The sequence below is a fragment of the Phaethon aethereus genome, assembly GCF_964289735.1.
Source record: "Phaethon aethereus genome assembly, chromosome: 3".
Classification (NCBI taxonomy): domain Eukaryota; kingdom Metazoa; phylum Chordata; class Aves; order Phaethontiformes; family Phaethontidae; genus Phaethon; species Phaethon aethereus.
In genome coordinates, this window is record NC_138576.1 from 50,062,673 (window position 1) to 50,193,639 (window position 130,967).

General features: G+C 39.4%; 1 protein-coding gene across 4 annotated transcripts; it reads right to left on the reverse strand.

The window, feature by feature from the left end:
- Window positions 1-67,224: 67,224 nt before the first annotated feature.
- Window positions 67,225-117,024, reverse strand: HACE1 (HECT domain and ankyrin repeat containing E3 ubiquitin protein ligase 1; the record flags this gene model as incomplete). Of its 4 annotated transcripts, none has more annotated exons than XM_081997550.1 (24): window positions 67,225-67,551; window positions 67,947-68,060; window positions 69,913-69,983; window positions 70,255-70,353; window positions 71,056-71,187; window positions 75,908-76,104; window positions 79,553-79,702; window positions 80,783-80,870; window positions 81,061-81,158; window positions 81,250-81,361; window positions 83,092-83,179; window positions 83,848-83,916; window positions 86,814-87,151; window positions 93,269-93,419; window positions 97,792-97,898; window positions 100,009-100,110; window positions 102,613-102,709; window positions 105,910-105,992; window positions 107,165-107,296; window positions 107,582-107,657; window positions 108,989-109,093; window positions 110,871-110,960; window positions 112,272-112,326; window positions 116,949-117,024. In XM_081997550.1, 24 exons carry the CDS (start codon window positions 117,022-117,024, stop codon window positions 67,449-67,451), a joined length of 2,733 nt encoding a protein of 910 aa, XP_081853676.1. In that variant the 3' UTR covers window positions 67,225-67,448. The 4 variants fall into 4 exon arrangements, with proteins under 4 accessions (XP_081853676.1, XP_081853675.1, XP_081853677.1 ...); XM_081997549.1 differs by having other exon boundaries at window positions 93,173-93,419; XM_081997551.1 differs by lacking the exon at window positions 107,165-107,296.
- Window positions 117,025-130,967: the final 13,943 nt, after the last annotated feature.

Sequence of the window (130,967 nt, forward strand, 5' to 3'; positions counted from 1 at the left end):
AAGTAACAATTATTCTGGAAACAATAAATTAATTGTTCAAGTGTTCTAACTTCTAACTACACATCAGCAACCAGGCACTGGAGGTGATTCTTAAGTATCCAGTGCAACCTCAAGGAAAACACTACCTGAGAACAAGGCTGCATCACAGACTTCCACAGCAGTTAGTGTCGTGGTTTGATCATGGTTTGAATCTAAATGATTAAGCAGTGCAAGTCCTGCTTACTTAGGTCTGACGGAAAGAGGTACTTTAGCCAGGCAAGTCATGGAGGGGTTTTTGAAAATGGGCTCACTCTCAAAATTTGCCAACATTTGGACTTCAGGCCTGATTTTTATGTATTCATATATCTCAAAAATATTGAGAAGCTTCACAGCGCTCTAATCAAATGCACTCAGTCTATAAATCAGTCACAATAAGAGTCTTATGCAATATGTAAGTATGCTAAATGTCTCAATGGATATTAGCAATAAGAGCAAATAACACAATAATAAATATAGTTCTAAACATACTAAAATCTTGCAATCCAGATATAAGACTTGCTGTCATTTCACACTAATACCCAACTTTCAAAAACAATATTATTCAGAAGGAATTGCAGCTCTACAAGTATGGTTGGCCAAGTGATAAATCAGGCCAGAGAAGCCATCATTGAAACAGACAGTCCACCCTCTAACAGAGGAGCTTTATTCAAATTGTATATATATTTATGTAAAAATAAGAAGTTTTGTAGTCCACATTAACAAGATCTCACCAATCCTTTGGCCAGTGTCCTGGTTTCAGCCAGGATAGAGCTGGTTTTCTTCACAGAAGCTAGTGTGAGACTGTGTTTTGGATTTGGGATGAGGAACTGTTGATAATGTGCTGATGTTTTGGGTTGTTGCTGAGCAGTCAAGGACAGTCCAGCTTCTCGTGCTGGCCTGCCAGCAAGCAGGCTGGGGGTGCACGGGAAGCTGGGAGGGGACACAGCCAGGACAGCTGACCCAGACTGGCCAAAGAGATATTCCCTACCATTCGACGTCATGCCCAGCACATAAACTGGAGTTGGCCGGGGGGCAGAAATCGCTGCTCGGGGACGGGCTGTCGATCACGGGGTGGTGAGCAATTGCTGTATTAGGTATCACTTGTTCTTGTACATTCCTTTGTTGGTATTATCATTGTTGTTTCCTTCTTTCTTTCTGTCCTATTAAACCGTGTTTATCTCAACCCACAAGGTTTTTCCTAATTCTCTCCCCCGTCCCACTGTGGGAGGGAGAGTGAGCGAGCGGCTGCGTGGTGCTTAGTTGCCGGCTGGGGCTAAACCACAACAGCCAGATATCTGAGGAATCTTGGGAACCTGAAGACACTATATGTAAGAAATCCATGCAAATTCAGTTTCTTTACATTAAAAATGATCACAGGGTCTTTGTTTTTGTAACTTTTTACAGTATCCAGATCTTTGAGTCTGGTGACACCTCCACTTTACCTCAGAAGTTGCTTGTTCTACCCCATCTGCAACATCTTTTCTGTTATCTTTCCAAGGACACTTTTCTTGGCTTCCTTTACCTCTTTCTGTTCTGCTTAGGGAGTTTTAAATCACACAGTGGCAGCTATTCTTCCCATTATTTTTTATGGTTCACTCATTGGTTCCTCATGCAAATGTGCTGCCAGCGACAGACTACTTGGCCTAAAATTGTCTCTCTGATTGCCCCCTTAGGATAAAGGTGATTTGGGGACCATCCAAATCAAGGTCTGGCATAGTAAATGCCTCCACCACTCAGTATCTCCAGGGATGTAGCCAATAGCAGAGCTAAAAGTTCTTTCTGGCATGTGCCTTTGTCGTGATTTAACCCCAGCTGGCAACCAAGCCCCACACAGCCGCTCCTTCACTCCCCCATGGTGGGACAGGGGAAAGAATTGGAAGAGTAAAAGTGACAAAACTCGTGGGTTGAGATAAAGACTGTTTAAGAGATAAAGCCGCGCACGCAAGCAAAACAAAACAAGGAATTCACTCACCACTCCCCATGGGCAGGCAGGGGTTCAGCCATCTCCAGGGAAGCAGGGCTGCATCACGCGTAACCATTACTTGGGAAGACAGACGCCATCACTCTGTATATTCCCCCTCTTCCTTCTTCTTCATTCCAGCTTTATATACTGAGCATGACATCATATGGTATGGAATATCTCTTTGGCCAGCCTGGGTCAGCTGTCCTGGCTATGTCCCCTCCCAGCTCCCCGTGCACCCCCAGCCTGCTCGCTGGCAGGCCAGCACGAGAAGCTGGACTGTCCTTGACTGCTCAGCAACAACCCAAAACATCAGCACATTATCAATATTTTCTCATCCCAAATCCAAAACACAGTCTCACACAAGCTTCTGTGAAGAAAATTAACTCTATCCTGGCTGAAACCAGGACAGGCCTTGATGATTACAAGAAACACCTACACAGTCTTAGTTCTCTGGACAGGTCATAAGTTCGGCACTTTTCATCACTCAGCCAGCAACAACCGCATGGATTGGGTTTGCGTGGACAGGTTTTGGTAGTGGGGGGGCTGCAGAGGTGGCTTCTGTGAGAGGCTGCTAGAAGCTTCCCCTGTGTCCAGCAGAGCCAATGCCAGCCGGCTCCAAGATGGACCTGCTGCTGGCCAGGGCCGAGCCCATCAGCGACGGTGGCAGCGCCTCTGGGGTAACAGAGTTAAACTGCATAACAGCAACTGCAGCCAGAAGGAGGAACAAGACTATGTGAAAGAAACAGCTCCACAGACCCCAAGGTCACTGAAGAAGGAGGGGCAGGAGAACAGAGGTTCCCCGGCAGCCCCTGGGGAAGCCCACAGTGAGGCCGGCTGTGCCCCTGCAGCCGTGGAGCTCCACGCTGGAGCAGATCTCCACCTGCAGCCCGGGGAGGGCCCCACGCCAGAGCCGGGGGATGCCCGAAGGTGGCTGTGACCCCGTGGGAAGCCCACGCTGGAGCAGGCTCCTGGCAGGGCCTGTGGCCCCACGGAGAAAGGAACCCCGGCTGGAGCAGGTTTTCTGGCAGGACTTGTGACCCCGCGGGGAACCCAGGCTGGAGCAGCCTGTTCCTGAAGGACGGCACCCCGGGGAATGGACCCAGGCTGGGGCAGTTCGTGAAGAACTGCAGCCCGTGGGAAGGACTCACGTTGGAGAAGTTCATGGAGGACGGTCTCCCGTGGGAGGGATCCCACACTGGAGCAGGGGAAGAGTGTGAGGAGTCCTGTCCCTGAGGAGGAAGGAGCAGCAGAGACAACGTGTGGTGAACTGACCACAACCCCCATTCCCCATCCCCTTGTGCTGCTGTTGGGAAGGAGGTAAAGAAAATTGTGAGTAAAGTTGAGCCTGGGAAGAAGGGAGGGGTGGGGGAAGGTGTTTTAAGATTTTTTTTTTTTTTTCTATTTCTCATTGCCCTACTCTGATTTGATTGGTAATAAATTAAACTAATTTCCCCAAACTGAGTCTGTTTTGCCCATGACAGTAACTGGTGAGAGATCTCTCCCTGTCCTTCTCTCGACCCACGAGCCTTTCATTATATTTCCTCTCCCCTGTCCCGCTGAGGAGGGGAGTGACAGAGCAGCTTTGGTGGGCACTTTAGCAGAGCTAAAAGTTCCTTCTGGCATGTGCCCTTGATCAGCACAAGAAACACCTACACAGGCTCAGTTCTTTGGACAGGTCGTCAGTTTGGCACTTTTCATCACTCAGCCAGCAATGACACCATAAGTCATTGACATGACATTTCCCACATTTGCATTATCAATGCCACTACCCAGCCGGACATTTCAGAAGCAAGAATATTCCCTGGGAGCTGCTGCTTGGCTAGTACAGCCTGCTGGAAATCACAATGTGAAATGCATTCAGAGACTTCAGCTAACTGGATCATCTCAGAGGAAGGCCAGGAGACTGTTTCAGCTTTGAGGAATTGATGCTTTTGGACCTTTTTGTTTTAAGAGCTAAAGTCTTTTGGAATGAACCCTTAGAATAATCAGGCACTGGCAACAGTCATCCCACTTCAGCCTATTCACTCAGTTATCCAAATTATGAATCAATGCTTACTCTTTCTCATTCATTCTCTGAGGAACGAAAAAAGAAAATATCAGTAAGCATCACTCATGAAAATATGACACTACTGGAAATGGTCTGAGAGCAAGTGCTCTTGTATAAACACTACAGTCTTTTTTATGTCTCCTAAACAATAGCTGACATGAACAATAAAAGTAAATGTTCCTATTGATTTCCTATCTGGTATTCTTTTTCACTCCCAAGGCATATTATTCAAAATATATCAGCACAGATTCTCTGTGAAGAAAGAGACAACAATTCACATCAAAATATTATAGTCACTAACAGAAAGACTATAGTAAAAGAACAGGATTGAACCTTATGAAATCCAGTCATCATGTTTTTCTTCATTCATTGCTTCAATGTGGATAACTTTTGGTTCTCTCCAAAAGTCAAGTAACATTTTAATTATTGGCATACTTTGTCAGGTACTGAGCATTTCTTAGACAGCTTAGGCACCCATAAGGCCCTGCATAAAACAAGAGTTAAAAGCCCCATTCAGTAACATAGACCTCCTCCTATCTGTCAGGGAATAATTTGAAGACGACTGGAGTGAGGAGCTCCCAAGAGGCTGTGGTCAGCACAGCAGTGGAACAGGACAACAGCAGGTCCAGTGCTGCTTTACATCATCCTGAATGACAACCAGAAAGTGAAAGGGGGCCAATACATGAGAAAATTTTAACTAATCTCTCTGAAGACTGAAGGAATAAATGTTAAAAGGCAAATGTCAAAGGTAGATGTCTAAAATTCAGCACCCAGATCCATTTTTAAAGGTATCCATGTAAAGTGCTCGAGTATCACAGGTGAGGTACAGTACACCAAAGATTTACCATCTTCCCTCCCTCCTGAAACACACCATTTAACTCAGGAGGTTTTGTATTTCCTTTGGGACCATGCTGGTTGCTTTCCAGATCTATAAGATTTTATGCTCCAAAATTAGAACAGCTGCTGCTCAGCTCCAGCAACCCAGCACTGCACTACTCTGCCTGCACCTTCTCTCATTTCCTTGAGAATTACCTTGCTGCCAAACTAAATGGTTCGTACTAACCCCACGCTTCCCCTGTGCCCTTGGACAAGACCGGCACAACAGGCAGAGTAAGGAATTTAATGTTTCACGTTTGGGCACTTTGCTATAATTAAAATGATTCTTGTAAATGAAATCTAACTACTGGTCATGATTTCTGCTCTGTATCTGTAGAGCATCCTGTAAAAACCCTAGAGTTTTTCTCTCTCTCAATGCCTTAGTTTAATTTTAGGCTTGCTTCCTTTACATTAAAGGCATTATAGTACTGTCATTACAGAAAAGAGTGCAATGTACTTCCTATCATCATCACAAGAAAATTAACCTTAGAGCCATTCAAACCTAATTGGGGAATTTTGTTTGAACAGGTGCTTTCATAGCACCATCATGGCATAGTGCTTCTGGCTACCATAAAAATATCTTTTGATGGAACAACTCATTTCTCTCACAAAATTATTCTAGTTTTATATACATGCTCTTGATTTGTAAAAGAATATAATGGGCTCCAAGTTTTGCAATGGCTTCTCTATTCATTTGCAAAGATCTGTGCCAATGTTCCTGCCACCACCTCAAGTGAATGTGCAAATAATGAACGCACTAAGAAGTTGACAATAAAAATCCAGTAGAAGTACCTAATTCTCTATGCAAGACAGTATACTCATTTAGGACCAGATCGAGTATTCTAACTTTGTACATCTAATCTGAGGAGCTCCATCACTTAACTCTTTAACACACAGATAATAATAGGTAATTCCAGAAGGCAGGCCTTAGGTGGCTGGAATGAGACAGCTGGCACCCACATGGGTGCCTCTCTAACATTTCCAGCTTTAAAGGGATTGTGAAGGAATATGCATTTACATTAAGAACTTTGGCGAATCATCTTGAAAAGCTAGGGTAAATCCAAGCCTTCATGGCAAACTGTAAAATGTTTGTGCCAACTGAAAATCATCTTACCCTCTGACACCTACTGAAATCAAATAATGATTTCATCAGGAAATGGTCTATCAAGGGAAGCGGCTAGCCCTGTGAGTAATTCTACCCATATGGATTCAACATTATTCAAGTTTATTATATCCATTAGTATTGATGACATCAAAGCCTAAATAATACTTAACACTGACTTGTTACCACACTCCAGTTCTTAATGCAGTGAAAGAAATAGCTTTTAACTTTAGTCATCTAAGAATTAAAATACTAATTAAAAATACTTGTATCACATTAAAAAGAATTTTAGGATAGTCTATTTGCAAAGCTAATTTTACTTCACAGCTACAACCACCATGAAATGCTAAAATTAATACAGCTAATATCTGATTACAACATTTTGATTTATTAGCATAATTCTATCTGACTAAAAAACTTCTAAAAACTGTCAAAATTATGGTTGATTAAGTTTAGATTAACTTGGCCTTCTTGCCACTAACATGTACATTACTCATCCAGGGAAGGCGAAAATCTAAACATCTTCCCTGGTCACCTTTACCAACAAAGTTCTTAATGTAAATGCATATTCCTTCACAATTTAGTTTCTGCTAAACTTTGACACCAAGGATGGACAATTAGATTAGCTGAAACCTGTGAAGCCCCTTTCAGACTCGTAGGCTGTCTAAACCCAGATCCAGTCATTCATTTCTGAGCCTTCTATTTACTGAAACTCTAATTTACATTTGAATAAAGGAGTTTCTCTTGTCTGCTTACTTGTTACTAGTACCAGTTAAATAAAAAAAAATCTCTCCCTATAAACCCTGCCTTTTTTCTACCCTTCAACCACAACAGCTATTATCACAACCCTTTCCCTCATACAGGGCACTCGAGCCCCTCAGCCATGCAGCAGAGATGACCAGATTTCAATCTCCCTGTATCCAGCATCCCAAGATCCCCAAACTGATACAGTATTTATCATGCCAAGGAGGTCCTTCTCATTGCCTAATAATCATTACACTGATGTGCACTTCTCCTCCTCCCAACATCAGGCAGTGAACTTGCACACCAAGCTAACAAAGCCTTTAAGAAGTGCTTGATTTCTAGTGTACGCATATATATGCAGCATTCCCCTGCACTGACTGATTTTTAAAAGCCCAGTTTCTGACAGATGGAAGTCTTAAGCAGCTACGTTCTTCTTATCTACGTGCAAAGATCCTCCATGGAGATAGATAAAGATTCATTTGTTCTCCTGAAAAAAAAGTCTTCTAAATAAGGAGTAGGAATGCATTGCATACATTCAACCTTTTTCAAGTCTAATTCATCTACTCATTATCTCAAAGATCTTGTCAAGATGTTGACACAGGCAGACATAGCACTTCAGTTTACTACCACTTCATTTTCAAGAAGCATTATATGAATATTACCTGTGGAATACTGTCTGCTGCATCTTGTAGAGTTCAACCTGAATTCCCAAACACTCTCAAGTGATTTAAGGTGCTTTGACTTTATATTTTGAAAAGCAACCAACTGCAAGTTATTAGGGGTCCTTAGCTTTAACAGCACCCATCTGCTACTTCGTCATGTGTAGCGGAAGCCTGTCCACATCTACTGCTTGTGTGGGTGTTCATATACTTTGAACATCTCTCCCTGGCTGTAGGTCAGGTCCACAAAATCAGAGGATCATATCTGTAAGTTGCTTTGTAAATGTGGACTCAGAGACTTCTTCAGGCACAGGCCGTGGTGTTCAAAGCAGGATAGATGATACAATTGAAGGAGTCCTTATTTAAATCCATATGCCATGCAGCCAACAGTCACTTTAACCAAGCTCAACTGAGGTCATGTTAACTCAGAACTCATATCTAAAAATAGTTACTGTGTGTAAACGATAGTAGATAACAATTGTGTCACAAAAACATGATAGTATGCCTGGAGGTAAAGCTGAAATGTTAATGAGTTGTAAAAGTGCCTGTTTAGTGAGAGAAGCTATTATTCCACTTATTAGAACTTTTTCTGGCTTAAGTAAGTTTAGCAATAAAATTTCCTTTCATTTTTGTCATCTACCTTTCCATGAACTATATCGTCTGCTTTCAAGCTTCATTGTTAAACTTATTCTGAAGAAATTTAAAAACTACTAGATCCCAGTTTTTCCAGCCATAGTTGCCATGGTTACATATATGCCAATATATATCTGGATAAAAGGAAAAAAAACATCTGACTGCTTACATCTTAAAAAGGAGAGCATTATGTTCCACAGCTAAAAGCATGACTGAAAATCATTTCACCTGCTCTGCTTCAAGTCAGTGGAAGCAGAACTAAATTCTATGCCACCTTCTCTCCATCTCCCATGGACCATTGACCAGTGTGAAGATTGACCATCCTGCCTGCAAAAGCACCACTGCTACCTCTGCACGAGCCATCATGGCCGGTGGGGCAGCCAGGATGCCTGGATTTGCCAGGCACATGCGAGGGATGTCATGCCTCAGAGTGGTGCCCTGCACCCTCACATAAAGCACCTCAACCACCATTGCCCTTTCTGCTCCCTATCAGGCTTTCACTGCAGGGTCTTCTGGTCTAAGGTGTATGCATGCTGTGTCATCTCCAGTTTTGCTTTATTTTGCAAATAAGGGAGGGATTATTTCCCCTTCTTTCCTCACACTTCACTACTACCTTTGATAATTGATATTTGACCTTATGGTTATTGACTCAGTCATGCTTCAGTTTTCAGAAACACACAAGCCAGGCCTAGCAAGATATTGTTTAGTCCCAGGGTCACCAGTGAATAGCATTTTGTGCCAAAACTAAGCCAGTCAGGTTGCCCATATTTTGGAGCAAGCAAGAAAAACAATCTAAAGTGATTTTGTGGCATTGTTTCTTTACAGCTGTTGTGGTTTAACCCCAGTAGGCAGCTAAGTCCCAGACAGCCACTTGCTCACTCCTCCCAAGCAGGATGGGGGAGAGAATCAAAAGAGAAAAAGATAGAAAACTCATGGGTTGAGATAAAGGCAGTTTAATAAGAAAAAGAAAGAAAGGAGCTGGGGGGGGAGTGATGCAAAAAAACCCAATTACTACCACCAGCCAATCAATGCCCAACCAGATCCTGAGCAACGGCAGCTCTGACAAACCTCCCCCAGAGATTTTATTGCTGAGCACCATGTCATATGGCAGGGAATATTCCTTTGGTCAGCTGGGGTCAGCTGTCCCAGCTGTGTCCCCTCCCAGCTACTTCTGCGCCCCAGCCTACTCACTGGTGAGGCAGTGTGAGAAGCAGAGAAGACTCTGACTCTGTGTAAGCGCTACTCAACAATAACGAAAACATCCCTGTATTATCAACAGTGTTTTCAGCACAAATTCAGATCATAGCACCATACCAGCTACTATACAGAAAATTAACTCTATCCCAGCCAAAACCAGTACAACAGCATTTTGCCCCTTTCATGTTCCCAAATATCACAGTAATTCAGGTCATTAGTTATTATTTGAAGACTCATATTTTTGTTAGTGTGGAGGAAAAGTAGTTACCTCTCAATTACATCTACTTTGCAATACCAAATTCTGTAGCATTAGCACAAGGCATTGATCCTGGCACAAAGAGCTTAAGTGCATGTGAATTGGTTTCAAATCTCCCAAGAGAGAAGGTGATTCCTCTGCTTGTCTTGTAAAATTAAAGGACAGTTTTTCTTAAATGAACATAGTTCTTACCAGAGCACATATCAATCGTATGTAGGCTCTAACTCGAATGATTTCAGAGAAAAACTTGTGTTACTTTGTCTTTAAAATTATTGAAGCTGCTCCCTATTGCATACACAAGATGTAGCCCTGGAAAAGCCTCAGAGCAGAGAAGCTCCACAAATAAACTATTTCTCCCCATGAGCCAGAGCCCATGGCAAAGCATACAACAGAGCCTATGAGCTGATCTGACCGGACTGAGCAAGAAAAATTCCTTCTTACCAACAATTACAGTGATTGGGTAAATTATGAATATGCATGCGCTACCTCTTTCGTACCATCAACTGGAGTGAGGCAGTAAGAGGAAGCAAATGCTGAAAATCCCTCTCCCCTGGGAAACCTCCACTCTACTTGTGTTTATGTTCTATTCCAGTGCCATGAAAATTAAGGTTAAAATTACACTATATTAACACAGTTGCACAAAGCCTGAACAAGAAGGAGATAGTCACTACTGATATTAAGCTGCTGATATTTAAATAATTGCTTTCCTTTATCAGCCCTATTATCAAATGATCTTGTTACAGCTAAAGAATTACCTATAATCACTTGCAGAGAGAGGATTTTAAGCCTGATCAGAAAAGAATCATTAAACATTAATTAAAATACTGCATGTGCACTCTGTATTTGGCTTGACAGTTTACAGGAGCAGCCTGTTAAACAATTCCTGCTAAGTGCAGAGATAAAGCAAGGTGTGTCGGTACTGAGTGCACAACTGGGAACTGGAAACATGACTTTACTCCATTTATAAAGTTTTCTCATTAGGTTTCGATTCAGGAGCAATGCCACAATAGTATTTAAAGGATATTCAATCACTCATGACAGAAAAGCTAGACTGACATTGCACAAATAGTGTTTGATTATTACCAATCTATCATGTCAGTTAGCAGGAGGAAAAGATACATTTCAATTGATTTCAAAAGACCGCCGTGACAAATGCGTTCCAGGAAGCTCGGCAGCAACAGATTTCAGATCCTGATTAATCTGGGATACACAAAGCTGTATACCCTGGCCTTTTTTAAGCACACAACATACTCTTCAACAGAAAATTTGAGCAGCTACATGACCAAATACTGGATTATTTTCTTTCTAGTCTTTTATTTGATTCTTTTGTTTGTAGGCTCAAGCTGACCAGCACATTAGTCTATTCAGCTCTCCAAGAGGTAGCGGTTGCAAAATGCATTAAAAATCTGGACTTCTACTCATTTTTTGTATTGTCACCATAAGTAAGAAGCAAAACAGTGTCTTTGAGATAATGACTCAAAATATTTGGAGACTGTAGAAGTTGGCTGGATTACATAGGAGAAAATAATACAATCAGCCAGGCTATGCTCCAAACATGGTGGAAAGGGAATGTTATCCACCGGCAATGCATTGCACAATCTGCTACCTTCAGCTGCTCTGAGGGGTATCGGGGTCTATTGAGGGCTCTCCCTCAATAAGCAAACCTGTTTGTCAAAGAAACATCTCCATTGAGTTATTTTTTCCTTGTTGTGGACACTGGTAGTGAAACCTGGTGTGTAGTGCTCTCCAGAAACAACATGCAGGTTTTCCCATGTCTTCTATGTCCCCAGATTCGTTTGGCAAGTAAACACAGAAGAGCTATTGACCTTCCAAACATGAAGGAAACATGAAGTAAAAATAACATGTTCAAATCGAATGCTCCCCAAGCAGAGAGTACTTATACACAGGTTACCTGCATATACGATTCTTTAAACAGGGTCCCATTACAACAGAGAAAGCCATGGAAGTAGGTTAGATTTATCTGTTAGATTATCTGGTGACTAAGACAAAAAATTGTCCTTGAAGGCATTCCCTTTCTTTCCATATCAGTAAGATAGACATTTTTCCAGGTATTCTCCATGGAGGATATTACAGAGACACCGAATCGAGTTTTTGTTTTAAAAGGTCCCTTAAAAATACATTTTCAAGGATGGAGAAAGGAAGGGAACAGGGGATAATTTCTTCTGTGCAGGCTATTACCTGGCTAGTTAGAACCATGTGATTCAGGAGATGGCTTTGAATATTACTGTATGTCATGGAAGACTCAGTGCAAGAACTCATAAAAAACATAAGCTCTTTCATCATGCTCCTCTCACATTAACTCTGATGGTCAGGGCAATCAACAGAAAGAGAAGAAGTGTAACCCCTTTTGCTAATGTGACTAATGATTAACTAAGACTGTCTAGCACCAAGGGAAATATTCCAACAATTAATGGGGAAAGTGTGAAATGTAATCTGCTGGCTTTTTCGTTAGCCGAGGAACTTGAGAAAAGAATTAAATGTAACAGTAATTGATGTAGGCTGATGTAGTGAAAAAACGGGAGAATTAATCCTATGGTTCAAAGTCTTGTACTCTGACGGACTGGTGCAATCATAGAAAAACAGCTTCCGCCTTCGCGCTCGGAAAATGAACCAGAATATGAATCAATGTGAGGCTGTCGCAATGGCTGCGCATAGAGACCTTTTAGGCACGTCTACCATATTTTCTCTTTCTGGCAATTGTCGAGAAGCATAATACTGTTGGATGACTCCCAACAGACTGATACAGAACAAAGGCTTTGGGAAACTCCCTGAATTCCAGATAGGGCTCCTGAATTCTGTATCGTAAAGCAAAAAGGAAAGCAGGCAACCAGATTCCGTACATGTCCATAGCTGCTGCTTTCTCACTGAGATTACAACTATGGCTGAATATTTGAAAGTCTGATTTCGCATTTTTCTTAAGGTTGGTTTCTCAGTACAGACATATTTCTTTCCAGCTGTAGTGGCAACAACTTCAGAAAAAAAACAGCCCCAGTTTGCCTCACAGTGATACAGAGCTACAATGTTTAATCATAATCAGCTAACAGGATGCTGAACACAGCTTCTCTTGGTCTACTAAGGCTATAAAATCACAATCAGAAGCACATGAGCCATTTATTCTTCGGAACAAATTTTGTACTACTACTTCGTGTACTACAAGAAAGTACATGTTTTCAGTGTCATTGTTCATAAAGTGAGGGACTGCTCAGTGAGAGTAAAGAAAGCAGAAATGAGATCGGTGATTGGCATCGTCCTTGTAGTTATACCAACCACAGAAACGCGTCTATCTCCAGTCAGGTTCTACGGGGTGTTCTGAGTGCATGTAAAAACTTGTAATTATTTCACACTCCTCATAAGAACAAAAAACAAATCTGCTATTGGGTCTGAAGTCTTGTGTGACAAGTTCCAGTCCATTTACTAAAACCCCTTAACATATGGAATTCATAACCACTCTGACGGCCGTAGTTAAAAGTGTGCCATTATAATCTGTTGCTCAACATAACTACTACCCGATAATTATGTTCCTGCATATTCGCTTTGTGAAATGCGGGCAGGCAGGGAAAGGGGGAGGGAGCTGGGACAGGGCAGCATGGCACCTGAAGTGGGCTTCACTGTCTCACACCATTTGTTGAGAAATGCACTTTGAGGTTAATCACATTGCTTTCACCTCAATAACCAATGTAGACCCTGGATGTTTAATTATGCTACTGGTTTTATACCTAATCAATCTTTTTCATTAAAATCCAGTGAAGCAGACAACTGAGATAATTACTGAAGAATCATCTTAATTAAAAAATTTAGCTTCTAATTAAGAGTCATTGTTTACCTCATCAGAAAGCCATTAGGATTCAGGACAAGGTTGCCCTGTTCATTATGTTTTCACCTTTTTTTTTTTTTAAGTTTTGGGCAAAGAGAGTGATACAGGATTTTATGTTAAAAAAACAATTATTGTTGTTGTCCCACAAAAAGGGCAAATATGCACAAGCCAGTGTCACCGTTTGTCAGAAACCCTATAGCATACTTACATCGACAGTCATTGCAGAATATCTTTGCATATAAATTCACAATGCCTTGGTGTTTGAAGATAAAGCCATGCCTATACTTAAAATGGACACGACCTCCTAAATTATTTCTTGCTTGCTTTCCAGCTACAATGAAGATAATTTCAAAATCCCTCAGCACCCTTATCCTGCAATCAGAAACTTCTCTCTGCTTTCCAATGTGGTTTTCACAAACGTCTGACACTGACTGAGGTCTGCTTCAACTTCAGGGAAGTTCAATCAGACATTTCAACTGGGGAATTAGAACTGCATAGCAGTTAAATGACATCACTGAAGATGTGCAGCTTCATCACGCTCACACTCACTGCAAGGTATCAGCACCAGCTATACAAATGCAATGGTGCTTCAACTGACAGAATTAATCAGGGAAAATTATTATTCGGTCCTAACCCTTGCAGGCTTCCCCTCTATATATTCCATGGCAGAAGGCAAAAAACAAAGACACTTCCATCTGGAAGTTTTTTTCTACCTTCACCTCTAGCAAGGAAATTTGTAAAAATCATGATGTCATCAGACTAAGACTCTGAGTTCAGATATCTGAAATGCAAAGCTAAACATGTATAGCTGAAATGGTTGCTAATAAGCACTGACCATCTGCTATAGACAAAGCAAGCTATGTTAGGATCAGCACTAAAACAAAACAAAACCTATTTTATAGAAACATCTTGTTCCATGTGTTTGTTTATTTACTTTTAGTGGCATCCTGCAGGACATGGTGTAAGGAGCAATACAAATATTCAGTTATGCTTCTCAGCTGACTAATATTTCTGACACAAGGAGTTCACACTTTGGAAAACTACTGATCCATACTTCCCATGAGGAATTGAGAAGATAGTATTAAGAGTACGAAGAGTTTGTTTTTCATGCAAGTTCTTTGTAATCATTTAAGTAGGTAAGGGCAGAACAGATAGCTGCCAGGGAATTAATGGAAAACTTTCAGGTAATACCTCAGTGTTATTAATGTAAGTAACAATTGCTTCTGTCAGTAGGAATGACATTTGCCAATGATAGAAGGTGGCCAATTACGGTTCAGAAGAAAGTATCAGGTTATAGGTTTGTTTTAAACAGAAGACATTTAAAAGAAACTACACAGAAGAGTAAATAGCAGCTCCTAGCTGGTTTCAGACAAAGAACTCAGTTGTGCTAGCTGATGCCACCACTTCTTAATCAGTCATACTTGCTCTCACCTTTTAATAGCCTGATTGCAGGAGGCTGAAACAGTTCTTGCTCCACTCAACAGGTAACTGGAGCACGCACGGCTGAGCGGTAGGCAACCAGCTACAGTACAACAAAGTGGCACACCAAGACAGAGGCTTTAGGGGTCTGAAATGCCAGAAGGTATACGTTTGCCTGGGACTCTCTCGCACAAAGGAAAGGCAAGATAAACGTTACACCGACAGATGCACATGGGTGACCTCACCAAAGTTTCAGGTGACCTAATCCAAAACTTAGATCTTCAAGCTATGGTCAGATGCTGATTGTACAATTGCCACTGCACAAATATTTCTATTACACTGTCATTGAACTGAGCAAAATCTCTTGTCCAGTAAGAGTCCCAAGCCCTCCTGGAAGGTCACATCCTGTAAGCGTGTTCAGATATTGGAGATCAAGTTCAAATCCTTACTCTCTCTGACTTGGACAAGTAAGCAGAGGAAGAACCACGCCATAGCCTAGCCATTAGGGAATTCAGACTCAACACAACATTTCACATTTCTGCTCCTAAGTAAATATGGGATCTCAACACTGGGATCTTAGACATAGAGGAAGGAGAACCAAGAGCAAGAACAAATCAATCATTTTAAGAACCAAAGTCCCCTAGCTCCTGAAACAGGTTCATGACTGCTCATCCAAAAGGAGGAGCAAAGCATTTCTTTCCAGTCAAGTATTGTGTGTTTGCCTACTCGTGCTAGAGAACAGAAAGCTTTTCAGTACGGTATCTGCAGGAGCTTAGGCACCTCTTCACTTAACTTTTTCATGCTCAGTTGTTGGCACTTCTGCCTCCTCGTGCACTACAGGGAAGCATATCTAGCCTGATTTTACTGCAGGAACTTTCTAGTTACTAAATTAACAAGACTAGTCCTTGGAAAGCTAAACCCTATCCACCATTACAGAGTTGGCTGTGAGTCACTTTTACTGGTCACTTTATACTCTGCCTGTATAAAGCCTTTATTGTAGTCGCTAATGGAAAACACATGCCACACTAGTTACTTTATTACAGCTGTAGGAAAGCTAATGACATAAAACAGGTACAGTGCCTTACCACTGACCCCCTATAAAATTTCAGGCCTCCCATTTTAATTGGTGGAACTAAATCAATTTATTACTTAATTATGTGTCAATTTATGAAGAAAAGTGATTTTTTATTTGCTTGCAAATCTACTGATCAGGGCTGCAGTGGTTAGGAAGTCAGAGATTGAAACATAAAAAACAAAAGAACTTATCTGCTTACCCGAGAAACCATATTTCAGAGGTTCTGAAATGCAGCAGTAGTGAAGAGCAGTTTTAAGGAGTCGTAAGGTAAATGTGAAGATTTTCTAGGCTGGGAAAATATATTTACAGTTAGGGTAGATGAACAAACGTTCTCCATCTCTGTCTTTTGCTACCTAGGAAAGCCTGAGACAAACAACAGAAGAAAAAACTCAGTCTTTTAAGCATTGGTCTTACTTGGGCATAAGTAGCTCCAGATCCTCACATCCACTCATGTAATCTAAATCTGTTCCTTGGGCTGATTTGCTTGGTTGGTTGTAGGTTCTGGTCTCTGGGACAGTGATGGTGGTGCCCACGGCACAAACAGGTGGTTTTCCTTATAGCAACACAAGGTCTGGTGGAATAAGAAGAACCGGGAACTGCTAGCCAGCAGCAGGCTCTGCTGCTAAGTGAATAAAAAGTTAGTAATAAAGAAACATCTTCTCAAAGGGAACTTAGTACAAGACAACATGCTCTTGAGACCATCGCGAGACCAGTGTTCACTTAGGTCAGTTTGAGGAAGTAGAGAGAGGCCTCTGACTACAGAAAAAAAGGGCTGTAGTTATCCTTTCTGTGAAAAGCTGATGGGCTTTCCATTCAAGGGGAATGCATCTATATCATATCATCTGCCTGCAACATTGAAGGCAACCTAGAGATGGGTGAAGTGCATCAGAACTATCCCATCCCATGCATACCCACTTTTGCCTTCAAAGTTGAGTGGCTACAAAGCTATGAAACAGAGTAAGGAAAGAGATAATAAGGAGCTACAGCTAAACAGGCATCTTAATAGGTCCAGAAAAGGTGATATCAACTGTCAAAACTTCCAGAAAAGCATTAGTAAACTGTGTTCTGGAAAGGGAATGAAAGAGGAGCCAAGCCAGACCCAAGCACTGTATGAAGGTGAATGACAACAGCAGGATACACGAGGTATTTGCTACACATAGCAGGGGAATACAGAGTTAAAGGAAAACTGTCAAATATCTAGATTTCACCCTGATTAGCACAAGAGGAAAAAGAAAAAAAAAAAGAACAAAAACATTTAGCAGTGGGACTGAAAGCTGCAAAAATCATTAATCTTGGCAATATACAGTGGAATCCACATAAGGACAGCTCAAGGCAGAGGAAATTAAGAGATTTATTGCCATGTTGGAGGGCATGGGACACCTGCTGAGACAATGAAGAACTCAAGCTATCGCTGAATGTAGTGTCAGTGGTGCATGCAGAGTAAGGCGCGTCAGTAACATTATGACCAAACTGGGAGAGCAGCTCCAGCATACAGCATAATTAAGTGTAATTGGAAAGGTGGAGGAATCCTCAGAATGGGTTAGCTTGATTGCTGCAAGTAATAAAAAACCAAACACATGCTGGGCCAATCTGAATTTGCAAAGGCCCTTGGGACCCACACACAGCTAAAACAGGGAAAATTGTACCACAGCCACCCTCCCAGATGTAACTTGGAAGGATTCCATAAAGGCTGGGTTCACTGCATAGGAACAGAAACAGTCTATTCTTGTCTGCTGGGGAAAGCAGAGAGGATGTTACTCCCATTACCGCGTTAGGAGGAAAGCGTTTCTATACATTAGAAGCACTTCACATCTTAGAAAAGGCAATGAGATTAGGAGAGGGGAAGTGATCTGATCTATTCCTCAAAGGAGAAGAATTGCAAGGATTTAAAGCACCAACCTCCACAAAAGACTGAACCACACTGAGGCTGAACAGATGTTCACTCACACCTATGATCTGCAAACATAAATGGGTAAATGGGAAGGGAAGTACAGTGTGTAGATACCATTGAATTCTTTTTAATACAGTCATTAAGGCCTGATTGTCAGGCACACAGCATGGACATCAGAGATGGTTGGGTTAAAAAAAAATCAGGCTCTGCATGTGGGATATGAACAAGTGCAAAAGTGGCTTAAAGAAAAAGACAAGGGATTCCAGAAAATGTTTCCTCCAGACATTTGGAAGAAAGTCTGTGAGGGACGCTAAGACGTGGCAATGTTCAAAAGGTAACCGAGTGCACAGGAATTTTCCAGAAAGACTTCACAAGTAACATAAATTTTCCTAGACTGTTTTATTTCTGTAAAGTATCAGAAAAAACAGCAAGGAAGCAATGATATTTCATGATGCACCTAATAGAGGCTTGGCAGCAATTGGTGCCTGATTTATATGAACATAGGCAGAACCACTACCTGCTGATACTTGATTATTACAGTCATTTTGTCAAAGTAACTCAACTTAGAAACACATTATACAACACTGCAATGAGTCAGACTACAGGAATATTCACCAGGCATAGTATTTACAGCAAGCTAATTTGGAATAATGGTTTACAATGCATGCCCAAGGAATTCCAAAAATTTGCAAAGGACAGTATTTCATACACACAGCAAGCAGTTTGTATTAGCTGCAGTCCAATGGAATGGCTGAAAACACACATCTGAGTAACTGAGTAGACATTACTCAAGACAAATGAAGAGGTATTGAAATCCATACTTCAGTTTAGTACAGTACCCAAACCGAGTTGTGGAGTTTTATCAGCACTGATGTTAAAAGTGCAAGCAGCACCCTATCTAAGAAAAGGTGCAAACCACTGAACACAACAGAGCACAGTGTACAAAAGATAATGGAAATTTCACTATGAAGTGTCAGGCTGGTAAAATCTTACGCAAGAAACATCAGTTTCATAATATTACATCCAGGCAATAAGGTGCAGTAACAGGAGGATGAGACTATTTCTGATTCTTCTGTAATACAGAATATTGTAATATATATAGATATATATACTATAACATAGAATTCTACCTCATCTGCAGTAAATAGCAGCTTTTAGTCAGATGCACCCCACAAAGAATCTCCCAAACCCACAGGCCTGGCTGATCAGTGGGAAGTTGTCACTCTTGCTAATGGACCTGTACCATTTCCTCAGGTTACATATTTCCCACTTACAGGTGATGGGTCTTCTATTATTTTACCAGATGTGTTTTGCAAAGCCTGCTGGTATCCCCAGGCAAATGCTGGACCTTCACATATAGCTATGAGATTAATAGAAAATTAAATATAAAATAATACAGGACTGAATATTAAGAGCAGTAAGTACATTAAGATTCAAACATTCAGTAGTTAGAGAATACCAAGATAATGTTAATTCATGAATGTTTCATTCTGTCCCAGCAGGTATAAGCAACATGAAAAATTTAAGTGTTCCTTTTATTCCACACCAAAGTGGCAAAACCAGCACTATAGAAAAGGATTGGACCCAGAGGTCCTGTACAAACCATCCAGTGGCAAGGCATGTCCCACAAGGGTTTCAAGTTTAAAGTTACCAAACAAACAAGAACAGAAGGTAAAACAAAGGCAGAAGAAACTTACTTGGGGTCATACATCATGTCAGTATTCAAACTGGGACCAACACTAGTCCTCCTGAATCCCTGTTCAGAGTTTATTCTTTAGATGTTGCATCATAAGAAAAGTCAACCATTGGCTTGGACACACCACAGGATACCATGAAGCCATCAATGTGGTTCCATGTTTGACTGCAGGAACACCATATTCATAGATAATGCGTGTTCATAGATAATGAATCCTTCCTCCCAAAGTCACAAGTCTTGCAGACTCAATGGTAAAGCAAACTAGACCTTCTGGGAGTAAACAGACCTTGGTCTCATAGCTATGTAACAGAAATTCAAATATTATTCAAATCCTTAAAGTAATGAGGACTTAGTTTTTTAATGTCTAAATAATCCAAAGAAGCAGACTAAAGGATGATGCCTCTCCCTGGACAGTTATAAGCAGTAACATATTTCCAGTAATAACCTAACAGCAGCCTGAATATGTAATAGATTAAAAGTGCACTGAAAGAGATGATTAACAGACAGTCCTTTATGGGCTCCCTAAAGTAACATTTTCTGAAATATTAATATTTAATTATGGAGGTGGCAGCAGGCTGCAAGGTTTCCCTTCTTTCTTTTCAACGTGTTCTCCTTATATGTCACTAAAATATTAGAGATAATGAGAAATCATGTACCTGTGTAAACTCTAAAAGCAGTCATATGGCAAAGTAGAACAGAAAAAGAAAAAGAAAAGAGGCCTCAATCTGTTCGTGGGGTCCCTGGTAATTGGAAGAGTCAATGGCTATATGATTCAAGAAAATACCTTCCCTGGAGAAGGAGACTGATTGTCCCGCATTTATACAGCAGCTAACCAACACTAAGCAGGCTTTTCTTTGCATATTATTGGTGCCAGCCCAATGAGGCAGAAAATTGCATCGTGTCATTTAATTTCCCAATCTTTGTTTTCATTGTATTAATCTTTTGGCTTTGCTTCACTTTATAATTTGAAGGCTCAGCAAGAAGTAAACCAAATGGAAATTCAGCTTACTTTCAGGTCTAGCTGAATGTTCACTGCAGTTTTGGAAAGTTTAATTCTGCGTAATCTCACCCATGAATAATAATCATCTGGTTTTGTATGCAGACACATTAGTGGTTATTAAAGACTGCCTTAAAAATTCTTGGGATTGTGCCCAAAAGTCAGTCACCAAAACATGATTAACAAATAGGTTACAGGAAGGGAAGAGATAGGTTTTTTAAGCAGAACTGTGTGCCCTGTTATTATAGAAGAAAATAAAGAAGTTGGCAAACTTCCTGAACTTGACTCATGATTTTAAAGTTTACAATTCCCAAACTGGAAATTCAGATACTGAGGATATTGAGAGTGGTTATCTTGGAAAAAGCACAGGAAATAAATATGGAGGTTTCTCTTGGATAAATGGAAGGGGAGGCAAAAAGAAAAAAAACACTGATTCTCTCGTGCTTAGAGTTAGTTGGCTCACAAAGGGCTGCGCTGTGCTGGGTATCACTCAGACAACAGGGCCCTACCAAGATCTTCTGTTCGGAAGCAGGAATAGATTAGCAGGATCATCTCAAAAAGAAATGCCTTGCCTCCACCTTGCCCACCATGCCACTGCTAAGTGAGGAATAGAGCCCAAGTCCAGGCCTCCAGTTGACTCTCTTCTCCTGAGAAGCACACTGACTCCTTCTGGAAGGTCTGAAGGCTCAGTCAATCGCTCCTGGGTGCCTTACATGCATTACTTTTTTCGTTTATTGAACCATTGTGAAGACACACTGAAAATTTATACAACAAATCTAATATATATGTCATGATGTGGTTATATGATTCACAGTTCATCCAAACAGGATTCATGAGCCATATCTGATGAATAAAGATATTTTAAAAATGAGATGTCTTTTTCATGACTCTTTCTCTGCTTTGTCAAAAAAGAGGATTTTTCTTTCAACCAGAATCTCTTTTAACCATGACGAAGAGTATAAAACTTCCCCTGCTCGGATGTCCGGGGACATGTCTTACCCATAAAACTTTAGGGTTTTGCCTATTATCTTCCAGTTGTGGAAAGTTGCCACACTTACATGCACCTTAGTCACATGAAAAAAACATAGAGCAAATATTGCTGTCACTGTCTCAAGACCAAAACGATGAAGACCTAAACAAAATGAAATTTGTGTTCAAAAAAAAAAAAAAAAAGAGGAGAGGCTATCCTTTAAATGTTCATGGCCCAGAAGAAAAAGGAAGAGTACCATCAGCGTCTAGCTGTACTTCAGTGCAGTTCTCCACTTCTTAGTAAGAGACAGAAAACCTCTGACCTGCTCCTAACTAACTGATGGCAAATGGAAGGACCCAAAAGAAACCACTCTGACATGAGACTTATGAGAGCCAAGTTTCATTACAGAAGTTTAGCCAGTGTACTTCACTCCCTTCAGGGTAAGTAACCCTACCCGGTCACTTTTCTCTGTTTCCCCAAAACATCTGTCCTTGTGGAACACTTCAGGAAGCTGGTTGTAAGTAAAAAATTCCAAACTTGCTCTGCTGCTGTCACTTACTGTACTTGTGTCCCCTGAATGCACAAATCACGTAGGGGTAAACTACTTCTTGCTGCCAGAGCCTGTTGCAGGTTTCAACAATTAACATGTATTGAAGTTGTTGCTTATCATCAGGAGGTAGATAAGATGTTTAAATGCCTTTTGTGAGATGGTCATCATTCACGGACATGTGTTTTGGAGTTTAAAATTAAATTCTTACGCTTCAGATTTTGAAATAGACTTTTGAAAAGTTTAGAAAAACTTTGCTAGTCACTCATGCTCCAAATGCACCAGAAGTTATTGGACTGGAGCATAAAATATGTCAGGGAATTCTGCATCTATAGTATTCTAGATACATAATCAGGTAGTCATAATGTTCCGTGTAGCTCTTGAATTTCACAGGAAAAGATGAGCAGCAACTCAGAGCTCCATTAGTCTTACTGAAATCCTAGAAATACCATCCTCTTTCATCTGAGTTAATCTAGCCTCAAGCAAACTCAGAGCATACAGGGCTGCTTCAGTTTGCACATTGAAATAATCATTCTTCTCCCATTGTAGACTCCTTGTGAGTTCATTTAAAACAGGCCAGAGGTACTCAAAACAGTTTCATAGATCTCAAAACTCCTTGATATAAATACAAATACTCCACAGATTAAGTTCAATGAAGTTTTTGAAGTTCATTAGCATCAAGAATTGGATTTAATTCCATTTATATAGAATAAAACAAGTTCCAGTAATAAAAGGAATTGAAATTTTTCATACATATATTCTGACTTAAATTGTCAAGAAACACAGTCTGCTTCACCAAATTGTAGTTGAGGCAATAGATGGACAATTGTCAAATAGTATGATACGGTACAGATTTAAAAGGTCTTCTTACATAAAGGTTGATGTGTCTCTGAAAGTTAATTACTAGAATTTCGTGCAAACTGTCATGCAGGTTTCATAGCCAGAACCTGTCATGAATATATTGCTGATATTTAATTGCAGAACTGAGAGAAGAGGAAACATGTATCAAAACAACTGAATTGTAACTGTCATTTATAAGTCCTGAAGTTGGTAATTTATGGGGTTTTTTCTACATTTGATATCATTTTTTAGTGGACTTCATGTTTTCTGTAAGAATGTTTTTCTGTTTAACTTGGTTTTTTCCAAACATTTGTTTTCCCTTGTTATCATGATCTGATGCAGAAAGGATGAACCTTTTCTTTCAGAAATCTTGTCTGCTGAAGTAGCACGGATATTTTGGGGCTATATTACTGAAGGAGGAGAAATAATGCACACCTTTGCCTCTTCTTCCCACTCTATTTAAGAAGATCCCAGGATGAGTCTTCAAAGACCTCTTTCCCATCCTGCTCATAAAACATGAGGAAGTTACGTCTTTTCAACCCCTTCCTCTATTCTGCCCTGTTGACAAACCTGTCGGGAAGCAAGAATTTTAAATAACAGCCTTTTGCAGCACCATAGAATGCCTGGTGAGTCCCCAGCCTGGGCACCAGATGAGGACAAGGCAGATGGGCCCAAGCCTTGCCAGCAGCCAAGGAGAGAAGGCACAGGTCTAGCGAAGCAATACAAGCATGTCTGGAGGCTGGAAGAAGGATGTGGGATAACCCTGGTACAAAAAGATTTCTGCTATGGATCAGCCTAGATGTTAAGGAGAGAAGTGCGAAAAATGAAGTGCCTGGCCTTCCCCAGAAGCTTTTCCCAAAGACTTCACTTGACAGTTAATTTATATCTTCATGAAGATCTGTATGTGTATAGACATATTCATCAATAGCTTAAGGCAACCATGAATACACAAATATAACTGGAATAATAGTGAAGTAAACAGAATCATAACATTAAGAAAGTTGTGGACAACTTCAGTAAAAGAATAAAAGGAATGTGCAAAGTGTTAAAGAAATTAAATACACTCGCAGACACTGACTTCTTGTGCAATGGAATAACCTCGATGAGAATTTACACGTTGCGGAATAACTTAATAAGAAGGTTTATTATTGAGGAAAAAAAAAAAGGAAAGTTTTTGGCAAAAAGCTTCATAAGAAGTATCATTAACATTAACATTATGTAGGAATTTTCCTTTTTCATTATGCCAATTATTCTCATTATCCAGATTGCATTAAGTGAAGAAATGAAAGCAGACTTGGTTAGCCTAGTCTTCTAATCTAAACAAGTTAGTAAAGACTTGTTTGATACCAGAATTAAGGGGTGCCATCTTTTTTTTTCAAGCCCAATTCTCTGAAATGTTAGCAAATCATTTAACAGCCATTTAAGACCTAAACAGTTTTACAGACAGTCTTAATGCACCACAAGTCACAGAACGTTGCTAAACAAACAACTCATACCACAAAAAAGAAGGGGAAAAAAACAGAACAAACAAACAAACAAAAAAATCCATAAACTACACAGTACCAAAGCAAGAAAAGAGTGCAGGCATCACCAGCTTTTTAGGTCCCCTAATGCAGGATATGCATTAGGAGGTAAAATCCTATTCAACCTGGAAAATGAGCAAGGAAAAAGAAAGTGTTCACACTGGCAAAGTTCAAAAGAAGTGACGTTAGAAAACTATTTACAAATAAAATTATGGTAGTTTTTTTAATTTTTTTAGTTGACAGAGTTTAAATTTAGTCTCTACGACTCACTGAACGTATGTTTTCGCATACAAAAATGTATGCTTGTTCCTTGCCTATCTGGAGATGAAGGTTCAAAAGAGCTGATATTAAAGAAACAATTCACAATTTTCTGAAGAAAACTGCTTTCAAAATGTTTGCAATGGAAATTACAGCACTGATTCCAGCATTTGTATCTAACTTCTCTTCCAAAACCAAAACTCTCATACTTTCCACAGTTATCTTCCGGATGGACTATAATTTACTATAATTTTCTTTTACAATTAAAACCAAAGAGAGGAAAGACTATGAAACTTTTAATTTCGGGGGTGGGGCAAGGAGGTGTACCTTCTGTGTGAGCCACAAGAAACAGATTTTATATCTAAGAGCAATGAAAATTGCTCTTTTGTGTTTGTTTTTTTTTTATTTTATGGTTTCCTGTGTTTTCAGAGCTTTGTATGGGGACATCAGGGACAGTAGGATGCTTCATTTGTTTTTAAATTTCCACAGGCTGCAGAATAGTTTTGTACTTTCCCACCATTATAACACTCTGCTTTAAATAGCTCGTGTGGTAAAATACCTTCAAGCTTTAAAGTATTGAAGAAACTGGAAGAACAGTTTTAGATTGCTCAGCGCTATGCCCTTGAGATCATTGTAGCCTTGTGGTGACAATAGAAATGATCTTTTGACTTTTCTGGACTATACTAAAAGTATAGTTTCAGTTCCGACTAATTGGCTCATACGAAAGGAAACGGTGATAACTGTTGGCTGAAGTGTTGAACCCTTATGCACTTCCATGAGGGCTAGATATTAGTGCAGAAACCCTGTACTCCCTGTGGTTGTCGCCTCTGACACGGCTTTTTAGGAAGGCTGTCACGTTCAACAGCACTGGCAAGCTCCAGACGATAAGAGATTTCTGATGGGAGTGAGGAGAGATACTGAAGTTATGGCTACAGGCAAGTGCTATTTTATTACTCCATAAATACCTGAATTTTGGAGCCTCAGTCTGGAGCTGATCCCCTCTCAGAGAGTCTGTCCTTACTTGTCCGTCACCGCTTGTAGGTGACTGCTGCTGTATTTACGCCGGTGTGCACTGCAGCCCTACTGTACCCCATGACCATCTTGGGACTTGCAGCTTCTTAGTTCTGCTCTATTCGGGAACAACACATCTCCTAACACGTGAGAAAAGGTCAACGAAAAAAGAGAAGTTCTGCTAATAAACATTATAATTTCCATTTCACACAATGGGAAACTAGGGCAGAGAGATTTGTTTGCCTGAAATCGCAGAAGTCGTCTATGCCAGAACCAAAGACTGGACCCAGGCTCCGTGCTTTGACTGTAACCAACCTATCCTCACGCACCCACATCCTGCAGGGTGCCTTGTCCTGGTTTCAGCCAGGAGAGAGCTGGTTTTCTTTACAGAAGCTGGTGTGAGGATACGTTTTGGATTTGGGATGAGAAACTGTTGATAATGTGCTGATGTTTTGGGTTGTTGCTGAGCAGTCAAGGACAGTCCAGCTTCTTGTGCTGGCCTGCCAGCGAGCAGGCTGGGGGTGCACGGGGAGCTGGGAGGGGACACAGCCAGGACAGCTGACCCAGACTGGCCAAAGAGATATTCCCTACCATTCGACGTCATGCCCAGCACATAAACTGGAGTTGGCCGGGGGGCAGAAATCGCTGCTCGGGGACGGGCTGTCGATCACGGGGTGGTGAGCAATTGCTGTATTAGGTATCACTTGTTCTTGTACATTCCTTTGTTGGTATTATCATTGTTGTTTCCTTCTCTCTTTCTATCCTATTAAACTGTGTTTATCTCAGCCCACGAGGGTTTTTTCCTAATTCTCTCCCCCGTCCCACTGTGGGAGGGGGAGTGAGTTAGCGGCTGTGTGGTGCTTAGTTGCCGGCTGGGGCTAAACCACGACATGCCTTCAGTCACCAAATTACGTCTGATACGAGAGAAAACACAAGGAGCGGTGATGACACCATGTGAAAATCCTCAATCCAGCACCCTCAGGGTGTTTTTTATCTTCTCCAGAAAATACATATCTCCCTGTGGCAGTGTAGGAGTGTGGACGCTTAGACAACATTCTCATCCCAAACGTGGGGGGACCGGTGCAGGGATGACAAGGTGGGTGCTCTCAGGGAGATGAGTGAGTGTGTCGGTAGGAGCAAGAGGCAGCCCTGCCCTGCCAAGCACTCCGCTGGAGAGCCACATCCCCGGGCAGGGAGGAAAGGAGGAGCAAGAGGTAGGAGCCAGCTGGAGCTATAAGGTGATTCGTGGAAGAAGTGCAATTAGAAAAGGCAACCTCTCAGCTAGAAAGAATTTGGTAGTTGGGAAATGGGAACAGGTCCATACTCAAGAGTTTATGCAAAGAATTTTGACAACCATTTGGAACAAACATTTTGAGTTTGCATTTAAAGTTAAATTGGGAGAGACAGCAAATAAGAAGAAACAATGCAGACAGATAAAGAAGGTCTTAGAGTAGATATTTTAAATACCAACACAGCTAATAAATGCAAATGAAGTTCAGTGCAGATAAGCACAGAATTATGAGACAGAAAGCAAAGAATAAAAAGGAGGAACTATCTGCTTAGTGGCAATCAGCTGCACTGTAATGACCAAGAATAAGATCTGGAGAATTATTGTGAAAGAAATCCCTAAAGCTTTCAGCCCAGTGAGGAAATGATTGAAATAAACAAGATGATAGGCTTTATTAAACCACCAGAGTATAATGTTCAGCTTCCACACCCTGCAAAGTGTAGGAGTGAAATGCACCAAAGCAAAAGGATTAAAACTGAAAAAGCAGCACTAACCTCGTAGAGTAAGATGGATTTTTGCCCTTGGCTTTTGTGTGGAGTCTGAATCTTCTCGGTTGCTCTGCTCCTTTGTTACTATAATGTCCTCTTTTATTATTTCTCTTCCTTTTATTATTTTTTAATCTGTCATATAAAACTTTAAGAGAACTTAGCCAAGAAAGGACAACATCTCCTTCACAATCACTGTAATCTATTGTTCAGGTCAGGCAGCTTTTTAAAACATAAATCCAAATTCTATGTTGGATGCCTGCCTAGATTGCCAGATGACCTCAGAATTATGTGCAGGAACAAAATTAAAAGCAGTGTTACTGCAGTATACCAGCCCAGAAGGCCAACCATATCCTGGGCTGCACCAAAAGCAGTGTGGCCAGCAGGTCGAGGGAGGTGATTCTGCCCCTCGACTCCGCTCTCGTCAGGCCTCACCTGGAGTCCTGCGTCCGGCTCTGGAGCCCTCAGCACAGGAAAGACATGGGCCTGTTGGAGCAGGTCCAGAGGAAGGCCACAAAAATGATCAGAGGGATGGGGCACCTCTCCTGTGAGCACAGGCTGAGAGTTGAGGTTGTTCAGCCTTGCGGAAGAGAAGGCTCCAGAGAGAACTTCTTGCAGCCTTCCAGTACCTGAAGGGGCCCTACAAGAAAGCTCAAAAGGGGCTTTTTATGTGGGTATGTAGTGATGGGACAAGTGGCAATAGTTTTAAACTAAAAGAGGGCAGATTTAGACCAGATATAAGGAAAAAATGTTTCACAACCAGGGTGGTGAAACACTGGCACAGGTTGCCCAGAGAGGTAGTAGAAGCCCCATCCCTGGAAACATTCCAGGTCAGGTTGGACAGGGCTCTGAGCAGCCTGATCGCATTGCAGATGTCCCTGCTCATTGCAGGGGGCTTGGACTAGATGACCTTCAAACATCCCTTCCAACCCAACCCAACCCAACCCTATTCTATTCTATTCTATTCTATTCTATTCTATTCTATTCTATTCTATTCTATTCTATTCTATTCTATTCTATTCTATTCTATAGCAACGTTCAGAGAGGGTGTCAGCAGAGCCTGGAATGTGGCAAGTAGGAAGCAGGTTGGACAGAAGGAGAGAAGGACTTGCAGTGACAAAGGTCTGGTGTGGACATAATAAAAGAGATATATGCAGAGGAAACCTGTCTCCAGCAAGCCAGTTTGCCCAGCTACCTCTCACCACAGGCCCTCCAGTACTGAATGGGCAGCTCCTGGAAGCCATTGGCATCTTCATCCCCAGCCCTCATCTTCACTGCTGACTCTAAGAACATAGCAGAGCAGAAGACTGGACATAGTGTGACAGCTTGAAAGTTCATTTAGCTCAGACCTGCTAAGGGGTTAAGCACAGAGCAAACACGTAACAGTATTTTCCCAGGACTTTTTCGAGCCCCTAAATAAAATGCTGTTGTTCAAACAGGACATTTTGTTTCCATTTAGTTCATCAGGTTATCTTTTAAACGCATGTAAACTTTCAGTACCCATACAGTCTTGTGGCAAGAAATTCCATGGGTCCACCCAAAATAAGACCATTATTCTAGCTGAGGCGTTTATAGTGGTGAGTAGAATAGGTGATAAAGTTTTCCTGTTTCTTTTTTTTATTGTTCCATATCCTGCCTCAAGAACATTCAGCTTGTGGTCCACAACAGCCTTAGATTTTTTCTACAAACTGATTCCCAGCCAGTTGTTCTTAATCCTGGTTTTGGCAGCAGTAAACAACTGCACTGAGCGTGAAGTCCTGCCTCTGTCATTATCTTTTTTGTGTTTAGACTGTTTCTGCATGTTGCCAACACCATTTAGCCTGTCCTTCACATGGCTGCTCTCCCCTCCACATTTTGTTTCAACTTTAATAGGATATTTCCTATCCCTCAAGTAGGACATTAATGACAGCATTGCCTTGTACCTGAACAAGAACAGACCCCTGCAGATACACTTCCATTCTGTCAGTGAAATATTGTCTGAGTACTTTTCTAACATGTTTTGCATCTACTCTGCAGTAATTTCATCCAGTCCATAATTCTCATCATGCTTCGAAGAATGTCGTAAAGACAAGCTCAGAAGCCTCACAGACTTCAAGGGGTTTTTTTGTTTGGTTTGTTTTTTCACAGTAGGTACTTGTGCATAGCTCATCTACTCCTGTATTTTCCTACAGTTGAGTCCAAGCTGACTGGCCTTCAGCAGCTTTTCCACCCATTTTATCCTTCGTGAAAAAAGACACCACCTGACCTTCTCCCAGAACCTCACCCACACTCCCTGAGCTTTTGGAAATAACTTCCTATGGCTCCAGGATCATTTCAGGCTCTAAACGTCCTAGTGCTAAACTTCCCACTGCCCAGCAGGAGCAAAAAATCCAAAAGTTTGAACTTAAGGTAACTATTCTCCACCTTCCCAAACCTAATTAGGACATACTTGAACCCGCAATAAAACTGAAAAAGCAAAAGGGTTTTGGCACTCTGTTTCAATGACATTTTTGGCCCACAGCTTGCCTGCTTTGTTGAGCAACGCACAAACCCTTTCCTTGGGCATCTTCTTCAGCAAGTATGGCTGAAGAATGATTTCATGCTGTTCCTTATGTCTCCTGCCTAGTCAAGTCGATTCTTTCCATGCAGAAGAGTAATGAGCAACTAAAATGACAGTGACATGCCGCTGATGTGATCAGGGTTCAAACCGCTGAGCTACAGGTGCATCTCCCCCATTGCCTGGTGATGTATTAAAAATGCCTCCTCTGGTCTGTTCCTGCAGACAGCTGTTTTCAGATGGATTCCCATAATTGCGATTTCCAGGGCATATTGCTTCTCATTCTGTTCTAATCCTTCTATTTTGGTCAGTCCAGTGTACGAAAGCTTAAATCGAACATTTTCAGGCTGTCACAAAGGTTAAAAAACCTATTTACCACAAAATTAGACTCTCACTTGCAGGAGATGCCAAGCTCCTCCGGACTGAGCAGGGCTCCGGTCTTTATTAGGGCCTCTGAAAACAGCCATGCTCCTATCCAGGAGCTCCCAAGGCTGGGTCTTTTTGTCTCAGCAAGGCTACTTTGTGCTCCTCTGCTGGCATCATGGAGCCCAAAACCTAGGGTAAGTGCTGCCTGGGCATTTCCAGAGGGCACAAGACCTCCATAAACAACTCCAGCACTTTGCCTAGATGTTCCCAACACTAGTAGTACAGAGCTATTTTCTTTATCCCTTTGAGCCCTTGTTTATTTAGAGGGAGTTTCCAAAGGGCGGAGAAATGCCATAGTAAATTTTACATCACCACCAAACCACCCAAACATCTGCAAAATGTGCCTGGCTCAGGGTCAGCTGCAGCTCAGCAGCCCCAAGGGGAGCTGGCACATGCCAGAGCAAACCCAGATTGGGCATGGCGGGGAGTGAGTGTTGGAGGGGTCTAATATCCCATCTTTAGCACCTCTTGAGCACAGCTGTGCCTTTGGGTCATTGCCTTCTTGACATTCTTCACACTGAAAAAAAAAAAAAGTTAAAGAATGACATGGTGAAATATAAGCATTTGAAAAGTACACCTTTAATAGCCTCTCCTGGGCAGAATCAGCTGAACTCAGATGCAAAACTGCTTTTTGCCAAACTGCATGGAAACATCATAAGATCTCATTTTATCTCTGTTTTTGAGATTTATTGTAGTGGTGCCCTCTCATACTTCCACTCCAAAAAGCATTCCCATTATAAACCTCCTCCCTTTTTCAAAGATTTTAACTCATCTCTGTATGTGCATGATGCTGTAGCTTGGCATACAAAGTACTTAGTCCATATGTGATTTTTTTTTAAAGAGGTTAAAATGAGTACTGCAGCTTTTGATTTACAGACACATAAAAACTACAAGATTTACACTTTAAAGAGGTAGGAAGGGTATCTGAAAAAGAGAACTGATTGAAACCAGGGGGAAAATGAACTATCCCAGATTTTAATCCTGGAATCACCTATTTGAAAGGCAAAATATTTTTTCCCAGACCTCATCTTCTGAGCATCTACCCTTTTTAAATATAGCAAAGGCTAAATTGATTTCACCTGCAATAAAGGTGCCGGGGGGTAATATAGTAGGAACAGAGAATTTTGCCTGTGATATATGGTATGAGGGAACAATTTTGGTATTCGTAGTTATGACTCAAGCAGTAACAAGGCATGACCAAAGGAACAAATATCATGTCACCAGACACAGACAACAGTACAATGGGATGCTAACAAAGCTGGCACCACATGCAAAAGGTAACAACTTCTGAGAAGTAAAGAACCGGGTGGCTGATCTCTTAGACATACGTTGCTACCAAGTTGCCCACACACCCACACAGGGCAGTCTTCTGTGTGTGGTCTGAGCCCAGGTAGCCCCAATAAAGCCAGCTCAATTTTGCTAAGAATTAAAATCTGCTACACACCAGTACTCAAGACACTCCAAAGGTGGTAGGTCCACCTCTGCCTTCCTGCATTATTGTTTGAGTCCACCCCCAACTGTTTAAACAACCAGGAATGTAAGTCCTAAAGAGTTAGTTTACAGCAAAAAGGAACAAGACACAACTGGTAAAGAACCTAAAAAGCAGTGTTCCTACATTAGTTTTTGAAAACATCTCGCATAATTTTATAACCCACATGGTGCTTTCCATATTCAGCAAATGAAACCACCAGTGGCGGCACCTTTTATACCGTCCTGCTGATAAGTCAGAGTGGATGGGTAGCCCAGGAGACCTGCTGATCAAAGGTTGATGACCAGAATGGACCACTCGTCTCCTTTACCGTCTCGCTCTTAAACAACTAAGTGTACAACGCTGCGCCCTGCGTCTCATGCCTCAGCTCGGCAGAAGCTAGCAGAGCCTAAGCTCTTCAGTGGGCTGAGTACGTATTTCGTTTGCTAGTCAGTGCCATCTCACTTCTGCTTGCCACAGCCCAGTCTTGCTTCTGCTCTCCCTGTGCCATAACCCGTGTACTCCTTGGTCCAGGCAAACACCTTGTCAGGAGACTGAGACAACAGTTCCAAAAGGTACATTAGCTCCTTGGCAGATACATTGCTGGTCTTTCCAAGTGGAACACTTAATTGAATAGGTTTTCTGCTGCCTCACAAGAGAGGGAGCACCTCTGCAAGTACTTAGCAGTACTTAGCCTCCATGTTCTTTGAAAGACATCCCAAGCGTTGAGGTGCAAGGGGAAACTGAAGCTGTCTCACACCCCGTGTCACATCCTCTGAATCCCCTTGGCTTTGCTCGTTTTCCCTCTCTTTCACCATAATACATGCTTTGAAAAAGTCTTTCAGCTATTTCAAGAGCCATGCCAAAATTTTGGTATTTTACTAACAGATATGTGCTGCAATATTGCTACCATAGACTTTGCCTCACGCTTGGAAGCGATCCCAACAAGAGAAAGCAGGAGCTTCACACTTGCATTAGACAAGTTCAAAAGTCAGATCACTGAAGGTATTTCAGTAGCAATCCAAAAAGGGTCAAGACACTGTTTATGGCCTTATTAATTGTTTCTTGTAAGTTGAGTAATAGAAGAGATAAAATAATGACTGCTTCATTGTGTTCCTTTTTGATACACTGCCTGAAAGACCTGAGGTATTTTAAAAGGACACTGGAATTGAACACTTTAGATTTCCTCTGGCAGCATTTAACTATATATTCTAGAAAATATTTAGCTTCTTGAGACCTGAAAGAAGTGCACAAGGAGATGGAAAAATGGAAGTGACATCAGAATTTCCTTTTTAGGGTGATTCATAAACCAACAACTTGGTAACTGCTGACTGAGATACTTCAATATGAGCTTCAGAGTATTCAATATGAAACTTCCACAATCTGTTCTGCAGTGAGCAAGGAGCATGGGAACAGGATATTAACAAAGGTGCAGCTTTCTGATAATCCATGAAACCAATAAATTACACTGCATTAAAAAAATTCACTGCATTTGCTCTTATGTTCTGGTTACATTTTCTCTTTAAATTTACATGTAAATGCCTTTTAGGTGTGATATTCTCACTACTTATCTCCTGCAGCTGTGAAGGTTTTGTTTTTCCCACTTGACAGACAGTAAAATGATGCCCCAATACATGCCTCAATGGTAGGACGTGAGATTTAAGTGGGTTTTGTTTAAGAGAATTCTAGAAAGGAAAGTGTCGTGGTATTTCAGTGCAAAACAGTAGCCTTTATTTTGCAGTTTCACTTTTCCAAAAATAAAAATCAAACCACTTGGAAACAGAATTGTTTAAAACTAAGTTAAGGAGCTCAGTATTTTCTGCTGTGCTTGTTCAACTGAGCAAGCTCAGTTGTGAGCAGGGACTTTTCCTCCAGAGCAATGAATCCTGCAATAACATACAAGTGCAGAACATTTATTCTCCCTCATAAATTGTCTCACTTGAAAACATCTAAAAAGAGTTTCTATATTCTCTTTAATCAAAATCAGTTCTGTAAAAGCAGAATACAGGTTTAAAAAAGGCCTCAAATAAGACATTACCATGACACTATAAAGCACAGCGTGTACGAGGGATGCTACGCTGGCGCTGCTACTGAGCTGGAGAGACCTGCAATGCAGTAAATGTTTGATAGGAAATGAAAGGCTGGGAAGATTTTCATTTCCCTTACATGTGCTCAAAGCATTTCATATTTCAACATACTTATATAAGCATGCCCTTGTTTCAAGCTTTAAGAAAAAATAAAGCAAGCACAGTTTACTACTAAATGACTACTACCTGCAAGTGGCAATTCCAGCTAGCAGCCTGTAATTTGTCAGGGACAGATAACAGAACGCTGTTATACCGCACCTGGTTAATCCTAAACCCAGTTTATCTTGTGTGCATGTCTGCACAGCCCAGAGATGTAAGCAGTAACATATCTCATGGCATACCTGCACATGCTGTTGCCTCGTTCACCAGATTTTAATGCATTTTTTTAAGCCCCATATAAAATGTTCTTCCAAGGTTTGCTAACTATAGAATGTACCTTTGAACTCTGGGACAACTGAAATTTAATGGGAACCTCAACTCTCATTCAGCTGTTTTGAGAGAGGTAATGAGAGAGGGAGAGAGATTTTTCTAAACAAATGAGTTTTCATGTTGGAAATAGTCTACTTTATGTTTTAATGCATCATGTCGGAACATTAAAGTGTGCTGTGCAGGCTTTTAAAAGAGAGAATATTACCATTTGTGGTTAGTCACCATCCACAGCCCATTATTTGAAGGAAAATATTATCCACTAATGGCAGCACAGAGGAAATTGTTCCCTTGATAGAAATGGTTTACAGCAAGTAGGAAACAACTTTGGAATGGAGATTTGCTAATAGCTTTACCTTGTCTTTGCAACTTTTTATACTCCTCTTTGCCTTTACTGTGAAGTTGACTCCTTAATAGGGTAGACCCTTTATCGGGGAATATTAGTTATTCATGTAGCTTCTGTGAGCAGAGGAAATAAATCATTGCAAGTTGAAAACATTTCTCAAAGGCCAGGAAAAGCACCCCTTTTAAATTGCTCCAATAGGTACAATTATTTTATTTATTTCCAGTGTTATATTTCTCAGTTAGTATCTTGTTCACTTGTCCTAGGGACGAGTTGCAATTTGTCTTATCAAAATCACCCAGCCCAGTCTAAGGTTAAATTTAAATTGGAAAGCAACTGGTAATGATATAGTTCATCCTTAGTAAATATGTGATAAGTGCAGTGTGTCTGGACTTTTACATTAGCAGGCAAATGCTACACAGAATAGCATGGATCCAACATTAAATCTGGATGCTGCAACTTCCATTCCACCAGCAGACATTGCAAAATGTAGAATTTTCAGTAAAGCTACTTTTCAGAGTAAGATTTAACCATGTCACGCTCTTACACACTACAGAACGTGCATTAACACCTTTTTTCCATATTGTCTTTCATCTGACAATCTCAAGGGGCTTTTGAGGTATTAAGTTCTTAACCGAAAACGGTTAACATGCTATGAAATGAGATGTCTTTCTCTGCTCTTGATCCATTTGAGCATCCTTCCTGGTCAGGAGCACATGCAGGCACAACCCTCCTCCCATACCACGTGCCCATTTCTCCAGAAGGCAGTACCTGTAGTCAGCTCAAGGCTGAACCCAAAGGGATCGGCTCTGCAGGGGGAGGAACAAGCTAATAACCCACCAGAGACAGGAGGACCAAGATGCTGAGCCCTTCCCATAAATTCTCCCCACATAGTAGGAACAGGCTGTTAGCTGTCTGTATAAGTTATCCCCACAATCCGTAAAATAAGGAGATTCTACCTGTCCAGCCTTCCCTCCCTGAATATACTGTAACAGTAAGACATAACTCAGCTGCTGCAGATTAAAACTGTAATTCAGATGCCCAAGTGCTTTATAGGTGAATTAAACCTGTGTTTGAATTTTGTCTGTTAAGCATTTCAGCTGAGAGGGAATGAGAAAGTTGCATAATTTATTATTTAATGTTTTCAATAGACCTCACTATCATACTCAAAAGCAAATAGTTTGCATGAGATGCATATTGTAGACGGGAGTTGTAAAAAGTCTATGCCAAAAGGTTTTATAGTGATGCAGATGCAATAAGAAGATTGCTATATAAATGTGCTTTCTGTGCAGTAGCTCATTTAAAGACTGGAGAATTCTTTGTTCATTATCACAAATGCATACAAAACAAGTTCAGATTTTTTAATGACTGTGGAGAGCATGATTCAGGCTTCCAAATTTTGGTCCTATTCTTTCCTTACCTCTCTTCACAATATGACATTTGCCTATTTCCTAGGTAAAGGTTAATTTCCTTAACATCCCTCACAAAAGATGAACCAAAACAACACGCTCCTTTACGCTTTTCTTTGGAAAAGCATCATCATCGCAAGTTACCTGTCCCATAGTTCTCCTTTTCTATCAGCCCCCCACCAGGGGCTGTGCAATATAATAAAGCCGCACAGATTTTTCTTTTGAGACGCTGTTTAAAAATACTAAAATCACAGGACCCAGCTACTGTCACTCCCCAAAACAGGAACGGCCATTTCAACTATTAAAAGTCAGCTCTTAAACACGAGTGTTGCAACACAGCAGCATCTCCACCTGCTCTTTGCAGTGGTACAGGCATCGCTCCTTGCTCAAGGTCTCACACCTCCAGCCCTTAACGCAGACGGAACCGTTACGGGCACCCGCTCCCTGCACCGTGCTAAGAGAAAATCAAGCACACATTTGGTTTCACAATGCCCTGCAACAACAAAAGCATCTCCTTCTGCTATTTGACCCAGACATTCTTAACTACAAAACACTCCAGCCTGTAACCCAAGACCCTGAGAAGGTCCCCTAGTTCAGGGACAAAAGGCAGAAGCTGATATCATCACAGCTGAATTAGTGGGTTGCTTCAACACTTTCTCTGTCATCATGCACGTAATTTTACACATCAGATGTTGCCAGCAGGCTTGTGGGAGGCCAACTTGCTCGATGTCTAGAGGCAACAGCAATGACACGCCAGCTGTTTGAGAGAGAAAGGGAACCAACAATCCCAACCTCAAGGGCCCAGTTCTGTATAGGGGCATTAAATGCCTGGGAAGCAGCAGGGAAGCAGACACAAAATGCTTGTAGACTCAAGTTCAATCGAGGGACCCTGTGGGATACCAATGGTTTGTGACAGAAGCGATATTCTGATGGGATGGGGAAAATGTACAGATAATTGATTGAAGCAACATTTATGCCCAGCTAACCCTCCAATTCCCAACTAATACTTAAAGATGTCATCAAAGGAGCAATAGAGGTACCAATAACGATTATATCACTTTTCATCCCATAAGAACTTCGGATGCTTTTCAGACTGCAGTGGATTGCTTATCCACTGCTGAATTACAGCTGGCTACAACAGCCATTTTGCAGCACTATACAATAGCTATTATGAAGGAAATGAAGAATAAACTTCTTCTATTGATCCAGCAATGGGAATCTTCAACAGACAGAATGTAATTGCCTGAGCTAAAGTAGAGGAAGGTTGCAAAATGGCAGTAACTGAGTATTAACAAAGCACAAAGTTAGCAAAGGTAGTCTTGAAACAGCCAAGAAATGTCTGTGAAAAGCTATAGAGGACACATGGGCAATCAACAGTAAACTAACGTCACATCAGGGAGCAAGGAAGAAAGGAATCAGCTCTGCCCAACTATCCCACCCTGCTTCCCCCACAAATACAGCATCCTTTCCAGCCAAAACCACCACTCCCTATGGTCTTGTCACAAGAGTAAACAGTGACTGTATATGCAAATATAATTAACTTCGTCTGAAAAGACAGAGTGAGAAAGGAAGATAAGAAAGGCACTTTTCCAAAACAGTCTCCCTCACACTGCCTATGGGGAATTACACTACTTACAGACTTTTTGGGTGGAAGTTCTCCCTCATTCTCTAGCTCTAACAGAAGTCCTGGCTTTGCTTGCAGAACAGCAGTGCATCCCAGGAACACCCAGGAATGGCATTGCACAGTGTGTGCTTTGTTCCAAAATAAAGGATCCAAAAATAGCTCCTGCAGACTCTGACTCTACAGCCTGAGGGCCCACAAAAAGACAAGCGTGATTGTCTCACACTCAGCTATTTTTTGCTTAGATTCTGCAGTACACCTTCGTTGCCTCTAGTTATTGCTCCTTCAGAGGCCACTTGTTTTCTTCTGGAACGAGGTTTTCATGTTTTCCCACAAAATATGGCTGCTTCAGAGCCCTAAGGAAAAGGGGATCAGCAAATCTCACCATCCACAAAACCAACGTCATTTTCTGAATTTGCATGTTACCATGCAAAACTGCTCTTTTCTGTATCAAAGACTGGCTGACACATACAGTGGAAGAGAAGAACAAGGATGGATCAAAAATTTACCTGTAAAAGTAGTGAGGTCAAGACTGTCTTTTCCTTTTCCCTAGATCACTTCAGATCTCCAGTACTCACTGTTGTCTTCCTACCCCATCATCAAACTACCCTTAGGATTGTTTTTCCAGTAATGTGTTAACTTTTACATTAATTCAGGACTTAAACACAAAGGACATGAGACTTGAAGGAGTTGATTGGTTTTGTTTTCATTTGCTTTTAAGATTATCCAAAACATCTTTGGCTCCATACAAGTAAGGAACGTACCTTTTCACCCAACAGTCATATATCTGCAGGAGAAACAAAGGCCACACAATACTAGCTCCTGGTAGTTAAGACCACACTTTGATCTGAGCCTTAGGCATATGAAGGCAGCTGATTTGCTTGAATTGCAAACTCTTGAGAAATGTGCAAAGAAATACAAAGTCATTAGAAGTGACAAAATTCAGAAAAGGCGTAACAATCACTCCTTAACAAGGTGCAACAGTTTATCTACCATTCAGGGAGGGACACCAGTACAAATAGGAAGGCGCAGATCATCTTTCACTGGTACAGAGAGGGGGATGTTAGTCACTAGAGTTCTTTATAGCTTCCATCTATCATTTATCTAACAAAATCCATCAATCTTCAAAGCAAAAAAAAATCATATAGAAAAGTCCATTTTGAAGAGACTTTTTGGACTGCCTGCTGTAATGAGTATTACTGCTCAGAAGTTGGCATTTTCTACAGCTTGCAGCAAGTCACATCAGCGGAGTCAATCTGAAAAAAAAAAAACAAAACAACTTTCATCTCCTGTTTGTCAGGAAACTGGCTGTGTCTCAGGTACATTTAATCCATATTTTATAGACTTTGTAATATTCTGCAAACATTCTGCTAAATGTTAGTTGTCGTGCTGTGGCATGATGCATTTAAACAACCTGATGGCTTCATTGATTTAAATGGTCTTTGGATAAGATCCAGGTTTGCATCCTTGCCTAGTCTCATATTTGCCAAAACCCAATTTAAAAACCATTAAGTCCTGCGAGGACGGGATTATCATTAAGAGATTATTTTAATTCAATACCATTTAAGCTTAAAGTAATAGCTAATAACAGAAGTCAATGCTTAAAAGAATGTCTACAGTGCTTTGAAGATAGAAAATGTTCTCTGGTATTTATACTGAAAAAGAGAGCTGATTTTGAGTACACAGTATCTCTTTTAGGGGAGGGAGAAGGAATAAAGCAAGCTACTATGTATTAGTCTGTAAATAAATAGCTTTTGTCGGACTTGAAAAGGCTCAGACAGCTAATAAGATTGACATCCAAACCACCAAGTGTTTTGGTGCTATTAGGTATTAATCTATTTCTTTGAACGCTTTCATAAAAATGGCCATCTTCATCAGAGAAGTAAAGCAGTAACAATCAGGTCTCAGCGAGACAGTTTTTCAAGAGCTTGCCAAATTACAGAAAAGGACACACAATTAATTACGGCTTTGATTTAATTAACTTGGGTAAGCTACAAACTGGCTCTCCTAGTTTCATTTTTTCCTCATAATTATACTCAGAATTACTGTGCTTCAGTGCTCAGAGGTGGGTGAATCTCACAGGTGAACAGTTCTCCCATGCACCAAAGTCATAAATGTGTTGACTCCTTCCACACAGAGGATGGAGGCTGCTGGGAGCCCAGAAGGGTAGAGGCAAACCAGCCAGAGTTATATCACCAGCGTGAAGCTGCACCACCTAAAACAAACGTTATTCCAGCACATATTAACAAGGGTTTAATTTGTAAGGTAGTAAATGGGTTTGTCAAGAAAGCCTGAGACTGCTGCCTTAGTGAAGCGAGTGTCCAGGACCCTTGCTCCGGTGCTCTGCCTTCAACACCGAGAGCAAGATCGAGCAGCAAGCACTCCTACTGTGAACCCGTTACCTTTGTGTGGTCCCTAATTGAGTGTCAAATCTGTGATCAGCCCCAGTTTGACTTACTGTTGTCAAGCGTCATTGTGGAGTCATCTTTTCTGAGGCCCTTCTTTTGGCTTTGCTACGCGTCAAGGACACGAATGCAGAGCTGCCTCCCTGTCCGGGTCAGGGGTGGGTGGGTGTGAGGCGGAGACAGGGCAAGGATGACTCGTGACTCTGTGTGAAATGCTCCACAGGTTGCTCATGCCCTGAGTTGCTGTCTAGCAGCACTACTATGTTAAAAAACACAGACTGAAGTTAATTCTGGTTAGCCTTGAATAGTTCTCTTCTTCCAGACTCAGCTATGCCAGAAAAAAGGGCAACCATCAGAGCTGCTGATCCCCCTTCTCCCTTCTTGGAGGCTGTCTCTGCCAGTCTGTAAGTGAAGAAATGTGTCCAAACACTCTCATCTTGTTTCAAGCCAACCCATGTGAATTAGATCACAGAACACCAACGGGTGTGTTTTTCCTGAAGCAGATAAGACCAAAAGCTTGCACATAAGTCCCCATAGTCTGACCAACACGGGAAGTAACCTCTTCCACCAGCTTAGTTAAGTGATATCTATGCACAGCCTACACTGCTGGTTTCTTACATTACCAACTTTTTATTTTCATGGATAGATCCTCTAGGTCTCAACCAGATGATGCCACAAGACAGTTTGTACAAATAGGTTACCTGTGTCCAGATAATCTGGCCAGTTCTCCTCAAGCTTCACTGTGTTTCAGGAGTGCAATAGAAAAGGTCAGCTAAAGAAGAGGAAGAAGAGTAACATCAACAAGGTAACACTTCTCTGTCAGAGTCTTCCTGAAGTCAGCATGAATAGGCCAAGGCAGAGGGACCTCAGGACATCAACAAACAGCCTCAGAGGTCAGATGCTGTTACGAAGCTCTCAGTTCTACCAAGAAGTGCCTCTTGGGAGAACTGTTTGCTTCTTGGAAAGCAAAGGAAGGAAGAAGATCCCCTTCAGTATCTGGGAAGGAAGGAGATCCCCTGTTCTGTGCACTATCATGGATCGCATGAATCTGCTACAGATTCTGCTCTTCACTCCATGGGTGCCTGGCTGCCTATGCTAAATGCTGTCTGAAGGCACATTTGCTTTCAGGTGTGTGTTTTCTCAGGGTGACTTTCAGCAGGTAAGTGCTATGAAAAATCCCCTTACCTGTGCTAATAGCAAATGCCTTTCTGGATCATGAAATTAAATCAGGATGAGTAGAATGACATTGAAATTGCACAGAAAACGATAGTAATGAATCAGCAGGAAGACAAACAGTACTTCTGCAATTACATGTGCTACACAGAAAGCTCTCTGTCAACAACAACTTACCTCTTCAAGTTGTCATGCATAATATCTGATTGTACGATTCACCATCTGTAGCACTGAAGGGAGGCAGTTGTCAAGCATCATTTCTTTATTATTATCATTTTCCATAGATTCAAATGCTCTTTGAAGTGATCAGAGATTAATAAATAGAAACAATCGGTCTGTTCCATCACTCTGCAATGATTAACACAATCGTGTCCTTGGCGAAACCTTGCTATGTGAAGCTAACATGAATGTGGCAGTACGGAAGATGTTCAAAGGACTCTTCCAGACCTTGCAGCAACCTACAGCTGCATCCTCTGGGTGTCAAAACAGGATTATAAGATAAGGTCTTGTCCCATAAATGTTGAGTCTGGTTTAATATATCTCAGGAAAGGATATGAAATCAACAGAAATTGGCAATATATTTAACAAAAATTAGAAGAATAAAACAGTAGAACAGGCTCCAATTTTTCATTTTGATACCTTCCTGCTGTTATCGCTGATCACCTCGTAGGCCATACCCACAACACTTTAATGAGCTGAAAAGTAAAGCTAAATAACATGCCCAAGCTTCTTTAGGAAGTCTGCTGAAGAGAAAAAAAACATTTTAAAAAAGTCAGCTTGACCATCCAAATCCCAGGCTAGCCTCCGAAGCACTGGAGCATCTTTCCTCTGCCAAGTATTTATCAGACCACTTCACGATTCATTGCCTTTCCAAATAGCTTTTCACTGAGGAACAGTGAGTTGCAAAAGGCTTTGTAGATTGAGCTAGAAAGGTCTTCAGAAGGTGAGCCAGGAATGATTTCAGATACAGAAAGCAAAATGCTGTCTTGAAAGAGGTCAGAGAAACAGGTCCACATCACTTCAGTGATGCTGCAAAACTGATATGCTAAACATTTAACCTCAAATATGAGCTGAGGAGCCTCCATCCTCCCTCCCTGCCACGCAGCCTACTCCTTAGGTGCCATTTGAGGATTTTTCAGCTCTTTCATCTCTTACAACAGCTTCTCAGAGCTCTTCTACAATCCCAGGGCAGACCCTGTTTTAAAAATAAAATTATGCCTGTTACACATGTGACTTTTGATAAATTATCAGCGTAACCCTTTACGTAGACACCAACTGCATCACGATAGTATCATATACAAACATCACGTCTTTTCCTCCCTATCCAATTAGACAACCAGCCTTACTGTCCCGGTGAGCAGCGTACAAAACTTCTGTGACCAAGAGGCGTAAAGCAGGTATGTCAGAAAGCCAAGGGGAAAGGAGGTGGCAGGGCATAACAGCTGCTCAGACCCTAGGGCTCCATTGCAGGATGGGACTTGGCAAAATATCCGGCTGGATCCAAGGGCACCCCAGCAATGTTCAGCCAAACATCATCTAGTGATGGGATGCTGTAGTGACGTGCTCCACGTGGCTCAGGAGCCACAGGCTGGCCATATGGGAGTCATTGGTACCACTATCAGGCACCTTCTTAGTGGTATTCATGGGTCTGTCCTGGGTGAGAGGAGGGAAATTTGTGCCCCTACCATTATCCTGATGCAGTTAGAGCAGAATAACGCTCACGCAAGATGTCATTTCACTTATCTGACAAAAAAAAAATCCAGGGCAAAACCTTCTCAGCTGGATTTTGACCAAAAAACTACTTGCAGCTCAGCCACTATGGTCAACCATGCTCTTTCTGTCTGAAACTGTCAGCAGTCCCCTGCTTGGCAGAACATCGACTCCAGCACCACGGAGTTTAGGGGCTGCAGGGAGAAAAGAAGGTAGATTTTAAACAAGTCCCATCAATAATGTCCTACTAGGTAAAGTGCAAGAGGTTATTAGACCCGGGATCTTTCAACAAGACTTTCTGTTTTCTTCTTCAGAAATCCTGAAAACTGAGTTTTCAGATTCACTGAATATTTTCCCCAGTCTGATCATATAAAATATGATTGAGGGATAAACAGAGACCCGGACGCTTCACCTGAACACCTGTTCTCAAACAGCATATCCAGTGGTGTTCAGAAGGCAATGCCACATGAAGCGCTCCTCTGCATTTTGCCTCAAGCTCTCTATAGCCTACCAGCATTTTTCAAAAACAAGACAGCTCGTCTGTAAAAAAAACAGAAACTAAAAAGAGCTGCCAGTTTAGGGTCTTGAAGTCTAGTTACTGCTGTGCTAGAGGAACAAGACCACAAGCAAGGGGCCTAGTACCAGCAGAAGAATAAGGAGGTGCTTTTTCATCCAGTGCGCTCACCGTAACTTGCCTTGGGGAGGGAGGGAAGGTGCCTGGTGCAGAGGATGAACAATTGTTCAGTTGTTCTGAAAAGAGACTGCAGAGAAATAAAGTTTAAAGTTCTCCTAGTTTGGGGGAATTGTTATTGACCTCTTTCACTGAGTTGATAAGGGTTTGGGGTGTGTTGGTTTTTTTCTTTGACACTCTGAGATGTCACTTCCCAGACTAAATTCAAGTCTCTGCCAGAAATCAGCTGTTACTTCTTCCTTGACTCACTGTCATCATTAGAAGCAGTTTGATTTTAAAAAACAGTTGAGAGAAAAGTGCTTTTATTTACAATTCCAAAATATTTTAATCTAGGTTTTTCTTTCAGGTGATCGGTTCTGAGCTCTTAAAAATAAGAGAATAAAACAACATAATGAAACATTTGGTTTGTAACTACCATCAGAACAATTACCCGGATTGTGGTTTGGTTTTTTGAGATACCTTAACTACCTTTAAAGCACACCAGGTTTAGAGAGGCATCAGACATACACTGTGACTGTTGTGGAATTGGCTGAGAGGTGAAACCAGCAGAACCTGGGCTGAGAGCAAATTGGTGGGTGTCATTGTAAGCCCCTGAGACAGGTCCTCTGCTGTGTCCATCCCACACACACACATTGAGAGCAGAGCTTCAGCTTTCTCCCAGCGGCATGGATTGATTTTACAGAACTGACAGAAAAAACATATTAAGCGTCTGTGAAAATAGCAAGTGTAGAGAAGATGTTTACTGTGAGTATGCCTGGATATCAAATACTGAAATGTTATATGTTGTTATAAAACACTTTTTAAAAAAAAGAGAGACAAAATAAATCAACTTCTAAGTAGAGCACCTCTTAATCTATTAGCAGCTGGGGAGGTATTCATAGTTCATTTCTGGATAAGATATTTGGAAACTCTCAGCCACTATTAAGAGACACCATAGTTTCATGCTGCTTTCTTCTAATCAGTATTTTTAGAGAGAGTTTGGGGGTTTATGAATTTACTTGCACCATAATCCCGAGATCTTCCTCATATTTCTTCGCTTCTCTATCTCATGACTCGTTTTAGCAATTTATTCTGATAAAAAACAAATACATTCATGCTAAGAGGTTAAACACACATGCACTCTCCCAAGGAATTTCAATCTTGTTTATCACAAATGCATCTTTCATTTCTGCTTTTTCTATCCCACAGCTGTAACCAGATGAGCTTTTCCTTGTTTGTTTGCATCCAATCCTCTCTGCCCTTCAAAAAGCTCAAAAATACACGGTCAGCTAGGTACACCGTAGTTAATTATTACCTGACAGTTCGTACAGGTCCCTTTCACATTTGGGGCTACACAGGTAATGCTTTTGCTTCACACCATTAGCAAGCAGTAAGGTTGGGCAGCTTTTTCTTCTGATACCCCCCCACCTACTCCATCCGGGTGTCTAAGCATTTCTGCAGCACAAGGCATCATTATTTGCAACAGTCACCTGCACCTTATTTGCATAGACGGCACATCTTGATGTGCGGCATCAAAGCAGCTTTGCCTTCTGTTGAGATCAGCAGTGCATTAAGTTCAGTGTCAAAGGACAGTGGAAGATTTCCCTTATAAAGCATTAAGGTGGTGTGTGTTAAATCAAAATGAAGAGTGGGCAAAAAAACCCCACACAAATCTACCGCAGTTTTCCCATTCAGCTGCATGGTCTGTTTTGTCATACGTATTCCTGTCAGTTTGTCAAAATGATGTCAGATGTGGAGTTGAACTCTAGAAACTGTAAAGAGCAGTCCCACATGATGCCAAGCAGGCGTTTTTCTGTGCATTTGCCCCCCCCCGAAACCAGGTTATAGGAAAAAGCTCTGTGGGTAGGAAGGCATTTCATTTAAAATACAAAAGCCAGGAGAGCTGCATTTCCAGATTAAACACTTTTGACTTCCTTCTGCTCAAAACGGACATACCTCATGTCTTTATCCTAACTTGTAAGAAAAGCCATTGCTGAAACAATCATCCCAAGCTCCTTCTCATGGCACAGAAGGGCTAGACTTTTCCTAGAGCACGCCCATAGACTTTAAGACGTTGCTGGGGGTGTTATTAAAACCCTCCAGACAGCAGAACCACATAAGGAATTTACCAGCTTCTGCTTGTCCGTTCAATATTGGCATGGTCTGCTGGCCTATCGCCAACAGCCTTCCAGTAAGGTCTTGCCATGGCAGAGCTGACAGCTGGGGTTGGCTTGTTTAACAGCGTCTTAACATTAAAAAATGTCTCTTCGAATCTTACAGAAACACTACAACATCCGGCCACAAGCTCAGTGAACTGTGACACTACCTGAGTTTCCTTGAATTGCTCTGAGGAAAAATAATATTTATTAAATATTAATCCAGAACAGAATTAAAAACAAAATGAAGTCGCTTTTGGCAGGAAGCTGCTGTATGTTCTTTATCAGAAACCACCCATGATTAACAGTCCACTGGGCAAATATCAAAATCAAGGTGCTCAGCAAGAACTGAAAGTGTGTCACCTTCATTTCCAGTCCTTGAAGTATATTTTAACCTGTATTTTCTTCTTTATTCTAGAATTTGTTTGATCACTTGCTACAGAGCAACATTTAAAACACGTTTTCTAACTTGCCGAGTTGCAGGGGGTCATTCCTACAGGTCTGTTTTTGCATCCATAGTGCCATAAAAAATGGCCTTCGTTTACAGCCTTATTATCTTTCCTGGTTTAGTATCTCTCAAAGCGGCATTTTGCTGGGTGCTCCTGTGTCTGAGATGTCTGATCAACGATACTAACAGGTACTGAACCATACTTATTAAAGGAAACGTTCCCTGGGTTATTGACTTATACTCTAACATGGTTCTCCTGTACATTTTCCTTGCAAATTTTAGAACTAATCATTTTACAGGTGGTTTCAAAGCAGAGCAGTATAGCTTCTCACATGCTTTTCTTTCCTCCTGGAAGCATGCGCTTGCGTTAGCAAGTTACACTCATGTTTTACTGCTCATAGATTGACTTACATTTATCACACTGCAAGCAGAAACAGCATGACTGCCCTTCTACATGTGAAACATGCAATTCATCGATTTCTGGAGCTGTAACCACAGCTTTGCATTTATCTTATGTCAGTTCTGGTTTACTTAGCAGTCCCCTGTGCAGGACAATGTAGTTTAAAACATTGCTATTAAAGAGAAAAAAAAAAGAAACGTTTCACATACAATGGTAACATTCATCAGCTGTTCATGGCAGAGCGATGTAGCACTATTTATCAACTACCAGTTTCCAATCTCTCTAGCAATAACTTTCTTAGTCTTACAGATGGCTCAGAGATCTAAGTAAAAAATTACGAACAAAATAGTTCAAACACAACCCATATAAACCTTGTGCTGAACTACAGCCTCTCTTTTACAATAAGGAAGAAGCAATTTTTGATCCTTGAACTCTTTGTCTGAAGGTTCAGATCAGCTTCATGACCCTTAAGTGAAGGTGACAAAAACGTCATCTATTTAAGTCAATATTTGCAAATACGTAACACCTTTACCTAGTTTTGAAGCTCTTTCACCCACTTGCCCCTTTTTTTAATTTGTGCTTATGATCAGCACGAAGGTGCTGACAACTGGTTGGGTGTGCAGGGCCAGTGTCTCTGGTTCCTGGTCAAGCAAGCCTATTCTGCTGTCCAGGAAGTCAGGAGAAGGTTCTCTTCCATCCTCAGCTGGAGCTGTTGCACATCCCTGCTAAATCCCAGATGGCCAGTGGGAGAGAGGCTGCAGGAACACACCTAGGGTCATGTACAAAACGTTCGTCAAGCAAAATTTCAACAACCTGGAGCTTGCCACATCTCTCTAGACTTTAAGGAACAAAGTGTATTTCAGCAGGAAGAGCAACAAAGTGATGGTTTTGCCTGCTGCCAGGCCTTGGAGGCACAGCAGCTGCCTGCCCAACACCGTGACAGGCACGGCAATGCAGACACAGCTCCTGCTCAAGGATCTTCTCTTAGTCCTTTGCACTAGAAAAGGCAGCTCTTGCCAGAAGAATAGCTTGTCTTGGGGTAGGAGGAACATGGAGGTAAGAGGGTGGCAACAGTTACTGCACCTTGTTCCTCCAACTATTTTCAGCTGGCTGAGGGGAAAAGCAGAATTTGTTCTGTCAGATGACCGCAGGGACACGTCAGCACGACTGCAGGAACAGGCAGACTTAGACCTCTTATTGAAAATGTATTCTCTGAGGGAAATGAAAGTAGAATGGTTTAAACAAAATGATGTCTTCTTATGACACTCAACCTTGAAGATTGTTTCTTTCTATCAGAGCTACTTTCATGCAGTTTACGACATGAATAGCAAAATCACAGGCGCCTTAATCACAAAGCAGGTCCTATTTGTTTGTTGTTCTCTGTGTGTGAAAATTGCTTTTCTGGTTAGTGTCAAAGATATCTGAAATGAAAGTCTCTGTAAAAGAAAACCTCCCAAAAAATCATTGGCTTCCACTATTCTGCAAGAATATGTTAGCAAAGAATAAATTATGTAATGATTTTATCTGTTTGTATCTTTCTATCTGTTCAGGAGTAAGTTATTTTTAGATGAATCAGGGTATAAGAAAATATAAACACACCAAAACCTCACATTTCCGCCTCCTGCAAAACTTGCTAGTATGAAAACAAAGCAAGGTCTTTCCAATGTTTCTTATTAAGAAGATGAAACCATTTCCACCCATCAATTAGGACAGTCACTTGAAAAGCTGGAGATCCACATTTGAGATCTTACTGTCAGTTAGGCAAAGCAGGGACTTCAGTTTGTCTTTCTCAAATCCCAGGTCTGAAAAGGACCTCAAAAGGTCAAGCAATCTGACCTCCTTTTCAAGGTAGATCCTCTAGATCAGGTTGCTCATGGCCATGGCCAGTCTAGTTCTGAATGCCTCCAAGAACAGAGACACCACAACCTGTCTGAGTAGCCTGTTACAGTGTTTGACCACCCTCATGGTGGAAAAAAAAATCCTAGTATCTACTTGGAATTTCCATTGTTGCAGCTAGTTTCTGTTGCCTCTCATTCTTTCCCTGTGCACCTCAGAAAACATCATTAAGCTGTAAACATCACCCATTGCACTCCCTTCATCTTCTCACCACAGAAGGCAGCCAGACTAATCAGACACAATCTGCCCATGGTACATCCATGTTGGCTGTTCCCAGTCACTTTCCCATCCTTCATGTGCTTGGACATGGCTTCCAGGAAGACAAGCTCCATAGTCTTCTTGGGGACAGAGGTTAGGCTGGTGGGTCCCTGGATCCTCCTCCTTGCCCTTCATTAAAATGGACAAGACATTTGCCTTTTTTCTCCCCCCTGACTGCCATGACCTTTCCAAGAGGATAGAGAGAGGTCTTGTGGTTGCATCAGCCAACCCTCAGCACCCCTGAATGCAGCCCATGTGGTCCCACAGTCTTATGTTTGCCCTGCTGACTTAAGTGCTCACTAATGCAGTCTGCCTTCATTGTAAGTCAAATATCACTCTCCCAGTCTCTACCACTTGACTCGGAGACCTGAGGACAACCCTTACCAGTAAAACGGAAGCAGAAAGGGTACTGAATAGCTCAGCCCTTTCAACGTCCTTCGCCCTTAGGTCCCATGCCCTGCTGAGCCATGGCCTCACAGTTTCCCTGATCTTCCTTCTGTTGTCAATGTAGTTGTAGAAGTCCTTCTTGTTGCCCTTCGCTAGATCCGGGTCTACTCAGTCATGTAAACTACCCCACACATTTCTGTAATCCCAATGATATCATAAACCTACAACTGCATGTGGACTTCAAATTCCTTTTATTTGTTTCCCATGCTGCATATGTACCCGCACAAATACTTGATTGATTGTCTGCCTTTGTAGAAGGCCTCTTATTACTTCTCATAAGAAGTTCTGTTTATATGTCTATACATATCAATGCTATCACAGTCCTTGGGTAGCTAAAAACTGTAATAGTAAGTTAAAAGCTTTTTTTTTTTTGCCTCTATATGGGTTTCATAAGGTCAATAGTCGAACACTAGCTATAACATCCATGTCCATAGCCTGAAAATAAAACACACAAAAAAGCAGATAAACTGGAGAGGGTGAAAGGGGGTCTGAAGGGAATGTTACAGGTCAGACAGGAAGAAAGAAGGGATGTACAATTTGGTATTCTTGGGTATTGATACTCTTCCCCAGTAGTGACGAGTATTGCCCAATACTGAACACAGAGTACAAATTATTTCAAAGTCTCAAGAATTAGAGGCAAGAAAGATTTTGGCTATAGTGTCCAAGTGCCATGGACATGGAAAGCACATCTTACAGAAGGAATATTCAATTTAATGGCATAGAAAAAGCCAAGCTCCAATGGAAGTTGTAGTCAAGTCAGTTTAAATTATATGTAAGTTATAAATTTTTAAAATAGTGTGGCAGTTGACTACTACAACACATTTGTAAAGAAAAAGGTGGAGTTTCCAGCTCTTCAATTCTCTTTGCTAGCAGTCTTCCTGGAAAGTATATTTTAACAGAACAGAAATAATTGGCTCCTGAAAAAACATATCTTGCGGCCTCTTATACAAAAGTTCGGATGCAAAAGTACCAATAGACATAAATGTTCATAGACTGAAACTAGCATAAAGCATGTAGTTTCTTCGTTCTGCCTACACAGCAAACAAAATATTCAGCAAGCACCATAGCAAGTCAGAGTTGTTCCCAACAGCAGCGCGTTCAGTGTAGCTGCTACAGCACTTTCTGCTGGAAAAGATTCATTTTCCTTTTACTTGCATTAATAAATTCAGACAGTTTTAGGCATGCCGACGTGAATACACCAGTAATGCAGCAGGCTAACAGCCTGTTTATATTTCTGTAGAATGACATTTATTGCGCTGGTGAACTTTACAAACACTTTGTACCAGCTGGTGACTGGTCTCCTTGATGGCACACGGGGGAAGGAGAGCCCCTCGGAACGGAGCACAACGGAAATCTCAGCAGTTCACAAGGTGACATCTCCATGGACAGTAGCTCTCCCATAGAAACAGGGATTTTTCCATTTGCCCTTTACAGAATCACAGAATCACTAAGGTTGGAAAGGACCTTCAAGATCATCAAGTCCAACCATTAATCCAGCACCACCATGTCCCCTAAACCATGCCCTGAAGTGCCACATCCACACGTTTTTTGAACACTTCCAGAGATGGCAACTCCACCACCTCCCTGGGCAGCCTGTTCCAATGCCTGACCACCCTCTCAGTGAAGAAATTTTTCCTAATATCCAATCTAAACCTCCCCTGGCGCAACTTGAGGCCATTTCCTCTTGTCCTATCACTAGTTACTTGGGAGAAGAGGCCAACACCCTCGTCGCCACAACCCCCTTTCAGGTAGTTGTAGAGAGCGATAAGGTCTCCTCTCAGCCTCCTCTTCTTCGGACTAAACCACCCCAGTTCCCTCAGCCGCTCCTCATAAGGAGCCTAATGGGAGCCTAAGCCCAGTGGGGTACAAGCTCATCAAGAGGAACAGGTGTGACAACCTTGTCAAGATGGACAAAGCTGTCACCTGCTCCTCACAGTCTTCAGAGACTGGGACCTTCTTCAGCAGAACTTTTGACGGTAGTTCAAGACTGTGTTGAAGTGCATCAGAACGTTTGGAGAAATCCTGAAGTGAGAACAAACAAGGACAATGTTTTAACAGGTAACTGTAATTTTTTTGTTCAGGTCTCTGATCATTTGCTCACGTTCAGCAATCTTTTTTTAGTTTTCTTCTTTTGCTGCCTTCAAAAGAGTCACCCCCTTTTAAACAGCTTGCTGTCCTGGCCCCCCAGGCTGCAGATTTTGTTATTGGTCTGGTAGCCCACTGCGATGAGCAGAACTTCAGGTGCAGGCGTGGAGCAAAGCCCAGCCACTCCGGCCAAAGGGGCCTGGAAGCAGAGAGATCTTGCCCCTTCCCTCTCCCCTACGACGACTCCCATGTCCTGCTCAGTTCTCAGAAATAGGCTTTAAATTGTTTGCAGGTAAATGCTAATCTTCTGCCCACAAATGCGCCGTTCCGCCCGCGCACCGCAGGTACGCTTTTTCGGTTTTATGAAACGCAGCTGTTCGCACCAGCAAAACTCTACGTGCCTCACGGGGCATGCCGTTAGTTCATGTCCCAAGAGGAAGAGGGTGCTCCTGGAGACACCTGAAGAAGGTGCTCTTTCAGCGCTCTTCGTTGCACACGTGCAGAACGCCAGTGCCGGCGCACAGCCCTGCAGTGCAGCACTTCGGAAGGTACTTTTACATATTGCAGGCAACATACACAAGCTTAGGGTAACAACATACCGTTTTTACAGTCATCCAATATATATATGTTAGAAGGTTAACTCCGCAGACCCATCTGCATAGGCAGCATAGCAAAAATGCTTAAAACAAAGAGATTTAGAAATAAAACTCTGGATGCTCCAGTTCTAGGAGAAGTAAAAACCAAAGGCTACGAAATCATGCAGACTTCATTTTGGACTGGCTGGACATAGAAGTACAGCTGCTTCAGACATTTTCCCAAGAGAATCGAAAGCCACTGGAGGAAAACACATTTGTGTGCACGCGTGCGTCACCTTGTGCACACACACAAGCACACACATTACATTTATGCACGCGCATAGGGAGATTTCTCCTTTACACCGAACAAAGCGTACCAGATCCTAAGAACTACCAGGTAGTTCGGTGGCTGTATCTTCAGAGATAGAGCACATCTGCCAAACGACAGAGAAATGGATTGATCGCCACCCATTTTTTATTTTTTCTCTTATCTGATGCCGATGTTATTTATATCGGAAGCAGAGCTGGAATGCCAACCTGGACCAGCGGCCAGCTGCGGCCCCAACACGCTAGCTCCCAGATTCCTCTGTTAGTTGTGTGCAGCTGCAGATCTATCAACCTGTCAGGCCCAACTTCTCAACCGCTTTAATGTGCTCCAAAGATAAACACTCCTATATTTAGGAAAGGAAATGAAAGGCTTCTTTTCCCAAGAAAAATATGATTTACAACAGGCATTGGGACAGAACCTTTCCAATTAAAAACACCACTTAAGCATTTTTTTTCTCAATGAACGTTGTAGGAATATTGAGTCAGTGTAATTCTGTTTGTTAATTTTATCTGGATTTACTAAGAATAATCCCCCCGAGACAGTAGCTGACCTCCAAAGCATTCTAGCTTCCTGTGGGATAACAAGGAATAATAAGAAACATGCTACTGTAAAATAAGTACGGCTGGTGTGGTTTGTTCCTGTGGTGTTAGACAGAGATGCCTACAGCAAGTACTCAGCAATGATCAAATGTGTCCAGAGACCTTTCTCTAACAGACAACTCAGCAACTTCAAACAGATTTTTCTGAGCTAATTCACTTGTGGTATGGGCCGATAAAGCAGTATTAATCTCCTGCTTTAAATCAAGTTTCTGTCATAAGGCTCCATTAATCTCTCCCATGTTATCAAGTGTCTTAGTGATAGGAAATTATATTTCTAAATTGAATTTTGCTCTTTCAGTGTAGCAAGAAATATTTTCCAAACTTCTAATAGGAAGTGTAAAACCTATGATGCCGACAATACATTTGAATAAATAAAAGCTATAAATCAAAGCCACTTTCTTCCAAGCCCTTATGCTAGAGCAAAATAACAAAAATTGGTTACCTAGGAAGAAGAAATTAAATACAAGATTTTAAATGAAAGTGAGGCAACAGATGGTTAACTTTTTTATTTACCTTTTTATAGCAATTGGATTTTTTAAAAAAAAAAACAACTTTATAGTCATATAATCTCCAGGCACTAATAAAACACTTATTGATTCTTAGTGTATATACTTACTCTACAAGATGCCCTAACCTGCAGCCTCTACTGTTTTTAATGGAAACAGATACTCTCTACACAAGTCTGCAAAATTAGTGGCCCTTTGTTTCATGGGAGACAAATTTACAGTAAGTAAATGTCTCTGCATTAAATTTACTATGCTAAAGTTAAAACGAATAATGACAGGTGACAAAACATCTTGATTTTCTGGCCAGCAGTAGAGCTGCAGGGTGGACAGGGGTAGGAGGCAGCAGCAGAATCTACTGCAGCATTGACAAATTTTACAGCCTTTGCTTTTCACGAGCAACAATACCACGGTCTCAGCAATGTCTAGATAGACTTGTCCCACAGAATTCTTTGAGTCTCATCCACTGCTGACTGTTACCACCTCACCGAGTGCAACAAACAGCACTGGTCAGGGGTTTCGATCAGAGGCACCACCCGCATGGTCGCACAGCAGTAAGTACAGAGAACTCTTATATATCTATATATTTCGATTTGCATTAGGCAGAGCATTCAAAGACACATGCCTGAGCACCACCACTCAATCCACATCAGCTTTGCAGCCAAACCCAAATCCAGGTGGTGCAAAAGGAAGAAACCATCTTAATTTATCAGGTTTTGGATGAGTCAGATGGATTCAATTCCACTCAGATGCAATCTGCATTTAAAAAAACCTAAAACCTGTGTTTGCTATAGATTTATTCCCTCTCTATAGTAATCAGACTTTTCTCTACAAAGTGAAAGTCAGAACCCTTGCCACAAAGCCTTACCTTGGGGGGAGGCTGTGGGGTGGGAGAGGTGGTGTTACCTTTCAAGTTCAGCTGGGAAACGTGGTGTAATGACCAAATACAACCAAGACCACAGCAAGAATGGAGCAAGCAGCATTATAAGTGACTGCTGCCTCAAGTTTAGTTTTCAGCTGACCTTCGTTAACTGCTGAGAACTGACTTGCCTTAAATATTCCTGTTTTCACTTCCACAACAACTCTCTCAGAGTCTCCTCCGGCATTCACCATAATCTTCACCGCTGCATTTTCTAGTATGTCCCAACCTTTAAAGTATCCATCCCCATAATTAGAGCCGATCATGAAAACATGAAATAGTTGTGAAAGTTTTGTCCGTAAGGAAAATTTATTATAAACAGTTCTTATAATTATAAATATTTATTATAAACAATATGGGCACACGCATGATGTATTTGCAAGTAGAGCAGTCTCATACACACACAAAACGATTAATAGCAGCAAGCTGAGGAGGCTACAGTGAAGACCGTCTCCCAGACTACCGGCTATTTTTGGTGGCAGAAACTAAATAAGATCTGATGCAGAGCAAAAAAATATAACTTGAGTGTTTCCACAAAACAGAGATCTTCATTCCTGGCCAGCTTGCTTTGTGATGAAGGGAAGGATCATTCTCCCATTCAGTAGAAAGACAAAGGAGAAAAAAGAGAAGCGGGGGAGAGAGGGAGAACGGGAAAAGGAGTAGAGGAAGAGAGAAGGGCAGCCACAGCCACTGAGGCTGGGGACAAAGGGGGATGCACCCAAGAGCTGGCAAGCCTGGGGTTAGCACTGCAGCAGCGGTACTGCGGTTCCTGCAGATGGTTAGGAATGAAAGGAGCCTGCTCCTGTCGATGCGTCCGAAGGGGCCCCAACAGTCCCTTGCAGTCCCTTTGTTTGCCCGTTGGGCTACTCCCTCACAACATTAGTTTTATTCTCTTTCAAGCAAAGCTGTTTTACTGCACTCCTCAGAGGCGTTTGCAGCCCCAGCTCCAAAGCAAGTAGCGGGTGCGTACTGCCGCATCCGGCGCACACCACAGCTCCGCAGAAATTCCCTCCCCGGTTTGCCCTCGGTGCCCCTCTGATAAGTAGCAGACGAATTGTCTTCCCAAAACACTGATGTTTTCCCTGGAGACTGCTGATCAGAGTCTTTTCTTACCATAACTGAGATCCAGCAATAAAGAGGAAATATGGTATTAGGACAACATAAGCAGAACCACATGCTCCTCTCAAATTCAGGATTTTAAGAACTTCTCCAGAGTACATGTAAAAATATGTAGTGTAGGGCAGATGTATTTCAAGGTGCTCTCTCTTCTATGTGGAAAAAGAGAATCTAAAGAGAGTAAAAGGCTCCTTTAAGGTAAGTGTCCTCATTTGTGTTCCCTGAATTCAGTAAAGGTTTAGATAAATCTCTGCTCAGAACATAAATATAGCAGTTTGGCAACAAAAAGAAAGGCCAGTAATCAAAAACAGAAAGAAATGACAAAGCAAGTTTTTCAAAGGTCAAACCCACACCTCCCATAGACAGCTGTCTATCAAAAAAGAGCTAACATACAAACACTAAATTCATTAGAGGAAAGAGGAATTAGACTAATTACCATATAATACTGCTCATTAGAGGAATGTTGTATGATCCTCCCATTCCAGCAATTTCTTACACCAATTTACAAGCAAGAGATGATTTTCTTAAGCTGTAGATACAAATGATGTCTTTTCCTAAAAGTTAAAAGCCAAGCACCTTTGGAAGTTCAGCAAAGGTTTCTGAATAGAGACCTCCCTTTACTCACCAAGTTACACGAGCTGATGTGCAGGATGGCCAACATTTAGTCAGACCTTTGACAGGTTTCAGGCCTGGTGTGCTGCAAAGATAGAAATCAGAGCATTCTACCACTGGCAAGGGAGACTTAGCAGCAAATAATTCAAGATAATTACAGTTAAATGCATTCCCATTGCTTGACGATACTGATCCATTCCTTGCATGAAGCGTGCAGCAAAACAAAACCAGATGTTTACCTTGTGACGTAACTTTATACGCCAAAAAAGCAGCTTAAAGCCCTGAAGTAACAATGTCTTACAACATTTAATGGAATGGCTGGCAAAGCTGAGTGCCACCAATATCTCAACTCCCCTGCAGTCAAAAAGAAAAATGCAAGTATCAGCAAAAGTGGGTGTTCTGCAAGTAGCCCTGTATGCTTTGAGATCTGGTACTCTGAGACCGTAATCTGAATTTCACATGCTGTAATCTGAGATAGAGAGATTATGCCACCCACATGCACCTTTCATTATGAAATATTTTTAGCGTGTGATTCATTGTTTCTGATGATGCCAATCTATGCTTTATACAGAGGGAAATACAAATGTCATAAAAATGCAAATAATTAAGTTCCCTTACTTAAGCAAGTTCAGGCATACTGAACTAGCACGGCTTTATGGTCCAGGATCAGGGTAGGTTGTTATCCTAAGGCAGAAAAAGCAACAGAAAAATTTTAGATAGATTTATACACAGTACTTTTTTTAGGTCTGGTAGGAGCTGATGTTTGACATATATCACTACCTGGTTATATATCACCTTCAGAATTAAAGACTGGTTTACTTTGCTGGTTTACTGCTTTCTATCCTTGCCTTCATCGAGACATGCTTAGAAGCATTCCTGATACTGTGAAGTTTGATTTTTCTGAAGGGGAGGATGGCATGAAATTTAAAGATCAGATACTCCACAGTCACAGAAAATAAGGTACCTTTCAAAAAAAAAAAAACCACACAAACAAAAAAACCCAGCATTTCTCTAGAACTGCAGGATAGCACCCTGGATGAAGAGACTGGCACATTTCTGGAAAACCAAGAAACTCACCACCCTTGCTCCCCAACTTCTTCCCCCCTCCCGCCCCTTCTTTTAAGTGCTGTCTGCTTCAAATACAGACTTAACTGTTCATGTTACAAAGATACAAAGCACAGAGCAAAACAGACCACACAACGCTTACTTACCTTTACGCTGTCCAGAAATTGCTTTCCACTTTGCAGAAAGCACCAACACCCAACTGACTCTTCCTCTCCAGGAAAATTTTTACAGAAGCAGAAGGCATGTACCTACACCAGTCACACTAACAGTAGACTTTAAAGCATGATGCTAATGCAATACTGGGGAAAAATAACTCAGGAGCTTGAGTTAGCCAAAACCTGCTAAAATACAGGCATTGCGCTTTATTTGAAACTAAAAAAACTCATTATTTGTAGCAAATATATATTGAAAGCACCTATTAGATTTACTGTTAGAGTCTCTACATAACAGAGGAAAAAATTCAGACCTCCTTAAATATAGATTGTACTAGTGAGAGCTTGTACATATAGAAAAAAGGTAGGATCGACACACCTTTCCAACTATGTCAGAAGCTGGAAAGCAACAACTAGAAATGTATCTGAAAGTTAAGGAATCGGTGTTTAACCATGGGGATTTCCCACCTTTATCAAATGCACCTCTCCATTCAAGCCATCAGTTTCTGGACATGAAAGCCTCCGGCAGCAAAGCGATGAAGGCTCTTGAGAAGATGATGCCTCTAGGGCAAGTTAAAGCACCCGAGTCGCACGCTTATGGATCATCCTCACCGGTTCACTAGTTCTTGAACATGATCCCTTACCAGACAGATCACAGGAATTAAACTGTTGTCCCACACTTCACCAAGCATATAGTCAAGGTGACAGGGGAGGACAAAACACACTGAAGGAGAAACAAGCCTTGGAGAGCATTTGGCTGATCCTGAGTCCTTCTGTAAAACTTCATTACTATTTTCAAAATTTGTGACCGACAAGCAGTATTTTCAAGATACAGAGGTTTCCTAACTGCATGTTTGCTCCAGCTGCCAGAAGAGCTCAGCTGGTTGGCAAGACAAAAGAGCAGCAAGTAGACTCCCGAGGCCCCACTCAATCACCGTCTCCAAGGAATGGTCACCAGAATTAAACCATGGGTTAAAATACAGACACTGCATCTGGACACTTCCAGGTGTCCCTGAGGAACTCATCTGTTCTGTGAGGCATCACACAGATATACAAAGGGTGTCTTCCTCCCTCAGGAGTATACAGTCTAACCATAATAGCATGGGCCTATGTGCAGAGGCACGACATGATTTACTAAGGTTACCAAGGAGATCAGTGGCAGAGGTAGACATCAAAGGTGAGCCGCTGCAGTCTCCGTGTAACCTGTCTGCCCATTGAACTTAGCTGGCTGTTAAGCACAGAGATATATGACAGAGCAAAAGCCCCCGGTCAACTCATATCAAACCAGTCAAGACTGAGTCACAAAAAAGCTTGGTGCTGGAGACGAGACAGACACGGAACCAGACACAAACCCTACAGTCCAGCAGTGGAAGACATGGCCAAAGGTGGGTTTTTTTCTCTGAAAGACAGTAAGGCAAAGATCTTCTTCAGGCTTTTCCACACACATAAAAAAATGAAGTACACGTAACTATGAGCTGTAGTTAACACACTGGCCTCTTGAACAGTTTTAATCAATCAAAGTATTAATACAACTTACAGAAAGCATAGCTTTACGTTAAAGGCTTTCACAGTTACTCACTCATATACTTCCACTATTTCAGTCTATTTCTCTGGTAACGTTAGGAGCAGCGACACAGGAAATCACCACCAGGTACACAGAAAGAAACTGTAATGAATAGCAAAGACTAAGTATTTGTCTGGTCTAATATAGTTCTTAAAGTGCCAGAATCCAGTCAAGACTGGAGGTAAAGATTCTAATTATGCTAAAACAAGAAGACCTTCACAGGAACACGGAACCTAAATGAAGCAACATCTACTTGAATTTAATCCAACTGGATACTCAAACTTTGTGAATTACTTCACAGTAAAATTAGGAGTCCAGCTCTTTAATGGCAAGAAAGGTAATATTAACATTTAGAACATATTTTTGTTTTAAAAGTACACACATGTTATTTCCAAGACATACAGGCAACATAAATAACATGCATTTGAAAAAGATGTCAACAAGCTAAGGACCAAAAGCACAGATGTGGTAATTAGGCAGGTGTCCTGCCCACAGAGTTTACACTTGGAGTTTTCTTAAATTATAGCCACATTTTAGCAAAGTTATGCATGCCATTGTGCTCAATGGGGAGTATTTTGGCAGTACAGAAGGGAGCCCCTTCTCACACGCAGCCTGAAGTGGTGTCCTTCCAGCAGATGCTTAGCTTGCTTTAGCAAATAGTGCCAAGAAAATCTACCTGAAGGCATATGGGGAAAAAAAAAAAAAAAAAATCAAAATTACAAGTCAGCAGAAGACTCTCTCTGGACTAGCATCAAAGGTGAAAGAGAAAATTCACCATCTTCACCAACCCTACTCTAGACCTGCCGAGCCCAACTGGTCTCCCCGGTTTCTGGCAGCAGGCTGCAGCCTTCACACCAGGTGGGGAAGAAAAAGGATCACATCAAGGTGGCCCAGGCACTTTTCCCACCCACCAGCTGAATTATATGTGTTATTGAAAACACACCTGTTATTCCACATTTACACTCAGGACACTACTCACCTCTGAAAGCGAAGACTATCTTCAGGGAAGAAGTATACTTCTACCATTTATTTTCTCCTTTCTCTTGCTTAACATATTGCACCTAGAGCATCGCTAATACGTGCCACAAATCAGGGGTAAAGCACAGAAGTTGCCTCAGGGCCACCTCACCAGGCCAAATCTATTACGGAATTTGGATTCCCTATAGTACAATCCCTTCCTTTAGGTGACATACACCTAAAAGCCATACTGCCACAACATCCACAGGCGTCCAAATACCACTCAACAGCTGCATCATTTTATGTCCACAAAGACAGCAATTAGAGGAATTCATGTAAAATAATGCTTGTAGCCTCACCTAAACACATCAGAATAAACTTCTTAGCACAGGCAAGCTGTGTATTAGATACCTGTGAAATCTTTGCCCATGTGCATATAAACTAGTATCACTCTTCAAGTATTCAGTTTTCTTTCCAATCCACGTAATTTGTAGACCAAGGTGTTTTTATATACTGGACAGCACTAGGGTTCAGTTTCCTTTTACCAGAGGTTATAAATTTGACTAGACAGCAACAATTGCTTTTTAATCTAAGCAAACCGATCTGTCAGAGGCAATCAGTACGGTGAAGCTATCCCGGGAGAATCCTAATAATCCCGATGAATCACTCGGCGCTGTATGAAACTCAATAGTTGAACTCTTGGCACAGAATGTCACAAGCATTTAATGCAGCAAGTATATACAGCTGCAAACAGCAGGCTCGGGGATGCGTGCCTTCATGCAGTCCTGATGAATTTCTACACTTTTTGGCATTAATCAGTTTCTAATCATATTAACATAACTTCTTTTTTTTTTAACAATTTCTCATGGAAAAAAATTAACACACATTTAGGGATATTATTTGGTATTCCTATTAACAGGTACATGCTACATTCAGAGAAAATAGTCCAGAAAAATCTGGGTGAGAAATTGGAAGGGTTCTGTTGTAAGAGGAAATTTAGCAATATACAGTAGTCAATGAAATGAGGAGACCAAAATGGATGGAAGGCGCTGACTTCAGAGGAAATATTTCGATGGACCATTGCAGCACTTCTCGTGGGTTTTGAGCCTATCGGTAGCATTTCAAACATACTAAGTGAGCATTTTAAAAATAACATGCTCCAACTAAATTGTATGCCATGTGTGGGAAGTCATGCAATAATGCCATTTTTTAAACCCAAACTAAAGATGCATAGGAAACCCATTCTCTTTTAATTCAATTTTTATTAATTTATTCTATTAGTCAGAATTACATGCAGATTTTTATAACTGCAACTAGAAATACTGCTTTATATGCACAACTAGAACTGCTTCAGCCTACCTAACTGTACAGAGCTATTTTCAAATGAAACTAACTATAAGAGTAAGCCAGAAACCTTACACGAGGTTTCCTTGTATGGTTTGATTCCTGCTACCTATAAGCTACAGCTAGTCCCACAGAAGTACATTAACTCTGTTGTTGTCCTTAGAGAGCAAGAAAAATTGTGGAATTGACAAGTGTGTCTATAAAATATATATCACAGCCTCTAGTCTATCAGCTGTATGATTACCTATAGTAAGTTTGAGTATAAACAGATGTTCTGACTCGAAAAAGCACTTATCTTTACAACTCAAGTATCCCTGAGGAAGTTTAATCTAGTTGATTTAAAGCTGTGGTTCTTAGCATCAGTTTAGTAGATGGCCAATTTTACTTCTTAACTAGAAAAATACTCTTCTATGGACATGCTAAAAATTCTTAGTAACAGCAGCTGCATATACAAACTACTGATTTGCCCATAATTTCAACAGCCTAATTTAAAACTCACCCACTATTTCAAAGTGAGGGTAAGGAAAACACAACCATACATGCAAAATCCTCAACTACAAGGCTAAAATTGAAAGCCTACTTTATTTAATCTATATAAAACCCATCCAGTTATTAGCATTAATACAGGAAAACAAAATCTCCACAGTCTCAAACTCTAGTATGTAGCATTTTACTATAGTAGTACTAATAATATTGTACATATATTTAAAATATATTATAGATAATTAAAATGCTTTGGGTTTATGTAATGTATATGTTTAATATGTATTGTTATTTTACACTTCTTTAAATACGTATTGTTATATATTATATATAGTATAGGATAGAAAATATAGAGAAAAAAAGAAACTAGCCTTAAAAATCTGAAAAGCTGTCTTGGGAAAACACCTTCTTGTTCTCCACGCTTCAACATCTGCATCACATTCCCAAAGCTTGCGGTGGAGATAAAGGTGCCAAACACAGATTACTCTACCTGCCTGGTAAGAATTAAGACAGGGTCATCCACTTCCTCTTACCGCAGTTCATATTTATCAGTCTGTTAATTTATCTGCTGGTTTGCTTCAAGCATTTTTTCTAACATGCAAGAAAAATTCCCATAGAAATAGTACCAGCTTTGTTTTCTGATTTCTGCAGAGGGAACCGATTACTTACTACCTGGAATAGAAGATACCAGAATGGCAGTCAGTAAAGCAGTGTGTTCCATTTAATACTGCAGCTATTTGGCTTCCTAAAGTATCCACTCCAGAAAGACTTTCTGTAGAAAGAGCAGCTCCTAGAAGATAATCTTGCATCAAAAGTAGGGATTGACTAATGTAAAGGTTCCCAGGCAAACGGATGTTCCTGTGCATTATATACTGACACCATCCAGACTTCTTCTAGAAGCTATCCTGTTTTCTTTTCCTCCTCACATCTCTATTGATTAATCGAGAGACTTGAGGTTGACCTCAACCATGAACCAACAACTTCTGTTCAACATGCATAAAGAGAGAAGTAAGTAACATGGGGAAAAAGAGAGAAAACAAACCTTGAAGAAGTCCTGCTTTCCACTCTGGCCTGCCAGCATCAGGCAGACATCTGTGACCTTATGGAAGTCCTCTTTCTTAAGCCACCAGCATTACTTGATCTCACCTTTCTCCTCTGCTTCCCCCATCACTAGGCCAGGAAACACTCCTTCTCTTTTGCCTTTTCCCCCCAGATGAAAATTACTCCCCAAAAGCTAAGATACAGAAGCAAAATGGGAAGGGGGAAAGAAAAAGAATCACAGGAAAGCACCCTTATTTTTAAAGATTATAAACCATTTAAGGCAAAGATTGTTGCTGTTCTGGAGACTGCAGTAGCATTACAACAGGAACAAGCTGTTAAGATAAGGCATTCCCCTAATTCACTAGCTGTCTTCCTTCTTCATAAAGGTGCCTAAAAAAAAAATTTTCTTTTGCGAATTCACTGGATTTTTTGAAATTATCAACACAAAAGTTGTATCAGAAAGTGGGATATGCTAGAGCACTTTTTTAGTATCTTATAGTATTTTAATAATGGCTTGAAACATGTATTTAATAGAATAGTTTATAATAAGCAGTTATTTACAAGGTCTTTAAAATGGTGACTGGGTGCTCGTAGTGAGACTTCTGATTATGATGGGCTTTTTTTTTAATTCTAGAAGAAACATGAAAAAAGTATCTAGGGAGACATTTGCCTTCTGTCAAGATCTGCTGACGCACAATTAGCAATGGTGCACTGCAAGGAATTCAGGGTTACTCTAGATAACAACCAAACATAACCAAGCCCAGGGTCTTGACTGAACCAAGAATCCAGAACTCAGCAACTGTATTTAAAGAATAGAAGAAAAATAACTCACACAAAGAACTAAAATAGCATTAGCAAAAAAAACCAGTTAAACCTGTTGGGAGCATTCAGCAGCTGTATTCTTTAGAGTCAATCAATTCAAAAAAAATTAAGTCTTGATCATTGAGGGAACTCTGGATTCCGCCTTTCAGCCACAGACGCCGGGCTGGCAGAGGGCACTGGGAGGAATGGAAGCAGGCCAGTGCCAGCAAAAGACTTTCCCTGCCTGAACACCACAGGACCTCTTGTGTCCAGAGAGCAGAACTGCAAAGCCTATTTTCTTTCAGAGTGAAAGATCAACCCACTACATGTACAAAAGGAATGACAATCGCTTGGTTCTATTTCTACACCCAATTACTCTGTAACACCATAGAAATATTACTGGAAAGTCACCTACATGTTAAGACTTGGAGGAACACCTATGGAGTATTGCTTGTCTGCATATCGTGACGGACAAGTAAGGTTTTTTTACTTATTGATTCAAAAGGTTTAGAACAGCAGCCTGAGCAATATTCTCCCTCCATTCCTTGCTTTATACCCTGTACATCCAGGTTGGACGTTATGAAAAGTTTCCACTCCTGCCCAGGTCTGGAAGAAGAGCAAGGCTTTTCTGAGGCACTAATTGCGCTGCACTTGCAGAGCTGAAGCAGCTCATCAGACTTCAAGAACAGTCCAAATAAACTAAAACTATGATTTTGAGTTTATACTCCTAAATAAAGAGCTTAACATGCTTCCAAAACAGAGGTGGTCCTAATACCATTTCTACTGTACATGTGGAAGTCTTCAAGTCTCTGGAAAATTCAGGCCAACCACGTTCTCCCTCTCATTCCATTTTCAATCGTACCGAGTATGGAACATACAGTAGAAGTCATTAAGGTACATTTCACAGTTTGCAGTTTTAATGGTTTTGCAACATTAGATGCACAACACATTTTCAAGCATCAAAAACCATGCTTTGCTATCTAACATTTCATAAAGATAATAAAAGTTAATGAGCACTCATGATCTACGATCTGACAAGACATCTGTTCTTTTCTTTCCGAGATAAAACGCTCACCCTGCCTTGCTCTGGAACAGTGGGAGAGAACGAATACAAACCAATTAATCATTCTAAACTATAAGCTATATTAAGTTATAGTTTCTCAACAGGCTTTTCATACCCCATTGCTAATAGGGCACAGGTGTCCTAAAAACAGTCTTCCCATGCAACAATTAAATCCTGCCAACTTCACGTGGCCAAGTGCAGCAGACAGTACCATTTAGTGCTTCAGCAGGAAAAACACACTCTTCAAAACAAGCAATAACAAGGTTGCTGTTATAGCAGGAGTCCAGTACCAAGAGCTCTATTACTACTTTCTACATATTTTCATCATGCTTTTTTATTAAAGGATTATTTTAAAAAGATTTCGTTCTGACCTACTGTGGGGGTATTTAGTACAAATGTTACAAGAAATATTACAAGATACTTCGTACGGGACATGACTCACATCGGCACGGGGGAGGAAGGAGTAATCTGCTTTACCATTTGCAAGGTTGTAAGAGGGAGATCTGTCCTAGGAAATTGTTGAGAACATTAAAACGCTGCACTCCGTTACATTTGTACAATTTGTACATTTGTACAGATGCTGAGCATTTTAGGAATACTGTTTGAGACCAAATTCAATATGTTGATAGTTACGTCACAGGGTATAATAGAGAAGTGTAAGTGCAAAAAAAAAAAATCTGATTCTTTCTCCTTTCATTCAGCCTTACAGTATGACATGTTTTGGACGCTATGGAGGAGTAGGCAAGGTTTCAGCTTCCTGCGAACTGCTGTGTATTACTGTGAAATAAAACATGTGAAAAAAAAAAAAATCACAGATTGCAAAGTACTTAACAGCATTTACAGCAAAACCCTCGGATAAAGACAAAAATCCCAGTTTACATAAACAAATACATAATTCCTGACAAACACCTTGTATTGTTCAAAGCACTGTCCTGCTACCAATCTACCTTGCAAAGGCACATAAAAATATAAGCTATATAGCCAGGGAACCAAGCACTGCCCAGCTGTGCAGAAAAGCAAAGCACTTCTGCTAACTGAAGGATCCAAGATAACTGGGATTTAATGCTAAAACCCCACACAGCCTCAAACGTCTAACCTATCTGAATAGGCTGAGCTTCCCAGAGCATGCCGGAGAGGAATAGCATCTCTCCACTGACTGAAGGGACAGTCTAACCAGCTTTCATCGGATTGCCCCGCTGGAAGAGTCTGCTCTTTCCGTTAACTAAAACCAGTATTCTCCTTCAGTTGCAGTCACAAATACTGCGTAAGAACTTAAACCAACATTTATGCATACCTGTGCACAAGCAGAACCAGAAAGGAAATAAAGCTAATAAGTCTATGTATAAATCTTAGCCCAAAGGAAGATTACTGTGGCACACTGAATCAGATGGTCCACTGATTTCTCTCTCACACCCCCAGAGAGGTATAAATAAATGAAATCTGAAAAAACAGCACTAAGCAAGCAGCCCAGACAGATCAGCTGGTGAACTCAGGCTACACATGTATTAGCACTTAGTGTAGGAAAATGTGAATGGATCAGTAGCAAACAGTTTGTGCTGAGGGCCGTAAAATTTACACGTTTGGGGGGTTTGCTATGCCTGAATTCATTTACTAACTCTTCAGATCACCTCTTCAGATCATTTAGGTCTTGCAGACATAATTAGATGTTCATCCGTTAGTATTTGGTACATTTTTGGATCATGTTTTTCTGCTTAGTTTCACCTGGAGAGAATCTAGTTTGCATTCTCTGAAGTGAAAGCATGACAAGCAGGGGTTACCAGAGTAACTTTAAAAAACAAACAAAAACAACCCCACCCACAACTAAAAAAAAAAATACTCCCAGCCTGAACCAATAATGTAGACCTACCCTAGAGTCTCTAAAAAAGCAGTTATGCAAATGCATCATCTACCCAGCATGTACTGCTACTTATCAAAAACACATGCTGATGAGTCATTGCTGTGTATTTTTACATATTGAGTAATATATTCTAATTTTATATAAATTTTGACATGAGATTCTAATTATTATAGTCTTATCAGTTAACTTCAATAAGCTCAAGTTCCATCCTTGTGCATTTGTTTATGTCTATCCATACACTTTCGACGCCTTCTCAAATGCTGCTTCCATGACAATATAAATTACAACAAGATTAATAAAATCCTGAGGAAAAAAGAATAAGCCACCCACAAAAGCACACAAACTTGTCATATTCTGATTTTGGTAAAAATATTAAAATTTAATAATACTTTTTGAACATACAGTTATGTCAAGGAAAAAGTAAAGGCATTCAAAACAATGGATATAGATCTTAAATAATATTTACAAATTCTAAACTGCAAGTTGACTATAAAGTCACAAATACTTTATAATACTTAGTAGAATATAGTGTAAATTCTAATATAAATTAGATATTAACTTCATCTGTTATTTTTTCCAGTGATAACAGTCTAATCTTTACATACTATATACATTAAAATACTAAAAAGTTATAAAATTTTATTTCTGTTACTATGTAAAGAAATGGAAAATACATCAGCTCTGTCTTACTGTACAATATCCTAATTGAACCTTCTATAGTGTTCTCTGCAAAAATAAACGGCACTTTCACATGCAGCAAGGCATAAAGTACAAGTCTGTCCACTAGCAGTATGCCATCTGAGTGCAAAGTAAACTAAAACGCAAATGTCATTCAACCGTATAGTTGAAAATCAAAAGTAAACTGTGGAAAGAGATTCTGACAAACTTCCTGATTCAGACTGACATAGTAATGAAAAGCATGTAAACTGATTTCCATACAGATCTGTCATTTGAAAAAATGAAAATACAGCATACTGAGAAGTTTGTCATGACGCTATCAAAGTTACTTTGACAACACATAATGGAGGAAAAGCTGATGATCCTGTACGAATTCTGAAGCCCAGCCCTGACGATGGGTTGCAGCAGCTAAGCTGCTTTTCTATTGACAATTTCCAAAATTACTTTTGCCACTCGGAATCACACATCAGTAGTCAGATGAGTTTTCTACACTTCATTATGCCATTGTGTAACCATAGCTTCCACAGTGCAATGCCACAAGAAGCCTGTCCTTAAGGATTTCTTTACTTGGGTATTCAGGTAACTTGAGCATGTTGATACTAAAAAAAAAAAAAAAAAATTTCTGGCTGAAAACCCTGAAGATGTCATGTTTACGGAAGAAAACAAATCCGTGGTGCATTACAGTACCACTAAGCATTCAAATATATTGCATGAAATTAAGTTTTTTTCACTTCAGTAAATTATAATACAAAAAATTTAACTTGATTATTCCCTTAACAATCTTAGTGCCTTTAACAGTAAACAATGAGCAAACATAACGTAACATCATCAAGGTTAAAATCCACTACTTTCATGTTGGATCATGAATACTCTAGGCACTGTCTAAATTTCTTTTTCGGCCTTTAATGAAAATATTCAGAAGAATTGTACTTCTGACTGCAACTGACATGAAAAAAATGCTTTTAAGATATTTCAATGAGACCAGTTAACATACCATGTGCTTGATGTTGGTAAAAGATTTGCAGTATATGGCACAGCAGCAATTGTAAAATTTTGCAAACCACTGCCACCCATTATATGGGCAAAGCCACCATGAGGCACCCTGGAACTGAGAAAATTCACAGAAATTAGACCATTACAAGAACATTATAAGCTAAAAAAATATAATCTTTACACTGCAAATATCTCTCACTGGAATGGAAAAAACAATGAACATTTTAAATGCAGCTTGCCAACCAGTACACACAGAAACAAATTCTTCACTAAGGAAATGTGACACCAGAAAAAGATCACAGTTTGAAATCAGGTGTACTTTTAGTGTAAAATTTTACTTAAGATACTGTCCTGTACTAGACTAACTGGTGTTTCAGCTCACAGACAACTCAGCATCTAAATCTTCCATGCCCAGAAACTAGGACTGTCTGGGGACTTATGTGCAAAAATGCCAGCTGCATACCACTATTAGAGGTAACTTCCAAAAGGCAAACTTTTATGGAAAAATATAACTATTACATTTCAATCACTGAAGAAAATACACAAGGAGCTGCTACAAGCTGGTACAGAAAAAAAGCTAAGCAATTTGTTTTTAAGTTTCAGCCCAGAGTTCTTAAGACGTACCAAAAACTCTTTCCTACTAACAAGAAATGGGTAAGAACAAGTCAGTATGTGATTTGTGACTAAAACAAATGGTGCTCAAGCACGTATTAATCAGACAACATAATTGTTTACTTGAGAGAAAGCGTCCCCTAGAATCCAGTAGATTATCCCAAATGCCATGAAAATAGTGAATGCCACTTGAGCATCATTTAGAATGTTTTAAGAAGCATTTGAAACATGACCTTACATCTTAAAGATCCTTATTTGCCGTCTAGATTTAGAAATGGACTAGTCCACTAAAAATGAAAGACCAGCAGCTGGCGTGCAACAGATGTGCAGTTAGAACTGCAGGAATCATTTCTGCAGAGGACAAAAAGAAAAAGATCGATATGCACAGAACTAGCTTCTTAAATTGTCTGTGATCCCTAAAAACAATGAAATTCATAATAAATCAAGTGAAACTAATAGAATTTGAAGTCTCTGCCATTTGATGATACATCCACGACTGTGAAATTCCTTGGTATAAAAGACAAATTAAGATCATCAAACCTTTTATTCTACCATTGCTTAATCACAAAACCTACAAGCAAAACATCAACTACACTACTAATCCTAGAATATGAAGGGAACATCAAATGAAGAAGATAGTACGATCTCTACCTGCCACCAGAAAAAGACATGGATTACACAGCTCAAGTGCCACATGTATGTCTATGGATCCACTTTGCAAAATGTCTGTATGCACAAACTTGGCAACTCACCCAGTTCACAGGGGCATTTATCGCTCAAAACCCTCCCCCCACTACCCTCAAGCCATGAAGTAGATAAAAGTGGCTTTTCCTGAAGAACAGCTAGAATTTAGGACAGAAATCCTATATGAAGCAAACACTCTCTTGCATAAGGTTAAATCTTCACTTCATCTTGACACACTGCGCTAATGTTAAATTCAACTCAGCTTTAGGTGAAGGATGTTCTGTTTACACTGGCTGAAGTGATACCTAGTTATCTCATATATTAAAGCCTATATTGATTACTGGAGAAGCCAAAAGCCACATAAATATGCAACAGGAAGAAGAATATAAAGCACAGTTAAATTCACTACTGCCTTGGTAAAAAATTGCCTGGGACAGCAACTTAACTATACAAAGGCCTTTTGCAAAGTAGTCCAGTATAATAAGTAATCAATCATTTTACTGGAAGAACAGGCAGCAAAAATATTAACACACCCTTTGTCTACTTTGGTCAACATATGGAACACTAAAGTATGCAAAACAGTTAGGCAATCTTGCATGGTAATCTGAAGTCTCTTAATTTATTTCAGAGTATCCAGACAATATATTTGTTGTTACAGAAGAGCTTCTCACCTGCCAGTAACAAACTGTAATAGTAATACTCTCTCTTCCTGAGTTAGTTCTTCCACAACGTCCCAGAACCACTAAACGAAAAATAAGTTAGCTTGCATTTTCCATTAGATACTATGGTATTTATAAGGGTAAAACAATAAATGGAAAATTTATATTTGTTACTTAAATGATGGAAATTTTGATATGAAATTCATACGTAACTAAGTCACTTAATATAAGAATATAAAAAACCTCTACAAATTTCAGCCCAAATAAGCTTCTATGAACACAGAAATTTCAACAACAACAGCACCTTTTCTGCATTAAAATGCAAGTCTACATTATTTAAAAAAATAATTTTACCTGAATAACTTGGTCTCCCTTCTCATAGCCACTGGTGTATTCTGTATTTTTTAACCAATCATTCACATCAATTTCTGGCATACCAGACAATAAAAGCTCCTTCAGAAGAAGCACACAGATTGTGATTAGTCCTCCTGACTAACCATTACTTCTAAGTGCTTATGCTATTTTAAAAAGTAATGCTTTTTCTGTTTTTCTGTTTAGTTACAACCTTACGGAAGCTACGACTAAATTTTAATACAAGAAGATTCTTGAATTCAGGTAACTTCACATGATCTGTTTAATTTAAACACACAGTATCAAGAGGTAGAAATTATTGTCAAAGAACCTAAAAGAAAAAAAACCTCTGAGTTTTGGCATGGCTTGAGATAAAACTTGAGATATCTGGGTTACAGAAGATCAAACCGCCACAAAAATTTATTGGAAATTGATTCTGTGACTCAGAAAAAGTAAAGACAATAGACAGCATCTCCTTACTTTTAAATAACTTCTACCCTCCTCAAAGGAAATATGAAACGGTTTAAAGGCCACAACATCCTGATCCATTTTGAAATTACAATTTAAGGCATCTATCACTGGCATGTGATGTTATCACATTGCAGGAAGATGGTCATTCTGAGTCATTAGGATAAACAGGAATACACATATTAAGATCATCACTGATCGGCACAGGAAGCAAAACCGAAGTGACCAATACAAAATGTTTATTTTGTGGATACTGAGCTTTATGTCTACCTCATTACACTACTGATGAAGTATGCTGAACCAAGTATTTTAAAAAGTATAGGTATTTCTGCTTACCAGTTCATATTCATCAAAAAGTTGGATCAAAGATGGTGGAATGAACATATGGAAGCCTTGTAAAAAGGCATTTATCTGAGGCTGGATAGCTCTTGTCATTCTAAGCTCTGTGACAAGCTGGACATACTCGGCCTGCAATGTAGAAAATGACATTAAGACATACAATAGCAAAAATACAGTGCACATGCAAACTCACACACACAGAAATGCAGTACTCAATACATTACAAATCTCATCTACTGTAAGATGTGAAAAATCTCTATGCACTTTTTAGACATGGAAGCAACCCAAAATAACTCAGAAGGTCCCTCACAGTTCAGAGCCCCTTCTGCTCTTCCCCTTTCCTTCCTTCCAAAGACAAATCCCAGAAGTGTTTAAATTGTAACACAAACCAGTCAGAGAACAGATTTGAACTAAGAAAAAGGAAGTGAATAAAACTTAGTTTGTCATGCCTGCATCTAATACAACCACCATTGTGATAATCTAAGGACATTAACAAGGCAATGTTTGTTAAAAAAACCAAAAAAAACCCCCACCTCTATTAAGCAAACTGACATAACTCAGGAAAAAGGGTAAACTTCTGAAAGAATATTTGTGAGCTGAAAAGCCTTCCTGCTTTCCTCCTATCTCTGGAAGTCTAACAGAATATATTATTTACCCCTGCAAGCTTTGTGGTCTTAATAAGAATTTCAATTTTTTTTAAGAGTCTTGAAAACCTCTTCAGTTTTTAAAATGGAGAAAAACCAGAAAAGCATTTTTAACATAATCATGTGAATAGACAATATCATAGTTTGCATGCTTTAGAGATTCAGGGACTCCATCCCCTTTAAAAGATGTCTCTTAGAAAAGGAATCCACCAGAACTTTGCTTTTGTTGAAAACACAAAAGCCTAGGAGGCAGTTCATGGAAGAAAGTTTTGAGAATAAGACAGACAAAAGTGCCTATATTAAACCTGTATAAACATGTCTCATCTACCCTGACAAAACTATGCAAGTCTAATAAAGTTTCTTTACTCAAGAAAAGAGACTTCTACTTGAGAACAAAATTTATTTCTAAATTATTTAAGGCACTCAGTTTCGAAGTAATGCTTTGACTTCCTACTCATGATTTCTAATAATGATATCATGAAGCATATCTCCCAAATAAACTCTCAACTTCTTTAAAGGCAGTAATATTACAAAAATAATACCTTGATTTTTAATTTAAAAAACATTAAGCTAAACTTTTAGGTTCTGAACCTGCACAAAAGCAACCATTCTTTGTTTCCTCCATTTCAGAAAAACAGAAGTATGAAATATTTCAAAACAGAGAATAATTTTTCAAAGACAGTTGCTTACAGGCACAGAAGTATAGAGGGGTTGTCATTTGCTTTGCAGTTGGAAGTTATTTTTAAATGCATTACCACCATTTTATTAGAGAAGATAATACGTGAAGTGCTCTGAAGAAGCAACTGCAGAGCTGTTCCCAAAAATCTAGTTTCAATCTAGTAGTCTCCCTAGGTTGCTTCTATTGTAAGTGGAACTGACAACACCTTCCTTCTCTAAGGAACTAGAAGGGTAGCCAAAGGAGATTAATGGCAGTAGGCAAAAGTCAGCATCTGTGAATACATCTTTTGAGCTCTAGGAAGAAATCAGAAACTTTAGTAATATCAGGATTAGAAATAGTGTTAACACTGGTCTTCCATGATCAGAAATACTTGTTTTACATCTCGTAAGTTGCTGTTACACAAACTAGACTATTCAGAAAACAGAATTGTAGAAAGAAAAATGCACAACCCTATTTGAAAAAGTCCATTAGAAAAAAGTATAACAAACACTTATTTTCTGCAGTACAGAAGTATTTACATTGAACACTTTCATTATGAGAGGAAACAGCTGCTGTATTTTAGGTGTAACAAGAAATGTTTTAAATTGCCTGGAACAGCTGAGCATCCTGACTATCAGCACTGGCACATGCTAAAAGACCTGTACAACAGACTTTACATGATATATGCCAGTAAAAAAAAAAACTGGTCAATTTGTTTTTCCCTCTGTTCACTTTATTTACATTCTATTCCCTCTCAGAAGCTTTAGGAGCACGTTACAAAACACAAGTATCTACACAATTTCAGATATACATATGCCTTCCTACATAGTACATAAAAGGTACAAACCTGCCTTCTTTAAAGAAGGAAGATTTGATTGAACACACATGAGACAGGCATCACAAATATGATGACAAAGTCTAGTTTGGGTGAGGGGTTGTTCTGTATTTTTCTTTCAGGTAAATCAAGCAGAGATCATGCTTCCACAATTTTACAACCCCTTATACTGTGAGACAAGGATCAATGTTCATTATGATGTTCAGATTCAGAGAGCAGCTCCATTCCAAAGCTGTTTGAAAAAAATACGTAATTTTTTACCGCCAGACAGCATGGCCAGTTCACAGACAGACAAGTCCTGAGAGGACAGAGAAAGCCACAGGACTGTGGAAATTTGCACCATTTTTTAAAATAGCATATGGTCAAATTTTGCCTAGCTCTAATTTTATTTTTTTTCCTAAAAAGTAAGTAGAAAGCTGCAAAAATATACACAACAAAGAACAAACAGAAATGCATAGCATAGACACTGGACAAAGCCTTTTTCCTCTGAAGTTTCCCCATTACCATGACAAGAGGCAGCTGAACCACTACTACAACCGATACTTCAGTTGGAGCTACATGGACACTCCAACTGCAAGACTGGAACATTTGCGTCGTATGCTACAACCATTCACCTGTTACACAACTGATGTAAAAAAAGAAAATTCCTTTGTTCAGAACAAAACAACTTTTTACAAACAGCTATTACTACCACTCCTCAATGCAGAATTTACTCTCGTTTTGGTTTTCAATAAGAGGGCGATAGATTGTTTGGGTGGTTGGGGTGAGGGGTGTTTTGTTTTTGGCATGGGGTTTTTTTGTGGGCTTGTTGGTTTGGGGTTTTTTTAGAGAATAAAGATTCACTCATAAATTCATTTTTTAAAAATGCTGTCCTTTAAACAGGTAATCTGCTAGTGTGCATACACAGCAAATTCCTTTAGAAGCTGAATTCTCTTCTCCCAGAGGTATAGCAAATACAATGAGTTTTAAACAGCGACCTTTTCCTCAGGTAAAGACAGAAGAAAAATCTGACAGGAAAAAAAGACGTTTTATAAAGTCAAGTCTTTCCTGTTTAACCTGTTAGAACTGCTAATCTAAAACACATTGCAAAACCACATCACATTAAAGAAATTCGGAAAAATCTCCAAACACCACTAAAACACAGATCTACAACTTTCAACAACTTGGTTTGCCACTGTCACAATCAGTGAACAAAACACAGTGACATCTTACAAACATTGGTTGACTTCACATTTTGTAGCTTCAAATTCAAAGAAATCAATTAATATTAATAGTTTCAAAGCTTCCACAACAGTCATCTGTTTCTTGTCACCTTTCAAACAAAAGCTACACAAACTCTCATCCCCTCCTGTCACAGCTGAGGAAGGCTGATGAGCTAGAATGGATACATCTGTTCTACACATGTTCAACAACCCGTTTTAGTCTGTGCCCCAAGTCAGAAGTTAACAGAGCAATGTAAGCTACTAATGACTATGGGTATCCTCATATGGGCAAACTTCAAATTTCACGCTAACTGGTAACAGTTTTTAAATAGCTGTTATGAAACCACAATTTATGTCAAGTACCTCTATTTTATACATTGAGAAGCTGACTGCCCAGAAACAAGAATCAACATCCTTGTTTTCTTTGATAGATAATAAAGAAATTAATCATCCACTGCCTTCACAATTAGACTTGTTTTACCATCTGTATTCTTTCATGAATTACTATATTGCAGGAAACAGTACAGAATCAGGCTAATAATATGTATTCCTGTTATTGGAATGACACTCTGCCTTAATGAAAATGAGGATTAAGCATACAAGTATCCAGCACCAATTGCTCCAACATGAACCAGAATTTTGTTAGAACAAATGCTGACACCAAGTGGCCATTTACCAATACAGCAGCTGTCTACATGCCAGTAGCGCTGAATGAATACTGTGTACACCAAGCAAGTTAAGCTAACTCAACACAAATGAAAATCAAAACACAAAGCAGGTATAAGGATCAAGAGAGTCAATGATACAAAAAAATTGCAGGTCTACCCATGACACTCCCGCAGTTACTCAAAACTACCTAGTGGGTAACTGCAGAATTCATTAGACGGATGTCCATCCTAATTTCTAGACAATTTTCAAAATCTGGCTGCGTTTTTCCATTTTAGATTTTGAACTAATGCTGCAGAGAACTCAGGGACTTTCCAAGCTGTTACTATTAAAGTAAATTAAAAAGGTATATTATTTCCACATACAGCAAGTGACTTGCAAATGGCTGAAAAAAAATCTTCTACAGCCTTTTACTCTGTCAATTATCCATATGTTACTGTAGAGCAATCCAGTGTCATAGACTGCCCTAGCAGGCAGCACACTTCACAACGTTACCTACTATTTTACTTTTAGCAATTGCTACTGTTTTACCCTCCTGGTATACATACCCATGACTTTATGAATATTTGTAACTTTTAAAATAAACCCCTCATTTAAAGTTGATACTATTTTTCTTTCCAAAGTTCTGACAGAAAGAAGAACCTTAAGCCTGAACACTTACAGAGATTTTAAATAGTACTATTTCTATAACATGTTAAGCTAGAAAAAGGAGGAAGAGTGTTGGCAACTTTATTTTGTGTATTTTCTTCAAAACAGGTATACCATTTATGCTTCCAGTTATTCAGAAAGTCAGTCCAATTGCTTTTCTTATACTGTCAACTTCTGAATAAACCTGTATACCCACCTTATTTTCCTGTGTAACAAGTATACTTGCACCCCCTGGTTTCAATGGCACTTCCTCCATTGCTCCAAAAACATCTGTCTCAACAGAGAAAGTCAGCTCTAAACCCAGATCACTGATATCATTATCTAAAATCCACTGCAAGTTCTTTGCATATTCAGGATCAATAGATGCTACATCCTGATAATTTACAGGTATGCCTAGAAAAAACAAAGAGAAAAATAAACTCAAATAAACAGGAAAAAGCAAAAAAGGGTTGTAACTTAATATATGGTAGAAGATTGCCCTCTAGAGAGAAACCAGAATAATGCAGTAATAGGAAAAGGGAAAAAGGGATTCACAATTACGCTAACAGCAGAACTGTACTTACTACATTTTAAGAGTATTAAAGAATCAAGTTTCCACTGTATTATTTTCTTCCCAGTAAAGCAAATGATATACCCCTTGAGCAACAACAATTTGCACAATTTTAGCTCACTAATGGATTTCAGTAAAAGCATCTAACCACACAGAACACACAATGTTAAACGAGTTTCCTAAAAAAAGTAATCTTAGTTTTCTACATAACTTTTAGAAATCTAAATATCATATTTGTCCACACAATAATCTTTTTCCTCAGAAAATTGTTTAGAACTGGGTGTTAAGGGGAGTGAATGGACAGACATATAAGCCTTCTGTACTTAGCAAACGTGATTAAAATGAAAACTGAAGAGTGAAAGAGAATTTATAGGACTTTTACATTTTCAAACTGGACTTGCAAGTTATTTAGAAGCATTAAGAGGAGAGTTGTTAGAAGTTTCACTTTCATCCAAGTATAGAAACTGCCTATTTATGGCTCCTTCGCAGACACGGCACTCGATCAAATTTGAGCAAGTGTGTCCAGAAGAAGGTAATGCTGAGTTCTCACAAGAGAACTGCCCTCTTCACTATACAAGAAAGCAAACCACAAGTACTTTAACTCTGTCATGTTAGGTACTTTAATTCTACTAAGACAGATAAACATCTGGGAGAAGAGGCAGGGGGTGAGAGTGGTAGTAGGTTTAGAGAAAAGCAACTTATCAGGAAGTACTCCCTTTGCTTTACCATCTTCTGTGCGTTGTGAAGCATCAGAAGGGTGCCCATTAGTAGATGTCTTGGCACGCTACGGATTGCAGAAGCAGTACCCCATAGAGTAACACAAATTCAAAGGCTGGCAGCTGGTGCAAACATGTAAGTGCAAAAACTGTTAACAGTATTTCCCTGCAAGAGCTTACTAGTGCTGAAATGGTGCATACACAAGCTGTAAGGCATTGTTTTTCTAATAAAATCAAGCAACACTCCAGTTTAAGAGAGGGATAGATAATTTACTTGTGAATTTTCACTGTCATCTCTCAAAAAAAAAAATCTAACAAGCTGTCTAGCAGTTTCCAAAGGACTTTCACTTTCGCCAACTAGTAAGTATATGTGCATTTCAAATATGAAATGTGGCAATAATGATGTCTCTGAGGGATATAAGCAAAACATGTGGAAAAAGCAGCAGACTGAGAAGTAGGAATCAGAGACTCCTTTAGAGAAGAAACTGAACTAGAGCGTTATGATCAGACTACACTTGCAGTCAGCATGTTGTGAGAATAAAGCACCAAGCTCACTCATTTGCTTGACAAGTATTTTACCAATCAGTAGAATCAAGCCAGGCAGGTAAAGAAACTGTCAGATTTATCACGACAAAATTTGAATCCCACGAAATACTATGTATCTTTATCTTGCTATACCCTTAAGGCACCTGTAGTTTGAAAAGGAAGAGAAATCTATCATAGCTGTTTATCACAATTATGCTATTTCTGTGCAACACAACTTCAAAAAAGATACCATAGGTAAGCTCTGAGACAAGTTTAGTAAATATTCAAAGATTTAAGGCCTCCAGCTCAATATACTGACCCAGAAATTAATTTTCATTTTTGTTTATGCCATTTCAAGGAGTATTTCCTATTATACTGCGAAAGAGGGGACTCAAGTCTAACAGCAGATAGCACAGTTATGAATTTATCTGCTATGTGTCTTTGTGTGTTGGAGGTGGAAGTTTCCTTTTCCAAACAAAAAAGTAATTGGCTCCTTAGTATAACCCATAGCTGAACCTGAAACAAAAATAAAACAAAAACCCCTCAGAAGCATCTGCTGCTGTGCAACTCATGTTCCTTAACCAAGATGAGAGGAAATGCACAAAACTGAGGGAAAAGGCCTTGGAAGGTTTACATAAACCACTGTGACTGAAGCAGAAAAAGCAACTACTTTGGGAAGTGGAGGTGTAATTTTTCCAGTTTTCTCTGTATAAGTAACAAGAAGCAATAAAAACTTGTGAACCTTTTGAACTTAAAGAATTTGAATGTGCACAAACCTCTAGAGAGTTCCAGGATGCCTGTTCAAGAGAATGACAAGACCTTACTAAGAGGGACTGGTGAGATGTTAGTAACAAAGACTACTCACTGCTGTTTGGTTTACTATAGTTGCTCTAGCAAAATGAAGAAAAGGAAGAAAAGTAAACAATAGGTCATCTTGCCAATTCAGAAACCAACAAATCCAGTATATAGTCACCATTCAAACTAGAAATGAACCCAAATTCATTAGTAGTCATTTCCAAAAGAGGTGACAAGAACAACACTTGACTATTCTCATGGTGTCACTGAACAGAAGAAAAATACATTTTTCTCATTTGTGAGTACATCACATGTGTCTACGCACACAGAGGAATCTCTTGATGTCTGAGATCTTAAGTCTCAAGACACACCCTTAAGTCAGTGCCAAATTGTGCCACACAAAGGTATGTCCCCTTTGGAAGTGCTTTCCTATGTGAAGATCAATGACTAGGGAAGCCCGATAAACCACTGCCAACACGGTGCTGCTCCAGATTGGCTGTCCCCCATTGCCTCTTTGCCAGTACACACTCTCTGGCAGCAGAAAGTGGTACTGAGGGAGAGAAGTAAAATGCATCCCTTCGTCAAGAAGATCCTGACAAAGATAATTGAGCCTGCACCATCAACAAACTACAGCAGTGTTCCCTGAACACTTACAATTATACACATGTTCAAATATAAATTCAAAGATTAGATATTTTAATAATAACAGAGCCTGTTGCAATAGGGCAAGGGGTAGTTCTTTAAACTAGAAGAGGGCAGATTTTGACTAGACATAAGGAAGAAATTTTTTGCAATGAGGGTGGTGAAACACTGGCACAGTTTGCCCAGAGAGGTGGTAGATGCCCCATCCCTGGAAACATCCCAGGTCAGGTTGGACGGGGCTCTAAGCAACCTGATCAAGTTGAAGATGCCTCTGCTCATTGCAGGGGGGTTGGGCTAGATGACCTTGAAAGGTCCCTTCCAACTCAAACTATTCTATGATTCTATGATTTAATAAAAGTTGCTAACCGTATAAAACTCCCACATAGTTTTGCTAATGTATTTCTGTATTTTGCAACTATAACAGTTCCTGAGAGGCTCAGACTGGAAGAGCAATTACTGCCGTATTACATTCTGACTCTGATGTACATAAAAGATTAGCCAGACATTCATTTCCAAGACTTCTTTACTTTTAACACACACAAGTAAAAAAGGAAAAGGTTTACTGCTCAGATGACTGTTATGACTAGTAAACAAGACTTTAATAAACTCATACCAAGAATATGTTTGTAGAATGACCTCGTGAAGTAAATGTTCACCAACTGCCTGTGATTCAGAGCTAGCCCCAGGATCTGGCCTGCGAAACGGAAGTAGTTCAAATGATCTGGATTTACAGAAGAGTTGCTGTTGGGCTGGAAAGTTGTTCCTATAAAATGAAAATATTACCATGTTTCATGACTTTAAGTGAAGTTCGTATTTATCAAATACAGTAAGCATCTGAAACCACTGAAAGTTTTATTTTGTGATTCTGGAAGACTGTTTGGGTTTGTTTACACCAAAAAGATGTCTGAAAGAAATGTGTTAGAACATAATGACATCCTATTATTACAATGATATTGCTTAGCCAAGTCACCACTCTGAAATAATTATCATCAACATAAGGGTAATCATGATCTGCTAAATTTGGTCCTCCGCCCCAGTATACTACTATATGCATTTTTTGCTCACCCTAGTGGGCCATGCTTCTACTTCTGAACATGCTCAAATGAAGAATCAAAATGCACCCAACTTACTTTCATCTGGCTCCAGCCAGATGCAGACAGGACAGTGCAGTCCTGGTCTCCTTGAAAAAGACCACCTCAAACAGACATCCCTGAACTTTTCCTGAACTTTCAGGAACTAATCTATGCCTCCAATGTTGACTGAATTCCTTGCCACTTCCCAAGACTTTGTAAGGTAGAAAGCAAAACATTTATCACTGATGATGATAAGAAATCTTTTATTGATAAAGATCTCTTTATATGAAGCACCCAAAAGACAAAAAGTCAAATACAACGTAAACCTGTGGAGATCAACAACTGGTTTTACCACAAAAATTAAATGATTGAATTTGTGGATTTCTAAAAGGAAATAAAGGAATGTCTCCACAGTTCCCTTGCAGATGCAGAAGAAAAACACTTTCTATACTGCTCTCAAAAGTGTTTCGTCCTACTACCAGGCAGAAATAGCATGGACTCATTGAAACCAAAACTCACTCTACTTCCACAAAAGAGAAAAGAAAATCAAGGAAACTTCAAATTAAGAAAAGTATTTCATTTGTAGTTCTAAAAATGTACAATTAATAGATCACTTTTATACATATATGAGATCAATTCTGACAGTGTTGCTTTTAAAAAGTAACAATCTTATATTCTGAAGTGAATTAAGTGACTTCTTTCTTGGAGTTTAAAAATACTTTTATAAAAGAAAACACCACAAAATTAGAAAAAAAAAAGGCGATACATACCATCAGCTGACTGGGTAAATAAGGCATAATCTGGGTTAACTATTTCACTGGATAAGATATCAAACCACTCACGCACCACACCCTGTCCCTGCATGTCAAAAGAATAAAACATATTCATACGTAGAACTTTCACTGCACAGTTACACTGGGTAGCCACATATTTCTTAAAGTATAAAAGTTATTTTAAATTAGGATTTAGTTCAAGACAATACTTGTGAAAGAGAATTAATATTTCCATATATAAACACCATAAAGGAAAACTATGCAATTTTACCCACCATGCCTTCTTCTCCATGAAATCTCACAGCAATCCCCTGCTTTAGTTTTGCACAATTTGCTTTAGACACAACTTCACAGCTACTCCTAAAAATAGAATCTAAATACAAAGCACCAATTATTTTTTTACCTTAATTCATTATATTTCAATGCATTTCAAAGATACATTAATTCCATTTATAACACAATACCTCTGTGAACCAAAAGGATGTCGTTTTCATTGACAGGCCTGTGCACCATGTCTGAATCTGGCTGCCCAGCATGCAGATGTTCATAGAACCATTCACAGCGATCTTTAAATGGCTACAAAACAAGGAGTAAACCATATTATATAGATGCACTTAATCAAATAATTCCTCTTTCACAAGCACAACTGGAAAATGGTTATGCATATTTCTCAATTTTTCAGATATACAGAGTCACTCAGTGCTACTTCAACAGGCTAGAACATATTTTGGGAAGAGGAAAGGACTAGACATGCCCTTGAGTGCTTGCTGAAATCTAGTATGCAGAAAGACTGGACCACCAGTTATCCAGAAATAGCTACGGGAGTTCACTACACAGGAAAAAAAGAGCACAAAACTTCTTCCAGGGCAGCAGGGGAAGGAATCTAGGTAAGTCAGTGCCTGGCTTCTGTAACACTACTGATTACCAACCACAGCTAAGCACAGAAACACAAGTGACAAAAACAAGTCAAAGTTTATTTGCAATAAAAAACAGCCCAAAGGAACCAGAAACTTTCCAAAGCAATTCCTAGGTGAGATGATCCTAGATTGTTTGACTCAGCATTCAGATCAACATTTTGCAGCACTTCTGAGACAGATATGACACAAGTATGGCCTCTCTGAGGCCCTGTTTTAATTGATCTAACAGGGTATCAGTTCTCAGGGTCTCTTCATTATTCATAAGTAATGAATTTCAAAAACATACATTTCAACCAAAGAATGAGTAAACAATACACCTACATCATGTCCTAAAAACAAAACTGGACTACCAAAAACGATGTACATCTAAAAAATACAGGCACAATAACTGTTCACAACTAAAGAATTAAAGCTTTTAGAACAGACCTTCCACAATTATTTAGGAGGGAGGTGGGGATTCTGGTTAGTTAGAGGGATTTTACCTTTGTTTTCAGCAAGTTCTGTCTTTGACCAAAATATTTTAATGTGGACCTTTTCTAACAGAGAACAAAGCAAAACTATACCAGTGTGTGCTAAACGAAGGAATTCCAAATAGCTTCTTATCACCCAAAGATCATCTTCATTTGTAACAGAACAAACACACAGCTCTGTCTATGAGCTACATGTAGACAATCATAATTTTTTAAAGGTAAGTTATGAAAACATGGCAGATGTTTAACACTACAGTGTTATGTAAAGCAGCAGACTTCCATATGGGGGTTTGCTTGCTAATTTTTCCACTTAACTACACCAGTCTTCCCTAGAGTAACTCTTCAGTCTTGAATTCATGTCCTGTATTAAACTGCGAAGTGAGTTTAGGTTATGCAAGACATCAGGATTTTTACTCAAAAAAAGCCTCAAACAAACAAAAGGAAATGGTAGGAAACAGAGCAAAGGGTAACAAGACAACATGATGTTTCATTGAAGGAGCTGCCACTAATTAACTATGGCCAAATCAACTAATAGTGGTGTATTTATCCTCTAGTTTGGCTCAAAATGTAAGTCAATTAAGGAAAAAGCACAGCATTTTAAAGCTCAATCTATTAGATGTGCACAAATAGATTTAATAATAGAAAGTTAACTCTAACTAAAAGCTGGACTTGTAAGACATTTAACATTGGTCATCTCAAATGGACTTACACATGTATTTTAAAGAATTAGAAGTACAGAAATCTGTCTGCCACGTCTGTTTAATCTGATCTTTCAACATCCCAGATTCAGAAGCACTGGAGGCCACATTTAGTTCTTCCATCTTCCCCAAAGGAATTTTTTTTTTAATATTACTATTTTTAAACAAAATACCCTCTTTATATTCATAAAAGTGGTAACGAAGTATCTCCTGACATTTACCTGAGCTTTGATGATGTGCATAAATCTGGACATTAGTTCAGGACACTCAAGAAGAAAATGAAAGTGATCAAAAATTATTTTGGGGTTTCTGAAAGAAAAATAGGTTAGAAGCCTGTTAGAGATACAATAACAATGCTTCATGATACACAAAGTCTATATAAAGAGAAAATGCAATTAGTCATATAGAAAAGTTCCAACAGACTCTTCTATTCCGTAACGTTTTCCTAACTCTTGTGTCCAAATGATTTATACTGCCTCATCCTTTGAACATGGAGGATTACAAGCAGGTCTCTGGACAGAAGCAACATCATAAATTGGGCAGTTCCAGAGAAACTCTGGAAACAGCCAAGTATACAAAGATGGTTTAAACTGCTTTAAGAAGCCATTAAGTATGCCACATTTGAGGAAGAATGAAAGTTTTCATCTGCCTCAAAAGAGAAACCTTTACTTGGATCAAAAATGAGGAAAGAATACATTAAGGAAATTATTCTTGCTGCTCTGTGAAAAAGATTTTGTTCATGAAATCTCACAGAATTTCACACAAGGATCGCTTACATATGCAGAAGAGTTCATTTAAGCCTGAGCTCTGAGTCATTAATATATAGTCCCTTGAATTTGGCAGCACCACTAAAGTGCATATGGTACATATGTCACAACAATAACCTAAAAATACAACTCAGTAAGAAAAAAAAAAGTTTGAATTATTTTTTGGGAGGAAAAAAAGAAATTGGAAAATCCATAGTTCTTGAAGCTTACCGGTTAACAAAACACTTAAGGACATCATCGTGTTTGCAGACAAATTCTATAAAACGAGGTGATGTCATCCTGTTCAAAGAAAATCATAAGACACTTTTGGTTAATGAAGTTGAAAAGAGTTTAAATTATACAAATTGTTGCGCTTTTTTAATAAAGTGCTATGCAAATAGAAACTGATGTTATTCAACTAGTCAATCGTGAAACTAAATACTCTGCAGCATTAAAATTTCCTAATAAACTAAAGAAAAGGCAAAAAGGCCAATAATTAAGGTCAAGCAACCTGCCCACTAACTGTTATTAACTAAAAAGAAGTTCAAACTAATGCAGATACACACTCTCCTACTACCCTTCCAGCTTTCAATACAACAATTTCAGCAGATATATGGAAGGACTGACATTATACGCACAATATACATGATACGCATATTGTTCTATATTCTTGTTCATTGTATAAAACTCCCACCACACACTTTGTAAATTGCGGTGAGGAACAGAGCTAGGAAGAAATAACATTACAAACTTAATAATGGGGGACAAGGTGGTATTTAATGGTTTCACGAAATAGCAAAACTACTTGCCCGGCAAGCATCTCGTACGCTAGTATGGAGTTTTATTTTTTTCTCCTATATATAGAGAGAGAGAGAACCAGGGAAGGGTTAACATGGGTGCAAATTTTACTCCATTTATTTACATCTATGTTCTGCATTTTAAAAAAAAGATAAATTCTTAATTGGATCCTTTAGTTTCAGCAAAAGCTAATGAATACTTGCAAACAAGAATAAAACCCTCTCAAGTGCCTTGAAAGGTTGTGAAAAATAGTACTTTAAGTAGTCCAGGATAACAATCCCAGAACTGTTCGTGTTTCCCTCACCAATTTAGACAAGAGCTGCTTATTTTACATAAAACTGAGCTATTTTTCTTCTGTCCCTTACTTTGTTTTGAAGAAACAAGTCTCACCATATCCTTCCCACACAAAAAACAAACAAGCAAATAAAATCTTCCAGAGACCAAATATGAACATTTTAAACATACTTCTGGTCTGAGAGATGATCTGAAAATATTAAACTACTAAAAGGAAGTCCTTCCTGAAAGGCAATGAATTCTCTCTACCTGTAAATTGCCACACAGGCTGTAAGATGCAATATACAGAGAAGAGGAAAACACACTAGCATACACTCGTCAGTTTTGATGCTGAAAAACTTGGAACATTGTATTTCAGTATATTAAGGAATGCCTGGATTCAGTATCAGTATTTGCAGAAAAGCAATCATGACAAGTTAAAGAAAACAACATCAGTAGTTCAAATGTTGTTAACTAGCTAATTTTCCATTTAAGCATGAAATGCCATCTTTATTGTATGAATATTAAGGAACAATGGAAAACTGAGCTCAGTTTACTGTCCTCCATTAAAGATACTCAAATCTAACATTAGAGACATTTTAAATTTTGTCTGAAAATGTCATTCGTTATAATTTCAAATGTTATTTGAAGGTGGCACAATGGTGTAATGCAGTACTGCTGCCAGTTATTCCTATTAATATGAAAACCTCAGTAAAACAGATTAAGTCTCAGATCTTTGTACTTCTCTACATAGTTCTGAAAAGCCCTAAAGCAACACAAAATTCAGGTGCGCTCGACCTTTACTTTCCTGCATCCCAGGGAATTCTCCCAGTTGTCACTGAAACAGTTCTTACTCTCCTAGTTTCTAGGATAACCACTCTCAATTAAACTTATGTAGTATCCACAGGAGTTCTCTCTAACCTGAAGTGTAAATTATGGGACAGACCTATCAGACCCTTGCACAGACTGCATCAGCAAGTCACCTGGACACAGGGAGACAGTCACTTCTCCAATGGAATTTTCACATGAAGAGGTAAATCGTGGGGAGGAGTGGGGCAAAGAAGGTACTTAATTACTTCTATAAACATTTCTGCTTTTCATTTGGCTGCTGAAAATGACAGTAAAGAATTATTTAATCTTAGCAAGGTTAGCTGGAGATTTCAAGGGAAATAGCTAGCCAGCAGTTCCTTTTTCAAGGTGGAGTAAAACTAAAATTGAAAGCACTGAGGGGTTTGTGGAACGTGCTGATTCCCAGATAATCTTTGAGTGTGTCCCAGACAAACAGTACAGGACAGTGTGAAAGCTTTTATTCCACTAGGTTTGGCAGAGGAAGAAAAACAGTTACAGCGGCTGGGAATAACGAAGAGTCATCATGTAATGGGAAACTTGCTGCCAGATTCCTCAGGGAGCTTGTAATACCATACTTGCCTAATCCTCCACTCAAGAGGGTCAAAGGATCCCTTCCTTGCAAGTTCACAATATAACCCGTAACAATCTTGGACAGACCAAGTTACAGTGGACACGCTACTTTTCCTTTTTAAACTAGACACTGATGTTATTTAATTTACTTAAGTTGTAGTGCTTGCTCCACACAAAACTATATTTGCCAACCAAGATTCCAAGTGAGCATTACTTTGAGACTGAACTCCCTTTGTTATAGACTTCTGCAATATAGCCAAAAAAGTTTTGCCCCAGCTGTGATTTTCATACACAAAAGATAATTCCCACTTTTTTCTGAGCTTATAGCTGTTGTTGGATAACCACATTAAATTCAGGGATAATTTCACATTAAGAACCAACAACAAGAAAGCTAAGTTTCAAGACATCAAAATTACATTACCTGCAAGTATACCACATGATTACAAACACCCGTTAGACATTCAATAGAAATCTGCCCCAATGCAGCTACGTTCACAGGCAGCAGCACTATGGAAAATTTGCTGTGCTGTTTGGTGCCATTAAAGCCCAGGGGGGGAATCATTCAAACTGAACTAGGGACAGCATTAAAAAAACCACACCCCTGACTGTCACTAATATCCTCTGGTCAGCACCAACATTCTTCCATGAAAGTATATATGATTTTAAAATGGTAACAGTTAAGGTAACAAACAGGATCCCCTCCTTACCCCTGAGGCATCTGACAGGAACAACACATGTAAAACGCTTGAATGACAGCACTTAGTCTGTTTGCTGTCATGGAGATAACATCCTGGCAATCAGTACAAGCTTCCTGCTTCCCAGGAACATCGTATGTTTTCAACTCGCCAGCATCAGTGGATAGCTCTTTTCTGCCCTCGGTTCCTGCAGTGGCAAAGGAAGGTGTAGGAGTAGCATCTTGCTGATCTGGTCCTTTTTGCTTCAGTAAAATAGAAGTAATGTTGGCAGAGTCCCTTTTGTTTTTCATCAGCTCTGTGGCTATAAGAACAAGCCACTCATCTAGAGAATGCCAGAGCAGTTCCAGCGGCTGCAATAAACACATGGAAAACAGACAAAAAAGGAACATGTTCATATTAGATAATATTAATGATGTGATAATTCTTTTAAGGCAAATAAATATAATGCACAATTAGAAACTTTAAATGATCCTTTAGAAGTCATGTTAGAGATAAAGAGTCAAATACTCATAAGAAATTCTGTACTTGTAGCCTTAGAGCACAGAGAAGATTTCAGATAGAAGGAAAATAATCAGGCAGCAGGTGGAATCAAGATAAAATAATTTAGAAAGGGTGAAACACCGAACTATTTAACAGAGTTTGGCCTCCTGGTTGGCCTCCGCACACTACTGCTGCAGTCAAGCAGAGAGACAGTAACACACATGTTGAGTTTCCAGAATGTCAGTTCTTTTTTAAGGCCCTGGTCAAAGAAGGTCCCTGTACCAGGCAAATGGAGCAAATCCCAGAAAATGCCACTGAGATTTAGACACATGCACATACCTAGCAAGATGTGCTTTATGCATAGTGTGAGCTCATACAGATCATTTTGATAGTATCTCAGATGTCTTAGAGTAAGGGTCACTAAGAGCTAGCTTTATGAAATAGAAACAAGGATCAGTAGATTCACATGTCAATTTTTAAAGCTATAAATTTTATTTTATTTGAACAAAGTCATTCTTTATTCACTGCCACCAGCTTAAAACCAATATAAACAAAATCTGGTACAACCCCATCATTACACATTTGCTCTGAGATGCAGGCCTACTGCAGAGAAGAAGGTCCGAGAGACCTGGGGCTTTCACATGAGCATTTCAAAAAAACATGAGGGTTGACTGTGCTGTCACTTAATGGTGTTTAAGGTGATGTTTCACAAGCGCACAGTCTAGTGAGTACAGCGATGTGTATCCTACAGGGAGGCAATTCTGACTCAAGTCTTTCATACAGTTCCAAAAGTAAGAGCGAACTTCTAAATGCACACCTTTTTCCATATATTACTGTAACATCAACATTTTTCACCAATTAAAAGCATTCAAAGACTTCGCAGGTATTGAAAATTATGTTCTCATCTTCTAAAGTTGCCTTTAAAAATTAAGAGCTATTTGCAGCATACTGTACCAGAAGTCTACACTATCTGGAGCACTGTCAGTACATCTAATAGCTCTCAACACACAATAAATTACTTCTCATAAAAGCTATGTATTAAAAAATTCTGTTGACATTTACCATTAAAAGATTTACCATTATGCTTCCATTTACTCCCAAGATGACGTTTGGGGAAAGCCAGCGTGGTCTCTAAGACTGGCAGGCTTTGCTCAACATACAGCATGATGCTCACTCAATCCTTGTGCTCCTAGGGACCACACATTTCTCAAATGGTGATCTGAATACCTCCAGTGTAGGCACCATTTTCAACATAAATGTCTGCCATACAGGATCAAGTTAACGTCTTTCCAAGACCTACTTGTCAGACCTTCCCCACAAAGCATAATGTAGCAAAACTTTCTTACGGACTCACTGAATATATGGAAGAATTAAAATGCAGCTGTGTTCTTAACATGTAACTCACAAGCAACTGGGTAGCTATTTAATAGGACACTGAAGTGTAGTTTCCTTCTCCCAAACTTTTCCATGGTTAGTCTGCCTGACACCATTTTTCCGCTGGTATCTTATGTTTTATCTTTTATTTCCCACAGACCTAGCTAGCTTTTCAGAATTCCTGCAACTCATTTGTTTTTCCAAAGCTAGTTTTTCCACAGATTCTGATCACAAACTCATTCAGAAGTATAGTCAAGCACAGCAACTTCAACATTTCACTTTCTTTTTTTCTAGTCTAACTTCAGGATATAAAGCGCTCCTCTAAATATTGCCCACCACCTCCACATATCCATGGCTGTCAGCATTTTATGTTAGCATGCATGATCAGACCTTTTCGAGCATAATATGGCCATAATCAATCAAACCGTTAGCAGTATTTTCTCACAACTACAAGTCAGCATTCTTCCGTCAATTCTTACTATGAACCACATATTAAACACAGAGCTCCGCCCAACCTTCAGTTTTCATATCTCGCACCTGAGAAAAGTTTCTTTAGAATTATACATCTGAATCTGATCAAGTACCAAGCTTTTACGGCTGCACATCTCATCTCTCAAATGCAAGGACTTAGCTATGCAACGCCTTCCACTTTACCCGCTTAGAGAGCAAGACACTAGAAATCAAACCCATATTCAAACTGTGACATTGGAGCAAAATCTTTTGCCAGGTGACAGATAGTCTTTTAAGACACAGGGAGCAGGAGATCACTAATCCATGAAGTGACTGTGTCACAGCAGAGAAGTCAATCCAATTCTAGAAAAGAATCATATCTGAAATAAGGAAAAAACGTTACGGGCTTCCAAACTTTGTTCAACCAGACAGCGACATTTTGCAGCAATTTTCCCTAATATGTGATCAAACTAAACAGCAATTGGAAGAATGATACATGAAAAAGTAATGAATGTAAACCTGGTCAAAATTACTAGTCATAAAGTTTCTCACTGGTAGGATGTCATTTGAGTTAGCAGTAGCTTGTTTTAAGATTGGGTGTCAAAATTCAATGATGATCTTATTTCTTGCAAGGTCAGTACAAGACTGTACCTTAATTAGCTAGTGTTTCCACTTTAAAACATTTGGATAGGCCTGAATTGACCAGGCCTGTAATGAATTACATACAGCGAACTTCAGTAAAGCAAAGATGGCCCCATGATTTTCTTGTCTTTGTCAAGCACTAACATTCCTCAGTAGCCTCAGATCAAGATACACTCACATTTTCTATCCCTTCTAAACCAGATTACCGTGCCAACTCTTCAAAATATGTTCAATCAATGTGGTAACACAGAAAACCTTAACACAGAATTAAGAAATAAGTCAGAAAAAAGTTTTACTTCCTTTCTTTTACTGGATAAAATATGCTCTTGCACCAGCTTTTTAAAACGAGTTATGACGTACATCTTTGAAGGTCATCAGATACAGATCTATTTGGATCTAACAAGAGTTCATTCAGAAGGGAGAGAAACAATCCCTTATACCATGCAATAAGGCCTGATAATGGTCTTTCGCATATCCCACAAGAGCACCACAAGACAGAACTCCTGTCACTGCTACCCTCTGTTCTCCCCAGATAAAAGTTTCCAGGTCCATTCTTGAAAGAAGACAGTATTGAAGAACAAATTAGCTTCCTATATGGTAAAGAAAGACAATAGAAGTCTTCACTCACTCAAACAAACAGCATTCACAGAAGAGGGTAGTGACCTGTATACTCTTCTTGTGCTCTGGAAAGTACCCAAGACCTTACATAGCACATGAACCAGCAGTCTGAGACTTGTTTTTCCCCATAAAACCTGTATCAAAATTCAAATTATCTACAGCATTTATCCCCACAACTGAATTTTAAAATCAGCAGCAAATTTCAGGACATGGTTTAGTGGGCATGGTGGTATTGGGTTGATGGTTGGTCTTGATGATCTTAAAGGTCTTTTCCAACCTTAACGATTCTGTGAAATTCCAATTTAAAGCTACTTTGCTCTGAAATTTCAAATATTTATCTCAAATTTAAATTATTTACATTTCCTGTTGACTTTATTAAAACAGATTTAACTCCTGTTTTGGACCAGCAACCTCTGTGGTTTCCTTAGTCTGTACTGAACAGTTACATAGCCTATATTCAAGAAAACGCAAATAAAACAAAAACCAGAAAAGGAGTTCTGTTGCAGTGACCTGCATGTCCCACATGCAAGTACCGGTACCAACAAAGACATACAACTGCCAGGTTTTCAAGTAGCCTCTCTACAACTGTAATAATCTAGAGATACAGTGGGCTTTTTTCCCTTCTCCCAAAAGGCAAAAAGGATCATCACAACTACATTTTCAAGGAAAGGACAAAAAAGGAAAAGGAAAGGGAAGGGAAGGTAGGAATAAGAGAGAATGGGAAGTCACCCAATTGACTCAACTATGTCCCACTATCCAGTTACTGTAAATTCAGGGAAGAATAAGCTAGTCCAACCACAACTGAAGATTAACCCAGCGTGGCCAGACCAGTATGCCCCTTTCTCAAATGAAAATAAATTCTCATCAGCAGTTTTGTGTTAAAGTTTGAAATGTAAATCAACCTTAAAAGTATCACGAAGACAACAGTGGCCCTAATGAAGGGCTGCCTCACTTTTAATACTTCTAACATAACTGAATTAAAATAACAGCAATAATAATTTTTAAATCATCCTGAAATTTTTGTATTGTTAGCTAATGCAACAGTAGTATATGTTTTGCTCTTATTAAAAAAGTGTTTTTACACAATTAAGAATTATTGATATTTTCTGAGACAACTGTGCTAGTTATGTAATATAAAACTACCACAAAAGACTTAACTCCATACTAAATTAAGAAACAATTCTTTCAGCATACAAAGTAGTTTGGGCACACAGATAAGTGATTCTGATGAAATACAACTTCCTTTGCAAATTGAGATTGAATGTTTTTGTTTTAATAGTGAGTTCTGAAGTGATCTGGAGTTGAAAAGCATGCAACCTTCATTTTATTTCCTTTTTGTCCTATAAGCAAACATAAAATGCAAGGAGATGGGGTCAGTTACTCCTAAAACCTTGAGAAAAAAAAAAGTAGCAGAATACACAGAAAGGTAACAGAATATCTCAGTGCAGACAGTTTGTGTATTAAATGCATTTAACATCTGCTTGTAGTTTAATCTGGTATATTTAAACCATTTTTCATTAAAACTTAGAAAATGCTGTATTTAATAAAGTTATTCTTGCGATTGGGGTAGGGCTTTGTTTCTGGCCACCATGTGCCAATCTAGCTCAACATATTTTAGTGAACAACTCTAAAGGACAATTATTACATTGCATACTGTACAATGCATTACATTTTGCACACTAATGCTTGAGTATGAAAAATAATGTTTTATATTCATTATATAAATCAATTCATTATTAAAACTATTTTGCCACCATAAAAACACACTTGTTTATTTTTCAATAGAATAATGCTTTCCTTCTTTTCAAGATTAAAAATTTAAACAAAAACAGAGCTACTTAACTAAACAAAGTTAGAATTAGAGTATCATCTTTCATGATCTTATCAATATAGCTCTGTCATAAAAGTCATTACAAGTAACCTGATGAATACATCATATCATCAAATAAATGCAGTAATTTCAAAATATCATTTTCAGAACACCCTGAAATGCAAAGTTTAAGGAAAATTCTCATATTATCATTGGCATCTAAATTTGGTGATATGAACTATGCCATATAAGAGGATGGAGGGAGATGGGGGAGAAAAAAGAGACTTTACCCTTTAGTTCTTATTATTTATGTGCTCTGAATATTACGTCAGTTATATACCCAACACAGATTGAGTGGCACACAGGAAACCAGAGCTGCTTTACAGAAAGGCAAGCTACGATTTTATACAATGGCCCTCCTCAATCAATAAGTATTAAAAAAAAAAACCCACACACCCTCAGGAATTAAATATCTAAATGGCAAGCATCTAAAGCAAGTGTTTGAAAACAGCTGAGAATCAATAACCTTATGAGAGTGGTAGTAAGCTGGTATGTTTCAAAGCAAGTAATAAAAAAATTCAAGAACAGCTTGGGAAAAAAACTTCATGATCACAGCAAAAACGATGAACAGATTAAGAATTCAATTATTTCCATTTACCTTGTGAAGCTGGATTAAGCTCAATGGTTAGAACTCACAATGATTCTCCAAATACCATTTTGAAATTACATTAATACAATCTAGTATATTAGTATTACCACATTTTGAGATTACTACAGTCTTAAATAAAATAATAGAAATGAAAACAAAATTTACCAAAATCAGCTGAGTAACTAAGCCTTCAACATCTAATAAACAATACATTAAACAAGAAATAAACAGAAATCATAAGATGAGATGTGCATCAGTGGTCAAATGAATCCAGTGGAAAAAATCATTAAGGAGAAGGAAAGAGGTGAGTTTAACTTAAAAAGGGATAGGGACATCAACCAAACTTACTTCCTGTTCATGAGATGTCTGATTAATGAATGCATGCTTTGTGAAATTCATCTCTTTAACGTCTATCTTCCTAACAACATCATATACTTTTCTGACCTTGAACACCTGACTTCTTGGAGTTTTATTTCCATTGTAGCCCATGTCATTTCCATTACTGGGAGAGGATGGGCCAATGCGAAAGACATGGCAAAATATCCTCACGATCCTTAAGAGACTCTTCATTTGAGCTTCATAATTACTTGACAAGCTGGGGGAAAAAATGGAATATTTAAGTTTCTTTTCCTAGATGAAAAAATTTAATATATTAAGGAGTACACAATCTAATGGTAGGGTCTGACACACATGCTGAAAAAAACCCTAATCTTTAAACCCTAATGACTTTTAGTTTTTCTTTCCTGCACCAACCCCAAACATCAAACAAGAGCGCTATAATTTTACTACCACATACTCAAAATTTTAACTAGAAGTGAAATAAACAGGAAATTCCATATCTTGAAAAATACTTCATTAGTTTCTACATACATGTACACATCTTACGAGCCACAGGTAAGAAATTCAACTTACTACAGTAAGGATCTCAATGTTGAAAAACGGGGATATCCAGTTGAAAATGTTCTTCAATACAGAAAATATAGCATGCAATGGTAAAAGTGTACTGACTAATCAGATATGCTGCCTCATCCCATCCTCACCTAGCTACTATCCTAAATGCCCATTAACTACCTCAATTAGACAAGGGATCAGGATGGTAAAGATGGCACTATTTCCACTCAAAAGAAACATGATCCAAAAGATCCTGCATAAAAGCACCAATATGCTTTTTATTTACCCAATAAATATATTAAAAATTTTATGCCTTCTTAACTGAACTGGCCAACACTGAACTCTGTACAAATACAGTGTAGAATCTGAGATATTCATGAGTTCATGATTCTCCATCAAATTCAATTTAGTTTTCTTTCTTTAAACACCAAGCAGGAAGAATTCTTTTATCTTGAACACATAAAAACTGCAAGAAATTGAAACTTGTCTATTGAACTCTACTCACTTATAAATATTACACAAGTGAGTATATATTCAGTTCTACCCTTAAAGTACCTGCAACTTAAAAGCATGCTTTTTAACTGTAAGGTCAGTATATACCAGAAAACTGACACCTTAGACGATGCTGTAAACCTCTGATGCAACTACTAATCCATCAGTTCACAAATCTGAAACATAGCTACTTGTAACATCACAGTACCTATCATGACCTCACTCTCCCTACTGCATGGGTAAAAGCAAAAGACTTACTTGCTTATAGCACCACATTTTAATGACTGCCAGCGAGGTGTTAATTTTAAAAAAAGGCACACACTAAGAATTCAACCAAACTGATATACGAAGTACAACTATCTTGTCTCAATTTAGACTTCAATCAGATTAAGTTTTCAGTAAATCTAATTAAGAAAGGAATACAAAGAGTAAACAATGCAAGAGTAGGAATGTTAAGTTTTTGTCCTGGTTTTGGCTGGCATAGAGTTAATTTTCTTTCTAGTAGCTGGCATAGTGCTGTGTTTTGGATTTAGTATGACAATAACATTGATGACACACTGATGTTTTAGTTGTTGCTGAGCAGTGCTTATACTAAGCCAAGAACTTCTCAGCTTCCCATACTCCACCTGTGAGGAGGTCCACAAGAAGCTGGGAGGGGGCACAGCCAGGACAGCTGATCCAAACTGGCCAAAGGCATACTCCATACGATGTCATGCTCAGTATATAAACTGGGGTGAGTAGGCCAGGGGTGGACAATCACTGCTCGAGGACTAGGCAGGCATCGGTCAGTTTGTGGTGAGCAACTGTTTTTCATTTGCACCACTTGTCTGTCTTGTGTTTTATTTCTCTCTTTTTGTTGTTTTCTTTTTCATTATAATTTTTATCATTATATTTCAATTATTAAACTGTTCTTATCTCAACCCACAAGTGTTCTCACTTTTACTCTCCCAATTCTCTCACCCATCCCACTGGGGTGGCGGGGGGATGGTGAGCAAGCGGCTCTGTGGTGCTTAGTTGCCGACTGGGGCTAAACCACAACAGTTTTCAACCAGGTAATGAAAATTCCCTGGCTGGTGGGCCACAATTATTTTACCAGAAGCCCTGGTCACAGCCACAAACTAAGCTTTAGAAAAAAAAACAAAACAAACTCAAAAAAAAAAATCTTTGCTTGTATACCAAAAGAATCTATAAATACAAGAAGTTACCTCAAGAAGCTAACTTAAGTACTGGAAAAAAAATTTCAACTGAGGTATATCATCCCTCAGCAGCAGTGTTTTCCTGGTGAAATTTTGGTTTAAATTTCCTGGTCTCCAAAAAAAGGACTTACATAAACAGGAAACTTTGAAGTGCTTTTAATAGTTTACTGAAGCTTTTACTAGCATATTTGTAAACATCCAGCTAGGCCCAATCTGCACCAGCAAGACCAAATCATGTCATACTACAATAATTTCTCTGAAAGAGGAAATATGCAATGGAGGTTACGCTAACTGAACGGGGTCCTTGCTGGTGTTCAAGGCAGAAGTCCTCAGGCAGAAGCTTGGTGGCACTGCTGGCTACCTGCTAGAAGCATTACAAAAAACAACTTAAGACACTTTCGAACTACACAACCAACAAACTCAACAGCAGTGGGCTGCGGGATAGCACCCAGGAAACTAACAGTGATGATACTAGTTCAGCCATGCAAGAGTATCATTATTGGAGGTTTTTGCATAGAGTGCATTTTACATACTATTTGTTGGAAGGACCAGAAAGAGGCCCAAGCTCAGAGGTCTGTATTCACCAAGTACTACCTTCATCTTCATTACATTAATAATAAAGTAACTTAGCTAAAGTAAAGATTGAAGCCTCTGACAGCAAACAGAACTGGAGAGAACTGAGACACAGTTTTTGTCATACTGTTTCTTGTAATAGAAAAAGAAAATAATTCCATTTCCCCTGTGACACACTACAAAACACGAAGTACCAGAGATGTGGGCCAGTAAGAGTCCACAGGACACCCTAAGTACCAGCATCTCTGGAAATGCCTGCCCATCCAATCCAAAGCTTCCAACTTGTCTTCAGCCTCCGCTAGTCAACATACATGCCACAACACAGGAGTACGTACCAGCTCAAATTCAGAGACAGTACAGGCACATAGATACTGTTTCTACAGCCATACTGAGGGAACATTGCTCAATACTCAGGAGCAGTAACAGTAATAAATCAAATCTAAACACACAATCAGTTTAATTTATCACTGAAGATATTGAAATAGAAATAAATACTGCCTCATATGATCTAATCCAGCTACCATAGCTTCTGACAATGTCCGCATACAAAGCAAGTTTGAAACCCTTTCCTGCAGAATGGTTTTATGCTTTATCATAGTTTATTTGCGGGAGATCTATTGGCTCTAATGAAGTCTGGAAACAAAAAGAATGTGTTACAATTTAAGCTGATTAGACATTGAAGCCCAACAACAGCCAAAGTTCTTCAAAAAGTTATCTGTGCAACAACAAAATGTCATTAATATGTCTATGCACTTTAACCCCAAACGTTTGAGGGGTTTAAGTCTTTTATGCTCATTCATCGAGGCGAATGCTCATCAGAACAAGATTGTGATGAATGCAGTCATGAATTTCCTAGCATTGTCTGGGAGTTATGACCTGCTATCTACGAGCTCCATCCAAATTTAACATGACTGATGGTGAAGGGGGAAAAAAAAAAAGCGCCTAGAACTAAGACTATATTATTTAGTATCCATCTAACCCATAGGATCCTCATGCTCCAGCCCCAGTTGGAAAGAAGCATTCAAGGTCTTATTCCTTTACAACCTATACTGATGGGCCTCTCCAATTACAGAGCACTCTTTTCCAAGAAGCCAGCCAGAACATGTTAGTAAGGCATTCTTTCTGACTCTTGACCTCTTTCGGAAAAGATTTTCTTAGCGTCTAGTAAAGCATAAAGGTCAGAGCAAATTCTGCTAGCTACTGAAAACAGTAAAATGTTAGTGGTGTTCCAACAGATTACAGATGAGACGTTTTGCATAAACTCCCTCAAACAAATGCCATAAAAAACAGGGAAGTGTACTAGGAAAATATTCTTGCCTATTTTATGTGTTTCTTCTTTGTGCTGCTGAGACAGCACACTGGTAGATGAAATTTTTGGTCTCATATTAGTAGCCATGGAAAGAAATCAGAGCCAGCAGACAGACAAGTGTCTAAAGTAAAAAAAACTCTCCTCACATGTATAAGGACAGCATGCAGAAAGCAAAGATGTGTAAGAGAAGAAAAAAGGAGAAGGAAAAAAAAAGCAATTATTGATAGTTGTCTAAAAAGCTTCCCTTCCTAGAGCTGACAGACAAACCAAACAAAAAATACACTTCTCTGCAACTCAAGTTTCTAGGTGCCTGTAGCTATACAAGGACACCAACTTTCTTTCCTGAAGCCCTCATGAATATAGTGATCTAAACAGATGCTGTTATACAGAATCAGATTTGAGATCCACCTACTCCAGCATGTGTCCAGCATTAGATAGTTTAGATTATTAAGTAGCACTAACTACCAAGTAGTTTATCAACCTACTTATGATCCTCTCACACTTACCTAAGCAGTTTGTGACCATTTGTTGTAGCAACTTCAGCAAGACTTGTTAGGATTTTAAGATACTGGCTTTCACTCTGCTGAGACAAGTGTTCCAGAACTTGCCGTAACTGATACATTAAAACAAAAGAAATTGCACAGTGTCATGGAGCATCAAATCAACATTTAATTTAGAACATTATCACCCTAGCATTAATGTGTAGCAATATTAATACAGGTCTATATTGTCCAACGTCTAATCAAACTTTAGTTAATGTTTCATTATAATTTACAAAGATTACTGAAAAGATACACATTCTGCTCTGAAAAGATACACATTCTGTTGTCAATGTATGTACTACAGGATATGTAATATTACAGAATGCTATGAATGCTGAATGCTTAACCATGTATTATTAATTCTTAAGAATAACTTCATCTGAAAAATGAGTGGGATACACTTTCAACTTCTGAAAGCTGAGAGCGTATCTTGAGTTTCATAATTCATAAAATTTACCTTTCTGCCCAGTTCACTCCTTGATTAGCTTATGACACAGTGTAAATGAACCCTGGATCCTACAGTTTGCTCTCACTACCTTCTTTTTTGCTCCAGATACTGAATGTCCTTCCTTGGATAAGAAGTCATACCCTGCCAATCAATAATTGTTATGATTACCCTCTTCTCAAAATTGCCCTTTTTTTGCTAATACCATCACTTCGCTCGCAAAGACTAGATGTTGCAAACGCCCAGACACTGCCCTGTCTTCAGCTCCTTTGTTCTACATTTTTCTCCAGCCTACACTATTTTTTTGCAGATAAGTTAACTCTTCAGTGGCACTGTTCTTCATGCATTCCTACTGTATCCTCATTTACTCCCTTCTCTCTCACTTTCAGAAAGGTTGGTAATCCTTCTCACAGAACTTCAGAAAGATAGAATGAAAAGAAATCTCACGAAGGTAATCTAGTCCAACACTCTGGCAGGAGCACTTGTATCTGCAATCCAAACTGGCTTGCCCAATTTGCCTACCCGGTTTTTAGGTGTCTTCTACTCTGGAAGCCTGGCAGTTTCACAAAGTTATCTCTTCTAATATTTCCTTGACCATGTGAAAGTTTTTCCTCAGGGTTCAGTTGAATCTCTAGCTACAAATGTCTAAGGCAGTCTCTTTCTCCATGCAGCCTGTCAATAATTTTTCCCAGTTTGTCAAGAACATTTAGAATGTGAGCCCTGACTTCTAACATACATCCAATCTCTTCATGTCATCACTTTCAGGTAATATGAACTCATCATTATCCAATACTTTGGGCAGAACAGCTCAGACTTGGCCACAGAAAACCATACTTAAAATATGCTTCCATTTTGGCAGTGAAGTATAACTATACCATGTATTGTCTAATATATTTTGCATACACTCTCATTCAGACTTCGGTTTTGCACATGCCTCCACCATTACTCAGACAGACAAAACATTCATTTTTCTTGTTTATGGTCTTTGCTTGTACAATATATGGTAGTATGCTTTTGCCATTTACCTTTCTGTAGAAGGTCTTTTTTGTTCCATGGTTTCAGTCGTTTAACTTTCTCTTATTTGAAAACCTCTACACCATCTCTCCATGTTTCTAATATACCCTTTGAGAATTCTCTCTGTCATTTTACTTTGGAAAACTCAACCCTTTCTCAGGAATTTAAACACCATTTCTACACAGACTTATAAATCCTCAGTTTTGTAGTGGAAGTAATGAGATTACAGAGAACAATAAAAACTTTAAAAATCTAGCAAAAGAAGCTCAGTGAAGTAGCAACCAATACCTTACTAAATCTATTTTTTTTTTTAATTTACAGTCTGTAATACTGTTTGCAGTTATTTTCAAGCAAACAATATATTAAAACCCCACAGCTAGCTAGATTTGGAAGGGGAAAAAAGCAACCCATGCTTCCTTCCCCCTACACAATCAAGAAACAAAAATAATTTTCCTTGCTTTTTCTTTGCTTTAGATTGCACTACCCCACCATAATAAAAGAACCACTGAAAAAGGAACAGAATAGTTTAATCTACAGCAATAATAACCAAATAAAATTGGTTACATTTTCCATGGAGGAAAGAAAAGTACATAGTGGTCAACTACTGTGGCACTGACAGTCAACTGCTGGTAGTGTCTTCTAATCAGGACACTCATATTAAACAATGAGATCTCCGCAACACAGACAGACCAATAACTTTAAGACACATGATACTGTATTACCATGTTTTCCCGTAGATCTTCATTCTGCGTCATTTGAATTATTGTCTGGAAAAGTCTGGGATGATACTGTATTAAGACTTCACAAGTCTCTCCATACCCACCCTGAAAAGCAATAGTTCGAAAAAACATTTAATTAAAAAGAAACATTAGAATTGGGTTTTACACTATTATAGGCATTAAAACCTACTGAGGATTAGAAATATATATTTTTTAATACTAAAAGTAGAAATACAATCCTAAAACAAAGTGAAATTCAATAATGTATCAAGGTTAGACACAAAATATTCGGGAGATGATGGAATCAAATTCTTTCAGTGTATCAGCTCACATACCTCTGCTCCCTTTCTTTTTTTTGAAGCAGTTTCCTATTTAGAAAGCCAAAGTTACATTTCAACATTTCCCCCAACAATTTACCAGTTATTAAAAACAGTGCAATATTTAGCTTCTTCTCCCGTTGCTGATGGATGACACATGTCTACCTAATTGCACCCAGACTTTAATCCCTCAAAACAAGTATTTTCCTAAAGGTACATAAGGCACAAATCTGACTTGTTAAAGGAAGAAATAGGATAACCCTATCATGAGTTTATTTAACTTCAAAATTAATACACTTGTATGATTCCACCTGTGCCTTAGATCAACAGCTCAGACTAACTTCACAACCTTTTGAGAAAAATGGGTTTTTTTGATAGAACAGAACTTAAATTTGTGGTTTATTTGTATCAGCTCTTATTTAACACAGTTGCATTTTTAAGCAGGCCCCTAACACTTGAATATACATCAAATTATCCATTGGTAAGATGACCATGTAATATATTAAATGCTGCAACTCCAGAGGCTCCTTCTCTTTGCATGACAGGTCATAACTTGCTTCAACGGGAACAGATTCATTTAATTGTTCCTGGTGCCAAAAACTTCAGTATTAAAATTGAAACCACCCAGAATCTGCAAGAATTAATGAAAGTCAGCTCTTCAAAATCAAGGTAACACCATGTTGACAAGAACTATATGAATCTATAATTTCAATCTTCTAAAAAAATGTGTATCTACTCTGAAAAGCAAACCTATAAGCAAACAATAAACCCCTTGATGTGATGTAAAAGGAAAGAAAATGTTTTGTTTTCTCCTTTTTTACTTAGCAACATAAGCTTGTAAACTAGATGATCTTGAACACAGTATGATCATCACTACAAAACAGCAAACACCAGGTGTCACTACTCACACCTAAAAAAAGTTGACAGAATTTTGATGTATAAAGTGGTGGTCTAGAGATCAGAAAACTGGAGACTGAAGCAGACATTCAAAACACTAATCATAAAAACTAAGAATAGTACCATTAAGTACACACTGATATACTTTCTTTCCTGTGGTTACAGGAAGCCTCAGAACTGAAGAGACTTCATGTGCTTTTATGGTAATAGTAAGTCATTCTGCCATAATAAAGAGAAAAATCTAACTCTGAGCTTCACAGTTGAGTCAGTAGTTGAGACAGTATAGTGACCTAGCACTTCTGAGCGACCAGAGCTGAGGACTTACTAGGATTTCTTATCTCCAAAAAGAAATGTTGTAACCTAACTTGATCAACACCTTCCACAGGTAGTCTATGAAATGAAGTTTTACGGAGTTAAACATTCCAAAAATATCCCATGGGTACTGAAGACAGCAATCTCTACCACATACACACAGCTACTTCAACTGCAGGTCTTAGTCCTATGAGGAATCGCCAGAAATTAAAGAATTTTATATTATTTTAATCTGGTAGTACAGCAAAAGATTTGAACATTTCAACTTTATCCTGCCAAACTAATGACATGCACCAGGTAATATGATGTCCACCAACTGCAGTGGTTTGGGGTTTTTGGGGGGTTTTTTTCAGTCTCCAGTTCAGAGTTTTCTAGTCTGCTGATTACTAGCAAAGGTTCAAAAGCTTCTATTCATTCATTACATGTTATTTACACACTGACCTTAAACTGATCCTACAGAAGAAGGTGTAAGTGTTCACAAATCAAGAAAAGACACCCTAGCAAGCAGTACAAATAATATTTGGTATGAAGCAAGAAAGACTGCATTTTGCACAGCACTTGAAGCTTAAGATTTTTGTTCCTTTTTCACCATCCAGATATAGTATTCGGAATACCTTTGAAAAGTATGAGTCAGCACCATGTAAGTTTTGTTTATTTGTAATATCTCTTCAAAAGAAAGTACATTAGTTGAGATTAAAAAAACACTCCTTTCGGCATGCCTTTACCCCTTACCTTTAACAGTTAAGCACCTAAACAGAGTCAATTACCATTAGGTCAAGGATTCCCAAACTTCCTAGTCAAATAGCATTCTGCAAACCCTTTGTTTCTCAGGAGCTCAAACCTTGCAGAGTCTGTAATGGGATCTCACTGACACCTTTGAAGACTTTTGCAAGGGGTACAAAGTGGGAACCTCCCAAAAAATTATTTGCAATTTAATTGTGAAAAAATTATTTTTGCATTGCTGTTTTGCCAAAGGACTACCATTATTCATAGGCCTTAAAAATAAAAATATAACACTGATCAGGTAGTACTGTAGTAAGTGACAGAAGTTCACCAAAAAAGAGCATTGTTAATTCAATACCTGTACACAGAGATCCAGTGGAGTAATACCATTTTTGTCTGGTAAATATTTAGCTCCTCTCATCAAAAGAATTTGTGCAGTGTCTCTCTGACCATGGCTATTCAAAGGAGGAGAAGAAAGAATTAATACAGCACTTATGCTCCACTATAAGTCTGGCTTTATTGCATCTAACAAACAAAACCAACGTAAGCTAAGAGAAAACAAATAGCTACGGCATGAAACCAAGCAGAAACATAGGATGGAAGATAATGTCACTTATATTCTTCTACTTCCTTTCAAGGCCACTGCAGAAGCACAGTGCAAGATTAGGTATGGCCCATTTATCAAGTCAGAGTCATCCTCATCATTCAGAAATAATTCATCTTAGCTTAGCCTCATAAATTATTTATATCCCTCAATACCTAGAGTATATACCTTCCAAAACCCTTTCTTCTGAAGAAAATGAGAAACCAGGCACCAGTTATTAGATGTTGACTTCATTAAAAACACATTGAAAGGCTAGCTGACTATTGCCTTCATCAATATTTAGTGCATATACTGACAAATGTTAATACAGAAGTATCTAAAGGGTGAAATGAAAGACTGATAGAAAGGACATAGCAATTAAGGCTATGGATACAAGTTTTTCAATGAAGTTATAAATCACAAACTAGTTTGAGGTGCACCCCTTACACGAATTAATATGAGTATCTGCTGTCCTGGAACACACCAAGGCTGCCTACACTAACAGTTCAGGATAGGCAGAGGAAAAGCGACAATTAACAGCTGAGGGGCAAGAGGTAGCGTCACTGGTCTCTCAGTAGTTCCCAGCTGAGTTCTCCTCATCCATGTCCTTCCAGCCCTGGAAACCAACAGATTAATCTAATGTACTGTGCTTTGCCCCAGTGCAGAGAGTCAACTACCAGGTCATAGAATCATGGAATCTTTGGGTTGAAAGGATCTCAGAAAGGAACTAAGACTAACAGCCTGCTGCAGCAACTCCTCATTGTAATTCTCTAGACTAAGTGCATAACCCAACACCTTGGAAAAACAGGTGTTTCAGAGTCAGACTTTGAGCACTGATACCCCTTCTCCAGCCATCACCAGCCACTGCTACCACAGAATCATTAAGGTTGGAAAAGATCTTTAAGATCATCAAGTCCAACCACCAACCCAACACCACCATGCCCACTAAACCACGTCCTGAAGTGCCACATCCACATGTTTTTGAACACTTCCAGAGGTGGTGACTCCACCACCTCCCTGGGCAGCCTGTTCCAATATTTGACCACTCTCTCGGTAAAGACATTCTTCCTAATATCTAGTCTAAACCTCCCCTGGCACAACTTGAGGCCATTTCCTCTCATCCTATCACTAGTTACTTAGGAGAAGAGACCAACACCCACCTCACCACAACTCCCTTTCAGGTAGCTGTAGAGAGTGATGTCTCCACTCAGCCTCCTCTTCTCCAGGGTAAACAACTCCAGTTCCCTCAGCCACTCTTCATAAGGCCTGTGCTCCAGACCCCTCATCAGCTTCGTTGCCCTTCTCTGGACATGATACAGAAACTCAACATCCTTCTTGTAGTGAGGGGCTCAAAACTAAACACAGGATTCGAGGTGCAGCCTCATCAGTGCCAAGTACAGGGGCACGATCACTCCCCTACTCCTGCTGGCCACACTAGTTCTGATACAGACCAGGATGCCATTGGCCTTCTTGGCCACCTGGGCACACTGCCGGCTCATATTCAGCCGGCTGTCAACCAGCACCCCCAGGTCCTTTTCCGCCGGGCTTCTCTCCAGCCACTCCTCCCCAAGCCTCTAGCGTTGCATGGGGTTGTTGTGACCCAAGTGCAAGACCCTGCACTTGGCCTTATTAAACCTCATACAGTTGACCTCTGCCCATCGATCCAGCCTGTCCAGATCCCTCTGCAGAGCACTCCTACCCTCCAGCAGATCAACACTCCTGCCCAACTTGGTGTCATCTGCAAACGTACTGAGGGAGCACTCGATCCCCTCATCCAGATCATCAATAAAGATGTTAAACAAGATAACATCCTGCTCTCCCCATCGTCAGGGACCCAACCTTTCTTCCTGGGTGGCAACACCACCAGCTCGCACTTCTGAGATGTTAACTTCCACTATGCACCCTGGTCATTCTATCCTTCCCACTGCTCCAATTGTTCATTTCTAGAAGCACATCACCACTGTACTTGCAATGCATTCCTTTCTCATGGAAAGCCTCCAAGCTGAGGGAAGTTGCTTACTTCTTTTAAAGTGACAATGCCAGTCCCTAAATCAAGCACCAAGGCATTCAATTAGCTAGCAGCTATTTATTCTCCACTTCCCTTCTTCTCAACTGCCAAGAGTCAGCATAGACTAACTCCAGAGACCAGGGGTCCCACAACATAATTCCTGGCAGGCCACCAGGTCAGTCCCTTTCTCCTTTGGTTTATATTAACATTTAATCATAGGTGAACTATTTAAACAAAGCACAGGGATTATAAAATTGTAAATGTTCTAACAAATAGCAGAAATGCTCCGATTAAAAGAAAAGGTCATTTATCATATGTGATTAGTTTTGAAACTAAACTAAACTGTGAAGAAAACAGAACTGATCAAAGCAACAACATAATTTCAATCCAACATTAAAGCATATATGCACATTTCATGTACACTGCAATACCATAATGTACATTAAAAAAATAGTCAAACTTGCAAAGGCTGCATTTTTAGAAACTGGTGAGTGTAGCAATCACTGGCATAATTAATCTTACTTCTCAACATAGGGTGTCGTCCCACAAAAGAAAAGAAAAATAATTTAGATGGTATCTTAAAAATGGCATGAAAGTGATCTGCCGGGCAGACTTCTATTTACAGACCTGGGAAGGAAGAGGCAGGAAGGTTACCATTACTTAACCATTCCCAAGAGCTGCATGTGAAGAATACTGACCCACTACAAACAGCTGCCCAAATTCTTACCATAAATAGCCATAGAAAAAAGAAAAATATTACTCAAAATAATCTAAGTTGGTAGATCTCATTTTTTCAGAACAAAGTTCAGCAGTCATTGATTTATGACTCATGCTAGAACATGCCCAGCTATGTGTTTAACATGTCTGTTAGATAGAGGTATATAAGGCTGCAGTACTAAGATAAGTATTTAGATGAGACACTAAACTACATTCAAACATGAGAAAAGATAAATACCAGTCAGCTTTTACATTTCCCAATTTTTGTGGTTTCTAATCATTGTTATTGCAGCAGAAAAAAAATCCATTTCACTTCTAGCTCAGTATTCAAAAGTTAAGATATATACCTGCAAGCAAAATAGAGTGGAGTTGCCCCTGACACATTTGGCCTGTTTATATCTGCACCGCTGTCTAGCAAACATTGCACCGTCTAGGATAAAAGAAAATACCAGCATTAGAAAGAGAGCAACAGAAAAGTCTGTTGGCTTGCAACTATTTAGTGTCATGCATGTCTAATTCCACTGAAGGATTTAATTTTCAGTAATGAATCTCAAAACCAAAATTCCTAAACACTAGATGGAAAATCATGGCTGTCAGAGCTCATAGAGCTTTCTTTGAGATTCTCATTTTAATAAAGATGTTTGTATTGAACTTCAGCTAATCCCAAAGACCATTGGAATAACAAGCCATTTAAAAAGGAAAATTACACTTTTTAGAGAAGTAAACCTCAAGTTAGTGACATCCATAAACAGCATTATCACAAGCTGAAGTTTTAAACACAATAAAATGGAAGAAATGAGTAAGCAAATTCTAAAATATTAAAACATTGAGCAAACTCTCAACCAACTTTTGCTATATTCCAATCACATAAAGTAGGTAAGTCTATAGATAATAGTTTCTCCAAACTTGGTCTTCCAAAGTCAAGCTCTGACAATGACAACAGAAAGGATCTGGGTAGAAAGATTTTAATTTTTTTTTAAAGCAGTAAATAGTCCTGGAGACAATCTGTAGAATTCAAGATCACTACTCTACATGGCTGTAATGCAACTCAAGTAAAGCATCCAGACCTGTACTCTTGAGAGTAAATAGCCCTAAACGCAAGGCCAGGCCCAAAAATTATTCACACAGATCAATAAATGAAGAGTCTACGTGAACTTAAATACTTAACATTAGAAGTAGACAACTGACCCAACTCCGTGTTCACTTTTTATTCACGGTAAATTAAGACCATTTCAGATTTCAAAAGCACGTAATAGCTGGTACAATTATGAATCAAACACATTCTAAAAAGTAAGGAAGAACATTTTCAAATGTTTAACATTACATCAAAACCTGCAATAACAAGGTAATAACAGCATTACGGAAGAGCTGAATAGTATATAGTAAGTCACTTGAACTCCCATAAACACCAAGATCAATCATCTCCACAAGAATAAATCAGTTATTCCCACGGAAGTGTATGCGGACAATACCAAGATAGAGTTGTTCTTTATCATTATTATATGCATGACTAGCCTGAAGTTTACAAAAAAACACATAGAACACTGAGGCATTATCCAATTCTTTACAAATTCAATGTGGTAACAAAATTTAGAAACTTACTGTCTTGTGTCCATTTTGACAAGCTACATGAAGGGCTGTCTGTCCCATTGCATCTTCAACATCTACATTACTGACATGCTGAACAAGATCATGAAGCAATTCTGTTCGTCCGTTGACAGCCAACCAATGAATCTAAGTACAAAATCATGATATATATATGTTTCCTTTAGCAATGAGTTAAGTATTTCATAAATATGATTTTAAATCTGACTGCGCTATTGTCAACGTTCTCACAAAAAGAAACTTTGAATAATATTATCATATGCTTAGGTACTTTGATCACATCTTTTGATTCTTAAGGGCACTAGACACACAAAGTTTTGTTTATTTGCATGTAAGATAGCAAAAGCTTAAGAAATTAGAATCTTCAAATTCTTCATTTGTTTTAAGAGCATCATGAGAATCAATAGCACTTACTGCAGTCAAGCCTTCATTATTACAAATGTTGACATCTGCACCGTATTCCAGCAGCTTGCTCATACATTTCTTCTGGCTATAAGCAAAAGAATACATTAAGCCAGACAGGGAAAATAATTTACGAAGACCAATTATCTTTTTAGAGCTCCACTCACTGTAATTCATCATTGTACAAACAACAGCAGGTAGAATTTACTTTATAGGAAGTACTGTACTGAGTATGTGAAAAGGAGAAGTGATCATCAGTAGCATCAGACACTCAGAGTGCAAGCGTAGCATATGACAGCACAGGGCTAAAACCACAGTTGTGTAGCTGAATGTTTTTGTGGAAACGGTAGAAGTGCTTAACCACTACTCTAACAGCTTCAGCTCAGCATGAACTATGGTCTCAAGACAAGAAGCTAGAGTTCAGCTAATGGAAATCCCTGAAGTTCATCATCGTCTGCACACTTCAGTGAACTCATTTATAGTACACCACTAAATCATTGTTTAATGAGACACTCATTGTAACACTGTGTAAATCTTCGGCAAGTACAATAACTGTCTTAATGAAAGTAGGGGTGTTTTTCCTACTTCATGTTTTGTTTGGTCTTTTAACACCCTCTAATGTTCTAAAAGCTTTACCATTAAGAGTTTATTCTTACTTTTCCTTTTTATTTAGTACGGCTCACATCTTTCTTAGGTCTCCTTTCCACATAACTATATCCTGTGTCTATTTCTGCATTTCATCATGTACCAATTGGCTGCTGCTTTCTTCCTTCTCCTACAAATACTCCTCCCACATACCTAAAAGCCACTAAACACCACCTCCTCCTCATTTGAAGTACCAGCCGTGATACAATTCAGTTACTGTAAAACATGCTCTAAAAAGAAAAAGACAACATTACCATTTTCAGCTGTGCGTTCCCCCACACTACAATTCAAGAAACAACATCTAAAAAAGGTGCTTGCTCACTGTTTTGTTCCTTCCCCCCAACCCAACATTGTTCAGGCAAATGTTGTATGCCTTTCCTTCTAGTACAAATTTCCTTGGAGATACTATCTGAGAAAAATCTAAAATCTCTGTAATCCTTCCAAACCCTCCAGTGTTCAAAATCTTTTCTTACTTAGCTAACGGGAAGGTGAATGCATCCCTTGTTCGATCACTGTTGTAAGAATCATTAAGCTCTTGATTAGCAAAAAAACACTACAATGATTGGCATTGAAATGAGCACATCATACATAACTTCCAATTTATATTAATTATTTTCTGAATATTCAAAGTATGTTCCCTGTAAGTGTGCGATCCCTATTTTCAAAAATGAAAACCAAATTATTTTGTTTAACTATGCAAAAACATTACAGAACATGTCAGCTCAAGTGCATTACGCACAAAACCTTTTTAAGAGTTTTTAAAAATTTTCTTACCCATTCCTCGCTGCTAAATGGAGAGGTGTGCATCCTGAAATGTCCTGATAGTTTGGATTTGCCCCTTTTTTTAATAATAGAACAAGGCATTCAACTGATCCACAGCTAAGAACAAAATAAGGGAAAAACTGTAACAAAGATATTTACAAAGCAAATCTGTATTGGTGTAAAGACAACAGCAATACTGTGTACAGATTACACTCAGTAGAAAAATCTTAACACAAAACCATTTTTACACCCTCATAGTTCAAGGTACACAAAGGTAAAGATACTTAAATGCAGTGAGAACTGACTGGTCATAACTTGTACTAATGAATAGGTGCTAGTCTTCTATGTGATTTCAGTGACTTAAAAACCCAACAGTGAATCTGTAAGACTGCCAGTTGTTTAAAATGTTTTGGTTACTATTCCCTCTCACCTTCCTCACCTTTAATCTATCCACAGGACTGAACTTTCCATTAAATAACAATTCCAATGTAATTTTTTTTTGTTATGCTTCAGTCTCTGGAACTTACATTTAAAAGTTTAAAGATAAGAAGAAATCTAAAACTTATACAAATATTTCTTTGCTATTTGTTTTGAATCTGTAACTTCCTTTTACTTTTCATAAAATAGCAGCTCTTCAGGATAGTCAATGTCACCAAGAATACTGAAACTTTGCACTATATCTTTATCTTACTCCTGAACTCTTCAAGAGGAAGAGCTGATTGGGAAGATAAACATATAGTATTTTTGTATCCGTCATGACCAGCTCATTCATTGTTTCTAGCCTTCCCAATGACAGAACTGATACACAACAAACCAAAGTAACTGAAGACTAGCTCTGCAATAAGTTGCAAAAATAGCATCTCAATTACCTCTTAATGACACAACTAGCCAACATAAGAGAATCCAGAAACTGTGTAACACAAATTCTCGCATTTTATGATCAATAAATACAGCTTTTCAAAGCTATTTCTAAAATTTGCTTGCATTTTTTTCTTTAAGTACTTTCTTAAGTAAATTTTATATAAGCAGCATGTAATTCTAAGATAGAATGTTTGGGAAACTGGTATTTCTAAAACAGACTGCTTAGCAAGCTGGAACTTCTACATTTATCATGCCCAAATAACTGCTATTTATATGCAACACTACTACTATTTCTTTTATTTTTACTTTTTTTTTTTTAACAGTTTAATTGTAAGAACTTTTTTAAAATGAGACCCAAATATAGAGCATTCATTCATTAGTTTAATTTTTAGTTTTTGAAATGGCCTTTCAGGAAACTATTTGGTTCCTTTCTGTTAAGGTTATAGACTGTTTCTTGGCAATATAGATTTATCCCCATCGAAGAGCTACAAAAATAAAAAGTAATCTAGGTCATGGATTTGAAATTTGCACTTAAGTCCTTTATCCAGAATACAAAAATGTATTAGAAGTGAGAGGCCAAGTTATATGCCCTTCAGTTATGGGTCACATGAAGTACTTTGGAACAGCTGCTTCCCCATGAACATCCAAGTGTTTCCCACTGTCTTAGAATACTTCAAAAACAAGCAGCACCTGCAGACAATGTTTCTCTAAATCTACAAAGGCAAGAGTAACCCAGCTATACAGGATACACATAATGGCTACATTTCTTCACAGACTGAGATTTCACAGAAAGGAAAAAAAGTATCCACCAAGACTCCTTCACTAGAACCTGGAAAGCCATTTGATATCATGTGTAAAACCTGTCCTCACAATGAAGCAGGCACATTGCTAAAAGAACAAACAAAATACAAAAAGGAAGTGTAAATACAAAATGTTAACTGATACTACAGAGTTTTCCAGCTTACATTGGTGCCTTAGATTTGTGGTAATACTTTCATTGTTAACTTCTGGACTGGACTCAAGTAAGTCTTACTTTGCTGCAATATGAAGCAAACTTCTCTTCACACGTCCAAATGCATAATTCACATCAAATTTTGAATTTGATAGCAGCTCTGAGACAGACCTTCAAATAGAAACATAATTTTAATTAAAAAACAGCTCACAATATCTAAGCAAAGTACACACTATAACTTTTACACAAGTACTCTATTTCTTACTTGATCACTACTTCTTTTCCCTCCAACTAATTTCTGAACAAGAGATCCAACAGCTTTCAAGCATCTGCACGTTAAAAGTGCTTTTACTCTTTCATTTCTTACTTGTACATAAAAAAATGAACTGTGACACTGGGCTGTGTTCAGTTGATGTGATCAACTGTTTCAAATGTAAACTAGTAAGAATTAGACCAGATGGCCAAATCACTTCTTTACAAATACAGAAAACAAGCATATTAATAGATTTGGTTTGAAAATAATAAATCCCCATTTTCCTCCTTATCTCAACACAGATACCCTAACCAGATATCCAGCAGCTTTCCAAACATAAGCAAAGTTCAGCAGGAAGACCAGTACGTGAAATCATCATTGTGAAGTAGGACACACGATATTCCAATAGGATAAGAAATTTAAACAGGACCCTTCAAGCCCTAATGAATTAGTAAAGATAAAATATTAGTTAAGATAAAATATTTCAAAATAGGCAAAACTGCAAGTGACCTGGTGATTTCAACCTCCAGTAATGAGCTGATCACATAATTTAAAACCCTTGCACACAATCTCAACAAGATACTATGTAGCAGAACACATCTTTATTCTGATTAGATAAACAGTTTACAGTTTCAGTAGAAGTTGCTACCTGTTTGCCTACAAAACTCAGCAGAAGGTAGCACCTCTTACCTGGCGCTATACAGCACCCAGGTCCCAACCACTTTGAGGACAACTGGGTAAGAGAAACAGCTGCTCATCTGAGGAACCCCAAAAATACCAATCTCATTGTCCAACTCTTATTCCATGTCTTCCTGAAATATCTAATGAGACTAAGAGCTTCTATGCCATCAATAAAAACACGCTCAGAGCTACAACCCAGTTACAAAACAACACTTTTGTTTTTAGCCTAGAACAAATTTCTCTACGTACCTCAACAGAACAAATCCCAGCTCCAGTCTAAGGCATAAAACAAAACAGGTTTCTCAGGTAAGATTATGCTAGGATGCACACAGTCAGTGACTAACTTCAGCTACAGAAAATATCTCAGCAGTTCAGCAGCAGAACTCCTGAGAGTGCTCTAGCAGCTACAACTCTAGCAAACATGCTGGTTTTTTGGTTTCAGTTCAGCAGCAGAACTCCTGAGAGTGCTCTAGCAGCTACAACTCTAGCAAACATGCTGGGTTTTTGGACCTTAAAAAAAAAAAAAGGAAATTTAAAGAAGCTCTCACCTGTGCTGGTCAGCCATAACCATTGGCATTAGTGTATAGACAGCAGTTTCATTATCTGTGAAAAAATTAAATTACTTTAAATTACCATAAAGAAATCTTATGTAAAATAAATTCATCTGGCAACACTTATTTACCTTTTAAAGTGTCCATTTTTTAACCAATCATTCTTTTTACACAGGTTAGATGAGCCTGAAGTTTCATTATAAAGAAAAATCCACCATTCTTAGTAGAGGTAATTAACAGGATTGCAATACATGAGATTTCAATGGGGCTTTTTTTCTTTTACAAAGTTACAGAATCTTCAATGGAACATCGATTTTTTTTTTTAAATTGACAATTTTGTTAATTAAGTCAAAGTATTTCAGAAAAGTGCATTAACAAAAAAAGTAAATAGCTTATTTTAAAAAGAAGGAAGTTTCCTGTGTTCCAAGGCGACTTCCACAGTCCTTATACTATGAGTTTATAAAAGTGATTTCTCTAAACTAAGTTACTCCATAACCATTCATTTTTGTCTCTTAACTTCAATACCTGAATGCAATAAATTTCATTTTAATTTCTAATCAGTTTCACATTCCACATTTGAAAGGCAATGAAAACAAGCTAGAGCACAAAGATCCAAGTCAGTGGTGGGAAAAAACTGACATTCAGCCATACAGTCTCTGTCAGTACTACTGCTGCACATACCAGCACACTGTACAGGTATGATGTGCCTGCTTGGTCACTTACAGACTTCCTGGAGTAAAATACTATTTTTAAAGGATGAATGTGACAAAACTTAAAAGGCTTTAATGTATACTAATTATTAATACTATTATAACTATAATACTAGTACAATAATCATTAATTGTTGTTGATGTTTTTGTGGATGTTGTTGATGATATTTTCTAGCTTGAAGCAAACTACCCATTGTTGGCTGCACAATCCCCACAGACTCTTCACACAGATGCCAGCTTATGACAGGAGGGACTACACTTTCTGGAACCGTGTACCTGGGTTCTCAGGGTATGGAAATATAGGACCGTTCTTGTAAAACTCTTATTTTTAACTTTTTCCTGATCTTCTTAATTGATACAAATACCAAAGTTACAAAGCAATCAGAACAGGAAGAATTAAAACAGACCCAAACAAGTATAGCTTCTCCTATCTTTTACATACCATGCTTCTACACATTCACTACTTCCACAAGATACACGAGCTGACATTTACCAAATATTAAACAAAGAATTCTGAGTTATCAAGTGAAGTCAGAGAAACCCTTATCATTGCTGTAGCAATGCTATTCATTATTATTCTTCTACAGTGCTCCAGGATTAGCGCTGCTACCCACTATTTGAAGCAGTCGGTCTGTAGCTAACAAAAGAAAGAATCAATGCAAATCTATTAACTACCTTTGAACACTGAAGAAAGATGTCATATTCAAATTCAAATCACATTACTTATAAATTTTTAAAAATATAAGTTAATTTAAAATTATATTTATCTTAAACATATATTATAAATATAATTTTAAAAATATATTTATAAATTTAAAAAATAAAAAATAAATGTTGCTTATAGTGAATGCATGGTGAAAGAGACACAAGCCTCTCAAAACACCAAATGATATGATGTTTTGTATTACACTCTGAAGCTGCAGAGAGTAAATCTGACCATCACCAAGTTCAAGAGTTTGAACAGTCTACAGATTGCTCCTTACAGCAGACCTCCATGAGCATCAGATAACTCCATCCCCAACAAGTACCACTAGAATTTGACTGCTGGGGCTGGGATGGAGGAGACAGACATGGAGAGGGTGTCCTGGAAATAAATTTATATAGATGCTAAATAACAATATCAATCATGGAAAAGATTTGATCACTTTTAAAAATGTATCCATGATTAGCTCCCATTATATACAAAGGAAAAAACGTTTCTTGCTTGAGCTCTGTTTCACAGATCTCTTGGCAGGAAGATAAAGTTCTCCAACTAAAACAAGGAACAGAACTTGAGAACAACTAAATCTGAGCAGGACATCCTTATGTATTTCCACAACTGTGCCCTATTAAAGAGAAGACACAAAAAAAAAAGCAGTACATATACCAGCACACTTAACTGAAATGCTTAATATTGATCCTAAATAAATTTAGCTGTAATGCAACTATAGTGATCTAGAAAAAGAAAATAGTCAAATATGAGTGAAGCTGGGCCACAGAAGTTGTTTATGGTTCTATTAACAGAATCTACACTGTGGAGCATATGCAGATTTTCCCAGGGTTCTTCTGTGCAGAAATAATTAAAAGGGTGAGGGACTAAGCAGCTTTTGTGACTGTTTTTGGTAAGTATTATCCCTATTCATAAACAAACACCTATTGACTTAGATTAAAAGTATATGACACTAAGAAGAGAAAAAGCATTATATGCCTCATGCATTTATAGAACTTATTTTTTATCTAACTTGCTTGCATTTCAAGTCATAAATATCTAAAGACAAAAAAACACACAAAATGCAGTCAGAGCCAACGAAGGGCCTAAAACCTACAGCTTTGGACTGCAAGACCTAGTTTTCAGGCACGAAGCCTTAGCAGTAGAATCCAGAAATTTATGTCAAGCTCTAAAGTGCCCAGACAACACCTGCTTAAGGATATTTCAGAAGAGTGATAAAAAAACAATACCGTTTCCTATTGACAAGGTCAGCTCAGAGTATTCACTGTCACTGGACTCAGGTATTAATGCTTGCTTTAAAAATAAAAAAAAAAAACACCCACACTTAAAATTCATCATCTAGAATCCTGCCCTGACAAGATACACTTATTTCATAAGAGATATTGGCTTGAATTCAGCAGAGATCACAACCTTGAAGTGTCAGCATCACCCATATAATACCCTAATGGCTACAGCAGATGCAAAGGAAATCAAATACCTGGATTTAGTGCCGCCTTTATCATAAAGAAGTTCAAACATACATCTCCATTTCCTAAGAGAGCCCTATGACTCTTAGTTTAAGGACGGAGAGGTAAACTATATATCTTTCAAATTAAAGCTATTCAAATGTATGGGGGGGGGGGGGGGAAATCATAATTCAAGAGGCCAGCCACAGCACACAAGAAGCCAGCAAACCACATGCCATACTAGACTGGTAGTGGTATTTTCTAAGCTGATCCTGTCAGTACATGTTTGGAGCAAAACACTACAACCCAAACCTGCTTCTCAAGAAGAATCTGGGCAGGCATACAGGAACCTAGGGAACACTGAGGTGAAGAAAGAAGACATGTAATGATCTAAGATGTACTCAAAGCTAGACGGCCATTGAATCTCTTGAAATGTAGTTTCAGACTTCAGTGCCTGAAGTCCATTTATCTCCTTATTTCAGTCCAGCTATGATTTGTTTCATGTAATTCTAAGAGAACACATAGGATTGACATTCCTTCTGCACTACAGGGCAAGATAAGTACTTGTTCTGGAGGTCACAGGGCTTGCACTACCACAGACACAATTACCTCTGAAGTGTAAGATAATAATGCCCAATATAGGAAGAAAACTGAAAACTCAAATTTCAGAATGAATTTGCCTACACTAATACTGAAGTAAATTTAAAGTAGCTCCAACCAGCATAGGTTGTGCTAAGCATTATTCATATTACCATCATCAATTAGTTAAACTGGTGCTACTACATTATTTCTTTAAGTCTGAGCTTACAGAGTCAGTTTTCATGGCTACCATTCAAGACCTTACAAGAAGCAACAAAAATCCATCTGAAACTTGTCTGTCATTCCGTGACATTTATGACTAACTGCACTGGCAGACATTGAAACTATTGATGGGTGACAATAAGGAAAGGGCATAGCAGCTCAGTGTAGGGGAAAGTCCATATGCAGCAGCCAGGAAGTCCGAACAGGGAACACATGGACAAAACAGAGTATTGCTGTGTTCCCTCCACCGCCATAGATGAAAGCTAGCAGGCATACAGCCAAAGACTCATCCGTAAAAATAAACCCTGAAGAAAGTACAATGACAGCACACTACTCACAAGAAGATAAACTTTTGCATATCCAAAACTTTTTCAGGGGTAGTCTTCCCAAAGGCTGGACCTGGCTGGAACACTGAACTACTTGCCCGTAAGAGCCTTAAGGTATATCTTCAAGTCCATCCTGATATCAGATGGCTAGCACCCATCCGAAGTAATTTAGCAACAAAAAAATAAGGCTGCGACGGTGACAGTGCCTTACAACTCCTTTTCAAACATAATTCAGCACTATAAAAAAAAAACCCCACACCACAGATTTGTCATCACTAGTGTTTGACCGACGAGGCACCTCAAAAAGAATTTAAAAGCAGATAAAAAGAGAGCCCAGCACCCCAAACCGCCCTGTCGCCCGGGCCCAGGGGCGGCAGCAGCGGACAGGGGCCCCCGCGCCCTTTGCCGGACACCGCCGTTCTCCGGGGGCAAGACACCGGGGAAAGGAAGAGAACGGGGAAGTCGTTGCTGTTGTTGTTATCGCCATTAAAAATTAAAAAAGCCCCTCGGAGGCGGAGGGCGGCAGCTGGTTTCGCTTCTCCCAAATCGCCTCGCCGGGCAGGGCCACGCAACGGCCCCCGACCCGGCTCACCCCGCGCCGGGCCAGGCCGGGCCGGGCTGGCCAGGCCGGGAAAGCCGCCGCGGCCCCGGGGCAGACCGCCGCGCCACCGCCCCTCTCCTACCGTCCGGCAGCTCCACGGTGCGGGCGCGGCGCAGGGACCTCGTCAGCCGGTTAAGCTGCTCCATGGCTCTCTCCATCCTCGGGGCGCCCAGCCTGGAGCCGCTGACACCCGCCGCTGCCGCCGCTGCCCTCAGCCCATCGCGCCGGTGACGGCGCTGAGGCTCCCCAGGCCGCCGCCGGCCCCCGGCCCTCTGCACATGCTCAGCGCCGGGACGGCTGCGCGCATGCGCGGCAAGCGGGGCCGGGGTGCGAGTGTCGCGCGCTGCCCGTGAGCTGGGCGTGTAGCGAAGCGGCAGGCCTGCCTTCAGCGTTTATTTCCTGCGGGGGACAAAAGGGTTGGGGGGGATGAATTTTCAAAACCTGTGGAATACGGGCATTTGAACACCTGCCTCTTCCAGTTTTTGAAAATAATTACGCGCTTTAGAAATCGTCTCTACTGAGTGACCCTGCCGGTCCGGCCTCGGGACTTTGGTTTCCCGAGAGCCAGGGGCTGTAATGGCGCCTGGCAAGTGCACCTGGGCGGGATGGGCAGCTCTGCTGTCACCCCTGCCCTGAAATTGCAGCCAGGCTGCAGCGTTGACTAGAGAAGGCCCGGGCCAGGGGGAATGGAGTTTTCACCCGTCAAACTTGGGGAGCTTTAAACCTGAGGGGTTACTGGAAGCACATTGCAAGGATGAAAAGTGTGATAGACTTCACTAGCACTTCCAAAGTAAACATGGGAAAAAGAAGATTCAGGAGCTGTAACCTAAAAAAAAAGTAAGAATCATTTAGTAATAGCAATAATACTTGCGGTCAGTTCTTCACACGTTTCTGCCGTTCCTTCCTCCTCAGGGACAGGACTCCTAGGACTCCTCACACTCAGCCCCTGCTCCAGCGTTGGGTCCCTCCCACAGGAGACTGTCCTCCATGAACTTCTCCAACGTGAGTCCTTCCCACGGGCTGCAGTTCTTCACGAACTGCTCCAGCCTGGGTCCATTCCCTGGGGTGCCGTCCTTCAGGAACAGATGGCTCCAGCCTGGGTCCCCCGCGGGATCACAAGTCCTGCCAGCAACCCTGCTCCAGCCGGGGCCTCCTCTCTCCATGGGGCCACAGGTCCTGCCAGCAGCCTGCTCCAGCGTGGGCCCCCCACAGGGTCACAGCCTCCTTTGGGCACATCCCCCTGCTCCAGCGTGGGGTCCTCCCTGCGCTGCAGGTGGAGATCTGCTCCAGCGTGGAACTCCATGGGCTGCAGGGGCACAGCCGGCCTCACCGTGGGCTTCAGGGGCTGCAGGGGAACCTCTGCTCCAGTGCCTGGAGCACCTCCTGCCTCTTCTTCTGCTCTGACCTGGGGGTCTGCAGCGTTGTTGCTCTCCCATAGTCTCACTCGTTTCTTCAGCTGTTTTTTTTCCCTCCTTCTTAACTCTGTTACCCCAGAGGTGCTACCACCGTCACTGATGGGCTCAGCCTTGGCCAGCGGTATGTCCGTCTTGGAGCCGGCTGGTGTTGGCTCTGTCGGACACAGGGGAAGGAAGCTTCTAGCAGAAGCCACCCCTGCAGCCCTCCCGCTACCAAGACGTTGCCACACATACCCAGTAAAACAACTAAATGCATAAAAGTCGTATCTGCCTCAGGAAACCCCTAACTGTGCTCAAATTTTTGGAGCTTAGATTTAGCCTTGACACTAGAAAAATATTTCCCGATAGCCATAGCGGTAGCAAAATGAGTTGTCTGAGGAGACATGATTAGATAATTTGCAAGAGGAGCATATGAGAAGAATGATGTAGATCCATTGATCTTGCTTTCGGATGAAGAGATGACTGGATGACTACATAGGGGTCCCTTCCTAAAATTCGGTGGAAAATACTAGGTGTTTATTACTTACATCACAGCAACACTGAATATTCTTTGAACAAGAATCCCCAATCCCAATCACAAAAATAAGCAATTTACAAAATACAAAAAATCCAAAATGTGAAGAGCATTTTGAGTGAAAATACATAATTGTTGAGAAGGAATAAGACTATAGAGTGAGTTTTAAAGTTTCAGCAAAGGGTGATGGAATGCTGTGAAAATGTAAAAAAAATCTATTCCATTTTTCAAAAATAAATGTTCCTAATACCCACAGCATTGTAAAAAAGAACTCTATAGGTTAATTTGACATGCAAATTTTCTATTTTGAAAATGCTAATAAGCTTAACAAAAAATGAAGCTTTACCTTAAATGTATAAATGAGATACCAGCTAACAACTTTCTTTTCTTGGCAAAGTTAATTATTTGTATGCTATTTTAATAACTGTTGGTTGTTAGAGGTATGTTTCTACTGGTTAGCGTTACATGGAATATTATAGCAGACTAGAAATGATCTGGTGTACCGCAATACCTAGTTCCATGTGACAAATTTAAATATGTAACTGCTTAAGGTTTACTTTTTTGATCTGTCAAAAAAAGAGGGAAAAGAAAGATTAGTGTTCTGCATCAATAAGATGCTGTCTCAAACAAATACCTACTAGACGTGTGGTGGCTAGACTTCAGTCTTCTCTAAGAAATTATCGGTTGGCTTCCAGTCCTTTTATTAGATTTATTTTTCACAGTGTTTTTTAAAAGGTAATTTAGGTGTTGATTATGCAGACAAGACTTGTGAATTTAACACACCCTAATGATGAATGAAAGGAGATTGTGCTTCCTAGGGATCAAACTTAGTTTACGGATAGCAGGTAAAAACAGAGTAGTTATTTAAATTCTAAGACGATTCTAAGCAAACCAGGTAGTGGTAACCTGATCTCAGTGGTCACAAATTGCAGTATCACTTTCAGAGGCTGACTTAAACTCCAGATCCACCCAGCGGCATAAATGGCTAAGGGTCTTTCTTTTTAGTAGGCTATAGTAGACTTCATCATCAAAAAAAAGTCAGCTCAACCCTACGAGCTCAGTATGTCCTGGGAAATTCCTACTTGAACAGTGTGCTTTTCCAGTGATATTGTTACTGTCCATGCCTATATTGACTGCCATATAGAATTAGGCACCTCCAGGTGGTAATTAGTTCCATCTAGTTTAGAAATTGGTATTACACAGGGATGAAACACCTTCTGAGGTATCTGTAAGACACCTGTAGTAAGACTAGGTCTCAAAGTGAAATAAAATTAGCTGAAATTAGTTACACCATGACAGGTATCATCAATAATACTTCCAAATGTTATTAACTTCCTTGGTGTCAAGGGAAGACTAAGACCATCTTACCACTTACAGCTTTTAAGTCATTTGCTCATTGAATGCAGTCAGTAGAATTCTCTTCAATACCAAGATAAGCAGACACTAATACATCTATCCATTGCACTCGCATATCTAAAGATGTCATGTTCAACTGCCTAAAACCAGTTGGTCAAATCTGACTTTCACAGTGAATGAAATCAAATCAATTATCAGTCCTGCGAGAGAAACACTGTCCCTGGATTTTACAGGAAGTTCATTGCTGTGAGCATTCTCAAGGGAGATCAGAGATAGACTGTGTTTCTTTTCAAAAAGATAATACCATCAAAACAATTAAAACTGTGGAGCTCATGGCATTTATTTTGCTACAAGCAAAGTCTTCTTCAGAGATAAAAAGTATTTGAATTTCAGGATTGTTGTCAGAAAGGGAATGCAGTAGTAAGTAAAATAAAGACCTTCTGCTCTTTCACCCTCTTTTCCTCCGTACATTCTTCACACAGACATATAAAATTATAAGAACTTGAAGCTAGTTAGCATACAGCATAGAAGAAAGAGAGAAATTGATATTTCTGTTTTTAAATCCTCAGAGAAATTTGTGGCATAAAGACTTCAGTGAACTTTGGATCTCATTTTTGGTTGCATCTTGTCTGTCATTAGATTGCTAGGTCTTCACAAAGAGTCTTCTCTGGACAGTGCTGAGCCCAAGCATCCAGTCTTAAACTGGACTTTTTCGGCATCACTGGATGCCAAAATATAGGAATGAATTCAATGTTTGGGAAAGCACATTTCAGCTATATTCTGTTGTCTCCTTTTACAAAAAAAAGAGGCTCTGCTAAAGTTCAAATTCATTTTAGCAGGCCCTATTCAGTTACTGGCAAACTTTGAGACAGGACTACTTGGAAAAAAAGATCAAATCTCTTCAAAAGGAAAATATCATTAAATATTTGTAAACATGTAAAAGATTATCTTTTTTTTTTTTTCTCTGCCACTTGTACTGAAGGAGCAGGTAGTGTGGTAGCTCATGTTTCATCAAGGAATGAACTAAAAATCTAACAGAGTATGATACTTTTATGGCATACTCCAGATAGGCAGGCATGAGCCGATGTGCTTCCTCCTACAACTGCATTAGCCTTGATTCCCTTCCCTAGCAGTGTATTCCCGAGTGCAATCTGAGTTCTTCCTGGAAACTTCTCTGCCAGTAGGGATTTTCATCCTCACTGCATTGTAGTATTAGGAGTCAGCACATCTTCGGAGTGTGGCTTGGAGCCATTTTTCCCAACAGCCACGTGCTCCCTGTGGGCTGAGCTGACTTCTTCTGGACACGCCAGCAGACTGCAGTTGGAAACTGCCTGCATCCTACGTGCAGGAACTTGCCTGTGATGAAGATGAGGCTATGTAACAGAGGACCTTTGCAGAATTATCATAGAATCATAGAATAGTTTGGGTTGGAAGGGACCTATTAAGGCCATCTCGTCCAACCCCCTGCAATGAGCAGGGACATCTGCAACCTGACCTGGGATGTTTCCAGGGATGGGGCATCTACCACCTCTCTGGGTGACCTGTGCCAGTGTTTCACCACCCTCGTTGTAGAAAACTTCCTCCCATCTAGTCTAAATCTACTCTTCGTTAGTTTCAAACCATTACCCCTTGTCCTATCATAGAGCTAAATGTAATTCACAGAGACCTATTTCAGCTGCCTTCCTCCTTCCTATGTTACTATCAAAGAATATAAGGCATTCACAGAAAACAAGTCCATGCTGCTTTCCTTCTGCTCTTGAGAGGACTGCTCTTCTTGCTCTTAGGGACTGAGGAAATTGGATCAAGCCTCTCCAGACAGAGAACCGTGCATAATAATGATGATGAAGGAGCTATGCTGCATGTCTGTCCTATACACGAAGTTCATACTGCTATATTTTAGTACATCTGACCATGTAAAATGCTACCACAGTGAGACTTACAGTAACCTTTTAAGGATATATTAGCTGTGTATCATTGGATACATAGGTTTTATACATATATACATGAATCCTTGTTTTTCCAGATGCTTTTCTGATTCTGAAATCTATATTTAGCCTTGTTATCAATAGTATCGAGGGTAAGAAAATGTAGCATTAAGCTGTTTCACTTTTATCTGTTACCCAGACTGGAAATCAATTGTTTCATTTGCATATCCAACATAAAAACAATCAATGCAACCTCACTTTGTTGTCAATGGGATTAATAATACAATAATAGTAATATGGATTATGTCCACATTTATTTCTAGGGCCAAATTAAATGTGAACTTTGGCTGTGTTCAGATTTGAGTTCTGAACCTCATTATTTGTGCTATAAGTGCCAAAGCAATACTAATAGAGGCTGTAGTTGTAGTAATAGTAATAATAAAAGCAGAATTCTCACAAAATAAGATCTATTATTTCTAAGTCTTGTTTTATTTTTGAGGAATGTTATCCTATGTAAAAAGATGCTGGTTTTATAATCACTTACTGGGATTTCTTCAGACCATTTTAATATCTTCTTTTAATGGACAAACTTAGTTCCCTAAATAATACTGAAAAGCATGTTCTAGAAAAGTACAAATTGTGTATAATTTGACTGGGTTTCTTTTCATTTTACTATGAACAGATTTCATCAAGGGGGGAAATTCACTCAGAGAAGGCTCTGAAGGCACTGCAGTTACTTTGATTCTGCTAACTGACGGGTACGTAGCTGTGGGTCAGCACATCAGAAAGGCTTCCTCATCACTTTTTCTGGTTTTATTTTATCTGCATTGTTGAACTATTGTATTATTTCGTTCTATTTCTTTCCTGCTTTGCTATATGAATTATACTAAATCCTGGTTTCTCTTTCTGAGGCTTATGACTGCTGCAAGAGGTACAGATATTCCTTTAATTTGTTTTCATTCTAATTAGCACCTAACATAAGGTTAAAAATGTTACTGTCTACTTTTACGACCCACATGATGTACACGGACTTTCAACAACATTTCTAAAGTAAAGGACCATCAGTTACAGTTTCTGCAGCATCCACTTCTATTCTCTGTGGAGCAGTTAGTGCTACTTGGTGCCTACCTACATTTCCTTAAGGCTGAGTTGCTGAAATTTCTCAGTAATAAAGCGTCCAGGCTTGAAGAAATATTTTTTAACTCTCTCTTTGTCTAATACATCCATGCTTCTGGTCTGAAGCAACTCTGTCAGTTCTGTTATATTTCTGTTACATTTCTCTTATATTAATTTTTCAAAAGGAAGTTTTACTGTGCCTCAAAACAAATCCACAGTGCTCAAGGATTAGAGTGAAGAGACTTTGAACTCTTTTCATAATGTCATAGCCTTTAACTTTGCAATACTTTCACTGGAGTTTGAAAAGCTTACAACTGTGTCTCATATTTTAAGAAGACTCTTAGTAAAAACCCATCTTCTGCACAAAGCAGTTTTGAGCAGAACATACCAAGAGGTAAGACATAGACACAAGCCTTTGTTCTGCTAATCATTATGCTCCTCTCTGTATATCAGCCTAGGTGGAATTGGTGAAGAGCCAACTATTTAATCATCTGCTTTGGCAATAAGAAGTTGATAATTATTCTGTCTTTGTCAAACTTTGGTGATGCCATTTATGTAAGAGTCTTGCTGGCTGTCCTGTTTTCCCTACTACTTCTTTTGTTAGTTGTGTCTGCAACTTTATTCTCTGCAGCTGCAGCTCTCTACAGATGTGAGGGGTTTTTTCCTCCAGATGATTATGGCAATTTCTTTATATTCTCTCATGTTTCTAGAACATGCATATTTATGGTTCTGCAATAGTAATCATGACTTAAGGTCCTGTAATTCATTATTTCTATACTCAAGCAGAGGTCACAATAAGGAAACCTGGAAGGTGAACAATACTGAAATACTGCATTACATCCTGAACAACCTAAACATATTAAATGAACAGTGGAATTAATTATTTTGTTACATTGGCTGCAAATGTAGAGTTTATGATATGCTGAGATTTTAATTATCTATCCCTGCTTCAAGTCCTCATATCTCTGTAAAAATTGCATTCAGGCTGACACTATTTGCTGTCATTCTAGAATTGATTCTATTTTGAAGGACAAGGAAAATGCATAAATTTGTTCCTGATCAGCTAATTTTCTTCTTCGAAGGGTATTAAAACTGGGATAATTTTAGTTGTTGGGAGACAAGGGAGCATTCTGTCACTCAGAAAAGTTCAAAGGCAGGCAATCTCCTTCCTTTTCTCAAGCAAATAAATAAATGAATTAATTATATACACATGAGAAAATACTGAGTTGAACTATCCCTACTTAACACAATAATAACTGGAGATAATCGATCTGCTGTTTCTCTGCTACTTGCTGCTGATGCTACACAGATGGACTCCCCTTGGCATCCCAAACCTCCTGTAAAGTATTGCTGCAGAAGTTGGTGATGCCTGTGAACAAGCTAGTAAAGTACCAGTAGAAGATCAGAAAGTTTCAGATAAATGCCGAAATTACTTTCCAGCTTCGTATCAGCATATTGCAAGTTGCAAACTGCTGTCTAAGAAAGAAAATTCTACCTTTAAATTCAGAAGAATATGAAGATGTAGCCCCGTATTATAACATCATCTCTGAGATTAAAACAATAATGTAGCAATTGCTATACTGTTTGGACTGGCAGTAATAGTATTTCATGCTCTGAAACGGATCCTATTTTGCAGACATTGGCAGTGTGTCTTTTATGCTTGCACCACAATAAAACACATGATGAAATCTTGGGGAGCACAGCAGTGCTCCCAGTAACTATCTTGACTAAATATATGCAAAAGGCAGGCCTCGCTACACACATTCCGCCGGACGCTGGTAATTTTTAACTCAGAAAAGACAGAACATCATTAGAGAGATTTTCAAACTACAGTCCCTTGTTACTCTTGCCAATGCCTTTAAGTTTGTTTAGTGTTCTGTGGTAGGATTACTAACAGTTTTTAAAATATTTAAGTGTTAAATATCAGCATGTAAACAGAGACATGTTAAAGAGGGCTGTGATTGCAGTGGTAAAACTGCTTTCGTACATTAGCAATTCAAAACCATAAAGCTTTGAAAAAAAAATGGAAGTAAATTTTGATACCAGCATTACTTCTTTTCTCAGCTCCCTGTTGGGGTTGCTGAATAATTTTGATAATAGTGTAGCTAATACACAATCAGTGACACAGAGAAGATGTACAATAGCTATTTAAGCCAAGGGAGAAATTCAGTCTTTTCAAACAAACTCAAGCAGAAGGCAGCATACAAAAAAGCAACCACAAGATGTCAGCCTTAATGAATTACATTAGATTATTCTGATTGGCTCCTTCCTGATAAGTAACTAGATAGAGAAAAACTATTTATCATGTCAAAAATTTTGTAAAGAAAGTAATCTAAAAATAATATTCCTAGTCATAAAGATATTCAGAAAAACGAATGATCAGCTCCAAATACAGTCCCTATGCACATTTGTTTCTACTAGGAAAAAAGACGATTTAACCCTTCTGCTTGAGTCTCATAGGAAGGACATAAGAGGGATTTGTCACTCCTCACTTGCCCCTTTTTTACACTAATCGTCTGCTGTCAGAGCTGGGGTATCTGACTAGATGGACTTTGGGCTTTTTCCTGTAAAACTACTTTTATTTTCCTACTATTCTTTACCACGTTCTCATCCTACAGTTCTGAATGCTTGTAAGATAGTAAGAAAGTTCAATTCCCATTTCCAGTCCAGGTTTGGAGACATCTAAGTGACAGATACTGATCATTGTTCCTGGAATACCTTGCAATCTATTCCCCCATAGTTTGCCATTTGAAAGCTGACAAAGGAGTTGTGCTCTCAATTGCTTTTTTTGAGGAATGCTCTATTTGCCTCTAGCTACTCATACTAGCAATGTTCTTGTGGTTGGTACCGGTTGCTCACACTAGGCAGGTTTACCATTAGCTACTGCCATCAGTCACAACCTCCTGTTGTTGTTTCTGCTGGTTGTTCACGCTGTGCTGCTTTGCTCTGCTCTGTTCTGCAGCAAAACTGCTGACTGCTTCTGTCTCTGCTCAACCCTTTCTTTCTGCAGTCCATACAGTCTTTCAGTTGTGCTAAAAAGTTGAAGTGATACCCAGGATCTGCACAGAGACCTTGCCACAACTGGCAAATTTCCCAGCAGGATCTTACCCATGCTCTGAAAAATCAGACAAAACACCAAATGATGCTTTGACCCAGATTCACTTTTTGTTCCTTCATTGTGAGATGAAACGACAAGCTGCAGCATTTGCTCCTTCAGCAATCACAGATAGGTTGCCCAGAACGCAATTAAAACCCTTAGACATCAAGTTGTAGCTGAAACACCCTGAGGCACCACAACACTTATCAGGAAGCCCTGATCAGTCAAGCCCTGAACCTTTAGGTCCTTCACCAGCGCTCAGCTCAATGCAAGCTGACAGGCTTTAGGCTCCCATCTTGCAGAGTTCTCACACAGGCTGTCGTCCTCCCCTGCACCTCGCATCTTCAGCCTTATAAGCCACCTAACTGAAGTTAGGTTATTCAGGTATTAAGTGAAAGCACTTTTACTAAAGTTACTTTGGTCCGAAAATTTAATTCACCTGCTGCATTTTCAGGTGTCACAACACACCGTCTGATGGTTGCCAGTCTTTCTTGGGACATTTGCTTCTGCTTTATGAAGACAGCAGGCATCCTAATATGAAGATAAAAAGATGCTGTGAGCTTAGCTCTGGGTTTTGGAGTGGTGAGAAGCTGACAGAGAGCAGAGACACCACCCTGCAACTGCTTAATACTACCCCCAAAGAAGAGACAGCCAAAATGCACTCACACGGGGCAAGGAGGGAGACGCACTGGTGTGGAGCCTCCAGAAGTCTGAATCCGCATCCCATGTCTGGAAGTCGCCTGCCATCTGGGACAAGCGTGTCTGCAAACACAGGTTATTTGTAAATGTGCCTGGCTGAAAGATGACTCGTGTTTTGCTGAGATCTGTTCTGTGCTTTGTAAAATGAACATGTAATGGTAGGATATTTCAAAATTTGGGAGGGGAAATATTTTGCGATGTTAAAGATTCTTCCTGATATATCACTTATTATAACAGTATCCTTTACTTATAGTAATCCTTTGCAAATATTAAAAGTAAAAAGGTAAAGGATGAAAAGCTGTTGTTTCTTGTTTCTCTCAACTTCTACCTTGTAATTTGTCTGGAATCTGTTTGAGTTTTGGTACAAAATCAGTTCCTTTCTGTGTACTTTCTTCTCTGAAAAGCAACTAGACATATTGACCCCTACTGCAGTCACAAGGGATATGGAATCCTAGACTCAGCAGTACATTGATTTAGTACTCATCAATTATTTTCTAATGAGTACCACTGGAGAAATACAAAATGTCAGCACGACAATGGAATGCCAGAACTTATCTAAAAATATATCTGACACAGATACTTTCTGCAGAAAGTCCAATGCTTCCAACATACAAAAAAACAAATTTTCAGACCAGTCAATAAATAGTATTTATATTTTTCAACATTACTAAACACAGTCTATTAGAATTTGCCATTTAAAAAACCTGTTCATGTTGCAAAATTAATTAGCATAGCTCCCCAGCTCTTACAGCAGTAGCTCCTAGGGCACTTGGTTTCATGGGTAACTTTACATTAGTCAGTACAACCTGAGCTCAAGTTTCATTGAAGACAGCTAATAGAGTTACTGTATTCCATTAAAGAGTTTTCTTTCCTTGCCTGATGCTTAATCGGCTTCTTAAATGTTATTCACTTGATCACCTGTTCTCAGTATGTGATTTTCTAGTTTTAGCATTTTAAGACAAATTTATAGATTGGTGTTTCTTTCAACATCAGTTTTAACTATTGACAGTGATGACGTATACCTTCCCCCCATAGCAAGACGTTAATTCACAATCGATTTCCTGCCCTGCATTCCTAAGCTTACCTGTCGCATTCCTTATCTTCCTATTCTACCACATTATTTTGGTTTTAAAAACACGCCCACTCACAACCACTACCCTCATCCTTCTCCCCTGCATCAGCTTCCAGTATCATTTTGGGCCTTCAGAACACACACTTATGGGCAGAAAACAAATCAACCCAAACGCAATGAGACAGGCAGAGTTACTAGTTTTCTGTCGCAGTCTCGTTTTCCTCCTAGCATGTGGCTTAGCTGTGTGTCTAAAGAGCTAGCGAGGTGAAGGGGGATGATGCATACTTTAAGATAAGGTTTCTTTCTAACGGCTCATGGCAAGGCCATGGAAGGATAGGATTCTTGGTTTCAGCTTCCAAAAAAAGATAAAAAGCTGTTCTTCCAGATTTTGTTTTTGTGTTTTCCTGTACTGCATGAAACCCATATTTGGATTTTGAAATTTGCAGACCGCTCAACATCTTTGTTGCCTACTTTTTTCTCCCTGAATTTGGACATGTCACAAGGTTCCTGTAGCTCACTCCCTCCTTGCAGCACTGGATCATGCAACAAGGGACCTGTTGAAGAGCAGAACTGTAGCAGGGGAGACTGTTTTCCAGCACATACTGCTGGTTCCTCCTCAACCTTGTGGCCTCCCTTGTCCTCCTTGCAGCTCCTCAGCGGGCCTTTCAGCTGCAGCTGGCCCATGGGACTCTGGAGCCAGAAAACAAATGCAGGTTGGCTTGGGGATACATCCTCGAGCTGATTGTTTGGTACCATGGCTTGGGAACATGGGACAGGAGGAGGCTGAATGAGCATCAATTTTAAAGGATGATTTGACATACCTAGATCTGAGAGGAAAGGTCATTCATTCTCTGCCATTCTTTAAACACGTGACAAACCTTGAGCACTAGAACACAAGTAATAATTACAATAAATGGTAAAATTATTTTTTCTTATTATAGTATTTTTTCTTTCTTGTTATTCAGAGAGGTTTGTCATTAGGTAGTGTCTGTTGCCAAAGAATTCAACTTTATGAGTGAAAGTAACTTCGTAAGTGAAGAGTTAATCATCTAAAACATATATATGGTTGGGAAAATTAACTGTATAGAATACCCAGTCTTATCACCCTTGCTTATGTCATCATCTCAGTAACTTCCTTGGAGCAAGGGGGGGTGTAGATCTTGGGAAGGGAGGAAGGGGTGTGCAGGACAAGAAGCAGAATGTTTTACATCACTCCAAACTATTATTTTAGGCTGTTATTCATTTCCCACTTTGGGGTCTTTGGAGACACCTAAGAGAAATTGGCGAGATGAATGGTCTACATAGTACACTTTGGAAAACCCTATTTATAGGTCAGCTCTTCAAAAGACAATGTATGTATAAAAAGATTAACCCATGGAGAATGAAACTATGATAAAAGCAGGTATGGTAAAGTGCTAGAAGATGTAGCCATAGCCAAAAAGTGGCACACAGCCACAGACCATTTGGCTAAGTTTTCTCATACGTTGGTTATTTGTAACTTGAGTTACAGAAGCGAGGAAAAGTGACACTCTCCAGTGAGCTGCTGCCTGTAATATGCATGGGATGCCAGAGAGGGCACCTGACAGCAAAGAGCAAGGGCACAGTATGCCCATCTTGTTAGTGGCTGCATGTGACAAGAAGACAGGAATACACAGGAAAGAGCAGCAGCAGAAGGCTACAGGGAGATAAGTACAGAGGAGTTTAATTTATTGCCTATCTCTGTCTTCCAGGGACTGGAATGAGTTTCCCATGAACAAAACGCTACCAGCAGAGCCCCGTGCTCAGGCCACACGTCTTGGCTACGTTGCAGAGCTGCATGGAGCACCAGGATCATGCTCTGCGGAGCTCGCCCAGAGGGACGGAGCAGAAACCACGAGTTTTGAAACTTTCATGTGCATATGCAAGGAGGTTTGGGGCATGAGGTCAAGAGCCTTCTGAGCTGCCACATAAAAATTGCTAAGGCAGCCTAGCACCCGCAGACTGTGCTTGGCTTCTACTTCCCTTGGCAAGTTTCACAGCTAACACACTGAAATTAGGCTGTGCTAGGATAAGACATGCCAGATCTTACATTAACAATATACCGTATTACCTGCACATAAAAACATAGAATACGACTGACTTATGACAGATCCCTGGGATGTTTTCAGTTCTTGCAATGACCTAGTTTCTGACTGCTCATAAAAGCAGACAATAGCTATTTTAATCTGAAATTTTGATTTTTCATACCATACCTAAATAATTAATCAAGCAACAAAAAGTATCATCTAAACATATTCATCTACAGAGATACATATAGCCATATATATACAAAATAAATGTTATGTTTTTTTCTCTGTTTCTTAAAAAAAACTCATCAATAAAACCAACAGAGGTTGAATAATATGGTTTTGTCAGTTTTCTATTTGTAGCAAAGGCATCAGATAATGAGGAGAATATTCTTCCTTGTGAGTAAGAGAATCAGAATCCAGCCATGAAGGAATTAATATCTATCTATTTACATACAAATTATGCCCGTACGTAAACATTTAAATAGAGCATTGGGGTGATATCTATCCCCATGGAAGGCCAGATTTCTATATGCATATGTATGTGAAAAATTCTTTAATGTGTTATAAAGCAAAATCTGATTTCTGGATGTGCTAACTCTGCAAAACTTGTGTGCTCCAATGGTTTAATGTCTATATCTAATCCTGATTATTCCTAATCTTAAACCAGAGAAAATCCTCCCCTCCCCTCTGCAGTCACCTGATCTTGATTCCTGGATTACCTTATACTTAATTGCTTTTTAACATGAATCATCTCTTTCTTTAAATATGTATTTTACATAAATAGGGCCTGTCTTTCATTTTCTCCATCCTAAACATTGCTCTCATGCTATTATGTCTCCTAGGTATTCTTGGTATACTG